Source organism: Ranitomeya imitator, chromosome 3 (assembly GCF_032444005.1).
Source record: "Ranitomeya imitator isolate aRanImi1 chromosome 3, aRanImi1.pri, whole genome shotgun sequence".
In the NCBI taxonomy this organism is placed as follows: Eukaryota; Metazoa; Chordata; class Amphibia; order Anura; family Dendrobatidae; genus Ranitomeya; species Ranitomeya imitator.
The window spans coordinates 346,642,767-346,786,945 of record NC_091284.1 but is presented as its reverse complement, the minus strand read 5'-3'; positions in this window follow the sequence as shown (position 1 = coordinate 346,786,945).

Sequence of the window (144,179 nt, the reverse complement as noted above, 5' to 3'; positions counted from 1 at the left end):
GCAAGATAGTATTCCTATTTCCATCTTTAGGGGTATTTAGTCCTCCGGCTATGACTAGGATTGGTTAGGTACACTCCACGGCTACTTCTAGTCGCGGTGTTAAGATCAGGATTTGCGGTCAGTATAGTGACCACCTACTCCAGTGAAAGTTTTCATGCTGCTCCAAGGTCACCGGTTCATAACAATCACCTCTATGCTGATGACGCACAGATCTACATCTCTGGACCAGATATCACCAGCCTACTAACTACAATCCCTCAATGTTTGTCCGCTTCACCAGGCTACTAACTAGAATCCCTCAATGTCTGTCCGCTATTCCATCCTTCTTCTCCACTAGATTTCTAAAACTTAACATGGACAAAACAGAATTCATCACCTTTCCCACCATCTCACGCGACCATCCCAATGAACCTAGCTATTACAGTAAACGTATGCCCACTCTCCCCAGTCCCACAAACTCGCTGCCTTGGGGTACTCCTTGACACTGATCTCTCCTTCAAACTACATATCCAAGCCCTTTCCACTTTCGTCTGCCTTCAACTCAAAAATGTTTCACAGATCCGTACATTCCTAAACCAAGAATCTGCAAAACCCCTAGTCCATGCCCTCATCATCTCCCGCCTAGACTACTGCAACCTCCTGCTCTGTGGCCTCCCCTCGAACACTCTCGCACCTCTCCAATCTATTCTAAACTCTGCTGCCTTACTAAACCACCTTTTCCCCGGCCTCTCCCCTCTGTCAATCCCTTCACTGGCTCCCCATTACCCAGAGACTCCAGTACAAAACCCTAACCATGACATACAAAGCCATAAACAACCTGTCTCCTCCATACATCTGTGACCTCGTCTCCCGGTACTTACCTGCACGTAACATCCGATCCTCACAAGATCTCCTTCTCCACTCCCCTCTTATCTCCTCTTCCCACAATCGCATTCAAGATTTTTTTAGCGCATCACCCCTACTCTGGAACGCTCTACCACAACATATCAGACTCTCACCTACCATGAAAACCTTCAAAAAGAACCTGAAGATCTACCTCTTTCAACAAACCTACAACTTGCAGTAACCAAAACACTGCACGACCAGCTCTACCCTCACCTACTCTATCCACACCCATCCCTTGCAGATTGTGAGCCCTCGCGGGCAGGGTTCTCTCTCCTACTGTACCAGTCGTGACTTGTATTGTTTAAGATTATTGTACTTGTTTTTATTATGTATGCCCCTCCTCACATGTAAAGCACCATGGAATAAATGGCGCTATAATAATAAAAAACACTGGGGAACAATTTGAAAAAAATTTTCTGTTGAGTTAGGTTTTAGAGCTGATTTATACTAAAATTGGCAAGCTGATTCCAAAAATGTAGTCAGTTTTTTTCTAGCACGTCAAGTTTTTCCTCCACAACTTACCTGCTAGAGAAGCACAATTGCACTGATATCTGTAATAAGACTTGTTATCTGATTACAATTCGACTCATGTAGAGCTACGTGGCAACTTGTAAGAGTAGTCACAACTGAGACCGTGTGGTGAGAGGTGTGTGGAATAAATAGGATTTGTGATAGCTTTTCTCTTTACATTGGGCGCTTAGTTGTAATTTATATATCTTTAATGATTCTTTTTCTTTGTTAGTTTTCAAAGCTTGTAACTTTCCATCTCAGTGTTTTATTTACATATGTACATATTTCCTTTGTTTCAGATCATGTCTGCTTCTTATATATTTCATTTTTTGTTCATATTTGTACTATTTAAAAAAAAAACACTTTTTAGGTACAGTAGTTTACATATTTTTGAGAAGACAAAAATCCTATAGTTCAAAAACTTGACGTGATAGAGAAAAACTGAGATCATTTCTGGATTCAGCATCCAAAAATTAGTTAAGAACAGTTGTCTGACCTAACTGTTAAAAAATTGTGTTCCCCAGTGTAATAATAACTTGCCACTCCTGGTGTCCTGTGGCAAATGCCAAGCGTTCTGCACGGTGTTGGGCTGTGAGCACAACCCCAATCTGTGGACGTTGGGCACTCAGACCATCCTCTTGGAGTTGGTTTCTAACTGTTTGTTCAGAGACATGCACATTTGTGGCCTGCTGGAGGTCATTTTGCAAAGCTCCTCCTGTTCCTCCTTGCGCAAAGGCTAAGGTAGCGGTCCTGCTGCTGGGTTGTTGCCTTCCTATGGCCCCCTCCACGTCTCCTGGTGTACTGGCCTGTCTCCTGTTAGAGCCTCCAGCCTCTGGACACTATGCTGACAGACACAGCAAGTCTTCTTGCCACAGCTCGCATTGATGTGCCATCCTGGATAAGCTGCACTACCTGAGCCACTTGTGTAGGTTGTAGAGTCCGTCTCATGCTACAACGAGTGTGAAAGCACAACCAACATTCAAAAGTGACCAAAACATCAGCCAGAAAGCATTGGTACTGAGATGTGGTCTGTGGTACCCACCTGCAGAACCACTCTTTTATTGAGTGTGTCTTGATAATTGCCAATAATTTCCATCTGTTGTCTATTCTATTTGCACAACAGCATGTGAAATTGATTGTCAAACAGTGTTGCTTCCTGTTAGGGGTCGAGTTGCCGCCTCTGCACAGGGGGAATCTCGGGCCATCTCTGCTGCGGTTTCCCATTCTTCTCCTGCCCCAGTGGAGCCTGCTCAGCGGAGACGTCGGTCCCAGCGTCTTGCTCAGTCCCACTCTGTACAAAGAGTTACTGCTGCTTTTCCTGCTTCTGCCATTGAAGTCAGTGCTGGGCAGCGGCGAGCAGATGCTTCTGGGTCTAAGTCCTGCTTTTCTCGTTCTGAGCATGCCCTGAGTAAGATCTCTCAGTGGAGATCGAGGGTCACATGGTCAGATACTGCAGCTAAGTCCATTGGTCCTTTCAGTAAGGTCCTTTAAGTGCTAGGACCAAGTCCTGCTTTGCACACACTGAGCATGTCCAGGGCAAGATCTCTCAGTGGAGATTTAGGGTCGCATGCTCAGGTATGGCAGTCTCTCATTGGTCCTTCTAGGAAGGTCTTTTACTTGCTGCAGCTATATAAGGCTCGCATGGCCGCACGGCCATGCGCTAGTGTCAATTCATATATGTGCTTTGCGCCACTGTGGTTATGCATGAGTGTGTTCAGGGACCCGGCTGAAATAAGCCTTTAGCATACCGGCACCTCCGGTGGGGAGATTGTATGAGTGTGTTCAGGGACCCGGCTGAAATAAGCCCCTAGAATACCGGCTTCTCCGGTGAGGAGATTGCATGTTGCATAACCACTGACTGCTATCAGCTTGGCAGTAAGCTTGTGCTCCTGTGAGGCTAACAGGGCGCAGTGCTTCCCTTTCACGGCTACTCTGTGGAGTAACAGAGCTAGTCTATACCGCCAAAAAGTGCCGCCATTCGCTAGCAGCAGGTTCCTCCTGCACGGTGGACCCCGGGCTGCAAACGCACCATTTATAATAAACATCTCTATTTTCTCGGTGCGTTCCGCTAGCCCTAACACTTCCTAAGTGGACAGTTTGAGTTCACAGACGTTTGATATACTGGGAGTTATATTCTGTTGTTTAAGTGTTCCCATTATTTTTTTGAGCAGTGTATATACCTCGAGACATGCTGAATCACAAAATAAAAAGACTGAGTGGTAAAGAGCGCACTGCCACCTTTACCACATGTCTACTTTATGATGTCAAACATCCTTAATATTTTAACAGCAATTTTTCATATTTTAAAGAAATGTAAAAAAAAAAGCATTTTAGGGACCTACTCACTTCTGAAGTGACTTTGAATGGCCTCTTTATTGTAACCTCTCAAAAATCACCCCAGTTTAAAGAATGGAGGATTCAAACTATACAAGAAGTTAGCTAACACTTGAGGAGCTTTACATTAATTAATGAAAACATTAAAAAAATCATTTAGTCAAATTCCATTCAGAAAAAAATCATACTTCAGCCCCCAACTTTTGCTTGCATAATTTACTATGCAATTTCTCCTGAACGCAGCATTGCCCCATATATAGCAGAGACTAATGTTTTATAGCACTTGTGAGGCAGTGAAAGGTGTCATATGGGAGGGTCGCTATGTGTCCCGCAGGATGCGCTCAGTAGATACGCTGGAGTGCCTTGTGGTCACAGTAGGATGCCTGTGGGTCACAAGGCAGAATAAAAGTCAGCTGGAACCTGGTCAAGTTATTGGACCAAGGAATTGTTCAAGAAAACCGGTATGGGCTTTTATTTTTGACACGAACTGCAGGAAGGAAGTGGGGCCGGACCGTTTCTTCCAACCCAGACCTTACAAGTCGCCTATGGCCACAGAGTCTGGCAGAGAGTAAAAAAAAAACCTGCAGGAGGGTTTGGGTGTGTCAGTGTGATCTTGCTGGCAGAGCATTCCCTGTGTGAAGCAACACAGGGCCAAGTGAAACCAAAAGGTCTGGCACCCTCCATGGATACGGGCGTGTAGTCGCTCATGGCAACCGGTCTCAGACTATCTTTTGTTTTCCCAGCTGCGATCCGGTGGATACAGCGTGTTGGGCACTGTGTGAGTTTTCAGACATTAAACACGTTTTGTTTTGAACTTGGTTGGGTCACTGCCTCATCACTGCACAGTGTGGACACTGCTGCACTACACTATATACCGTGTATGTCATTAAGGGTGTACAGCTAAAGGGATAATCCCATCTCCAAGATCCTATCTCAAAATGTAGTAGGTGTAATAATATTAGCAAATACCTCCAATTAGAAATGTAGTATATGTCTCATTCCTCATATGCAGGCATTGCAGGATCTTAGGTATCCATAGATACGACCACTAGCAACTAGCTGTCACTTCATCAGTGGGCGTAACCATGGATACCTAAGATCCTGCAATGCCTAAACATGAGGAAAGAGACAAAGTGAATAAAAAACTATACTACATTTCTAATTGGAGGCATCTGCTAATATTATTATTACACCTACTACATATTGGGGTAGGATCTTTGAGATGGGAATATCCTTTAAGGTTTAAAAATTGCACATTTTTCAAAATTTTCAGAAACTGTGTCATAATTTCATAAATAAAGCAAAACTTATCAATCTAAATTTACCAGTAGTAACAGGTACAATGTTTGACAAAAAGAAAGTCACAATCTCAGAATCACTGAAGCAGAAGCAGAAACATTTCAAAGTTGTTACCACATAAAGTGACGTGTCAGACTTTAAAAATTGGGGCTGTCAGGAAGGTTAATACTGATTACCACGAGACAAGGATAAGAAACATGTAATGGTAACGTGCAGTACATACCAACATTCTCCTCAGAGTCGCTGATAATAACTATAAAGTAAATAAAGGAAATACTGATCAGTCCAGGCAATACAATATCATATGTAACACGTAGGTGTGTGGTATACAGTATTTATGTATGCATAAATACAAGTTTTCGGTGCTCAACATAAAGTGACTACAGACCCTTCAAAATGTAAGATCTTAATTAAAACCTCACTGAAAAGTTTCCAAAAAAGCTGTTTCACACAAATGAATACGCCCCACATCAAAACTACTCCATCTAGTATTTGGTATGACCTCTATGACTGCTAAGGACACCACCAAGTCTTCTAGACATGGAATGAATAAGTTGGTGACATATTATAACATCTATATTTTTTCTTTCTTCCCGAACAACCTTTTTAGAGCCTGGAAGTAGAGCGCCTATGGGAGTGGAGATCAGTGAATATTCATTCCCTTGAAAACAGGTGATCACCCGGCCGCTGCAGGAAGCTGTCGGCTGCTACTATTGTGTCCACTATTAACCCCTTTCTAACATCAGACTTACTATTCCGTCCATGTGACTTAGGCCAATCTGACCATGGACATCTCAATGATCGGCCGCGATCACAGGGGGGTGCGCGGCCGATCGCCGCCGGGTGTCAACTGATTCTGACAGCTGACTCCCGGTTATAGGTGCCAGGAGCAGTTACAAACTGCTCCCGACACTTTAACCCTAGAAATGATGTGATCAAACATGATCGCAGCATTCCGGAAGCTGTCACAGGGGCTGACACCCCCTCTGCCTTTTGATCGAAGACCTTGCGGCATGACGAGGGCTCCTATCGTTGCCATGGTGAGCGGAAGCTGTCCTGATGACATCCGGGTCAACAGAGCTAGGAAACTTGGTGATCATAAGCAGGGCATGATCACCAAGTCTACCTGTCAGATGCTGCTTCATCTGCAAACTATAGAAGCGATCAGCCTGCAAAAAATTATTGTCCCATAGTTGGACAAAGTAAGAAAGAAAAAAGTCAAAACAATTTTTTAAATAATTGTAAAACTATTTAAAAAAAAAATCAAAAACCAATAATAAATTCATCAATATTTATTTTATCACTAAATAAATATTTTAATGAAAAAAAATCTAAAAAAATAAAAAAAATAAATAAAAGTAAACATATTTGGCATCGGCGCGTCTGCAACGAACTGACCTATAAAACTGTCCCAATAGCTAACCCGTTTAGATAACCCCATTAAAAAAAAATGAAAAAAACAATAATTTATCATCATACATTCGATCAAAAAGATGGATATAAACATTACACCGCTGAAAACATCATCTTGTCCTGGAAAAAACGAGCCGCCATAGAGCTCCATTACCGGAAAAATAAAAAAGTTATAGCTCTCAGAATAAAGCGATGCAAAAATAATTATTTTTTCTATAAAATACCTTTTATTATATAAAAACGCCAAAACATAAAAAATATATAAATGAGATATTGCTGTAATCGTACTGACCCGAATAAAACTGCTTGATAAATTTTACCACACAGAATGGTATAACCTCCTACCCCCAAAAATAAAGAAATTCATGAATAGCTGGTTTTTGCTCATTCTGTCACCCAAAAATCAGAATAGAAAGCAATCAAAAAATGTCACGTACCCGAAAATTATACCAATAAAAACATCAACTCGTCCTGCAAAAAACAAGACCTCACATGACTCTGTGGACCAAAATATGGAAAAATTATAGCTCTCAAAATGTGACGCGAAAACAATTTTTTGCAATAAAAAGCGTCTTTTAGCGTGTGACAGCAGCCAAACATAAAAACCCGCTATAACGCCTCATCCTGATATTTCGGGTACCGGAGATGTCAGTGTCCGTGTGTGTAATACTTGCAGACCACGTGTGGCATGTGTGTGCCACATCAGTACCACAAAGACGGGGGCCAGGGAAGAAACGTTACAGTAAGCGCTGTTCCCCGGCGCCAGGTGCTGAACATGGCTCTCATTCTCCACTGCTCTGCCAGCGATCGGCACGAGCAAGGGAGAATGATGAGAGTTACATTTAAGTAATAAAAGAGACAACAGGCGGCTGATGGGACTATTACTCCCATTGGCCTATCCCTGCTGCTGCTAATAACAGTGACAGCAGGAGCGGCGGATGGGAGTATTCATCTGCCGCTCCTGCGCTATAAATAAAAGTAATTAAAATAACGACTTGGGTTCCCCCCTATTTTACAGCTGGGGGCTGCAACCCTCAGCTGTCAGCTTCAGCAAGGTTGGTTATCAAGAATAGAAGGGGCCCAAGCTGTTCTTTTAATTATTAAAATAATTTTAAAAAACGGCGAGGGGTCCCCCCATTTTTGACAACCAGCCTTGCTCTAAAGCTCACAGCTGGGGGCTGGTATTCTCAGGCTGGTAAGGGGCCATGGATATTTACCCCTCGTCCCCCAGCCTAAAAATAGCAGCCTGCAGCTGCCCAAAAAAGGGACATCTATTAGATGCGCCAATTCTGGCACTTTGCAAGGCTTTAACCACTTGCCCTGTAGCTGTGGCAAGTGGGGTAATATTTGTGGGGCTAATGTCACCTTTCAGCGCTTTCTGTAATGCTTCTTCCCTGGCACCAATGAATGTCACATGGATAACAGCAATGTGTGAAATGTTTATGCATGTGTGTGGGACGTTATATGGCCCGTGCTGACATTAAAAAACGGACATGTCACAGTGATTTGCCCATGGACACACAGTCCGTGGAAACACTGACATGTGCACAGACCAATTCACTTGAATACGCAAGTAGCGCTCCGTCCCTCCAGAGTCTCTCTGTATGGCTAAGTAGCACTGTACAGCCACATATTGGGTATTGCCATGTTCAGAAATTGTGGGACAAATTTTGATGCCATTTTTACTCACTTATGTGAAAATGTAAAATCTTTGGCAAAAACAAAATGTTGGTGGTAAAAATGGAGTATTTTGTCATCACTGCCCAATGGTATACAATTCTGTGACACACCCATGGTGTCAATATGATCACTGCACCCCAGATGAATTTATTGAGGCGTAGTTTGTAAAATGGAGTCACTTATGGGGGGGTTCTGCTCTTCTGGCACCTCATGAGCTCTCCCAATGGGTTACAGCGCCTGCAAACCATAACAGTAAAATCTGGCGCTCCTTGCCTTCTGAGCTTTGCTCTGTGCCTGAAAAATATTTCCCGATTACTTGTAGGCTATGGGCGCACTCAGTAAAGGATGGACCTTATTTTGGTGTAAAAAAAATTCCTATTAGCCCACAGAAAAAATGAATAACTTGAGGATAAAACAACATTTTAGTGATAAAAATGTAATTTATTCTTTCTTCACGGCTCAGTGGTATAAAATTCAATGAGGCACATAGGAGGACAATATGATCATTACACCCCAAGATGAATTAATTGGGAGTGAAGTTTGTAAAATGAGTTCACATATAGGAGGTTTCTGTTGTTCTGGCACCTCAGGGGCTCTGCCAATGTGTCATGGCCCCCTCAAACAATTTCAGCAAAATCTGAACTCCAATATGTTGCCTCTTCCCTTCTGAGCTTTGCACTGTGCCTCAGAAGTAGTATGACCCTACATATGGGGTATCGGTGTACTCAAGAGAAATTTCACAACAAATAGCATGGTGCAATTTCTCCGGTTACCCTTATGAAAATGCAAAATTTGGGGCTAAATAACATTTTTGTGAGTAAAATATGATTTTAGTATTTTCACGGCTCAACGTTATAAACTTCTGTGAAGCACCTGGGGGTTCAAAGTGCTCACCAAACATCTAGATAAGTTCCTTGTAGGGTCTAGTTTCCAAACTGGATTCAGATATGGGGAGTTTCCACTGTTTAGGCACATCAGGGGTTATCCAAACGAGACATGGCAGTTCCTTGGGGGGTCTAGTTTCCAAACTGGATTCAGATATGGGGGGGTTTCCACTGTTTAGGCACATCAGGGGTTATCCAAACGAGACATGGCGTTCGATCTCAATTCCAGCCAATTTTTCGTTGAAAATGTCAAATGGCGTTCCTTTATTGAGCTCTGCCATGCGCCCAAACAGTGGTTTACCCCCACATATGGGGTATCGGTGTACTCAGGACAAATTGGACAAGAACTTTTGGGGTCTAATTTCTCCTGTTACCCTGGGGAAAATAAAAAAAATTTGATCTAAAATAATTTTTTGTGAAAAAAAGTTAAATGTTCATTGTTTTTCCCACATTCCAAAAATTCTTGTGAAGTACCTGAAGGGTTAACAAATATATTAAATGTGGTTTTGAGCAGCTTAAGGGGTAAACTTGTTAGAATGGTGCCAATTTTTGGTATTTTCTGTCATAAAGACCCCTCAAAGTGACTTCAAATGTGATGTGGTCCATAAAAAAATAATTTTGTAAATTTTGTATGAAAAAGAAAAAAAAATAGCTGGACAACTTTTAACTAGAAATTGTCGGACACCTAGATATTCGGTTCCGGCTGGTTCGGGCCGATCAGTTACAAAAAGTTCGGGTTCTGGTACCAGAACAGTATCCGGACCTGAATCCATTCACTTGAATGGGGGGCCCAAGCATCCAGTGTTTGCCACGCTGTCATGTGCATGACAGAGTTGCAAACAGCGCTTCTATTTGGCGTTGAAATCACCACCGCCGATCAGATAGTCATTGTTTCCACGCTGTGAAAAGACAGCGTGGGTGCGCAGCTGTGAGGTATAAAGTTTACCTCCGGTCACTGGTGTCAGTAGATGGGACTACTGCTCCCATCAGCCGACGCCTGGTGCCGCTAATAAGGCCGGCATCACACTCAGCGTAAGACAATACGGTCCATATATTACAGCCGTAATACGCAGAAAAGTCCCCAAAATAGTGGTCCGTAGCTCCTCCGTAGGCAGGGTGTGTCAGCGTATTTTGCGCATGGCATCCTTCGTATGTAATCCGTATGGCATCCGTACTGCGTGTTTTTCTCGCAGGCTTGCAAAACCAACATGCGGATTTACAATGGATCCATGTGTTTAAAAAAACATAAAAAAAATATATACTGTCTACATATATACATATATATATATATATATATATATATATATATATATATATATATATATATATATATATATATATATATATATAACCAGCAGAGGGCGCATCACCGCGAATGAAGGTAAATATAGGTCATTGACCTACTTTACCTTCATTCCCCGGGGTTTTGCAGCCACGAGCACCGCTGCATTAGCAGAGCTCCTGGCTGTAAAATATTTTAACCCCTTCAAATGGATTTACATCGTGGGATGTTACAGATCTTCGGAAGGTATGTATATTGTTGGTTTATTATTTTTTCTTTGTTACAGAGCGAGGGTCTTCAGGTGGATTGAGAGTACAATAAAATATTACAACAACCTTTGTGTTTATTTCATTAAAATACTTTTTAATAACGTGTTTGTGTTTTTTTTAACCCTTTACTACTATTGGATTAATAATGGATAGGTGTCATAATTGACGCCTCTCCATTTTTAATCTGGCTTAATGTCATCTTACAATAGCAAGGTGACATTAACCCTTCATTACCCCATATCCCACCGCTACACGGGAATGGAAAGAGAGTGGCCAAGTGCCAGAATAGGCGCATCCTCCAGATGTGCCTTTTCTGGGGTGGCTGGGGGCAGATGTTTTTAGCCAGGGGGAAGGGTGCAATAACCATGGACCCTCTCCAGGCTATTAATATCTGCCCTCAGTCACTGGCTTTACTACTCTGGCGGAGAAAATTGCGCGGGAGCCCACGCCAATTTTTTCCGCCATTTAACCCTTTAATTTAATAGCTACAACGGCCAAATTTTGCACATACACACTACTAACATTAGTAGTGTGGAATATGCAAAAAAATGGTGATATGAGATGGTTTACTGTATGTAAACCATGTCTCATATCATGTCGGGTTTAGGAAGGAGATAGCAAAAGCTGACAATTGAATTACCGGCTTTAAAGCTATCTAGCCCTGTATGAAATAATAATATATATGCATATATGTGTCTCACTGACATATATATATATATATATATATATATATATATATATATATATATATATATATATATATATATATATATATACCTATTCTATGTGTACACATTTATTCTACCTATTCTACTGTAAGCTGTCAGTGTGATTTTACTGTACACCGCACTGAATTACAAGCTTTTCTCTCTAACACCGCTGCGTATTTCTCGCAAGTCACACTGCTGGTCCGTGTGTAATCCGTATTTTTCTGGCTTCCATAGACTTTCATTGGAAATTTTTTTGCGCAATACGGTGACAAACGAAGCATGCTGCGATTTTCTACGGGCGTAGAAAGCCGTATAATACAGATCAGTAAAATACGGCAGATAGGAGCTGGGGCATAGAGAATAATTGGGCCGCGTGTAATGCGTGTTTTACGGACGTATTTTCTGCGCTCATACGTCCGTAAAACTAGCTAGTGTGACGCCGGCCTAATAGTGAGAGCAGGAGAGGCTGATCGGAGTATTCATCAGGCGGCTCAGAAGCCAAGATGTGTTTGCCGTGATGTGTTTGTCACTTTTATGACATTATTTCTACTACACATTTTTTTCCGCAGCATGTGCACACCAATTCTCAATTTCACATTGACTAACTTTGCTTGTGCACTACACTGCGGATTTGATGCAATTTTGCACGTCCAAAAACATTGTGTATCTGCATCAAAATCCACAGCGTGTGCACAAAGCCTTACGGGCTATGAAAACCACAATTTATATATATACGCACACACACACACACACACACACACACAGCTCTGGCAAAAATTAAGAGACCACTGCAAAATGTTGTTTGTCTGATTTTTCTCTTTATAGGTAGATTTTTGCATAAAATTTAAATTGTTCATTTATTCAATAAACTTCTGACAACGTCTCTGAAGTTCCAAGCAATACATTTTGTATTTTTTTTATGACAAAGAAAAATGGTCAAAATGAAAAAAAAAAAAAAACTCAGTGCTTTCAGACATCAAAAAATGCAAAGAAAACAAGTTTATAATCATTTAGAAACAACAATACTAATGTTTTAACTCAGGAAGAGTTCAGAAATCAATCTTTGTGGAATAACCATGAATTTTAATCGCAGCTTTCATGCGTCTTGGCATGCTTTCCACCAGTCTTTCACACTGCTCCTGGCGCAAAAAATCTAAGCAGTCCTTCTTTGGGCTTGTTTTCACTTGCGAGGAACACGTCCGTGTCTCGCATGTGGAAACGAAGCTCTAGTGCGGCCGCATAGCAGCACATGCAGCCGCACACTCCGCTCCGGAGTGCCGGCACCAGAGCTTCGTTTCCACATGCGAGACACGGACGTGTTCCTCGCAAGTGAAAACAAGCCCTTTGTTTGATGGCTTGTGACTATCCCTCATCCTCTTGATTACATTCCAGAGGTTTTCAATGGGGTTCAGGTCTGGAGATTGGGCTGCCCATGACAGGGTTTTGATGTGGTGGTCTCTTCATTGTTGCCAGAGCTGTATATAGTTTCTGATGAACTTCTGTCTCAATCCAGACCAAAAACGTTTAGGGTATGTGCACATGTTGCGGATTTCCTGCGGATCCGCAGCATTTTTTTCTGTGCAGATTCGCTGCAGATCTGCAAGTGATTTACAGTACAATGTAAATCAATGGGGGAAAACAGCGCTGTGAGAATCGTGCAGAAAATTCCGCACTGAAAACGCAACAGATTGAAAAAACGACCATGTCAATAATTTTTGTGGATCTGAAGCGTTTCTGCACCCATTCCACAATAGAAATCCGCAAGGGTAAAAACGCATGAAATCCGCACAGAATCTGCAGCAAATCTGTGAAAATATGCACAAAATCCACACAAAAAAGCGCAGATTTTGACCTGTGTTTTCTGCCAAGAAATGCAGTATCTGCACGGAAAATTCCAGTCAAATCCGCAACGTGTGTAATTTATATAGCCTTAAACTTACCACTGTATGCAAAATAAATTGGAACCTTTTTTCTTTCAACACTATTCCTTTTGAGGGCCAAGTTTTTACTTATATTGATACTAGGATGGATACTTGAGCACCTTTTTCCAATGACTTTCTGAGTGCCATATATAATCCATCTTCACATTTTGTGATATTCTATGCCTGAGTAGTGTCGAAAGCTTGCAATGTAACATAGTAACATAGTAACATAGTTAGTAAGGCCGAAAAAAGACATTTGTCCATCCAGTTCAGCCTATATTCCATCATAATAAATCCCCAGATCTACGTCCTTCTACAGAACCTAATAATTGTATGATACAATATTGTTCTGCTCCAGGAAGACATCCAGGCCTCTCTTGAACCCCTCGACTGAGTTCGCCATCACCACCTCCTCAGGCAAGCAATTCCAGATTCTCACTGCCCTAACAGTAAAGAATCCTCTTCTATGTTGGTGGAAAAACCTTCTCTCCTCCAGACGCAAAGAATGCCCCCTTGTGCCCGTCACCTTCCTTGGTATAAACAGATCCTCAGCGAGATATTTGTATTGTCCCATTATATACTTATACATGGTTATTAGATCGCCCCTCAGTCGTCTTTTTTCTAGACTAAATAATCCTAATTTCGCTAATCTATCTGGGTATTGTAGTTCTCCCATCCCCTTTATTAATTTTGTTGCCCTCCTTTGTACTCTCTCTAGTTCCATTATATCCTTCCTGAGCACCGGTGCCCAAAACTGGACACAGTACTCCATGTGCGGTCTAACTAGGGATTTGTACAGAGGCAGTATAATGCTCCCATCATGTGTATCCAGACCTCTTTTAATGCACCCCATGATCCTGTTTGCCTTGGCAGCTGCTGCCTGGCATTGGCTGCTCCAGGTAAGTTTATCATTAACCCCTTAGCGACCGCCGATACGCCTTTTAACGGCGGCCACTAAGGGTACTTAATCCACAGCGCCGTTAATTAACGGCGCTGTGGAAAAAGTGAATAGCGCCCCCCAGAGGCCGATTTTCTCTGGGGTCTCGGCTGCCGGGGGTAGCCGAGACCCCAGAGAACATGATTCGGGGGGTTTTTAACCCACCCCGCATTTGCGATCGCCGGTAATTAACCGTTTACCGGCGATCGCAAAAAATAAAAAATAAAAAATAAAAACTTGATCTCTTTTTAATTTCTCTGTCCTCCGATGTGATCGAACATCGGAGGACAGAGAAAAGGGGTCCCAGGTGGCCCCCCAATACTCACCTAGGTCCCCCGATGCTCCTCGTGCCTCCCGGTGGGCGCCGCCATCTTCAAAATGGCGGGGGCATGCGCAGTGCGCCCGCCGGCCGGCGCCGGGAGAATCTTTGGGGTCTCGGCTGCCGGGGGTAGCCGAGACCCCAAAGAACATGATCGGGGTCGGTTTTACCGACCCCTGTTTTGCGATCGCCGGTAATTAACTGTTACCGGCGATCGCAAAAAAAAAAAAAAAGTAAAGTGTAATTCTCTGTCCTCTGATGTGATCGCACATCAGAGGACAGAGAAATAGGGGGATTCGGGGACCCTACAATACTCACCTGTGTCCCTGGATCCTCTTGCTGCTCCTCCTGGCCGCCGGCAGAAGAAAATGGCGGGCGCATGCACAGTGCGCCCGCCATCTGTCTCCATCTGCCGGCCGGCAGGAGAACAGCAGTTGGGGCTAAAATTAGGGTTAGGGGTAGGGTTAGGGGTAGGGGTAGGGGTAGGGTTAGGGGTAGGGTTAGGGGTAGGGTTAGGGGTAGTTAGGGTTAGGGGTAGTTAGGGTTAGGGGTAGGGTTAGGGGTAGGGTTAGGGTTAGGGGTAGGGTTAGGGCTAGGGTTAGGGCTAGGGTTAGGGCTAGGGTAAGGGCTAGGGTTGGGGCTAAATTTAGGGTTAGGGTTGGGGCTAAATTTACGGTTAGGGTTGGGGCTAAATTTAGGGTTAGGCTTCTTTCACACTTACGTCGCAATGCGTCGGCCCGACATACCGACGCACGTTGTGAAAATTGTGCACAACGTGGGCAGCAGCTGTAGTTTTTCAACGCATCCGCTGCCCAATCTATGTCCTGGGGAGGAGGGGGCGGAGTTACGGCCACGCATGCACGGTAAGAAATGGCGGATGTGACGTACAAAAAAAGTTTCATTGAACGTTTTTTTGTGTCGACGGTCCGCCAAAACACAACTGATCCGGTGCACGACGGACGCGACTGTGGCCATCCGTCACGATCCGTCGGCAATACAAGTCTATGGGCAAAACACGCATCCTGCGGGCACATTTGCAGGATCCGTTTCTTGTCCAAAACGACGGATTGCGACGGAATGCCAAACGACGCAAGTGTGAAAGTAGCCTTAGGGCTAGCGTTAGGGTTGGGGCTAAAGTTAGGGCTAGGGTTTGGGCTAAAGTTAGGGTTAGAGCTGGGATTAGGGTTAGGGTTTGGATTAGGGTTGGTATTAGGGTTAGGGTTGGCATTAGGGTTACGCTTGGGATTAGGGTTAGGTTTGGGATTAGGGTTAAGGTTAGGGTTGTGATTAGGGGTGTATTGGGATTAGGGTTAGGTTTGAGGTTAGGGTTGAGATTAGGATTAGGGGTGTGTTGGATTTAGGGTTTTGATTAGGGTTATGGTTAAGGTTGACATTAGGGTTGTTTTGGGGTAAGGGTTGTGATTATGGTTAGGGTTAGTGATTAGGATTATGGATCAGGTTGGGATTAGGGTTAGGGGTGTGTTGGGGTTAGGGTTGGAGCTAGAATTGGGGGGTTTCCACTGTTTAGGTACATCAGGGGGTCTCCAAACACGACAGCCAATTTTGCGCTCAAAAAGTCAAATGGTGCTCCCTCCCTTCTGAGCTCTGCCGTGCGCCCAAACAGTGGGTTACCCCCACATATGGTGCATCAGCGTACTCGGGATAAATTGGACAACAACTATTGCAGTCCAATTTCTCCTGTTACCCTTGTGAAAATAAAAACTTGGGGGCTACAATATCTTTTTTGTGGAAAAAAAAAATATTTTTTATTTTCACGACTCTGCATTCTAAACTTCTGTGAAGCACTTGGGCATTCAAAGTTCTCACCACACATCTAGATAAGTTCCTTGGGGGGTCTAGTTTCCAAAACGGGGTCACTTGTGGAGGGTTTCTACTGGTTAGGTACATCAGGGGCTCTGCAAACGCAACATAATACCCGCAGACCATTCTATCAAAGTCTGCATTCCAAAACAGCGCTCCTTCCTTCCGAGCTCTGCCGTGCGCCCAAACAGTGGTTTACCCCCACATATGGGGTACCAGCATACTCAGGACAAATTGGACAACAACTTTTGGGGTCCAATATCTCTTGTTACCCTTGTGAAAATAAAAACTTGGGGGCTAAAAAATCTTTTTTGTGGAAAAAAAAAATATTTTTTATTTTCACGGCTCTGCATTATAAACTTCTGTGAAGCACTTGGGCATTCAAGGTTCTCACCACACATCTAGATAAGTTCCATGGGGGGTCTAGTTTCCAAAATGGGGTCACTTGTGGGGGGTTTCTACTGTTTAGGCACATCAGGGGCTCTCCAAACGCGACATGGCGTCCAATCTCAATTCCGGACAATTCTACATTGAAAAAGTAAAACAGCATTCCTTCTCTTCCAAGCTCTGCGGTGCGCCCTAACAGTGGTTTACCCCCACATATTGGGTATCAGCGTACTCAGGAGAAATTGCACAACAACTTTTGTGGTCTAATTTCTCCTGTTACCCTTGTGAAAATAAAAATTTGTGAGCAAAAAGATCATTTTTGTAGAAAAAATGCGATTTTTTTTTTTCACGGCTCTACATTATAAACTTCTGTGAAGCACATGGGGGTTCAAAGTGCTCACCACACATCTAGATATGTTCCTTAAGGGGTCTAGTTTCCAAAATGGGGTCACTTGTGGGGGGTTTCCACTGTTTAGGCACATCAGGGGCTCTCTAAACGTGACATGGCGTCCGATCTCAATTCCAGCCAATTCTGCATTGAAAAAGTCAAACGGCGCTCCTTCACTTCTAAGTTCTGCGGTGCGCCCAAAAAGTGGTTTACCCCCACATATGGGGTATTGGCGTATTCAGGAGAAATTGCATAACAAAATTTATGGTTACATTTCTGTTTTTACACTTGTGAAAATAAAAAAAATGGTTCTGAATTAAGATGTTTGCAAAAAAAAGTTAAATGTTCATTTTTTCCTTCCACATTGTTTCAGTTCCTGTGAAGCACATAAAGGGTTAATAAACTTCTTGAATGTGGTTTTGAGAACCTTGCGGGGTGTAGGTTTTAGAATGGTGTCACACTTCATTATTTTCTATCATATAGACCCCTCAAAATGACTTCAAATGTGATGTGGTCCCTAAAAAAAAATGGTGTTGTAAAAATGAGAAATTGCTGGTCAACTTTTAACCCTTATAACTCCCTAACAAAAAAAAATTTTGTTTCCAAAATTGTGCTGATGTAAAGTAGACATGTGGGAAATGTTATTTATTAACTATTTTTCGTGACATATCTCTCTGATTTAAGGGCATAAAAATACAAAGTTTGAAAATTGCAAAATTTTAAAAATTTTCGCCATATTTCCGTTTTTTTCATAAATAATCGCAAGTAATATCGAAGAAATGTTACCACTAACATGAAGTACAATATGTCACGAAAAAACAATCTCAGAATCAGCGGGATCCGTTGAAGCGTTCCAGAGTTATAACCTCATAAAGTGACAGTGGTCAGAATTGCAAAAATTGGCCTGGTCATTAAGTACCAAATTGGCTCTGTCACTAAGGGGTTAACTAGGATCCCCAAGTCCTTCTCCCTGTCAGATTTACCCAGTGGTTTCCCATTCAGTGTGTAATGGTGATATTGATTCCTTCTTCCCATGTGTATAACCTTACATTTATCATTGTTAAACCTCATCTGCCACCTTTCAGTCCAAGTTTGCAACTTATCCAGATCCATCTGTAGCAGAATACTATCTTCTCTTGTATTAACTGCTTTACATAGTTTTGTATCATCTGCAAATATCGATATTTTACTGTGTAAACCTTCTACCAGATCATTAATGAATATGTTGAAGAGAACAGGTCCCAATACTGACCCCTGCGGTACCCCACTGGTCACAGCGACCCAGTTAGAGACATTTATAACCACCCTCTGCTTTCTATCACTAAGCCAGTTACTAACCCATTTACACACATTTTCCCCCAGACCAAGCATTCTCATTTTGTGTACCAACCTCTTGTGCGGCACGGTATCAAACGCTTTGGAAAAATCGAGATATACCACGTCCAATGACTCACCGTGGTCCAGCCTATAGCTTACCTCTTCATAAAAACTGATTAGATTGGTTTGACAGGAGCGATTTCTCATAAACCCATGCTGATATGGAGTTAAACAGTTATTCTCATCGAGATAATCCAGAATAACATCCCTCAGAAACCCTTCAAATATTTTACCAACAATAGAGGTTAGACTTACTGGCCTATAATTTCCAGTGTGTTACTATATTTTCAGTTAGCCATTACGAGGTATCAACCGCTGAGGGCTCTCAAATTTTAACATTTTTCTATCTACTGGCTAATACGGTATAAAGAGATAGATAGATATATATCTTTCCTGTATCAAAAACTCAGGGAAAATGCTTTGCTTGTTAAACTGGAGAAATGTTGCGGATTTGCTGCGGATCCGCAGCGTTTTTTGCAGTGCAGAAACGCTGCAGATCCGCAATTGATTTACAGTACAATGTAAATCAATGAGAAAAAAAAAAAGCTGTGCACACTTTGCAGAAAATCCGCTGCGGAAACGCTGCGGAGTAAAAGAAGTAGCATGTCACTTCTTTTTTGCGAGTCTGCAGCGTTTTTGTACCCATTCCATTATAGAAATCGGCAGGGGTAAAAAACGCTCAAAATCCGCAGCAAAACAGCACAAAAAATGCTGCAGATCCGCACAAACAACGCGACAAATCCGCAGCTGTGTGTTCTGCCAAAAGAGGCAGAATCCGCACCAGAAATTCCTACGGCTAATCCGCAACGTGTGCACATAGCCTTAAGATGGATTCTGGAAAGCTGCAGGCTATAATTGATTGGGTTCAACCTGTAAGGCCGGCGTAACACTAGGCGTATGAAAATACGGTCTGTTTTTTACGGCCGTAATACGCAGAAATGTTCCCAAAATAGTGATCCGTATGTCATCCGTAGGCAGGGTGTGTCAGCTTATTTTGCGCATGTCATCCTCCGTATGTAATCCGTATGGCATCCGTACTGCGAGATTTTCTCGCCGGCTTGCAAAACCGACATACAGACATACAATGGATCCATGGGCTCAAATATTCGTTGAAACATATATACTGTCTATATATGTATATGTATATATATATATATATATATATATATATCAGTGAGACACACATATATATATATATGTATGTATATTTCATACAGCGCTAGATAGCAGAAAAGCCGGTAATTCAATTGACGGCTTTTCCTATCTCCTTCACAAACCCGACAGGATATGAGACATGGTTTACATACGGTAAACCATCTCATATCCCTTCTTTTATTACATATTCCTCTTTAGTAATGTAAGAAGTGTTTTTGTGTCAAATTTGGGGTCTCTAGCTATTAAATTAAAGGGTTAAATCCTGGAAAAAATTGGCGTGGGCTCCTGCACAATTTTCTCCGCCAGAGTGGGAAAGCCAGTGACTGAGGGCAGATATTAATAGCCTGGAGAGGGTCCATGGTTATAGGCCCCCCTGGCTAAAAACATCTGGCCCCAGAAAAGGCACATCTGGAAGATGCACCTATTCTGGCACTTAGCCTCTCTCTTCCCACTCCTGTGTAGCGGTGGGATATGGGGTAATGAAGGGTTAATGTCACCTTGCTATTGTAAGGTGACATTAAGCCAGGTTAATAATGGACAAGCGTCAATTATGACACCTATCCATTATTAATCCAATAGTACGAAATGGTTAATAAAACACACACACATTATTACAAAGTGTTTTAATATTTTATTATACTCTTAATCCATTTGGAGACCCTTGTCACCTGAAACAAAGTTAAAAAAACAAACAACAATATTCCATACCTTCCATCGTTCAGTCTTGTCCCACGCTGTAAATCCATCTGAAGGGGTTAAATCATTTTAAACTTAGGAGCTCTGCTAATGCAGCTGTGCTCCTGACTGTAAAACTTGGTGAATGAATGGAATGCAGGGGAATGTACTGTAGTTACCTCGAGTCGCGGTGATGCGCCCTCTGCTGGATGAACTCATATGAACTCGAGCGTGGGAACTTTTCAGAATATTTTCTTAATATATTGGGATGGCTCAGCTTGACCAGAGACGAAAGACTATTAGGAAACGTTAGGCAGGTCCATATTCAAAGTATTTGAAAAGGTTTGTCTGTCATCCAAAAATATTAGTGCCATCAACAAAGTTATTTGACCCTTTTGAGATTTTGTATAGTTAAACTGGTGGCCTTTAGAATAAAACTGCATTCCCTAGATCACTGCTATAGGATTTTTTCCCTTCAGCTTTGTCTCTCTCAATCCCACCTCCTACAGTTTCTGTTAATGAAAGTTTACAGTACGATGTACAAAAGATTGTTGATTCTCGAAAAGTCAGAAATTTCCGCCAGTAACTCATCAATTGATATTGATATGGACTGGAGCAGAGATTCTGGGTGACAGCTCGAGCAGTGAAGACTGATCATCATCACAAGTTTCTTGGGAAGCCTGGGGGTCCGGTCCCCCCTGCAATAAAAGAAGTGGAACTGTTATGTTTCCACTGATCACTGTGTCGTATGGACACTGTGGCACTGTGACCAACAGCTCTGTCGCCCTTTGGAATCGAGGGCTTGCCGAGTGACGATTGTGAGTGACAGTTCGACCACCGAAACAGAGACTGAGGTGTGAGTATTGTGAATGACAGCTCAGCTGTCCTATCTGGCGGAGTCTGTGGGATCTCCAGGTGTTATACCTTCTGGGTGAATTTAAGGCTATTTAGCATACTGACAATGGTCCAACCACGTCATCTGCTGGTGTAGGTCCACTGTGTTTTATCAAGACCAAAGTCAGCACAGCCATCTACCAGGAAATTTTAGAGCACTTCATGCTTGCCTCTGCTGACAAGATTTATGGAGATAGAAATTTCATTCTCCAGCAGGACTTGGCACCTGTCCACACTGCCAAAAGTACCAATACCTGGTTTACAAACAACAGTATCACTGTGATTGATTAGCCAGCAAACTCACCTGACCTTAACCCCATAGAGAATATATGGGATATTGTAAAGAGGAAGATGAGAGACACCAGACCCAACAATGCAGACGAGCTGAAGGCTGCTATCAAAGCAACCTGGGCTTCCATAACACCTCAGCAGTGCCACAGGCTGATCGCCTCCATGCCACGCCGCATTGATGCAGTAATTGATGCAAAAGGAGTCGGGACCAAGTATTGAGTGCATTTACTGAACATACATTTCAGTAGGCCAACATACTGGATTTTAAAATCATTTTTTCAAGCTGGTGTTATAAAGTATTCTAATTTACTGAGATAATGACTTTTGGGTTTTCATTGGTTGTAAGCCATAATCATCAACATTAACAGAAATAAACACTTGAAATATGAGTTTCACTGTTTGTAATGAAGAACTGAAATAAATTAACTTTTTGATGATATACTAATTTTGTGAGAAGCACCTGTATATCCTTGGTCAAAAAGTAAACCTATTTCCAAGGAAACTGGTGATCCGAAGGCACAGCGCCAGTGTACCTTACCCACATGGTAAACAAATGTCATATTGCGAACAAAGAAAACAGATGACAACTGTTACAGGTGGTAACGGACTCCTGTTTGTTTCTCACAAGGCAGACCCATAGCAAGTCACGTCACTTTTGCTAAAAGTGACAGTCTTTTTTGGAGTGTCTCAAATTAGTGCAGCTGACTGAAGCACTAGAGACACAGAAAGCAACACGGATCGAGGTCTGACAAGTTATTCCCCACTCAGCTAATCCTCATTCTGTGAATCATCTCTACATTCTAACAGATTTCACATCTATACACAAGTAGGCATACATTTTTTTATGTAGGATTCAATGCATCAATCATAGCGGGTAATTACTTGGATTATATTTTTGAACTGTTACTGGTGGCTGCATAATTGGGTCTTCCCAGGGAAAAGATGTTTTGCATAAAATAATAAGCCAAGCACATCGCCAAATGGTGCCCGGGGAGGGTTCATGAACCATGAAACCACAAAACTGTGTCCCCAAATGAGGTAGACAACATAGAGGTTGATGGAGACTGCAGGCTTCTGAAGTGCTGGAAAACCAGGAAAACGAAATGCAGACATAAAAAGTCTGTGCCAAAGAGAAGCTATGGCTAGAAAACAGGAGGACAGTACAGAAAAAATGTTTACCAATAATAAACATCAATAAAGTACTAATTGGGAAAAAAGACCACTCTCCGTCTTCCATCCAAGGAAGTGGTTCGGAAGATGGACCAGATTGCCCATGGCTGGAACAAAGATTGCAGCCTAGCTGAAAGTTAAGTCGTGGCCTCAATTATTTGGGCCTTCCAGGTGGCACTCCCTGTCACAAATGTCTGCGTCAGAAGACATATGGGTATGTGCACACGTATTCTGGGTCCACTGCGGAATTTTCTGCAGCGGATTCCAGCAGATTTGATAAATCCGCAGTGGAAAACCGCTGCGGATTTATCGCGGATTTACTGCGGTTTTCACTGCGGTTTTACAACTGCGGTTTTCCATAAGGGCAGTTGTAAAACCGCTGCGGAAAACGCAGAAAGAAGTGACATGATGCGGAATGTAAACCGCTGCGTTTCTGCGCGTTTTTTTCCGCAGCATGTGCACAGCGTTTTTGGTTTCCCATAGGTTTACATTGAACTGTAAACCACAAAAATTGCCCTTAAGGCTATATTCACACTTTGCGGATTTTGCCGCGGATCCGCAGCGGATTTGACCGCTGCGGATCCGCAGCAGTTTCCCATGAGTTTACATTTCAATGTAAACCTATGGGGGGAAAAAAACGCTGTGCACATGCTGCAGAAAAATCCGCGCGGAAACGCTGCGGATTACATTCCGCAGCATGTCACTTCTTTTCTGCGGATTTTCACCTGCTCCAATAGAAAACTGCAGATGAAAATCCGCATTAGAAACCGCAGTAAAAACCGCGATAAATCCGCAGTAAAAAACGCGAAGGGTTTTCACTGCGGATTTTGCAATTCTGCTGCGGAAAAATCCGCAGCAAAATCTGCAAAGTGTGAACATAGCCTAAATGTACCCCTATGACAGGGAGATAAATACCACTAAATACATTCATATATCACATTTTTTGGTGATTTGAGTGAATCTAATCCCAAAACAAGTGGTAATTTCAATATAAAATGATTTTTATTAACAACTGATTAAAATTACATGCAATAAGAGAAAAAGGTGCTGGATCCAAAAGAGGGACTCAATTACCATAGGAAACTCCAACCAGTTTGGTCATGCACAATTATATATCTATATCAAGGTATGGCTATGTATCACATGCAACAATTCCAAGTGCACCACATGGGGAAAAAAAAGACCAATACTGCCCATAATCATAACACTTAGTCAAAGATAGCGCAAATGTGCTCCATAGTAATAAATGAAAATGTGGCATAGGTGTAATAAGCCCCTACGATACTGCACCACACATGTGGATATAATGCTGCTAATAATATGGTATGTTGTTACCTAAGATGAGCTGTATAGAGTTCCTCGGCGCCCCTCTGCCTCTACGCGCGTTTCGTGCACATACCTTAGAGTACGTGCACACGATGCAGATTTAGTGCAGATTTAGTGCCGATCTGCACCGGATTTTTCTGCTGCAGAAACGCTGCAGAACTGCACTGTGATTTACAGGACAATGTAAATCAATGTGAAAAAAAAAGCTGTGCACATGGTGCAGAAAAATCCGCGCAGAAAAGCTGCAGATTTCAAAGAAGTGCATGTCACTTCTTTTGTGCAGTTCTGCAGCGTTTCTGCACCCCTCCATTAATAGAAATCCGCAGTGGTAAAAACTGCAGAAAATCCACACAAAATCCGCATCAATTCTGCACAAAAAACTCACTAAAACCGCATAAAAAACGCATCAAAACCGCACCTACGGATTCTGCCAGGAGATGCAAATTTAGTGCAGAAAATTCTGCACATTTCCTACGTGTGCACATAGCCTTAAGGTGGGAATAAAAAGGAGGAACAAACACCTAAAAAACCAATGAGGGCCCTCTAAGTACTAGGCCAGTCTGATGTCTTGAGATGCGAGCAGGGTCACCCGTCTGATGACCTCATGATTGTGGAGTCACCAGCACACCACTGCAGCAACAGCTTCAGGGAACAGGTGAATGGTGGAGATATAGGGTCTGAAGGAAGGTACACTACTGTGGAGTGCAGTGGGTCCTTCCACAGGTCATGTCTACTTCCTAATTACACTAAGCTAAAAACTGAGCTGGTTAGTGTCTTAAAAACGGGAAGAAGCCACCAGGCAGAGCCAACACTTAATTTTTACACCTGTGGTCAAGCCTGCTAGTGGCAGGCGGTACACCCGTCATCCTGTGTTCCCCAAAGCTAACAGAGAGACACATACAATTACCGAATATACTCGAGAATAAGCTGAGATTTTCAGCCCACTTTTTTGGGCTGAAAGTAACCCTCTCGGCTTATACTCGAGTAAAACCCAGGGGTCGGCAGGGGAGGGGGAGCGGCAGCTGTGTAATTATAATCACCTGCTCCTGGCGCGGTCCCTGCACGTCTTTTCCCCGATGCCGGCAGCTTCTTCCTGTAGTGAGCGGTCACATGGTACCGCTCATTACAGCAATGAATATGGACCTGACTCCACTCCCATAGGGGTGGAGCTGCATATTCATTACTGTAATGAGCGGTACCATGTGACCGCTCACTACAGGAAGAAGCTGCCGGCGCCGGGGAACAGACATGCAGCGATGGCGCCTGCAGGTGAGTATGACGGGGGGCGGCGCGCGATATCCACCTGCTCCTCGTTCCTCCGTCGGCGCCGCTACATCTTCCGCTTCCTCTGCACTGACGCTCAGGTCAGAGGGCGCGATGACGCGATTAGTACGCGCCGACCTCTGCCAGAACGTCGGTGCAGAGGACTGGAAGACACAGCAGCGGTCGTCGGTGGAACGCGGAGCAGGTGAATATTGCAAGTGCCGGGGGCCTGAGAGGTGAGTATGTGATTTTTTTTATTTTTTTAATCGCAGCAACAGCATATGGGGCAAATATCTGCATGGAGCATCTTATGGGGCCATGTGCAGCGTTATATGGGGAAAATATCTGTATGGAGCATCTTATGGGGCCACGTGCAGCATTATATGGGGCATACCTTGGTTAATGAAATCCGTCTTGTGGTTGTTTAATCTTAATTTGTAGTTTTGAGTTAATTATATGCTTGTGCTTCGGGGCGGTCTGTGGAGGGGTCTTCATGTGGTGCTCTGCTAACCTATTCATAATGCAAACTGCTGACAGGTCACTGATCCCTCAGTGACCTGCCACCCTAATCCCTCAGTGACCTGCCCCCATGACCCCTCAGTGACCTGCCCACATGACCCCTCAGTGACCTGCCCTCCTGATCCCTCAGTGACCTGCCCCCCTGATCCCTCAGTGACCTGCCCCCTGATCCCTCAGTGACCTGCCCCCCTGATCCCTCAGTGACCTGCCCCCTGATCCCTCAGTGACCTGCCCCCTAGTTTGCATAATGAATATCTGTATATACAGAAGAAAAAAAAACCTTCTGCAGGCGGGTGATAGCCATGGCACCTGCGCTGCATCACAATCGATTGTTTACTGTCCTGATAATAACTGTGCTTGATGTTATTCTGATAGTACAAAAATAAATACATTTTAAAGTGGCACAAGTCACACTTGCGCATTAGCAACTATCGGTGTATATAGAGGTGATCCGATAGCTGCTATTGCGCAGGTGTCATCTTGCTGGAGAAGAAAAAAAAAGTTCTCCAAGATGGAGCCGTCTGCGCCTGCGCAGTAGCAGCTCTCAGCTATCTCCGAGACATTACAGATATTCATTATACAAACTAGCTAGGGGGGATCAGTGACCTGTCAGCAGGCTGCATTGTGAATATCTAATCAGTGCACCACATGAAGCTCCCCAGAGGCCACCAAGGAGCACGAGCATATCATTAACTCCAAACTGAAATTAAAGATTACACAAGAACCACAAGACGGATTGACGGATATGACCAGGTGTCATAGTAATCAGAATAATAGTGCAGGTCTGACACTGTCTGCAGGTTACTATGCACAATCCTTCTGACAGGTTCCCTTTAATAATACAAATCTACTATACTATCCTTCATGCTCCACATCCTGCTATGTCTCTGTTTGCCTTGGAGTTGGTTTTCATTGCAAGAGTGGCTGCACCTATTGTTTTCCATTTAATATGCAACTGGGTTTACAAACATGTAAAACAAACACACACAAATATAAACCTTACCTTCTGGTGGGACAGAAAAGGCCGGACCTACAGGCTCAGACACATGCTGCGGCATGGGATCGCCTTCAGGTCTGGCACTGCCGCTGCCAAACAGGTCACGAAGCAAAGGGCTGAAGGACACAAAACATGTGAAATACAGTTACTAACCTTTGCTACGTGTCTAACTTAGGCTGGTTTCACATTTGCGTTTTTTTGGGTGCGTTTTTGCGGTAAAAAACGCAAAAACGCATGGTGAAAAAACGCATGTAAACGCGTGCAAACGCTGCGTTTTTTTGACGCATGCGTTTTTGAATGTGGTGAAAAAACGCGGCGTTTTGACGCGTTTACATGCGTTTTTTCATGCGTTTGCGTTTTTTAAACGCATGCTGAGAAATGTGTGACAGCTGCCAATCATCAAAATAAAGTAAAAAACCCACTATAAACAGAAATAGTTAGGGTTAGGGTTAGGGGTAGGGTTAGGGATCATAACCCTAACCCTACCTCTAACCCTAAGGGATCCTAACCCCAACCCTACCCCTAACCCTACCCCTAACCGTAAAGGGATTAGGGTTAGGGTTAGAGGTAGGGTTAGCGGTAGGGTTAGGATGCCTTAGGGTTAGGGGTAGGGTTAGGGTTAGGGTTAGGGGTAGGGTTAGGATCCCTTAGGGTTAGGGTTAGGGGTAGGGTTAGGGTTAGGATCCCTTAGGGTTAGGGGTAGGGTTAGGGGTAGGGTTAGGGTTAGGATCCCTTTATCACCTTTATGTTGGGGGGTGGCATATCAGTGTGTTTTCTGTTTTTTTAATATAAAAACGCATGCGTTTTTAACGCAAAAAAACGCATGCACAAAAAACCGCATGCGTCCCCATTGACTCCAATGTATTTTTTGACCCCCAAAAAACGCATGAAAACGCATGCGTTTTTTTTGGTCCAAAAAACGCCTCTCAAAAATACTACAAGTTGCATTTCTGAAAATGAACGCATGCAGTAAAAAAACGCATGCATTGCAAAACGCGACCAAACGCGTACAAACTAAAACGCATGCGTTTTCAATGTTAAATATAGGGAAAAAAACGCATGCGTTTTTTTGAAAAAAAACGCTGCAGACAAAAACGCAAGTGTGAAACCACCCTTACATCAGCAACATTCCTGAAATCCCTTTTTTCGCATATTAAAACGTTTTAACATTCCGCAGAAAATTTTCAATAAAACGTACAAAACCTTTTTACCTTAGAATGGACCACTTCGGTTCTGAAGTGATTAGGGGCCTAAATTTCAGAGAACCCACTAACAAGACCACATTTTAAATATGGCACCATGCAAGGTATTCACAACGACCTTCAAACATTTGTTATCCCTTCAAGTCCTTCACAAAGTGGAGGAAAAATGAAAAATGACATTTTTCTTTTAGTAAAATGTTACCATAGCCTTATATTTTCATTTTCCCAAGGGTAACAGCAGAATGTGTTGTGCACTTTCTCATGCTTATGCCGATATGTAGTCAGGAACTACAGTTTGGGCAAAGCATAGGGAGAAGAAGAGAAGTACGGCTACTTGACTTTTGAAGCAGTTTTGGATAAAATGCTTTGAGGGTGCCACGTAACATTTGAGAAGCTCCGAGGGTGCCAAAACAGCGGACCCCACTGCAAGTGAAGCCATTTTGGAAATTACACACCTCCCAGTTACAACTGTAACAATTATGACCGCACAGGTGTTTCCCAGAAATCAGCATGCAATTGGTGCCGCAGAGTGAGAGTTGCTAATGTGTCATTGTAGTGCCCAATACGTTGTGCCCAGCTTGTGGTTCTGGAGACTCGCACCATGCCAACTGCTATGTGACCTCTACCTGCAACAGTAATGACAAAAACAGATTTGCCAAGAATATTTATTATGTCAGCCTTCCATGCCCACGATCCGGAAGTAGCAGCACTTTGTTCGCTGCCTAAAGTGGAACGCAGATAAATCCACGTGATCACTGAATCGTGCGGATTTACTGCATTCAATACATTCTATTAGGTGACATTTCGGTTGCGGAGAACACGTCTCCTCAAAGATATTGTGGGCTTGAACGTTGCCGATATGTCAGTGTCCGCAGGTGATTCACATGCATGCAGCCATAGTAGACACGGCATTTCTAGAAATCCCATCCACTATGCTGTAACATCTGGCCACTGCGGATTTGATGCTGCATAAATAAGCAATTCCTGATCGTTGGCATCTGCCCTTACAGATGGATATATGTTCACCAACGTTTCGCTTCTCTGGCCTTTTTCAAGGTTATCTGTCTCCTTGTGTGCTATTGTATAAAAGTGAAGTTCACCAGCAGAGACCATCATTGCCATGACGAGTCAACATCATCATCGGGCTCACCAGGACTAGCAAGCTAGTTAGATCCTGCTCAGTTCATGTGTGGCACCCCAGGAGTCCGGATGCCACAATGGAATTGCCTTCCTCACAGGGAAAGTGATGGCATGACTGGAAGCAAGGAGGGATGGAGGGAATCCTTAATCAGGTAATACTGACATACAACACCTTCCTGACTCCAGGCCAGAAGGGGGAGCTCTAAATCTGGGTTCAGGGGAGCTTCCCTATAAATTCTGGTCTGGAGACAGGGTTAGTGAGTGTAGTGTGTAGTGACAGAGAGAGGAGCAGAGGAAAAGGAGACGAGCCCGGGGTCTCGAGCTGAGACTGGGCTCACCCCAGAGGAAAGCGCCAAGAGACCGGACACTGGAGTCTGTGGTGGTGTGGGAATTGCATACCCAGCCGCTGAATCCAGAGGGCAGGAGATTGCAAGTCTCCTGTCCCATCTAACACCTGCAGGTACCACAGCAAGTCAGGAGCCTGGGGCTGCCAGTGAGAAGACAGTGCCCATGAAATGTTCAGGCTGTCAGCCATACAGGTTGGGAGTACAGACACAGAGGACTTGTGCAGAGCTTCAGGCAGCAAGGGTCAGAGAATACAGAGCAGAAGGAAGACCCCCGAATCCACCTAGCTAGGTGGATCCCAAGATGTTTCCAGGCAGCCCGGGCCCCTTCAACACCTGCTACCTGTACCCTGGACTGTACCTACATTCCACCGGTAAAAGGTAAAAGGAACTGCTATCCCTGTGTCCTTCAAATATTTCCTGCACCCTCAGTCCTTCATCCCACCGTCAATCATCCCTCTTACCAACTGTACCGGTAGCCCTGGGGACTACGCTCTGCCTGTGGGGAGCTATACAAACTCTGCAGCAACTCCATCAGCCCCAGTGGACCCCTTTAAGCAGCGTCAACCATTCCTGGCTGAATACCACAGGTGGCGTTACAAATTATCCTTTATAGATTCTATTCTCCACTTTCATTCATCCCCTTTAACTGGACACCCAGGGCCACGGACCGGGTCACTGCCAATCTGACCACCCCTATAAGTACCGCCGGACCCAGCCCGAGTACACCACGGCCCTAGGGGTGCTCCACATGGTCTAACTAGCTTGTATCAGTGCAACACTGACAGTGTAGAAAGCACTGCAATGTTTGTGCTTTAGAACTACAATCAGAGATGTGAAAGTGAAAGTCCCATAGAGGGACTAAGTAAATAAGTAAAAAAAATATGTTGTAGCCCCTTCTCAACATTTGCAGTATATATACTGGTCAGGAAGTATTTCACAGCTACCAGCAGTTTAACCCGCTAAATGCTGTGACTGATATAGATGGGGGGAAAAGCAAAATCTATATACTGACTGCTGGTCACATAGACGGTCCCACTATAAATAATATATATAACAAAGCATAAGTGGAAAAAATAAAACGTAACTTTTATTGAGACTAAAGCCACACAAAAACTAAACCAAACACCCAAGTGAATAAAAAAACTGGGGCAAAGTCTCCACCGTATGGTATGGTGACCACAGAGACTAATTGTCCCCACATAGGACTAAAAGATTTCCTCTACAAGATGTTAGAGAAATCCCAATAACCTAGGTTATGACCTATGGAAAAGCTAGAGTTGGAATAACATCCATAACAACCTAGCTGCATGAACAGACAATAAAAATAAACTATCCCCAAAAGCTCCTGCAAGACAGCATTGAGGGTGGCAGGACTTTATGTCCCTCCTTTTCAGTATTTGGCACTCTAGCTCCATGCACAAGCAAGTCCCCTGAAGAATCAGCTTGGAGGAAACGCGTCGGGACGGATTTATAGGGAGAGTGCAGGGCATGTATATACAGGGGTAGCTGTGTACTGCCCTTGTAAGGGCAGGAGCTTTTGGGGATAGTTTATTGTTAGCCCCATAGGGACTGACACAGGGATTGTCGTCTCCTTCGGTGTTTTCCGGATCATCTTCTGACCAGATATTATCCGGTGCTCCTGTGCCCACGTCTTGGAACCGGTGAGACTGTTCCTTTTACTTTATCTGTATTGCCATCAGTAGCACTTGCCTATATTGCATGCTACTAGTGACCGCATTTTTATTGTCTGTTCATGCAGCTAGGTTTGACGCTGAGTGTTATGGATGTTATTCCAATTCTAGCTTTTCCATAGGTCATAACCTAGGTTATTGGGATTTCTCTAACATCTTGTAGAGGAAATCTTTTAGTCCTATGTGGGGACAATTAGTCTCTGTGGTCACCATACCATACGGTGGAGACTTTGCCCCAGTTTTTTATTCACTTGGGTGTTTGGTTTAGTTTTTGTGTAGCTTTAGTCTCAATAAAAGTTACGTTTTATTTTTTCCACTTATACTGTGACTGATATAGATCACAGCATTTCGGTGGCAGGCAGGAGGAGGGAGCCCCCTCTGCTCTCCGATCAACGCCCCTGCGATGTTATCGCGGTGGCCCAATAGTTGCCATAGTGACTAGTCATGAGCGAATATACTCGTTACTCGGTGGTCTCCGAGTATTTGTGACTGCTCGGAGATTTAGTTTTTGTTGATTCAGCTGCATGATTTACAGCTACTAACCAGCCTGAGTACATGTGGGGGTTGCCTGGTTGCTAGGGAATCCCCACATGTAATCAAGCTGGCTAATAGCTGTAAATCATTCAGCTGCGGCCAAGAAAACTAAGGCTACGTGCCCACGATGTCTAGGTCCACTGCGGATTTTTCCGCAGCGGATTCCCGCAGATTTGATAAATCCACAGTGGAAAACTGCTGCGGATTTATCGCGGATTTATTGCGGTTTCTGCTGCGGATTTACAACTGCGGTTTTCCATAAGAGCGTTGTAAACCCCCAGCGGAATCCGCACAAAGAAGTGACATGATGCGAAATGTAAACCGCTGCGTTTCCACGCGTTTTTTTCCGCAGCATGTGCACTGCGTTTTTTATTTCCCATACGTTTACATTGTACTGTAAACGCATGGGAAACTGCTGCGGACCTGCAGCTGCGGAAACGCTGCGGATCCGCAGCAAAATCCGCATCGTGTGCACATAGCCTTAGTCTCCAAGCACTAACAAATACTCGGAGGCCACCAGAGCAACGAGTATGTATTCTCTCATCACTAATAGTGACCCAATGTCACATGTATCCGGGTCACCAAACTTGTTACACCATTTTCAGAGCATGCGTGTCAGTGAGGCTGATAGTTTGTAAAGCATAGCAAATAGTGATGAGAGAATATACTTGTTGCTCAGGTGGTCAACGAGTATTTGTTAGTGCTCGGTGATTTAGTTTTCATCATGGCAGATGAATGATTTACATCTGTTAGCCAGCTTGGTAACATGTGGGGATTCCCTAGCAACCAGGCAACCCCCACATGTACTCAGGCTGGCTGTAAATCATTCAGCTGCAGCGATGAAAACTAAATCACAGAGCACTAACAAATACTCGGAGACCACCCGAGCAACGAGTATATTCTCTCATCATTAATAGCAATATTAATATCATTAATAGCAATGCCCCTGCATTGCTATACATTAGAAGCAATCAGACTGACATATAAATACAATATTAAAAAAAAATGAAGACAGCAATCTTCATTTAAAAAAAATAAAAATATATATTTACAGCTCTGGCAAAAATTAAGAAACCACCACATCAAAACCCAGTCATGGACAGCCCAATCTCCAGACCTGAACCCCATTGAAAACCTCTGGAATGTAATCAAGAGGATGATGGATAGTCACAAGCCATCAAAGAAAGAAGAACTGCTTAGATTTTTGTACCAGGAGCAGTGTGAAAGACTGGTGGAAAGCATGCCAAGACTCATGAAAGCTGTGCATAAAATTCATGGTTATTCCACAAAATATTGACTTCTGAACTCTTCCTGAGCTAAAACATTAGTATTATTGTTTCTAAATGATTATGAACTTGTTTTTTTTTTTGCATTATTTGAGGTCTGCAAGCAATGCATTTTTTTTTGTCATTTTGACGATTTCTCATTTTTAGAAAAAAAAAATTGTTGCTTGGAAATTCGTAGAAATCTTGCCAGTAGTGTATAGATTAAAAGAATAATTTACATTTTACTAAAAAATCCACTATATAAAGGTGTGTGTGTGTGTGTGTGTGTGTGTGTGTGTGTGTGTGTGTGTGTGTGTGTGTGTGTGTGTGAAAATCCACTATATAAAGGTGTGTGTGTGTGTGTGTGTGTGTGTGTGTGTGTGTGTGTGTGTGTGTGTGTGTGTGTGTGTGTGTGTGTGTGTGTGTGTGTGTGTGTGTGTGTGTGTGTGTGTGTGTGTGTGTCCGGGATTGGCATCTGCACCGTCGCAGCTACAGCCACAAAATTTTGCACAGTCACATGTCTGGACCCTGAGAGCATCATAGGCTATGTTGTGAGGTGAAATTTTAACCCCGCGCTTTCCAATTCACCAAAGAATTTTGCCACTATCTACATAATGGGGAAAAAGTGAAAGGAAAAGTGTTGAAGGCGTCGCAGCTACAGCCACAAAATTTTGCACAGTCACAGGTCTGGACCCTGAGAGCGTCATAGGCTATGTTGTGAGGTGAAATTTTAACCCCGCGCTTTCCAATTCACCAAACTATTTTTCCCCTATCTACATAATGGGGAAAAGTGAAAGGAAAGGTGTTGGAGGCAACACACACGGGGATATGAACACGCACACAAAATGCGCCACACACTACCACGTGCTTCAACACATATACCACCCTCAGCACACATTTCACCACACATACACCAACCTCGCCACATAAAAGTCGAAACACAAAAGTCACCGCTCAAAACTCGCCACGTGCAAAACTCGCCACATGCAAAAACTAGGCTCACGCAAAACTCGCCACAAGTGCAAAACTTACCTCATGGAAAACTCGCCACACGCAAAACTTGCACACGCGGAAAAATTGCCACATGCACAAAATTTGCAACACATGCAAAAGTTGCCTCACACAAAACTTGCAAATACTCAAAAGGCACCACACATAAAACTCGCCACGCGCAAAATTCGCCATGCGCAAAACTTGCAGCACACAACTTGCTACTCTAACCTGTCACATGCAACTCGACACACAAAAAGTTGCTACACGCATGTTGCCACACAAAACTCATCTCACAAAAGTCGCTACATGCATGTCGCAACACACAACTCAACACACACAACTTGACAAACGAAACTCGCCCTAAAACACACACAAGTCTGGTATTATCCTTCAAAAATAAAAATCTGAATAATAAGCAGACAAACTACAAGAGCAACAAATGTACCATATAGGAAATACGGCAGCTGTCAGTCACATGACCTGTCTATTATGTGTATGTGTGAGCTAATATATACTGCCAGGGGGAGGGCTTCCTGTTGGCTAGGGATTTATCAGGCTGTCAATTTATCTTACAAATACTCAGGTAAAAATACTGAGCAAATAACGTGTGAACGAGGTCTAATACAGGAGATGACACAGGTATATACTATATACAGGAGAGATGACACACAGGTATATACTATATAGAGGAGGAGATGACATACAGGTACATACTATATACAGGAGATGACATACAGGTATATACTATATACAGGAGGAGATGACACACAGGTATATACTATACACAGGAGCAGATGACCTACAGGTATATACTATATACAGGAGGAGATGACATACAGGTATATGCTATATATAGAAGATGACATACAGGTATATACTATATACAGGAGGAGATGACACACAGATATATACTATATACAGGGGAGATGACACACAGGTATATACTATATACAAGAGATGACATATATATAAGCGAGATGACAAACATGTATATACTGAGGTGAAAATGAGAGGTGTGAGGTGAAAATGAAAAGGTAGGAGTGCAAAATGAGAGGAGTGAGGGAAAATAGTGGAATGATCGGAAAATGACAGATGTGAGGTCGAAATGACAAGTGTTAGGGGGGAAAGAGTAGTGAGGGAGAAAATGAGAGGTGTGAGGGAGAAATTGAGAGATGTGAGGGGGAAAATGAAAGATGTGATTGGGAAAATGAGAGGCGTGATGGGAAAATAAGAGAAGTGACGTGCTATAACTAACCACAGATATTTACTATGCCCAGGCAACGCCGGGCTCTTCAGCTAGTATACCTATAAAGAGAAAAATCAGACAAACTGAACATTTTGCCGTGGTCTCTTAATTTTTGCCAGAGCTGTATATATATATATATATATATATATATATATATATATATATATATATATATATATATATATATATATATATATATAAATTGTGGTTTTCATAGCCCATAAGGCTTCGTGCCCACGCTGTGGATTTTGATGCAGATACGCAGCGTTTTTGGACGCACAGAATTGCATCAAATCCGCAGTGTAGTGCACACGCAAAGTTAGTCAATGTGAAATTGAGAATTGTTGTGCACATGCTGCGGAAAAAAATGTGCGGATTTGCGTTTTATTTTCCACAGCATGTCAATTCTTTTTGCGGATCTGCAGAGTTTCTGCACCCATTGACTTCCATTGTGTCAGGCCAATCCGTAGCCAAACCGCAGGTTTAAAAAAGACCTGCGGATTTGCAGTGGAATATATAACAACTCTCAGAAAAAAACATGGGTCCCATGTGATACCAATTACTGCCTAATTGACTAATTGTATCAGCCCATATGCATGAAGGACTAATAAGTGTATACTCCTGCAATACTATTAAACACAAGAATGGAGTTCCATACACATAGAAATGTAATAAAATGCATAAACTTTATTGAAAGATACAAAAAACGTAAGATACGTAAGATAATGTACATAAAAAATGAAAAAGACGAACAACCTAGTAAGGACACAAGTAAAACCTCAGCACAACCGATAAATATATGTGTACTCACACCAAGACCTATAATGCATACTGCTCTATAAAGACCATATAACATCCAATTAGTGTCTAACAACAGTGTGCATGCAGATCACTGGATGCCCATATGTATATGTATGCCCCAATACTTGCCACAGTGACCAGCATACACAAAAAGAAATAGAGCAATATTACTGAATGCAATATAGAGTTGTCTTACCCATGGTGGAGGGAAGTAAAGTGCCGAGGTGCCAAATCAACCCCCCTGACGCGCGTTTCGCGTATGCTTGTTCACAAAAGGGAAATGTAACATTGTAACAATGTAACAGGGGGGTTGATTTGGCACCTCGGCACTTTACTTCCCTCCACCATGAGTAAGACAACTCTATATTGCATTCAGTAATATTGCTCTATTTCTATGCCTGCTACAGTGACAGGTAGCCGGATGATGGGACAGTCGTAGTCCCATCATCCGGCTACTGTGTTCAAGTGTAAAAAAAAAAAAACACATACACACATAGACATACAGTACATACAACATACAGTATATACTATGACGCGCGTTTCGGACCTTTTTCGGGGCGGGCGCATTCACCCAGACTGCAGCTTTACCCCCGTATCTCTACAACAGCAGGTAATACTGTTGACCGGTTTATACGGTCCTCGCTGGATAGTGTTAGTTAGATATGCGGATGTGATTTCTTTACCTGCACCAGCTGGTAGCTGCAGGATACTGGCAGACTGGGTAATAGCTATTAAATTATGCAGTTGCCATAACTGGTAGCGGTCCATACAAAGGACTAAAATAAATATGTGCATATATATCACGTAGTTTTGCTGCTTTGCTGGGTGATGACATTGTCACCTTCTGTCCCAATTTGGTGTGATGTAATTTTAACACTTGTTTTTTTGTTTGGCTTTTTTGCAAGGTTAAATAAATGCTAAAACTGACCTGCCAATATGATTATCCAGGTCATTACAAATTCATAGACACCAAACATGTCTAGATTCTTTTTTATCTAAGTGGTGAAAAAAGAAATCTAAACTTTGCTAAAAAAAAAAAAAAAAAAACCGATTGCGCAATTTTCCGAGACCCATAGCGTCTCCTTTTTTTGCGCACCAAGCTGAAGTTTTTAATGATACTTTTGTGCAGATAGATAGATTTTAATCGATTTCGATTTTTAGCTATCGAAAAAAAAAGTAATTCTGGCGTTTCGATTTTTTTTCTCGCTACGCTGTTTAGCGATCAGGTTAATCCTTTTTTTATTAATAGATTGGGTGATTTTGAACGTGGCGTTAACAAATATGTGTTTGATTTTTTTTCATTGTTTTATTTTGAATGGGGAAAAAGGGGGGTGATTTGAACTTTTATATTTTTTTTATATTTTGAAAAAAAAAATTTTTTCCATGAGATTAGAAGCTGATACAACCCAATCGCCTCTGCTACATACAGGCGATGATCAGATCGCCTCTATGTACACTCCCTGACAGAAGTTTTGTCGCTTATCCATGTTATGTAAATAAAAGCTTATAACCGGATGTTAAACTCATCCATTGGTTGTATAAATTATTCTTTTGAAAGCTGAAACCTTCCGAAATGTGGTTTAGGTTAAGAAAATAAATTAGCAACGCAGAAATATTGATCAGTTAATGGACACAGAATGGTCAGATTTTGGCAAGACAAAAGTTTTGTCACCTGGTCATATAATTCACCCAATCCTATAGTATAGTATAGTATAGTTATTAAGGTTGAAGGAAGACTATATGTCCATCTAGTTCAACCCATAGCCTAACCTAACATGCCCTAACATGTTGATCCAGAGGAAGGCAAAAAAAACCCATGTGGCAAAGAGTAAGCTCCACATTGGGGAAAAAAATTCCTTCCCGACTCCACATACGGCAATCAGACTAGTTCCCTGGATCAACGCCCTATCAAGGAATCTAGTGTATATACCCTGTAACATTATACTTTTCCAGAAAGGTATCCAGTCCCCTCTTAAATTTAAGTAATGAATCACTCATTACAACATCACACGGCAGAGAGTTCCATAGTCTCACTGCTCTTACAGTAAAGAATCCGTGTCTGTTATTATGCTTAAACCTTTTTTCCTCCAACCGCAGAGGATGCCCCCTTGTCCCTGTTTCAGGTCTATGATTAAAAAGATCATCAGAAAGGTCTTTGTACTGTCCCCTCATATATTTATACATTAAAATGAGATCACCCCTTAGTCTTCGTTTTTCCAAACTAAATAGCCCCAAGTGTAATAACCTATCTTGGTATTGCAGACCCCCCAGTCCTCTAATAACCTTGGTCGCTCTTCTCTGCACCCGCTCCAGTTCAGCTATGTCTTTCTTATACACCGGAGACCAGAACTGTGCACAGTATTCTAAGTGTGGTCGAACTAGTGACTTGTATAGAGGTAAAATTATATTCTCCTCATGAGCATCTATGCCTCTTTTAATGCATCCCATTATTTTATTTGCCTTTGTAGCAGCTGCCTGACACTGGCTACTGAATTTAAGTTTGTCATCCACCCATACACCCAGGTCTTTTTCATTGACGGTTTTGCCCAGAGTTTTAGAATTAAGCACATAATTATACATCTTATTACTTCTACCCAAGTGCATGACCTTACATTTATCCCCATTAAAGCTCATTTGCCATTTATCAGCCCAAGCTTCTAGTTTACATAAATCATCCTGTAATATAAAATTGTCCTCCTCTGTATTGATTACCCTGCAGAGTTTAGTGTCATCTGCAAATATTGAAATTCTACTCTGAATGCCCCCTACAAGGTCATTAATAAATATGTTAAAAAGAAGAGGGCCCAATACTGACCCCTGTGGTACCCCACTGCTAACCGCTACCCAGTCCGAGTGTGCTCCATTAATAACCACCCTTTGTTTCCTATCCCTGAGCCAGCTCTCAACCCACTTGCACATATTTTCCCCTATCCCCATTATTCTCATTTTATGTATCAACCTTTTGTGTGGCACCGTATCAAAAGCTTTTGAAAAGTCCATATACACTACATTCACTGGGTTCCCTTGGTCCAATCCGGAACTTACCTCTTCATAGAAACTGATCAAATTAGTCTGACATGAACGGTCCCTAGTAAACCCGTGCTGATACTGGGTCATGAGGTTATTCCTCTTCAGATACTCCAGTATAGCGTCCCTTAGAATGCCCTCCAGGATTTTACCCACAGTAGAGGTTAAGCTTACTGGCCTATAGTTTCCGAGTTCAGTTTTTGTTCCCTTTTTGAATATTGGCACCACATTTGCTATACGCCAGTCCTGTGGCACAGACCCTGTTATTATGGAGTCTTTAAAGATTAAAAATAATGGTCTATCAATGACTGTACTTAATTCCTGCAGTACTCGAGGGTGTATCCCATCCGGGCCCGGAGATTTGTCAATTTTAGTGATTTTTAGACGCCGCCGCACTTCCTGCTGGGTTAAGCAGGTGACATTTAATTGGGAATTTTTATCACTAGACATTTTGTCTGCCATGGGATTTTCTTGTGTAAATACTGATGAAAAAAAGTCATTTAGCATATTGGCTTTTTCCTCATCCTCATCCACCATCTCACCCAGACTATTTTTAAGGGGGCCAACACTATCATTTTTTAGTTTCTTACTATTTATGTAGTTAAAGAATATTTTAGGATTATTTTTACTCTCTCTGGCAATGAGTCTCTCTGTCTCAATCTTTGCTGCCTTGATTTGCTTTTTACAGAATTTATTTAATTTTCTGTATTTATTTAATGCCTCCTCACTACCTACTTCCTTTAATTCTCTAAATGCTTTCTTTTTGTCCCTTATTGCGCCCCTTACAGCTCTATTTAGCCATATTGGTTTCCTCCTATTTCTAATATGTTTATTCCCATACGGTATATACTGTGCACAGGTCCTATCCAGGATGCTAATAAACGTCTCCCATTTTCTCTGTGTATTTTTGTGTCTCAGGATATCGTCCCAGTTAATTGCACCAAGATCCTCTCTCATCCGTTGGAAATTTGCCCTCCTGAAGTTTAGTGTCCTTGTAACCCCTCTACTACACATCTTTTTAAAGGATACATGAAAACTTATTATTTTGTGATCGCTATTTCCCAAGTAACCCCCAACCCTTATATTTGATATGCGGTCTGGCCTGTTGGTTAATATTAGGTCTAGCAGTGCCCCCCTTCTTGTTGGGTCCTGAACCAGTTGTGAAAGGTAATTGTCTCTCATAATTGTCAAAAACCGATTACCTTTGCTGGAACTGCAGGTTTCTGTTCCCCAATCTATTTCAGGATAGTTGAAGTCCCCCATAATAATGACTTCTCCTTGAGTCGCAGCTTCATCTATTTGCTTTACGAGGATATTCTCCATTGCTTCCATTATTTTTGGAGATTTATAACAAACCCCTATCAGTAATTTATTATTTTTTCCCCCTCCCCTTATCTCAACCCACAGGGATTCTACATTTTCATTAAATTCACCTATATTATCGCGCAGGATGGGTTTTAAGGATGATTTTACATATAGACACACCCCTCCCCCTCGCTTATCTGTACGGTCATTTCTGAACAGGCTATAGCCCTGCAAGTTAACAGCCCAGTCATGGCTCTCATCCAGCCACGTTTCAGATATCCCCACCATGTCATAATTATGCTCCAACAACATTAGTTCTAATTCGTCCATTTTGTTGGCGAGGCTTCTGGCATTAGTATACATGCACTTTATGTTCCTCTCTGTACTATTTCTTAAATTATTAACTGTTCTGACCCCACCCCCCATGCCACCGCCACCCCCAACTTCCTTATTTGTGCCCAGGACTCTGTCTGCACTATCTTCCCCTCCTATAAAATGAATACCCTCCCCCCCAATTCCTAGTTTAAACACTCCTCCAACCTTCTAGCCATTCTCTCCCCCAGCACAGCTGCACCCTCCCCATTGAGGTGCAGCCCGTCCCTAGCGTAGAGCCTGTAGCCAACTGAGAAGTCGGCCCAGTTCTGCAGGAACCCAAACCCCTCTTTCCTACACCAATTCTTGAGCCACTTATTAACCTCCCTAATCTCCCGTTGCCTCTCTGGCGTGGCACGTGGTACCGGCAGTATTTCGGAAAATACCACGTTGGAGGTCCTTGCTTTCAGCTTGCAGCCTAATTCCCTGAAATCATCTTTAAGGACCTTCCACCTACCTCTAACTTTGTCATTAGTGCCAATGTGCACCATGACCGCTGGGTCCTCACCAGCCCCTCCCAATAATCTGTTCACCCGATCAGCGATGTGTCGGACTCGAGCGCCAGGTAGGCAGCACACCGTTCGACGATCCCTGTCTTTGTGACAGATTGCCCTATCTGTTCCCCTAATAATTGAGTCGCCCACTACCAGCACCTGTCTGGCCTGCCCTGCTCTCCTATTTCCCTCCTTACTGGAGCAGTCACTCCTCCGGCTTTCAGAGGACATGCCTGGCTGCAGCAGTGCTACCCCTGTACTGGCACCCCCCTCATCTGCCAACTTAGCAAACTTATTGGGGTGTTCCAGATCAGGACTAGCCTCCCTGGCACTCTTCCCTCTACCCCGCTTCCTAACTGTCACCCAGCTTGCTACTTCATTGTCCTGCAGCTCCATCCCACCATCCCCCCCCTCATCTGTCCCATTGAGCGTCTGCTCCGTGAGCAGAAGACTCCTCTCCATGTTGTCTATGGATCTCAGTGTTGCCAGCTGCACATTTAGAGTCAGAATCTGGGTTTCCAAATGCACAACGTGCTCACATCTCGCACAGCAGTATGCACCCTCGATCGGCTGCTCAAGGACTGCATACATGTGGCAAGATGTGCACTGGATGGCATTAACAATCGTGGAGCACATTTCCTAATGGGGATTGCACCAGACAGAACAGTTCAATAAAAAAAAAAATAAATACAAAGTATTAATAAAAATCAGACAGCAATTCAGTAATTCCTCCCCTGAAAACTCCCTGACTCCAAAGTCACTGAATCACAAGTCACACTTACCGCCGTCCACACTTACACTCAGGCCACACTCAGCTCGCTCACACTCGCTCTGCTGAAGATTTATAGAGATTTTTTTTTTTTTTTCCTAGTTCCCCTCAACAGCAATCAACCTTGCTGTTCAAATGCACTTCCAAAAAGGACTTGAGCCCCAAACAGCTGCCCCTTATAAACCCTTAACTATGAGCCCCCACCCTAAGTTAACCCTTATGAATATAGCTACCCCCAATTCAGCAACTCACACCAATTCACACAGGTATTTGTTAAAGGCTTTCCAAATACCTCTTCACTGAATCACAAGTCACACTTACCGCCGTCCACACTTACGCTCTGGTCACACTCAGCTCGCTCACACTCGCTCTGCTGAAGATTTATAGAGATTTTTTTTTCTTTTTTCCTAGTTCCCCTCAACAGCAATCAACCTTGCTGTTCAAATGCACTTCCAAAAAGGAGCAATCCTAGTTTACATCCTCACCTGTGATTAGTAAATGATCGGTTAGTGTGTATAAAAAGAAACCCAGCACCCCAGGCCTTCACTTTAACTGCAACTTGAGCTCAGACAACATGCCAAAAATCCACCCTGCGACCAAAGCCTGGATTATCAAGAGGCTGAAGACCAGATCCACTGCAGAGGTGGCTGGCACCTTTAATGTGTCTCAGCGTCAAGTACAAAGAATTAAAAAAAGATTTGAAGAGACTGGAGATGTGTTTGACAAGCCCAGGTCTGGCAGACCCTGCAAGACAACTGCTCAGGGGGAACGTTTGTTGGTTAGAAAATCCAAAGCAAAACCCTCTTCCACTGCAGCAGAGCTCCAACAGGCCTGGTCACCACAAGTCCCTGTGTCAACTAGAACAGTTCGTAGGATTCTGTCTCGAAATGGCCTCCATGGTCGAATCAGTGCCCAGAAGCCAGCACTAAACAAAAGGCAAATAAAAAAACGTGTGTCATTTGCAAAGTCCCACAGCCTGCTAAACAGATGGACGCTGGAAAAGTGGCAGATGGTGCATTTCTCTGATGAATCTTCAGTAGAATTACACCACAGCCGCCGCAAATACTGCAGGAGACCTACTGGAGCCCGTATGGATCCAAAATACACCCAGAAAGCAGTTAAATTTGGTGGTGGAAAGATCATGGTCTGGGGTTACATTCAGTATGGGGGTTTGCGAAACATTTGTAAGGTGGAAGGCAAGATCAATAGCCTAAAATATCAAGAAGTATTAGCTACCTCTTATATTCCATATCATTAAAGGGGTCGAATTCTGCAGTAGGATGGTGCTCCATCTCCTACATCCATCTCTACAACAAAGTTCCTCCAGGCAAAAAAGATCAAGGTGCTCAGGGACTGGCCAGTCCAGTCACCAGACATGAACATCATTGAGCATGTTTGGGGTAGGATGAAAGAGGAAGCTTGGAAGACAAAACCAAAGAATCTAGATGAACTCTGGGAGGCATGTAAGACTGCATTCTTTGCTATTCCTGATGACTTCATTAATAAATTGTATAAATCATTGTTGAACCTCATGGATGCAGTCCTTCAAGCTCATGGAAGTCACACAAAATATTATATATGACTCTAATAGCACCACAACTTCATTCACCAATGTTATGCAACATATATTTGCATTTTAAGTTAATTATTTGTTTGAATATCACATTACTTTCTGTGGGCGACAAAATTTTTGTCTAGCCAAAATCTGACCATTCTGTGTCCATTAACTGATCAATATTTTGCGTTGTTGCCAATTAATTTTCTTAACCTACACTGCATTTCGGAGGGTTTCAGCTTTCAAAGAATAATTTATACAACCAATGGATGAATTTAACGTCAGGTTATAAGCTTTTATTTACATAACATGGATAAGCGACATAACTTCTGTCAGGTAGTGTAGTAGAATTACTCACTTGCTATGAGCGCTGACCACTGATGGTCGCTCACAGCAATCCGGCAGTGACAACCATAGATGTCTCCAGGAGACCTCTGGTTGTCATGCCAATGAACTGGTGACCGGCGATCACATGACGGGGGTCACCTATGGGCGGGTTTCCGGCCCTATGGCCGGAATCGAGAATTAAATGCCGCTGTCAGCGTCTGACACAATGGCAAATAGCCGCGGGTGAATCGCGATACCATCCGCAGCTATTCCAGGCATATGTCAGCTGTTCAAACAGCTGACATGTACCGGGAAAGATTTGGGTTTAACGCCGGAGCTCACATCAAAGGGAGGGAGTCCGACATCAGTGTACTATTAAGCCAGATGTCGGAAAGGGGTTAAAAAGCTCTTATTACTTTGGACTCTTATTAGGTTAGCGTTGTTCTTAGTACCTGATGGAAAAGGAGCATCCAAAAAGTCCATCTAATTTAAGTCCTACCCACGCACAGAAAAAGCATAAAGAGCCATCTTGAATGTGGACTACTGTAGTTAATTGGCAGGTTCTAAAAACCACAGTCTACATTTTTTTATCAAAAAAAGGAGCGCGGTCTGAATTTTTTTTACGTTATATCGTATTTTTTGGATTCTAAGACGCAACCCAAATTTTGAGGAGAAAAATAGGAAAAATGTTTCTCAGCGCTGAAATCTCATCTCCCGAGATGTCGGTCCCGAGATCTCTATCTGCGCATGCGCCACCCCCTGGCAGCCATTTTCCCAGAGTCCACCACATACGAAACCATGGAACTGCGTGGGCTCTAGCCTTTCACAAAATGTCGGCAGAGCTCTCCCGCAGCAGAACGAGACTGGAAACACCCGCAGCAGCACCGGGAAGCACCGCCGGATACCCCCGCAGCACCGTCGGACAGCCCCTCATCCCAGCCTATGGCCTGCAGCAACAGTACCGGTAAGGTATATACAGTGGGGCAAAAAAGTATTTAGTCAGTCAGCAATAGTGTAAGTTCCACCACTTAAAAAGATGAGAGGCGTCTGTAATTTACATCATTGGTAGACCTCAACTATGGGAGACAAACTGAGAACAAAAAAATCCAGAAAATCACATTGTCTGTTTTTTTAACATTTTATTTGCATATTATGGTATAAGTATTTGGTCAGAAACAAACAATCAAGATTTCTAGCTCTCACAGACCTGTAACTTCTTCTTTAAGAGTCTCCTCTTTCCTCCACTCATTACCTGTAGTAATGGCACCTGTTTAAACTTGTTATCAGTATAAAAAGACACCTGTGCACACCCTCAAACAGTCTGACTCCAAACTCCACTATGGTGAAGACCAAAGAGCTGTCAAAGGACACCAGAAACAAAATTGTAGCCCTGCACCAGGCTGGGAAGACTGAATCTGCAATAGCCAACCAGCTTGGAGTGAAGAAATCAACAGTGGGAGCAATAATTAGAAAATGGAAGACATACAAGACCACTGATAATCTCCCTCGATCTGGGGCTCCACGCAAAATCCCACCCCGTGGGGTCAGAATGATCACAAGAACGGTGAGCAAAAATCCCAGAACCACACGGGGGGACCTAGTGAATGAACTGCAGAGAGCTGGGACCAATGTAACAAGGCCTACCATAAGTAACACACTATGCCACCATGGACTCAGATCCTGCAGTGCCAGACGTGTCCCACTGCTTAAGCCAGTACATGTCCGGGCCGGTCTGAAGTTTGCTAGAGAGCATTTAGATGATCCAGAGGAGTTTTGGGAGAATGTCCTATGGTCTGATGAAACCAAACTGGAACTGTTTGGTAGAAACACAACTTGTCGTGTTTGGAGGAAAAAGAATACTGAGTTGCATCCATCAAACACCATACCTACTGTAAAGCATGGTGGTGGAAACATCATGCTTTGGGGCTGTTTCTCTGCAAAGGGGCCAGGACGACTGATCCGGGTACATGAAAGAATGAATGGGGCCATGTATCGTGAGATTTTGAGTGCAAACCTCCTTCCATCAGCAAGGGCATTGAAGATGAAACATGGCTGGGTCTTTCAACATGACAATGATCCAAAGCACACCGCCAGGGCAACGAAGGAGTGGCTTCGTAAGAAGCATTTCAAGGACCTGGAGTGGCCTAGCCAGTCTCCAGATCTCAACCCTATAGAAAGCCTTTGGAGGGAGTTGAAAGTCCGTGTTGCCAAGCGAAAAGCCAAAAACATCACTGCTCTAGAGGAGATCTGCATGGAGGAATGGGCCAACATACCAACAACAGTGTGTGGCAACCTTGTGAAGACTTACAGAAAACGTTTGACCTCTGTCATTGCCAACAAAGGATATATTACAAAGTATTGAGATGAAATTTTGTTTCTGACCAAATACTTATTTTCCACCATAATATGCAAATAAAATGTTAAAAAAACAGACAATGTGATTTTCTGGATTTTTTTTTCTCAGTTTGTCTCCCATAGTTGAGGTCTACCTATGATGTAAATTACAGACGCCTCTCATCTTTTTAAGTGGTGGAACTTGCACTATTGCTGACTGACTAAATACTTTTTTGCCCCACTGTATGCATTACACTGTGTGCAAAATAATTAGGCAAGTTGTATTTTGATCACAGGGTACTTTTGATTCATGTTGTCCTACTCCAAGCTGTTCAGGCTTGAGAGCCAACTACCAATCAAGTAAATCAGGTGATGTGCATCTCTGTAATGATGAGGGGTGTTGTCTAATGACATCAAAACCCTATATAAGGTGTGCTTAGTTATTAGGCAACTTCCTTTCCTTTGGCAACATGGGTCAGAAGAGAAATTTCACGGGCTCTGAAAAGTCCAAAATTGTGAGATGTCTTGCAGAGGGATGCAGCAGTCTTGAAATTGTCAAACTTTTGAAGCGTGATCACTGAACAATCAAGCGTTTCATGGCAAATACCCAACAGGGTTGCAAGAAGCATGTTAGGTAAAAAAGGTGCAAAATAACTGCATATGAATTGAGGAAAATCAAGCGTGAAGCTGCCAAGATGCCATTTGCCACTAGTTTTGCCATATTTCAGAGCTGCAACGTTACTGGAGTATCAAAAAAACACAAGGTAGGAAAGGATGAAAAACAACCACCTTTGAACAAGAAACATAAGATAAAACGTCAAGACTAGGCCAAGAAATATCTTAAGACTGACTTTTCAAAGGTTTTATGGACTGATGAAATGAGAGTGACTCTTGATGGGCCAGATGGATGGGCCATAGGCTGGATCAGTAAAGGGCAGAGAGCTCCACTCCGACTCAGACACCAGCAAGGTGGAGGTGGGGTACTGGTATGGGCTGGTATCAAAGATGAACTTGTGGGACCTTTTCGGGTTGAGGATGGAGTGAAGCTCAACTCCCAGACCTAACGCCAGTTTCTGGAAGACAACTTCTTCAAGCAGTGGTTCAGGAAGAAGTCGGTATCGTTCAAGAAAAACATGATTTTCATGCAGGACAATGCTCCATCACATGCCTTCAACAACTCCACAGCGTGGCTGGCCAGTAAAGGTCTCAAAGAAGAAAAAATAATGACATGGCCCCCTTCTTCACCTGATCTGAACCTCATAGAGAACCTGTGGTCCCTCATAAAATGTGAGATCTACAGGGAGGGAAAACAGTACACCTCTCGGAACAGTGTCTGGGAGCCTGTGGAGGGTGCTGCACGGAATGTTGATCCTAAACAGATCAAGCAACCGACAGAATCTATGGATGCAGGGCTGTTGAGTGTCATCATAAAGAAAGGTGGCTATACTGGTCACTAATTTTTTAGGGGTTTTCTTTTTGAATGTCAGAAATGTTTATTTCTAAATTTTGTGCAGTTATATTGGTTTACCTGGTGGAAATAAACAAGTGAGACAGGAATGTATTTGGTTTTTATTAAGTTGCCTAATAATTCTACACAGTAATGGTTACCTGCACAAACAGATATCCTCCTAAGATAGCCAAATCTAAAAAAAAAACAAAAAACACTCCAACTTCCAAAAATATTAAGCTTTGGTATTTATGTGTCTTTTGGGTTGATTGAGAACATACGGTAGTAGTTGATCAATAATAAAAATAATCCTCTAAAATACAGCTTGCCTAATCATTCTGCACACAGTGTATAAGATGCACCCCCATTTTCTCCCCAAATTTGGGGTAAAAAAAAGTGCGTCTTATATTCCGAATAAGGTATATACACTGCTCAAAAAATAAAGGGAACACTAAAATACTACACCCTAGATATCACTGAATTAAATATTCCAGTTGCAAATCTTTATTCATTACATATTGGAATGCGTTGAGAAAAATAAAACCTAAAAATGATCAATGCAAATCAAAATTAATATCCCATGGAGGTCTGGATTTAGAATGATACTCAAAATCAAAGTGGAAAATCAAATTACAGGCTGATCCAACTTCAGTGGAAATGCCTCAAGACAAGGAAATGATGCTCAGTAGTGTGTGTGGCCTCCACATGCTTGTATGACCTCCTTACAATGCCTGGGCATGCTCCTGAGGAGGTGTCAGATGTTCTCCCAGAACTGGATTAAAGCATCAGTTAACTCCTGGACAGTTTGTGGTGCAACGTGGCGTTGGTGGATGGAAACAGACATTATGCCCCAGATGTGCTCGATTGGATTCAGATCTAGGGAATAGGCAGGCCAGTCCATAGAATCAATGTCCTCATCATGCAGGAACTGCTGACAAGTCTTCAGCCACATGAGGCTTAGCATCAGAAGGAACCCAGGACTCACCACACCTGCAAATGGCCTCACAATAGGTATGAAGATCTCATCCCGGTACCTAATGGCAGTCAGGGTACCTCTGGCTAGCCAATGGAGGGCTATGCAGCCCTCTAAAGACATGCCTCCCAACATTACTGACCCATTGCCAAACCGGTCATTCTGATGATGTTTAAATCAGCAGAACGATCTCCACAGCATCCACTCACGTCTGTCATATGTGCTGAGCGTGAACCTGCTCTTATCTGTGAAGAGAACAGGGCATTAATATTGTATTTGACAATCTTGGTGTTCTCAGGCAATTGCCAGTCACCCTGTATGGTGTTGGGATGTAAGCACAACACCCACTTGTTGATGTCGGGCCCTCATACCTCAAGGAGTCTGTTTCTGACAGTTTGAGCAGACACATGGATGTTAGTGGCCTGCTGGAATTCATTGTGCAGGCTCTGGAACTGCTCCTCTTGTTCCTCTTTGCACATAAGAGGAGGTAGCGGTCCTGCTGCTGGGTTGTTGTCCTCTTACGACCACGTTTCCTGGTATACTGCCCTGTCTCCCTGAATCTGCTCCATGTTCTGGGCACTGTGCTGACAGACACAGCTACCCTTCTTGCCGTAGCTCGCATTGATGTGTCATCCTGGATGAGTGCACTACCTGAGCAACTTCTATGGGTTGTAGACACCGCCTCATGCTACTGTACAATACCTCTAGAAGGGAGAGCAATGACAAAATTCAAAAGTGACCAAAACAACAGCCAAAAAGGATGAGAACAGAGAAATAGTCTGTGGTCACCCCCTGCAGAACCACTCCTTTATAGGGCTTGTCTTGCTAATTGCCTATCATTTCTACCTGTTGTCTAATTCTATTTGCACAACAGCAGGACGGATTGATTCACAATCAGTGTTGCTTCACAACTGGAAAGGTTGATTTCACAGAAGTGTGATTGACTTGGAGTTACATTGTGCTGTTTAAGTGTTCCGTTTATTTTTTGAGCAGTGTGTATATCTCTCTATCTATATATATATATATATATATATATATATATATACCGTATATTGTACCCATAAATATTTTTCTGAGAAAAAAAAAGTACACATATTTAGTACTGTCACAATCGGAACATCCTGATCTATAAAACTGTCCCACTAGTTAACCATTTCCATCATACCTCCAAACAAGGAGTTTAAGAAATATATTGTAGATAATATAATTAACTGACAACCATGAAAGATCGGTCATGTCTAACTAACATGTTGGGTTTCTATGAGGAGGTAAGTGCAAGTCTGGATGTTGGTAATGCTGCTGATGGCAGCTTTAACTGGACTTTGCAAAGCCATTTGGTACTGTATCACATAACAGCCTTAGAGTATGTTTCCTGTTGTGAATTCTGCTCTTGGGCTCCCTCCGGTAGTTATGAGTGGTAGTGCTGCTGTCTTTGGATCGCAGCATTCATCAGGTGCGTTCACTGTTATGTGTGCTTATGAAAGGTGTTATGAAGGCAATCCAGAGGCACAATGTGCCTAGCAATCAGAGCACACACAGTGATCTGACAAATACCCAAAAACAAAGAACGAGCTCTGAGACGTGGAAACTCTGTAGACTGCACACCTGATCCTATCCTAAACACAACTGAAGGCGGCTGTGGATTGCGCCTAACAACTACCTATGCAACTCGGCACAGCCTAAGAAACTAGCTAGCCTGAAGATAGAAAAATAGGCCTGACTTGCCCCAGAGAAATACCCCAAAGGAAAAGGCAGCCCCCCCACATATAATGACTGTGAGTAAGATGAAAAGACAAAACGTAGGGATGAAATAGATTCAGCAAAGTGGGGCCCGATATTCTTAGACAGAGCGAGGACAGTAAAGCGAACTTTGCAGTCTACAAAAAACCCTAAAGCAAAAACCACGCAAAGGGGGCAAAAAGACCCACCGTGCCGAACTAACGGCACGGCGGTACACCCTTTGCGTCTCAGAGCTACCAGCAAAACCAAAAGACAAGCTGGACAGAAAAAAGCAACAAAATAGCAAAAAGCACTTAGCTATACAGAGCAGCAGGTCACAGGAACAATCAGGAGAAGCTCAGATCCAACACTGGAACATTGACAAGGAGCAAGGATAGCAGCATCAGGTGGAGTTAAGTAACGAAGCAGCTAACGAGCTCACCAGAACACCTGAGGGAGGAAGCTCAGAAGCTGCAGTACCACTTGTGACCACAGGAGTGAATTCAGCCACAGAATTCACAACAGTACCCCCCCCCCCCCCTTGAGGAGGGGTCACCGAACCCTCACCAAAGCCCCCAGGCCGACCAGGATGCGCCACATGAACGGCATGAACAAGATCGGGGGCATGGACATCAGAAGCAAAAACCCAGGAATTATCTTCCTGAGCATAACCCTTCCACTTAACCAGATACTGGAGTTTCCGTCTAGAAACACGAGAATCCAAAATCTTCTCCACAATATACTCCAATTCCCCCTCCACCAAAACCGGGGCAGGAGGCTCAACAGAAGGAACCATAGGTGCCACGTATCTCTGCAACAACGACCTATGGAATACATTATGTATGGAAAAGGAGTCTGGGAGGGTCAGACGAAAAGACACAGGATTGAGAACCTCAGAAATCCTATACGGACCAATAAAACGAGGTTTAAATTTAGGAGAGGAAACCTTCATAGGAATATGACGAGAAGATAACCAAACCAGATCCCCAACACGAAGTCGGGGACCCACACGGCGTCTGCGATTAGCAAAAAGTTGAGCCTTCTCCTGGGACAAGGTCAAATTGTCCACTACCTGAGTCCAGATCTGCTGCAACCTGTCCACCACAGAATCCACACCAGGACAGTCCGAAGACTCAACCTGTCCTGAAGAGAAATGAGGATGGAACCCAGAATTGCAAAAAAATGAAGAAACCAAGGTAGCCAAGCTGGCCCGATTATTAAGGGCACACTCAGCCAACGGCAAAAAGGACACCCAATCATCCTGGCCTGCAGAAACAAAACATCTCAGATATGTTTCCAAGGTCTGATTGGTTCGTTCGGTCTGGCCATTAGTCTGAGGATGGAAAGCCGAGGAAAAGGATAGGTCAATGCCCATCCTACCACAAAAGGCTCGCCAAAACCTTGAAACAAACTGGGAACCTCTGTCAGAAACAATATTCTCAGGAATGCCATGCAAACGAACCACATGCTGGAAGAACAAAGGCACCAGATCAGAGGAGGAAGGCAATTTAGCCAAGGGCACCAGATGGACCATTTTAGAAAAGCGATCGCAGACCACCCAAATGACTGACATCTTTTGAGAAACGGGAAGGTCAGAAATGAAATCCATCGAAATATGTGTCCAAGGCCTCTTTGGGACCGGCAAGGGCAAAAGCAACCCACTGGCACGAGAACAGCAGGGCTTAGCCCTAGCACAAATCCCACAGGACTGCACAAAAGTACGTACATCCCGTGACAGAGATGGCCACCAGAAGGATCTAGCCACTAACTCTCTGGTACCAAAGATTCCAGGATGACCAGCCAACACCGAACAATGAAGCTCAGAGATAAGTTTATTAGTCCACCTATCAGGGACGAACAGTTTCTCCGCTGGACAATGATCAGGTTTATTAGCCTGAAATTTTTGCAGCACCCTCCGCAAATCAGGGGAGATGGCAGACACAATGACACCTTCCTTGAGAATACCCGCCGGCTCAGATAACCCTGGGGAGTCGGGCACAAAGCTCCTAGACAGAGCATCCGCCTTCACATTCTTAGAGCCCGGAAGGTACGAAATCACAAAGTCAAAACGGGCAAAAAATAACGATCAACGGGCCTGTCTAGGATTCAAGCGTTTGGCAGACTCGAGATAAGTCAAGTTCTTATGGTCAGTCAATACCACCACGCGATGCTTAGCTCCTTCAAGCCAATGACGCCACTCCTCGAATGCCCACTTCATGGCCAGCAACTCTCGGTTTCCCACATCATAATTACGCTCAGCGGGCGAAAACTTCCTGGAAAAGAAAGCACATGGTCTTAATCACTGAGCAACCAGAACCTCTCTGTGACAAAACCGCCCCTGCTCCAATCTCAGAAGCATCAACCTCGACCTGAAACGGAAGAGAAACATCTGGCTGACACAACACAGGGGCAGAACAAAAACGATGCTTCAACTCCTGAAAAGCTTCTACAGCAGCAGAAGACCAATTAACCAAATCAGCATCCTTCTTGGTCAAATCGGTCAATGGTTTGGCAATGCTAGAAAAATTACAGATGAAGCGACGATAAAAATTAGCAAAGCCCAGGAACTTTTGCAGACTCTTCAGAGATGTCGGCTGAGTCCAATCCTGGATGGCTTGGACCTTAACCGGATCCATCTCGATAGTAGAAGGGGAAAAGATGAACCCCAAAAATGAAACCTTCTGCACACCAAAGAGGCACTTTGATCCCTTCACAAACAAAGAATTAGCACGCAGGACCCGAAAAACCGTTCTGACCTGCTTCACATGAGACTCCCAATCATCCGAGAAGATCAAAATGTCATCCAAGTACACAATCAGGAATATATCCAGATACTCACGGAAGATGTCATGCATAAAAGACTGAAACACTGATGGAGCATTGGCAAGTCCGAACGGCATCACTAGATACTCAAAATGACCCTCGGGCGTATTAAATGCAGTTTTCCATTCATCTCCTTGCCTGATTCTCACCAGATTATACGCACCACGAAGATCTATCTTAGTGAACCAACTAGCCCCCTTAATCCGAGCAAACAAGTCAGATAACAATGGCAAGGGATACTGAAATTTAACAGTGATCTTATTAAGAAGGCGGTAATCAATACACGGTCTCAACGAACCATCCTTCTTGGCTACAAAAAAGAAGCCTGCTCCCAGTGGTGATGACGATGGGCGAATATGCCCCTTCTCCAGGGATTCCTTCACATAACTGCGCATAGCGGCGTGCTCAGGCACGGATAAATTAAACAAACGACCCTTAGGGAATTTACTACCAGGAATCAAATTGATAGCACAATCACAATCCCTATGCGGAGGTAGGGCATTGGCTTTGGGCTCTTCAAATACATCCTGATAATCAGACAAGAACTCTGGGACCTCAGAAGGGGTGGATGACGAAATCGACAAAAATGGAACATCACCATGTACCCCCTGACAACCCCAGCTGGATACCGACATGGAATTCCAATCCAATACTGGATTATGGGTTTGCAGCCATGGCAACCCCAACACGAACACAAAGCCAGCAAATTTTTCTCAGCCTGATCCACTGAATTAGGCTCATCGTACAGTAATCCGAGCGCCAGGAAAAACGCATTGACACTACTCAATGCAGGGTCTCCTGGCGCAAGAGAAAATGCCCAGTCTTGAGGGTCGCCGCGCAAAAAAGAAATAATAATCAAAACCTGTTGAACAGGATTACCAGAAGAACGAGGTTTCAAGGCCAGAAATAGCTTACAATTATTTTTGAAACTTAGAAACTTAGTTCTATCTCCAAAAAACAAATCAGGAATAGGAATTCTTGGTTCTAACATAGATTTCTGATCAATAGTATCTTGAATCTTTTGTACATTTACAACGAGATTATCCATTGATGAGCACAGACCCTGAATATCCATGTCCACACCTGTGTCCAGAATCACCCAAATGTCTAGGGGAAAAAAAAAAGTGAACACAGAGCAGAAAAAAAAAATGATGTCAGAACTTTTTCTTTTCCTCTATTGAGAATCATTAGTTTGGCTCCTTGTACTGTTATGTGTGCTTATGAAAGGTGTTATGAAGGCAATCCAGAGACACAATGTGCCTAGCAATCAGAGCACACACAGTGATCTGACAAATACCCAAAAACAAAGAACGAGCTCTGAGACGTGGAAACTCTGTAGACTGCACACCTGATCCTATCCTAAACACAACTGAAGGCGGCTGTGGATTGCGCCTAACAACTACCTATGCAACTCGGCACAGCCTAAGAAACTAGCTAGCCTGAAGATAGAAAAATAGGCCTGACTTGCCCCAGAGAAATACCCCAAAGGAAAAGGCAGCCCCCCCACATATAATGACTGTGAGTAAGATGAAAAGACAAAACGTAGGGATGAAATAGATTCAGCAAAGTGGGGCCCGATATTCTTAGACAGAGCGAGGACAGTAAAGCGAACTTTGCAGTCTACAAAAAACCCTAAAGCAAAAACCACGCAAAGGGGGCAAAAAGACCCACCGTGCCGAACTAACGGCACGGCGGTACACCCTTTGCGTCTCAGAGCTACCAGCAAAACCAAAAGACAAGCTGGACAGAAAAAAGCAACAAAATAGCAAAAAGCACTTAGCTATACAGAGCAGCAGGTCACAGGAACAATCAGGAGAAGCTCAGATCCAACACTGGAACATTGACAAGGAGCAAGGATAGCAGCATCAGGTGGAGTTAAGTAACGAAGCAGCTAACGAGCTCACCAGAACACCTGAGGGAGGAAGCTCAGAAGCTGCAGTACCACTTGTGACCACAGGAGTGAATTCAGCCACAGAATTCACAACAGTTCACTTATTGCAATTTGGACTGGGCTACTTAGCCTGGCTTGATTCTTTAGTCTGTGCCAGTTGTCCATTGTTTTTGGAGGATTCACATCCCTGACTGGTCTCTCCTGTTTTGCAGTCCATGTCTACAAAGATAAGTTCTGGCTTTGTTTTTGCAGTTCACATGCTGTGGGCTTAGTAGTTCAGTGCATTTTCTTGTTTTGTCTTGTCCAGATTTGTCTGTGTAGGGATTCCTTCAGCCATGCTGGAATCCCTGGATATGCAGATATACCCTTCATGTCTTTAGTCAGATGTGGAGTTTTTGTATTTTCTGTGGTGGATATTTTCTAGTGTTTACTGAATGCATAGTACTCTGTCCTATTCTTTCTATTTAGCTAGAATGGCCTCCTTTGCTAAATTCTGATTTCAGTCTGCGTATGTCACTTCCCTCTCCTCTTACCGTCAATATTTGTGGGGGGCTGTCTTTCCTTTGGGGATTTTCTCTGAGGCAAGATAGTTTTCCGTTTCTATCTTTAGGGGTATTTAGTCCTCAGGCTGTGTCGAGGTGTCTAGGGAGCGTTAGGTACATCCCACGGCTATATCTAGTTGTGTTGTTAAGTTCAGGGTCTGCGTTCAGTACAGGTACCACCTTCTCCAGAGTACGTCTCATGCTGCTCCTAGGCCACCAGATCATAACAGTTTCCACATGGCGTATTTGCTGCGGATTCAACGCTGTGTACAGCCGCAGCATCCAGATGTTACAGTATAGTGGATGGGATTTTATAAAATCCCATATCCACTATGCGTACGAATACTCAGGTGGCAAACCTGCGTTTACGCACATGCGGCACGTCTTTATAGATTGCAGCATGTCTATTAATCTTGTGGAGACGTTTTTTCCACGTGTTTTTAATGCGTTTTTTCATTGCATGCATTTTTTTGGTCACTTGAAATAAATCTTATTGAAAGTTGGCTTCTGGGAAGGAAAAAAAGTGATTTCCTGTTTGCAGATAGTGTATGTGCACAGTCAGTAAACGCTGCAAGTTGGACGCTGCATACATCTGCAGTGTCCAACCTGCAGCAGCCAGATGTTACAGCATAGTGGATGGGATTCCAAGAAATCCCATCTTCACTATGTGTTCAAAGATGCAGGCGGAAGACCCGCATTAACAGACATGTGGCTCGTCTTTATAGACCGCAGCATGTCTGTTTACGATGTGGAGACGCTCAGTCCCCGAGGCATAAATTTCCTATACAATATCATTAGGTAAAACCACATCTAATTATTAGTCAAATGCATAATAACTGCGGAAATGCAGCTTACTACGCATGTGTACTAATTTACATATGTTGAATCTTGTGTCACATCCGGAAGTACATGACAGGCCGTTGTTACACTTGTGAGTGTGATGTGACAAACTTGCGAAAGTCTCTCGCATCAACACCTGGCACTGCCGTTGGCACTCGGACCGGCATGTGCAGCTGCATAGAAATACATGCAGCCGCACACTATGGTCCCGAGTGCCGAGTGTTGATGCGAGAGACTAGTGTGAGTTTCTCACATCACACTCACAAGTGTGACAACGGCCACACAGGAAGTTTCCGAAAGCAGAGAGAGTTATATGTAATGTCGTTTCCTTTTTTTTATATATATATATATATATATATATATATATATATATATATATATAATTTTTTTTTTTTTAAAACAATTTTCCAAACCAGCAGAGGGAAAGCCAGCGACTGGAGATAGATGTTTATAGCCCGGGAAGGGGGCAATACCCACGGAGCTTCCCAGGCTATTAATATAGACTCACAGCTGTATATTTAGCCTTTACTGGCTATTAAATGTTGGGAACCCCCCAAAAAAATGACGTGGGGTCCCCCCATAATTGTTAACCAGCAAAGGCTATGCAGACAGCTGCGAGCTGATATTAATAGCCTAGGAAGGGGCCATAGATATTGCCCCCTCCCGGCTACAAACATCAGCTCACAGCCGCCCCAGAAAAGGTGCATCTCTAATATGCGCCAATTCAGGCACTTAGCCTCGCTCTTCCCACTTGCCCTGTAGCGGTGGCAAGTGGGGTAATAGTTGGGGGTTAATGTCACCTTTGTATTATAAGATGATATCAAGCCCAGCTTAGTAATCAATAAGACACCTATCCATTACTAATCATATAGTTATATGGTAAATAAAGATGCAGCCAGAATAAAGTCTTTTAATTAAATAAATCACAACAGTTTCTTATCTTTATTGTACTCCTAATCCATGCGACTCCCTCAATTTGCCACAAAAAATAAAATAACAAACCAACACAAATACTCCCTGTTCCAACGTAGTCCTTAATCACGAGTGTCCCACGACGAGTCCAGCTCTGCTACATCTGGATGCCTGACATCCAGATGTAGCAGAGCTTGTAGATGCCCGCCGGAGATAAATCTCCGGCAATCACCTGCACTGCAGTTCTCACGATCAGCTGACTGTGAGAACCAGCCTAGTGACCGATAATTGCAGTGGACGTGGACTTTCGGCGGTCACAAGGTAAGAGAATATTTAAATTAATTTGCATGCGCAGTAAGCTGCGTTTCCGCAGTTATTATGCATGTGACTAATAATTAGATGCAATTTTACTGCATCTAATGATAGTCATTGGGAAAATTACGCTGCGGGGACAGAGCGTCTCCGCATCATAAATAGACATGCTGCGGTCTACAAAGACGTGCCGCATGTCCGGTTACGCAGGTCTGCCGCCTGCATCTTTTAATGCATTGTGGAGATGGGATTTCATAAAATCCCCTCCGCTATGCTGTAACATCTGGACGCAGCATCAAACTCGGAGCGTTTCCTGACCGTGGAAACATACCCCTTCACTGAAGCTACAGAGGCAAAAACTGCAGGAAACTATATGCAGATGAGTAAGGACTTCGCTAAATGACAGAAAACAAAGAGTCACAATAAATGGTATGTTCTCAAAATGGGATATAGTCAGCAGTGGGGACCGCAGGGATCTGTGCTAGGAAAGATTCTTTTAAACCTATTAATGACCTTTTGAATGGGATTGAAAGTAAAATGTCTTTGCTGAAGACACCAAACTATGTAGGATACTAAAATCTGACCTTGACATAAAATGTCTGAATGGGCAAACACTTTGCAAATGAGATTTAATGTAGATAAATGTAGAGCAATGCACATGGATGGAGCAATCAAAGAGGGACCATAATTGGGACTACAGAACAGGAGAAGGACTTGGGTATTCTGGTTATTAGTAAGCTGAGCAGTAGTTCTCAATGTCAAGCAGAAGGCGCAAAAGCAAAAAGGATTTTAGGGTGCATAAAAAGGATAAAATCCCGTGATCCAAACGTATTGTTGCCACCTTTATAAATCGCTTGTGAGGCCACATCTAGAATATGGGATCTATTTTTGGCCTCACATTTAAAAAAGGACATTCAGAAATGAGTCAGTTCAAAGGTAGTCAACTAGATTATTATAAGGGATGTAGGCCTCTCATATGATGAGCGGTTGAAAAAGTTGGGCTTGTTTAGCTTAGAAAAAAGATACCTCACAGGCGATCTCATTTACATGTATTAATATATTTGTGGCCAGTACAAAGGACTGGCATATGACTTATTCCTTCCAAGGACCATACTAAGGACCAGGAGGCACTCATTAAGGGTGGAAAAAGGCAATTCCGACAGCTAATTAGAGAAAGGTTCTTTACAGTTAGAGCAATCAGACTGTGGAATGACGACCACAAGAGCTTTTAAAAAGGGCTGGAAATCGTAATCACTACACATACCGTATATACTCGAGTATAAGCCGACCCGAGTATAAGCCGACCCCCCCTAATTTTGCCATAAAAAACTGGGAAAACTTAATGACTCGAGTATAACCTAGGGTGGAAAATGCAGCAGCTGCTAGTAAATTTCAAAAATAAAAATAGATACCAATAAAAGTAAAAGAAATTAAGACATCAGTAGGGTAAGTGTTTTTGAATGTCCATATTGAATCAGGAGCCCCATATAATGCTCCATACAGTTCATAATGTCCCCATAAGATGCTCCATACCAAATACTACCCATATAATGCTCCATACAGTTTATGATAGGCCCCTTAAGATGCTCCATATTAAAATATGCCCCATATAATGCTGCACAAATGTTGATTATGACCCCATAAGATGCTCCATACAGACATTTGCCCCATACAATGCTGCACAAATGCGGATTATGGCCCCATAAGATGCTCCATAGAGATATTTGCCCCATATAATGCTGCACATGGAGTCATAAGATGCTCCATACAGGTATTTGCCCCATATAATGCTGCCCATGGCCCCATAAGATGCTCCATAGATATTTGCCCTGTATAAGGCTGCACATGGCCCCATAAGATGCTCCATACAGATATTTGTCCCATATAACGCTGCACATGGCCCCATAAGATGCTCCATACAAATATTTGCCCCATATGCTGTTGCTGCACTTACAATATTCACCTGCTCCATGTTCCAGCGCCGACCGCCGCTGTGTCTTCCCCGTCCTCCGCATTGACTGTTCAGGCAGAGGGCGGCGCGCACTAATCGCATCATCGCGCCCTCTGACCTGAGGTTCAGTGAAGAGAACGGGGAAGTTGCAGCGGCGCCAACAGTGGAACGGGGAGCAGGTGAATATCGCGCACTGCCCCCGTCATACTCACCTGCTCCTGGCGCTGTCCCTTCACGTCTGTTCCCCGACGTCGGCAGCTTCTTCCTGTAGTGAGCAGTCACATGATTCCGTTCATTACAGTAATGAATATGCGGCTCCACCCCTATGGGAGTAGAGTCGGGTCCGTATTCATTGCTGTAATGAGCGGTACCATGTGACCGCTCACTACAGGAAGAAGCTGCTGGCGCCGGGGAACCAGAGACACCGCGCCAGGAGCAAGTGAGTATTATTACAGCTGCCGCTCCCCCTCCCCTGCCGACCCCTGGGTATGACTCGAATATAAGCCGAGAGGGGCAATTTCAGCCTTAAAAAATGGGCTGAAATTCTCGGCTTATACTCGAATATATACGGTAACATTTCGGGATATAGCTAATTTAATGACAAAATAAACAATTAGTGGAGAAAGGTTGAACTTGATGGACCTAGGTCTTATTGCAACCTATGTAACTATGAATAAACGCGATCAAAAGGATAAACGTAAATATGGTATCTCTGAAAATGTCATCTTGTCCAGCAAAAAACAAGCCGCCATATAGTTTCATCAGTGGAAAAATAAAAAAGTTATAAATCTCAGAACAAAGCAATGCAAAAATAATTAATTTTGCTATAAAATAGTTTTTATTGTGAAAAAATTCCAAAACATAAAAAAATATTAATGACGTTTTGCTGTAATTGTACTAACACGAAGAATAAATTCACAAAAATATCACTTATAACGCACAAGGAACAGCGTTAGAAAAATAAATAAAACCAATTCTTCACCTGCTTTTGATTTTTTAATTTTGCCTCCCAAAGTAAGTAAGATCACAGGGTGGGCTCACATTTATCACATTTATCCTGCGCTCTACCCTGTGTGCTTACACCAGGGTTTATGTGTAAATCTATGAAATACTTGATTCAGATAGAACCCCCAGCAGAAAAGTCCCTATAATGATGTAGATGGAAGCACTGTGAACTCTGTCTATGCCTATGATGCAGCGGTTTACATCTTTTTATAGGGGACCTGTCAGCAGGATTGTGCACAGTAACCTGCAAATACTGTCAGGTTGGCGCTGTTATACTGATTACAATGATACCTTGGTTGATGAAATCCGTGTTATAGTTGTTTTTTAATCTTTATTTTCAGTTTTGTGTTAACGAGATTCCCATGCCCTAACGCGGGGTTGGTGCATGTGGTGCTCTGATTAGCTATTCATAATGTAGACTGCTGACAGGTCACTGATCCCTCACTGACCTGCCTTCTAGTTTGCATAATGAAAATTTGTATATATTTAGAAAACAATAAACATTTTTTTTCAGGTTAATCAGTGTTAGGGCTGGCGGAACGCACCGAATAAATATAGAGATGGTAATAAGGTGCGTTGGCAGCCCGGGGTCCACCATGCAGAGATGGTATCTGCTGCTAGGTAATAGTGGCACTATATGGCAGTACAATGCCAGAATAAACACAGGTAAAGTCACGCGGTATGAACTGATGCAAGCTCTGTTGCTTCACAGAGGCTACAGCATTTTTAAGCGCAAACTCCGCCCTTGGTAGCAAGGATTCCCAGTCATCCTGCCTGGCTGAAACAAAATGTCGCAGGTATGTGACCAGGGTCTGGTTGGCCCTCTCCACCAACCCATTTGTTTCGGGATGGTATGCTGAAGAGAGATTCAGCTCGATGCTGAGTAGACGACAAAGCTCTCTCCCAAACCGAGATGCAAACTGCGGACCCCAGCCACTGACAATTCTGTCTGGCACACCGTGTAGGCGGAAAATGTGTTTAATAAACGCTGTCAAGGCCCGTAAAGAAGGTAACCGTGGAAGAGGCACCAAGTGCACTATTTTGAAAAAATGTTCGGTGATTACCCAAATAATGGTGCAGCTACAGGACTTGGGTAAGTCCACCACGAAGTCCATCCAGACCATTTCCCAGGGCCTGTACGCCACCGGCAGGGGGTAAAGTAGCCCAGCAGGCCGTTGTCGAGGAGACTTATTCTTGGCGCAGGAGACACACGCCCGAATATAGTTTCCGACGTCACGGGCCATATGCGGCCACCCGTACGTCCTCGCTAGAAGCTCAGCTGTCCTCTTGGTCCCAAAATGTCCATCCACCCTGGACGAGTGAGCCCAAAAGAGAACCTCTGGTCGAAAATTAGATGGCACAGAAGTCTTGCCAGGGGGCACAGACTCTAGCGAAACCGGGGTCATGGTCCTCAGACTCTCCGAAGGGACAATTAGCCGAGGCTCCTCCTCCTCCTCTACTGATGACACTACGGAGCGGGAGAGAGTGTCGGCATGGATGTTCAAGTGGAAACGGGAGAAGAACAATCATCTAGCCTGCCGAGAGTTTAGCCACTGGGCAGTCTGCAAATAAACCAAATTTTTGTGGTCGGCATACACTTGGAAGGGAAAACGAGCCCCCTCCAGAAGGTGTCTCCACTCCGAGAAGGACAACTTCATAGCTAGCAACTCCCTGTCCCCGATGGAGTAATTGCTCTCCACGGATGAGGCATCCACCTCCATTATGAATGGTTTATCTACATCGGGGCGATGTAGAATGGGAGCGCTAGCAAAATGAGACTTAATAGAGCGGAAGGCCTTGGAGACCTCCCTCGACCACAATTTGGGATTTGCTCCCTTCTTGGTGAGGGCAACCAAGGGAGCTACCAGAGTTGAGAAGTGAGGAATGAACTGGCGATAATAGTTAATGAACCCCATAAAGCACTGCACCGCTTTGATAGAATGGGGTTCCTGCCAGTCCATCACAGCCTGTAGCTTGGCAGAATCCATAGCCAGTCCCTGGGTGGAGATGATATAGCCAAGGAAAGGCAAGGACTCCTGCTCAAACACACACTTCTCCATCGTGGCATAGAGGGAGTATGCCCATAGGAGATCGAAGAATTTGCAAACATCTCTCTGGTGGGAATCTAAATCTGGAGAGTAGATGAGAATATCATCCAGATAGACTACCATTGAGGTGGAGAGCATATACCAGAAGATATCGTTCACAAAGTCTTGGAAAACGTCTGGGTATTACAGAGACCGAAGGGCACCACCAGGTATTCATAGTGCCCATCCCTGGTGTTAAAAGCCGTCTTCCATTCGTCCCCCTCACGGATGCAAATCAGGTTGTAAGCACCCCGCAGATCTAGTTTAGTAAATACCCTTGCTCCCTGTAGCCTATCGAAGAGCTCAGATATCAGGGGCAAAGGGTACTTATTCTTAATGCTGATGGTGTTAAGACACCTGTAGTCTATGCATGGACGTAGTTCTCCATTCTACTTCTGCACGAAGAAGAACCCCGCCCCTGCAGGTGATACTGACTTCCTAATGAACCCTCTTGCCATATTCTCTTAGATGTATTGAGTCATTGCCTCCGTCTCCGGAAGGGACAGGGGATAGACCCGACCCCGGGGAGGCTCTGACCCAGGGAAGAGATCAATAGGACAGTCATAGGGACGGTGAGGTGGAAGGGTCTCTGCAGCCCTCTTGGAGAACACGTCCACATAGGAACAATAGCGCTTGGGGAGAGAGGAAAGATCTGCGGGTACCTCTGTAGCAGCAACCTGAACGCACTCCCTCAGACATCTGCCCTCACATGATTCACTCCATCCCAAAATTCTCCCTGGGGACCACTCTATATGATGGGAGTGGTAACGTAGCCAAGGTATCCCTAGCAGGATCTCGTCTATTCCCTTGGGAATGACAAGGGAAATAATCTCCTGATGGGATGGAGACATAGATAACGAAAATGAAATGGTCTGTTGTGTTATTTGTGAGGGCAGTGTCGACCCATTCACCACTCGTACAGTCACCGGCTTGGCGAGCATCACCAGGGGTATTGTGTGGCGTTGAGCGACGGCAGAGGACATGAAATTCCCCTCCGCCCCGGAATCCCCACAAAGCTCGGCTGTAAGAGTGGATGAGCCTTTATCCGGCCACTCCAGCTCAGATGCTAAAGTCCGGAAGTGGACGGCGAAATGACTGACCATGGACGAGCCCTGTGTCAATGCCAGCAGTTTGAGCGCCGTATCATGGGTGACACGAGGTCCCATAAAGACCTGTTTCGGAGAGTCCAGGAAGCGAGGAGCACTCTACGCCACATGATCGTGACGCTCCCACAGCGGCGTTGCCCACTCCAATGCCCTGCCCGACAGAAGGGATATAATAAATCTCATTTTAGCCCGTTCCGTGAGAAAACGTGCAGCGAGAAGCTCAAGATGTATGGCACACTGGCTCACGAAACCCCGACACAGCTTAATGTCACCAGCAAACTTGTCAGGTATCGGGAGACGGGAAAATGTCGGAGCAGGGGTGGCAGTGGATAAACTGGCTGCAGCTACGCTAGCAGCCTGAACAGCGACTGTGGTAACATCCACAGCCGAGGTTGTGCGCTCAAGAGCCGCCATCCTACCCTCCAGTTGCTGGATGTACTGTTGTAGACGGTGATAGTCCGCCATTACTAGCCAGACCCGAGCACTAGTATACTGTTAGGGCTGGCGGAACGCACCAAATAAATATAGAGATGGAAATAAGGTGCGTTCGCAGCCCGGGGTGCACCATGCAGAAATGGTATCTGCTGCTAGGTAATGGCGGCACTATATGGTGGTACAATGCCAGAACAAACACGGGCACAGTCTCACGGTATGAACTGATGCAAGCTCTGTTGCTTCACATAGGCGTCGGGAAACAAAGGAAACACAGTGCCCTGATAGCAGTCACAGGGTGCAGCAGATGGATGCTAGTGGGATCCCTGAAATTCACCCCCCAGCTAGATAGCTCCAACATTCGCAGGCATTCAACATCACTAGGAATGGAAATGATTAAAGGTACCGTCACATTTAGCAACGCTGCAGCGATCTAGACGATGCCGATCGCTGCAGCGTCGCTGTGTGGTCGCTGGAGAGCTGTCACACAGACAGCTCTACAGCGGCCAACTATGCGAAATCCCCTGGTAACCAAGGTAAACATCGGGTTACATTCCGGTGTCTGTCCCCCGGCGCTGTGCTTTCCTGCACTGACTGTGAGCGCTGGCTGGCTGTAAAGCACAGCGGTGACGTCACCGCTGTGCTCTGCTTTACGGCCGGCCAGCGCTGACAGTGCAGGGAAGCAGAACGCCGGGGGACGCGACAGACACCGGAATGTAAGTATGTAGTGTTTGGGTTTTTTTTACATTTACACTGGTAACCAGGGTAAACATCGGGTTACTAAGCGCGGCCCTTACCAGTGAAGACTGGTTACCAGTGAAGACATCGCTGAATCGGCGTCACACACGCCGATTCAGCGATGTCTGCGGGAGATCCAGCGACGAAATAAAGTTCTGGACTTTCTGCTCCGACCAGCGATGTCACAACAGGATCCAGATCGCTGCTGCGTGTGAAACACAACGATATCGCTATCCAGGACGCTGCAACGTCACGGATCGCTAGCGATGTTGTGAAGTTGGTCAGTGTGAAGGTACCTTAAGGAGCATTCAACAGAACAGGCATTCATACACACACGATAACAGTTTTATACTAGCGCATGGCCGTGCGGCCATGCGGACCTTTTATAGCTGTAGCTCTCCAGGACTTTCCTAGTAGTCCAATACGAGCTACCACAGGACCTGAGCATGTGACCCCCGACCTCCAATGAGAGGTCTTCCTTTGGGCATGCTCAGAAGAAGAAAAGCAGGACTTAGTCCCTGGAGCGCCTGAGACCAGAGCGTTCAGCTACAGAGAAATACATGCAGCTGCACGCTCCGGTCCTGAGTGTCGGCAAATAACGCTTCATTCCTCCCAAGTCTCTCTATATGGCTAAGTAGTTGTCATGATCCAGGGAGAGGTTTGTTACATGTCATTCTCTCCCCGGTCTGGTCATGTGGGGGTTAACCTTCTCTGCCTCGTTTTGGATTCTGTGTGGTACTTCAGTCTGCTGTGGCCTGCAAACCAATGTCAGTGAAAATTCATGCTCCCAGGCTGGAGCAGCTGACCCCTTGATAACGTGTTTTGTCCTCTGCCCGTTAGCTCTGTTCCCGTGACTTGCCTTTCCTGCCACCCCGCTTGTCTTAGTGTTTGCTCCTTGTGCTTGGACCTCTTCGTACGTGATCCGGCTTGTCCTCTGACCTGTTTGACCGTCTATCGTCTTTGTTATCTCTGCTCCCGTCTGGCTCTGGCTTGTATTTGACCACGTGTATTGCTGTGACCTCTGGTACTTCTTGTCCTGACTGTTTCTGACTCGGCCCGTCGGACCACTCTTTCACCACCAGGTGGCGCTTGTGTTGCTGCTCAGTGGTGTTGTGCTGTGCGTGCAACCTCTCTTCCCTCACCAGCATCCCCTGGTGAAGGTTGCGCATTACTGCACTGCAGCAGCATTACTACAGTACTGTACAGCCACATATGGGGTATTTCTAAGGCTAGTTTCACATTTGCGTTAGAATTCGCGGCGTTTAATCCGCAACCGCAAATGAAGGAAAAACCGGTTTGAAACGCGTATAAACGCAGCGCTTAGACGCATACGTTAACACATGCGTTTAAAAAACGTGGCTTTTCAAGCTTTTCCACGCGTTTTGCATGCGTTTGCGTTTTTTGTACGCATGGTGAAAAATGTAACAGGAGAAAAATCTAGATAACCAGACACCGCTAATGGGACTACAGTCGGCGTGTATTATGGGATATCTATATATAGACCCCTGGACTGCTGAAATCTTCACAGTTTGCTGTATCCTGTGTTATGATGGATCTTCGCATGGAGAGCTTTTATTTCAACCTGGATTTAAGCTTCAGTTTCTTGCCTGTGCGTTTGCTTGGGAGCAACAAAAAAACAGAGAACGACATAAGAACACGGCGTAGGCGTTTTTGGAGACACCCCATTATTGAACTCCGGGAGAGCCGTGGAGCCTACCACACGCTATATGGCGAGATTAATGCCATCCCGGACAAATTTCCCGAATATACCAGGATGTCTCAAGAATCTTTCCGGGAATAGCTTGGTCATGTCAAAGCAGCCATCTGGAGACAGGACACCCAGCTCCATAGAGCGATTCCAACAGAGGAACGTCTCCTGGTTACATTAAGGTACGTAATAATTCTAATCAAATGCCGGTCATAATTATAGTTGGTCTGCCATGTATTTGCATTTTCCTTTAGGTCTTTAGCTAAACACCACCATAAATGGGATTGATTGTAAATTTATTTTTTTATTCTTATTTCAGATTTCTGGCAACCAGAGAGAGCTCATCATCCCTCCACTTTCAGTACTGGCTTGGAATTTCCACCCTGTCTGGAATAGTTGCGGACACCTGCCAGGCTTTGTGGAATGTTCTCCGGGATGAGATTATACCCCTACCCACGGAGGACATGTGGATTGAAATTGCTGAAAAATTCTGGAGCGTGTGTGATTTCCCCAACTGTTTTGGAGCGGTGGATGGAATGCACATACGCATTATCAAACTCGCCAGAACTGGATCGGAGTACTTCAACTACAAAAAATATTTTTCAGTTGTGCTCATGGCAATAGCAGATGCGGACTGTCGCTTCATCGCCGTGGACATTGCAGCTTTTGGCCGTGGGAATGACTCACAGACTTTCAAGAACTCGGATATGGGCCGACACTCAAGGCCCACCGATGCCATTTGTTATGGTTGGGGATGAGGCCTTTCAGATGTGTGAAAACCTACAGAAGCCATATTCCAGTCGGGACTTGAACCACACTAGAAGGATCTTTAACTACAGACTGAGCAGGGCCCGAAGAACAGTACAGTGTACCTTTGGCATTCTGGTCACTAAATGGCACATTCTTGCAACAGCCATTAATCTAAAAATGGAGACAGTAAATGAGGTGGTCAAAGCCTGTGTGGTTCTCCACAATTACATAATGGTTAAGGAGCGACCCAACATTGAACTGGATGAACCTGTTGCAAACCCATTGCCAGATTACCAGCATCACCCGCTGCGGTCAACAGTTGAAGTTGGCCACATGTGGAACTAATTTTCTGCCTATTTTGACAGAGTCTCCTATGTATTTCCTCTAAAAATCACTTATGTTGATAGTGGAAAGGTAGTTGATGTCATTATGTCCAGATTCTGTTCTGCAGTAACTATTGGACGCAGACTGAAGAGAAGATGGAGGTATAATAAAAAGCAGATCTACACTCAAGTCAGGTGTCAGAAATAATGAATTCATGAGGCAAAAATAACAGCCTCATGAATTCACTATTTCTGACACCTGTCCAGGTGAGTATAGATATGCCTTGTATGACCTATCTCGTCTCTTTGGTTTGTGTGAAATAGATGACGTACACAAGGCAGTTCTCTACTCACCAGGTCAGGTGTCATATATAATGAATTCATGACGCAGAGGTTTGTGCACCATGAACTCACTATTTATGACACATGATCAGTTGAGTATAGTTCTGCTTTGTATTACTGCTATTTTCTCTTCAGTCTGCGACACAGATTAATCAGACTGAAGAGATTATGGAGAAAATACAAGTTATATTTTTTTTTTGCCCCCTCATAGCTCTATACCCAAACACACAAAGGTGCAGTGTTGTACTTAATAACTACTGGACCTATGAGTTGGCAAAAAAATATAGTGTGCGGCAGTGTTTTATTAGGCGCACGGTGTGTGTTGCCGGCGGCAAAATACACAAATTAAACATTATTGGGGGCAAAAAACATTATATATTTTTTAGCAAAAAAAAAAAAAAATTAACTGTGCCTGCTTGGGGTAGAGTGACGGAACTAGGGGGTGTGTAGCTGTGAGACCTGGCTAAGTGTGGATGACGCAGGGGTGGCAGGAGAAGGGGCAATTAATGTAGTGGGGTCTGGGAGTTCGGGGATGGGGCTTGACACGAGAGGCCTGAGACAAACTGGAAGGGTGAGACAAACCTAACATTACAGACACATTGGGAGGTGATGGGGGGGAATACAGATAGTACGCTGTTTGTTTTTTTCCCTTTTTTGGATCTACATGGTCTGGGGAGCCTCGGTGGGCTCATTTGTTGCGGCCTGGTCGTGGTGGGCAACCTGTATGGGTCCGGCTGCTGCATTGTGTTCGTAGAGCGTACAGCCATGCCAGAGTCCATTGTGCTTGACGAAGGTCCTTGTTGAAGCGATCCTTCATTGAACGCCAACGTGTTTTGACTTTGAGCACTGTTGAAAAAACAAATAAGAATGGTTAGACAATGGACTTTTTGGACTTTTGGCCGTGATCACATAACTGTGTGTGATGAGAGAAACTCTTATGAGTTTCTCTCATCACATACAGTTGTGTGATCCCGGCCAAGGTCACTGCTGCAGCACACCGCATTGCAATACTTACAAAACGCATTTCGGACCAGAGTCGGGGCATTGTCCCAGCCATCCCACATCGATTTGGCCACCTCATTCCATAGCCGCCAGATCGTCACGTTGTCCGAGTGCTGCGAAACCCGGGTGTCCCACAACGGGACTCGCTCATGGACCAGGGAGATTAGGAGGTAATTTTCAATGAGGTCCTCATACCGTTCTGGAACCTAAAAAATAAATTAATGTTGGAGAGATTAACATAAGAAAAAGAAAGAAAACAGAGACAGAAAACTGGCATGAATAGTGAAAGTCAAGAAAAAAAAAGGAGTAAAGAAGAAAAAGGTAAAGAAAGAGGAAAGTAAATAAATGAACATTCAAGAATAGTACAGGGATGATACAATAAACAGTCAGCCAGGTATACTTGCACGCTGCCGCTTTGCCACCCGACCGTGAACCCGCAGCTCCTGCTCAGCCTCTGCCGCAGTGGAAGAAGTGCTCTAAAGAAAGGGGAAAAAAATTGTCATATGTGTAGATGTGACAGTGAATACTTACCAATCTGAGGAGGTGAGTACTCACTTCACTGACATGTTCGGTTTGTGCAGGCCCAGGCCTTTGCTCCTCCTCCGAAGATGACATTCTGATGCATACAGAAAGAAAAAAATGGCAGAAATTAGGACATATAGAGACAGAAAATAGAAAATAAAGGCATTGGCTTTGATATACTCACATTGTTCAGAGTCTTGTTTCCTCCAAGGTGCTTTCCTCTGTCTGGTTTGCTTCCCAGTCTGCTGAGTAGTGACCTGCAAATGCCCACTCCTTCCTTTTATCAGTTTGTACAGTATGTGGGGGGTGGCTAGTCAGTGTCTAGACATGTTTTCCTGTGATGGGACGCATGCGTTTACAAACGCAAGCAAACGCATGTGCTTGCGAACGCATGCGTTCACATAAACCGTAATGCGTTTTTTTGCCGCATTCTTTCCGCTAACAACTGGATACGTTTCTAGGCGGCAAATTGACGCCTCTAAAACTTCTACATGTTGCGTTTACCACAGACGACGAAACGACGCATGCGTCGTCAAACGCGGCAAAACGCAACCGATCGCAGACATTTGAGTCCCTAATGTTAAATATAGGAATACACGACGCATGCGGATAATTGCGGAAAAAACGCTGCGGACACAACCGCAAATGTGAAACCAGCCTAAGCTCAGCAGAAAATGTGGGACAAATTTTGTTTCAATTTTAAACCCATTTCCCAGTGTGAACATGTAAATTCTGTGCCGAAAACCAAATTTTGGTGGTAAAAATAGGCATTAGTCCTACAAGTTATTATGTTTTCAGGAGTCCATCCTGACAGCACCATGGAGGACGTCCTCCTCCCCCTTGATGGGACAGGAAACACACGAGAGTTTAAAGGTAATGTCCCACCCCCAAATCCTCAGTGTTGTAACAAGAACCGCTTCATGGAAATGCAAATAACACTTTAATGACAAAAAACATATTACATCCTATGTCAGAAACACATTACATGTTATGTCATCACATCAAACCAGGGAGGGAACTACCAGTGCTGTCAGGATGGACTCCTGGAAACATAATTACCGATAGGACTAATGCCTATTTTCCAGGACGTCCCTCCTGACAGCACCATGGAGAGTACCAAAGCACCTCCTTAGGGTGGGATTACCGCTTGGAGAACCTTTCTCCCAAATGCAGTATGCTGACCAGACAAGACATCAAGTTTATAATGTTTACAAAAGGTATTGGTGCTTGCCCATGTTGCTGCCCTACAAATCTGCTCAAGAGAGGCACCTGCCCTCTCAGCCCAGGAGGTAGATATCCCTCGAGTAGAATGGGCATGAAGATCCCCTGGAGGAGGAACCCCTTCAGACAGGTAGGCCTCGGAAATCACAGATGTGATCCAATGAGCAATGGAGGCCTTAGAGGCCCTCTTACCCCTATTCTTTCCCCCAAAAAGAATGAACAGGTTTGGATCTACCCGCCAGAAACTAGTGGCTGCTAGGTAATCTAAGACTGCTTGCCTGACATCAAGGGAATGAAGGGCTTTTTCTTTTGCGTTGGCAGGGTTATTACAAAATGAAGGCAATACAATCTCCTGATTTCTGTTTTTGGCTGAGCATACCTTTGGGGTAAAAGAGGGATCAAATTTAAGGATTAGACTATCCTCTCTAATCTGTAGGTACGGATCCCTAGTGCATAGGACCTGGATTTCCCCCACCCTCTTGGCCGTGGTGAATGCCACTAGAAATGCTGTCTTTCGTGTGAGTGCTGAGATGGGCATATTATCAGACGAGGCGTATGCGCCTTTACACAGGAATCTGAGGACCAGGTTAAGGTCCCAGGGAGGAGTCAATTGCCTGATGGTGGGGCGCAACCTCTGAGTAGCTCTAATAAATCTAACCACCCATGGGTGAGAAGCTATGGGGTAGTCAAGGAAGGAGCTAAGTGCCGAGATCTGCACCTTCAGAGTGCTTGGCCTAAAGCCCTTGTTGAACCCAGCCTGCAGAAAATTTAGGATTCTAGGAATGTCCGGAGTGTCTGCCGCAACTTCAGACTGCCACCCTCCAGACAGAAGCGCTTCCAGATCTTTAAGTATATAGCTGATGTGACCGGCTTCCTACTGGCCTTGATAGTGGCTATCACCTGATCTAATAAGCCTCTAGCCTTTAAGATGTCCCTTTCAGGATCCATGCTGAGAGATGGAGTTTCCCTGGATTCGGGTGGTAAATCAGACCCTGGTGGATTATATCTTCCCAGAGAGGAAGCTCTATTGGGCTTTTGATCTCCAGGTTCCCTAGCTGAGGGAACCAGCTTCTTCTTGGCCAGTATGGGACAATAAGAATAACCTGGGCTCGCTCCTCCTTGACCTTTCTGAGAATGGCTGGGATCAGCGCCAGAGGTGGGAATGCATATGAGAGGGGTTCCTCCCAGTCCTGGCTCAGAGCGTCTACCCCTTCCGGTAGATCCAATGGGTTCAGAGAGAAGAATCTTGAGACCTTCGAGTTTCTTCTGGTTGCAAACAAGTCTATACTGGGAGTTCCCCAACGAAGGCATAACTCCTGGAAGACATCCTGGCTGAGTTCCCACTCTGTTGGGCACACCCGCCTTCTGCTCAGATAATCTGCTATCACATTCTGCGAGCCCTCCAGGTGAATTGCAGATATGGATTGGACGAATTTTCTGCCCAGCGGAATATTCTTCCCGCCAGATCCTGGAGCGGATGGTGTCTTGGGCCTCCCTGATGTTTCAGGAATGAAACCGTTGTCACATTGTCGGATAGTATCCTGTCATGACGATTTGCCAAAGTGTGTCGGTTTCTTCTCAAAGCTTCCCAGACGGCATACAGCTCCTTGAAGTTGGATGAGTTGTGAATGACATGTGCTAGCCACCTGCCCTGTAGAATTCTGCCCTTTAGATGGGCTCCCCTGCCCCATGCGCTGGCATTGGTAGTGATCACTACGTAGGGGGACGTAGACCATAGGACTCCGACTCTTAGGTTCTCTGGCTGTGTCCACCAGTGGAGAGACCTTCGCACTAGATCTGTTATCATCAAGGCACTGTCCAGTGAAGACTGTCGGTGATCCCATTTGGAGAGGATCAATCTCTGCAGAGGTCTCGAATGTGACTGTGCCCATCTGACGCATGGTATGCATGCAGTCATTAGTCCTAACACCCTCATGGCCATCCTTATGGAAACTCTGTGTTCCAATAGGTGTCTGATCTGGATCTGGATTGCCTGCAGCCTGTCTTCGGGCAGTAAGGATATTCTGCTTCTGGAGTCTAGGCACACTCCCAAGAAGGTCTTCCTGTGTTCCGGGATCAGGTCGGATTTCTGCCAGTTTATGACCCAGCCTAATCGTTTAATTACTGATATAGTCCGGCTTCTGTGGGCTGATAGTGCCTCTGGCGATCTTGCTACAAGGAGAAAGTCGTCGAGGTATGTAACTATTATGGTCCCCTGGCTTCTCATGAAGGCAACAATCTCCGAGATGAGCTTTGTGAATATACGAGGTGCTGAGGCAAACCCGAAAGAAAGGCATTGAAACTGGTAGTGACAGGTCCGGGTCGGCAGAGGTACAGCAAACCTCAGAAGCCTCTGAGATGAGGGATGAACTGAAACCTGGTAATAGGCACTCTTCAGATCGAGAGTGCACATCACGGCGTCCCGATCTATGAGGTGAATTGCTGATCGTATGGATTCCATACGGAACCTTTTGTACCCGACCCAGGCATTTAAAGGTTTTAAATTTATTATCGTGCGGGAGTTGGCGGATGGTTTTGTGATGGAGAATAGGGAAGAGTAGTGTCCCTGGCCTACCTCTAGTGGAGGGACCGCAATTATGACTGCTGAGAGCATATCCTGCAAATCTACGGTAGGAGCGATGTATCTTTCTGGAGGAGGGGAGTAGAGCTCGATGCTGTATCCCTCTGCCACGGTTCGGAGGACCCACTGATTCTGAGTGATCTGGGCCCAGTTTCCCGCAAAGTGGCAAAGCCTCCCCCCAATATATGTGGCGTCATTGTGTTTTAGATCTAGAGGATGGGCTAAAGAAGAAGTTCCTGTTCTTATTGCTCTGGCTACGGGAACCCCTGTATGATCCTCTATTGGATCTACCCCCTCTGAAATCATACTGTCTCCTGAAGGGGAATCCTTTCCGAAAGGACTGAGGCTTTTTTGGCTTGTCCTCTGGGAACCCCTTCTTTTTATCAGAGGAAGACTTTAGAATAGTATCTAGAGAAGGTCCAAATACTCTTGGCCCTGAAAAGGCGATTGAGCAGAGCTTGGTTTTAGAGGCATTATCTCCTGACCAGGATCTTAACCAAACTGAAATAGATTGGGGAACAGAAACCTGCAGTTCCAGCAAAGGTAATCGGTTTTTGACAACTATGAGAGACAATTACCTTTCACATCTGGTTCAGGACCCAACAAGAAAGGGGGCACTGCTAGACCTAATATTAACCAACAGGCCAGACCGTATATCAAATATAAGGGTTGGGGGTCACTTGGGAAATAGCGATCACAAAATAATAAGTTTTCATGTATCCTTTAAAAAGATGTGTAGTAGAGGGGTTACAAGGACACTAAACTTCAGGAGGGCAAATTTCCAACGGATGAGAGAGGATCTTGGTGCAATTAACTGGGACGATATCCTGAGACACAAAAATACACAAAGAAAATGGGAGACGTTTATTAGCATCCTGGATAGGACCTGTGCACAGTATATACCGTATGGGAATAAACATATTAGAAATAGGAGGAAACCAATATGGCTAAATAGAGCTGTAAGGGGCGCAATAAGTGACAAAAAGAAAGCATTTAGAGAATTAAAGGAAGTAGGTAGTGAGGAGGCATTAAATAAATACAGAAAATTAAATAAATTCTGTAAAAAGCAAATCAAGGCAGCAAAGATTGAGACAGAGAGACTCATTGCCAGAGAGAGTAAAAAAAAAATCCTAAAATATTCTTTAACTACATAAATAGTAAGAAACTAAAAAATGATAGTGTTGGCCCCCTTAAAAATAGTCTGGGTGAGATGGTGGATGAGGATGAGGAAAAAGCCAATATGCTAAATGACTTTTTTTCATCAGTATTTACACAAGAAAATCCCATGGCAGACAAAATGTCTAGTGATAAAAATTCCCAATTAAATGTCACCTGCTTAACCCAGCAGGAAGTGCGGCGGCGTCTAAAAATCACTAAAATTGACAAATCTCCAGGCCCGGATAGGATACACCCTCGAGTCCTGCAGGAATTAAGTACAGTCATTGATAGACCATTATTTTTAATCTTTAAAGACTCCATAATAACAGGGTCTGTGCCACAGGACTGGCGTATAGCAAATGTGGTGCCAATATTCAAAAAGGGAACAAAAACTGAACTCGGAAATTATAGGCCAATAAGCTTAACCTCTACTGTGGGTAAAATCCTGGAGGGCATTCTAAGGGACGCTATACTGGAGTATCTGAAGAGGAATAACCTCATGGCCCAGTATCAGCACGGGTTTACTAGGGACCGTTCATGTCAGACTAATTTGATCAGTTTCTATGAAGAGGTAAGTTCCGGATTGGACCAAGGGAACCCAGTGGATGTAGTGTATATGGACTTTTCAAAAGCTTTTGATATGGTGCCACACAAAAGGTTGATACATAAAATGAGAATAATGGGGATAGGGGAAAATATGTGCAAGTGGGTTGAGAGCTGGATCAGGGATAGGAAACAAAGGGTGGTTATTAATGGAGCACACTCGGACTGGGTAGCGGTTAGCAGTGGGGTACCACAGGGGTCAGTATTGGGCCCTCTTCTTTTTAACATATTTATTAATGACCTTGTAGGGGGCATTCAGAGTAGAATTTCAATATTTGCAGATGACACTAAACTCTGCAGGGTAATCAATACAGAGGAGGACAATTTTATATTACAGGATGATTTATGTAAACTAGAAGCATGGGCTGATAAATGGCAAATGAGCTTTAATGGGGAAAAATTTAAGGTCATGCACTTGGGTAGAAGTAATAAGATGTATAATTATGTGCTTAATTCTAAAACTCTGGGCAAAACCGTCAATGAAAAAGACCTGGGTGTATGGGTGGATGACAAACTCATATTCAGGGGCCAGTGTCAGGCAGCTGCTACAAAGGCAAATAAAATAATGGGATGCATTAAAAGAGGCATAGATGCTCATGAGGAGAATATAATTTTACCTCTATACAAGTCACTAGTTCGACCACACTTAGAATACTGTGCACAGTTCTGGTCTCCCCTGTTTAAGAAAGACATAGCTGAACTGGAGCGGGTGCAGAGAAGAGCGACCAAGGTTATTAGAGGACTGGGGGGGTCTGCAATACCAAGATAGGTTATTACACTTGGGGCTATTTAGTTTGGAAAAACGAAGACTAAGGGGTGATCTTATTTTAATGTATAAATATATGAGGGGACAGTACAAAGACCTTTCTGATGATCTTTTTAATCATAGACCTGAAACAGGGACAAGGGGGCATCCTCTGCGTTTGGAGGAAAAAAGGTTTAAGCATAATAACAGACGCGGATTCTTTACTGTAAGAGCAGTGAGACTATGGAACTCTCTGCCGTATGATGTTGTAATGAGTGATTCATTACTTAAATTTAAGAGGAGACTGGATACCTTTCTGGAAAAGTATAATGTTACAGGGTATATACACTAGATTCCTTGATAGGGCGTTGATCCAGGGAACTAGTCTGATTGCCGTATGTGGAGTCGGGAAGGAATTTTTTTCCCCAATGTGGAGCTTACTCTTTGCCACATGGGGTTTTTTTGCCTTCCTCTGGATCAACATGTTAGGGCATGTTAGGTTAGGCTATGGGTTGAACTAGATGGACATATAGTCTTCCTTCAACCTTAATAACTATGTAACTATGTAACTATGTAACTGCCCTTCTAGCTGCGTTAGATAAAGAGCCGCTCCTGGCTGAAAATCTAACTGACTCTGCCGTCATATCGGATAGAAATGCCATGGCAGATTTCATAATGGGAAGGGAGCTTATAATGTCGGACCTCGGGGCTTTATTGGACAGATACTCATCCAACTGACCCAACCATAGATACATAGATCTGGCCACCGAAGTGGCTGCTATGTTAGTCTTAATTAAGGCCGCGGAAGATTCCCAGGCCCTTTTAAGAAGTATATCAGCCTTTCTGTCCATAGGATCACGCAAATTAGATGAGTCCTCAAATGGTATGGCAGTTTTTTTGGCGACCTTTGCCACCGGGACATCTATCTTGGGAATTTCTTCCCATAGTTTGACTTCTTCAGGGTTGAATGGTAAGTGACCCTTAAAGTCACGAGACAGTACCAGCCGACGTTCAGCCTCCTTCCACTCTTCCAGTATCATAGCTTTAATATGCTCACTAACGGGAAAGACTGTTTGTCGACGTGACATAAGTCTCCCGAACATCAGGTCCTATCTGGACTGCAGCTTGGATGTCTCTTCTATTTGCATTGTGCTTCTCACAGCCTGGACGAGGTCGTTCGTCTCCTCCGCCTGGAAGAGATATTTCCTATGGTGGTCTTGGCTCCCTGAGGGGAGCTCCCCCTCCTCTTTTGAGACGGAGTCCTCTGGGTCGGACCTGTCTTCAGAACTAAACTCCGGCTCTCTCAGGTCTCGTTCCCGTCTGGCTCTCTTGCGGCCCGGGATGGGGCTGGACTGCCCTGAAAGGCTGGACATAGAAGCATGGACCTCTTCCCGGATTAGGGATCTCATTTCTGAGAAGTGAAGATTGTTCGTCCTTCACAACCTCAGATGTGCAAGCTGCACACAAGGTCTTGCCATGGGAGTCCGGGAGTTTCACGTGGTATATGGGGCATCTGTTGGATTTTGTAGAGACCTTGCCGGGTTTCTTAGGTGGAGCAGGGGGGGAGGGGGGCAGCGGGGGTTCCCTTATCCTTAAATGACATAAAATAGGGAATGAATATGATGGGTCCAGATGAGCCGTGGGGGTGGTCTGCGCTATGCGCATTTACCCCTTCATCGCCGGGCATGTCTCCTTCCATGGCGCCTCTGCAGCAGCAGTCCGAAGGTCCACAAGTTCCAAACGCTGTGGAGGAGCGCCCGTGCTGCTATGCGTTCCACCGCTGGAGCGTACGCACTTCCCCGCTTTTACCGCGTCACCGGAAGTGACGTTTACCGGATGCGGCGATACCGGAAGCGACGCGGTTCCCTCGGAGATCCGGAAGACGCTTGTCAGAGCGAGACGCTGCTCAGGATGCCGTGACCCGCTGTTTCATGGAGCCGCATCCGCAGCCGAGAGCCTCCCCCCGGGAGGAGCGGCTGCCACCAGGAGCCTCGTCCCGCTCCTGGTCTTTGGAGCAGAGGGACTCCCCACCAGACAGTTTCTGCCCTGAGCCTCTTGACAGGGGGAATTGTATTGGCAAGCTGCAAGATCCCCCTGAGCTCCAGTAAGCTTGCGCAGCTTCTCTCGTGCGTCCCTCCTTGCAGGGACAGGAAAAACACTGAGGATTTGGGGGTGGGACATGACCTTTAAACTCTCGTGTGTTTCCTGTCCCAGCAAGGGGAGGAAGACGTCTTCCCTGGTGCTGTCAGGAGGGACGTCCTGGAAAATGTAATACATTTTTCTTCACTGCCCAATAGTAAAAAATTATTTCACCCACCTGTGGTGTGAATATGATCACTGCACCCCTAGATGAATTCATTGAGAGGTGCAGTTTGTAAAATGGGGTCACTTATAGGGAGGGGGGCTCTGCCACTGTGGCATAACACCCTCAAATTATTCCAGCAAATTCCGAACTCCATTATTGTGCTTCTTCCCTTCTTAGCTTTGCACTGTGCCTCAAAAGTAGTTTTATAACACATATGAGGTATCAGTGTTCTCAGAAGAAATTGTTCAACAAATTTTGGTGTCCATTTTCTCCTGTTATCCTTGTGAAAAAGGAAAAAAATTGGGGCTGAAACAAAATTTGTATGAAAAAAGTTTTGTCTTCATTTTCAGTTTAAATTTGTAAAACTCTGTGAAGCACCTGTGGGTTCAAGGTGATAGCACACATCTAGATGAATTCCTTGAGGGATCAAATTTCCAAAATGGGGTCACTTTTGTGAGAGTTTCCACTGTTTAGGCACATCAGAGGCTCTCCAAATGTGACATGACACCCATCATCACTCCTTCCTTTCTGAGCTCTGCGCCATAACAGTAGTTTTCCCCCACATATTGGCTATCAGCGTACTTAGAACTTGCCCAACAAATTTTGTGGGCCATTTTCCTCTGTTACCTTTGTGAAAATGCACAAATGTAAGGCTAAAGTAAAAACTTTTAGAAAAAAAATAAAATGTTCATTTTTTTCCTTCTACATTGCATTAATTCCTGTGATGCATCTGAAGGGTTAATAAACTTGAATATAGATTGAGAACTTTGAGGTGTGCAGTTTTTAGAATGGTGTCACTTTTGGGCATTTTCTGTCAAATAGGCCCTCCAAATTCACTTCAAATCTGATGTTGTCCCTACAAAAATGGTTTTGTAAATTTTGTGGGAAACATTAGAAATCGTTGATCAACTTTTAACTCTTCTAGCTTTCTAACAAAAAAAAAATGTTAAAAAAATGTGCTGATGTCAACTAGATATGTGGAAAGTGTTATTTATTAAAGGGATCTGTCACCCCAAAATCGGCCTATAAACTAAGGCCACCTGCCAGGGCCGGCGTCAGCACCCGGCGTACCCGGGCAAGTGCCGGGGCCCTGGCGAGACAGGGGGGCCCATTCAAGCCCGGCGTTAGGGGCAGGCAGCTGCCAGTGCCTAGGACCACCGCTCCCCCAGGGGCCCTCAGCTAGCGGCACATAATGGAGCTGACTCGGCAGGGGAGGGGGATCGGCCGGGGCTGTCTAATTATACTCACCTACTCCTGGCGGCTGGCGCAGTCCCTGCAGGTCCCCGGCTCCCCAGCTTCTTCCTGTACTGAGCGGTCACATGGTACCTCTCATTACAGTAATGAATATGCGGCTCCACCTCCCATAAGGGTGGAGTCGCATATTCATTACTGTAATGAGCGGTAAAGGTGACCACTCAATACAGGAAGAAGCTGCCGGCGCCGGGATGCAGGGATTGCACAGCGCCAGGAGCAGGTGAGTATAACGGGGAGGGGATCGCTGCGCTGCACGATATTCACCTGTTCCAGCCGCCACTCCGTCTTCAGCATCTTCTGCAGTGACACTCAGGTCAGAGGGCGCGGTGACGTGGTTAGTGCGCACCCTCTGCCTTAGCGTCAGTGCAGAAGACGCTGAAGAAGATGGAGCGGCGGCTGGAACGAGGACATGTGAATAATGAAAGTGCCGGGGGCCTGAGCGACGGAGAGGTGAGTATGTTTTTTTTTTTATCGCAGCAGCAAATGGGGCAAGTGTCTGTATGGAGCATCTTATGGGGCCATAATTAACGTTTGTGCAGCACTCTATGGGGCAAGTGTCTGTATGGAGCATCTTATAGGGCAATAACGTTTGTGCAGCACTATATGGGGCAAGTGTCTCTATATACTACAGGGCTGTTCTATATACTACGTGGGCCGTGTTATATGCTACGTGGGCTGTGCTATATACTAGATGGCTGTTCTATAAACTACGTGGGCCGTGTTATATACTATGTGGCTGTGCTATATACTATATGGGATGTGCTATATACTACATGGCTGTCTTATATGCTACGTGGCTGTGCTATATACTACGTGGGCTGTGTTATATACTACATGGCTGTGTTTATATGCGATCATGAATCGTGGTATGTGTTAAAGGGGGGGCCCACTGAGACTCTTTCGCCCGGGGCCCTCAAAAACCTGGAGCCGGCCCTTCCACCTGCATCGGGGCTTATGTACAGCATTCTGTAATGCTATAGATAAGCCCCCGATGTATTCTGAAAGAGAAGAAAAAGAAGTTCGATTATACTCACCCAGGGGGGTCCCACTGTGGTCCAGTCCAATGGGCGTCGCGGTCCGGATCCAGCGCCTCCCATCTTCATACGATGTCATCCTCTTCTTGTCTTCCTGCCGCGGCTCCTGCGCAGGCGTACTTTATCTGCCCTGAGGGCAGCGTAAAGTACTGCAGTGCGCAGGCGTGATGAAGGTGGAAACAGGCTTGGGGGTGATGAAGGGGCTAAAGGACCTTTGGTGACATCATGGTCACATGACCAGATGTCATCAAATGTCATTAGGAAGTCTTAACCTCGGAATAGAAACGCTGGGGACCTCTATGAGATTGGGGGTCCTGGTCAATTACCCAGTTTGATCCCCTGATGCCAGTCCAGTCTGGAACTAGGACTTAGTTTTGGGCTGGGCCTTACATTTCAAGCATACTCCAAAAAAAGCTTATTTTAGGGGTAGGTTTTATATCCAGGAAAACACGGTATTTATAAAGGGCTTGTCCTAGTAGAGAACAACATCTTTAAGAGAATAAAATCAGACTTACTTGTTTCGATGACCTCTCAACTTTACCTGCTGAAGAAAGAAAGAATGCAAAGTATTTAGGATTTATACAGAGAGTGTTGCCACGCATCAAACACAAGTCACTCCAGCCTGGCCCAAACAGGTACTGGGTAGTAAAATGGTCATCAAAGCTATTAGCTAATTTTCAGAGATTTGAATTACCGTAAGTAACTGGTGTCTTTAAAACACTAAATGACCTTTGGCCATTGATCTCACACCAACATCACACAAATAGTGATGCCCTAATATATATAACTAGCTATTGAACCAGTTCTACGCCCGGGTGGCGAGCATTTATATTGGTATATGGTCTCCATCCTGGTATGTGCTGCTCCATCCTGCGTCCCCATCCTGTCATGTGCTGCACCCATCCTGCGTCCCCATCCTGCGTCCCCATCCTGTCATGTGCTGCACCCATCCTGTCATGTGCTGCACCCATCCTGCGTCCCCATCCTGTCATGTGCTACACCCATCCTGCGACCCCATCCTGTCATGTGCTGCACCCATCCTGCGACCCCATCCTGCGTCCCCATCCTGTCATGTGCTGCACCCATCCTGCGTCCCCATCCTGTCATGTGCTGCACCCATCCTGCGTCCCCATCCTGTCATGTGCTGCACCCATCCTGTCATGTGCTGCACCCATCCTGCGACCCCATCCTGCGTCCCCATCCTGTCATGTGCTACACCCATCCTGCGACCCCATCCTGTCATGTGCTGCACCCATCCTGCGTCCCCATCCTGTCATGTGCTGCACCCATCCTGCATTCCCATCCTGCGTCCCCATCCTGTCATGTGCTGCACCCATCCTGTCATGTGCTGCACCCATCCTGCGACCCCATCCTGCGTCCCCATCCTGTCATGTGCTACACCCATCCTGCGACCCCATCCTGTCATGTGCTGCACCCATCCTGCGTCCCCATCCTGTCATGTGCTGCACCCATCCTGCATTCCCATCCTGTCATGTGCTGCACCCATCCTGCGTCCCCATCCTGTCATGTGCTGCACCCATCCTGCGACCCCATCCTGTCATGTGCTACACCCATCCTGCGACCCCATCCTGTCATGTGCTGCACCCATCCTGCGTCCCCATCCTGTCATGTGCTGCACCCATCCTGCGTCCCCATCCTGTCATGTGCTGCACCATCCTGCGACCCCATCCTGTCATGTGCTGCACCCATCCTGCGTCCCCATCCTGTCATGTGCTGCACCCATCCTGCATTCCCATCCTGTCATGTGCTGCACCCATCCTGCGTCCCCATCCTGTCATGTGCTGCACCCATCCTGCGACCCCATCCTGTCATGTGCTACACCCATCCTGCGACCCCATCCTGTCATGTGCTGCACCCATCCTGCGTCCCCATCCTGTCATGTGCTGCACCCATCCTGCGTCCCCATCCTGTCATGTGCTGCACTCATCCTGCGTCCCCATCCTGCGTCCCCATCCTGTCATGTGCTGCACCCATCCTGCGTCCCCATCCTGTCATATGCTGCACCCATCCTGCGTCCCCATCCTGTCATGTGCTGCACCCATCCTGCGTCCCCATCCTGTCATGTGCTGCACTCATCCTGCGTCCCCATCCTGCGTCCCCATCCTGTCATGTGCTGCACCCATCCTGCGTCCCCATCCTGTCATATGCTGCACCCATCCTGCGTCCCCATCCTGCGTCCCCATCCTGTCATGTGCTGCAGCCATCCTGCGTCCCCATCCTGTCATGTGCTGCACCCATCCTGCGTCCCCATCCTGTCATGTGCTACACCCATCCTGCGACCCCATCCAGTCATGTGCTGCACCCATCCTGCGACCCCATCCTGTCATGTGCTGCACCCATCCTGCATCCCCATCCTGTCATGTGCTGCACCCATCCTGCGTCACCATCCTGTCATGTGCTGCACCCATCCTGCGTCACCATCCTGTCATGTGCTGCACCCATCCTGCGTCCCCATCCTGTCATGTGCTGCACCCATCCTGCGCCCCCCATCCTGTCATGTGCTGCACCCATCCTGCGTCCCCATCCTACGTCCCCATCCTGTCATGTGCTGCACCCATCCTGCGTCCCCATCCTGTCATGTGCTGCACCCATCCTGCGTCCCCATCCTGTCATGTGCTACACCCATCCTGCGACCCCATCCTGTCATGTGCTACACCCATCCTGCGACCCCATCCTGTCATGTGCTACACCCATCCTGCGACCCCATCCTGTCATGTGCTGCACCCATCCTGCGACCCCATCCTGTCATGTGCTGCACCCATCCTGCGTCCCCATCCTGTCATGTGCTGCACCCATCCTGCGTCCCCATCCTGTCATGTGCTGCACCCATCCTGCGTCCCCATCCTGTCATGTGCTGCACCCATCCTGCGTCCCCATCCTGTCATGTGCTGCACCCATCCTGCGTCCCCATCCTGTCATGTGCTGCACCCATCCTGCGTCCCCATCCTGTCATGTGCTGCACCCATCCTGCGTCCCCATCCTGTCATGTGCTGCACCCATCCTGCGCCCCCATCCTGTCATGTGCTGCACCCATCCTGCGTCCCCATCCTACGTCCCCATCCTGTCATGTGCTGCACCCATCCTGCGTCCCCATCCTGTCATGTGCTGCACCCATCCTGCGTCCCCATCCTGTCATGTGCTACACCCATCCTGCGACCCCATCCTGTCATGTGCTACACCCATCCTGCGACCCCATCCTGTCATGTGCTACACCCATCCTGCGACCCCATCCTGTCATGTGCTGCACCCATCCTGCGACCCCATCCTGTCATGTGCTGCACCCATCCTGCGTCCCCATCCTGTCATGTGCTGCACCCATCCTGCGTCCCCATCCTGTCATGTGCTGCACCCATCCTGCGTCCCCATCCTGTCATATGCTGCACCCATCCTGCGTCCCCATCCTGCGTCCCCATCCTGTCATGTGCTGCAGCCATCCTGCGTCCCCATCCTGTCATGTGCTGCACCCATCCTGCGTCCCCATCCTGTCATGTGCTACACCCATCCTGCGACCCCATCCAGTCATGTGCTGCACCCATCCTGCGACCCCATCCTGTCATGTGCTGCACCCATCCTGCATCCCCATCCTGTCATGTGCTGCACCCATCCTGCGTCACCATCCTGTCATGTGCTGCACCCATCCTGCGTCACCATCCTGTCATGTGCTGCACCCATCCTGCGTCCCCATCCTGTCATGTGCTGCACCCATCCTGCGCCCCCCATCCTGTCATGTGCTGCACCCATCCTGCGTCCCCATCCTACGTCCCCATCCTGTCATGTGCTGCACCCATCCTGCGTCCCCATCCTGTCATGTGCTGCACCCATCCTGCGTCCCCATCCTGTCATGTGCTACACCCATCCTGCGACCCCATCCTGTCATGTGCTACACCCATCCTGCGACCCCATCCTGTCATGTGCTACACCCATCCTGCGACCCCATCCTGTCATGTGCTGCACCCATCCTGCGACCCCATCCTGTCATGTGCTGCACCCATCCTGCGTCCCCATCCTGTCATGTGCTGCACCCATCCTGCGTCCCCATCCTGTCATGTGCTGCACCCATCCTGCGTCCCCATCCTGTCATGTGCTGCACCCATCCTGCGTCCCCATCCTGTCATGTGCTGCACCCATCCTGCGTCCCCATCCTGTCATGTGCTGCACCCATCCTGCGTCCCCATCCTGTCATGTGCTGCACCCATCCTGCGTCCCCATCCTGTCATGTGCTGCACCCATCCTGCGTCCCCATCCTGTCATGTGCTGCACCCATCCTGCGTCCCCATCCTGTCATGTGCTACACCCATCCTGTGACCCCATCCTGTCATGTGCTACACCCATCCTGCGACTCCATCCTGTCATGTGCTGCACCCATCCTGCGACCCCATCCTGTCATGTGCTGCACCCATCCTGCGTCCCCATCCTGCGTCCCCATCCTGTCATGTGCTGCAGCCATCCTGCGTCCCCATCCTGTCATGTGCTACACCCATCCTGCGACCCCATCCTGTCATGTGCTGCACCCATCCTGCGACCCCATCCTGTCATGTGCTGCACCCATCCTGCATCCCCATCCTGTCATGCGCTGCACCCATCCTGCGTCACCATCCTGTCATGTGCTGCACCCATCCTGCGTCCCCATCCTGTCATGTGCTGCACCCATCCTGCGTCCCCATCCTGTCATGTGCTGCACCCATCCTGCGCCCCCATCCTGTCATGTGCTGCACCCATCCTGCGTCCCCATCCTACGTCCCCATCCTGTCATGTGCTGCACCCATCCTGCGTCCCCATCCTGTCATGTGCTGCACCCATCCTGCGTCCCCATCCTGTCATGTGCTACACCCATCCTGCGACCCCATCCTGTCATGTGCTACACCCATCCTGCGACCCCATCCTGTCATGTGCTGCACCCATCCTGCGACCCCATCCTGTCATGTGCTGCACCCATCCTGCGTCCCCATCCTGTCATGTGCTGCACCCATCCTGCGTCCCCATCCTGTCATGTGCTGCACCCATCCTGCGTCCCCATCCTGTCATGTGCTGCACCCATCCTGCGTCCCCATCCTGTCATGTGCTGCACCCATCCTGCGTCCCCATCCTGTCATGTGCTGCACCCATCCTGCGTCCCCATCCTGTCATGTGCTGCACCCATCCTGCGTCCCCATCCTGTCATGTGCTACACCCATCCTGCGACCCCATCCTGTCATGTGCTGCACCCATCCTGCGACCCCATCCTGTCATATGCTGCACCCATCCTGCGTCCCCATCCTGCGTCCCCATCCTGTCATGTGCTGCACCCATCCTGCGTCCCCATCCTGTCATGTGCTGCACCCATCCTGCGTCCCCATCCTGTCATGTGCTGCACCCATCCTGCGTCCCCATCCTGTCATGTGCTGCACCCATCCTGTCATGTGCTGCACCCATCCTGCGTCCCCATCCTGTCATGTGCTACACCCATCCTGTGACCCCATCCTGTCATGTGCTACACCCATCCTGCGACCCCATCCTGTCATGTGCTGCACCCATCCTGCGACCCCATCCTGTCATGTGCTGCACCCATCCTGCGTCCCCATCCTGCGTCCCCATCCTGTCATGTGCTACAGCCATCCTGCGTCCCCATCCTGTCATGTGCTGCACCCATCCTGCGTCCCCATCCTGTCATGTGCTACACCCATCCTGCGACCCCATCCTGTCATGTGCTGCACCCATCCTGCGACCCCATCCTGTCATGTGCTGCACCCATCCTGCGACCCCATCCTGTCATGTGCTGCACCCATCCTGCGTCCCCATCCTGTCATGTGCTGCACCCATCCTGCGTCACCATCCTGTCATGTGCTGCACCCATCCTGCGTCCCCATCCTGTCATGTGCTGCACCCATCCTGCGTCCCCATCCTGTCATGTGCTGCACCCATCCTGCGTCGCCATCCTGTCATGTGCTGCACCCATCCTGCGTCGCCATCCTGTCATGTGCTGCACCCATCCTGCGTCGCCATCCTGTCATGTGCTGCACCCATCCTGCGTCGCCATCCTGTCATGTGCTGCACCCAGCCTGCGTCCCCATCCTGTCATGTGCTGCACCCATCCTGCGTCCCCATCCTGGTATGTGCTGTCCCCATCCTGCGTCCCCATCCTGTCATGTGCTGCACCCATCCTGCGTCCCCATCCTGGTATGTGCTACACCCATCCTGCGTCCCCATCCTGTCATGTGCTGCACCCATCCTGCGTCCCCATCCTGTCATGTGCTGCACCCATCCTGCGTCCCCATCCTGGTATGTGCTGTCCCCATCCTGTCATGTGCTGCACCCATCCTGCGTCCCCATCCTGTCATGTGCTGCATCCATCCTGCGTACCCATCCTGGTATGTGCTGCACCCATCCTGCGTCCCCATCCTGGTATGTGCTGCACCCATCCTGCTTCCCCATCCTGTCATGTGCTGCACCCATCCTGCGTCCCCATCCTGTCATGTACTGCACCCATCCGGGGGCCTGAGCAAGCGGGGACACCGGCGCGCTGTGGGGGTCAGGTGTCGGTATCGCCGCCAGCTCAGGCCCCCCAGCACTTACTATATTCACCTGTCCTCCGTTCCACCGCTGGGCGCCGCCATCTTCCCGGTCTCTTGGCTGTGACTGGTCAGTCAGAGGGTGGCGCCGGCACGCATTAAGAACGTCATCGCGCCCTCTGAACTGAAGGTCACAGGCCGAAGACCGGGAAGATGGCGGCGCTCAGCGGTGGAACGGGACAGGTGAATATGGCCGATATTCACCCTCCTGGCGGTCCCTGCTTCTCTGTTGGAGATTGCGGTGTGCGTTCAGTGTGAACGCATACCGCGATCTCCCGGGAGCGTCACTCTGTGAGGCCCAGAAGGCTTCGGACAGAGTGACGCTCCCAGCGTTATATTATAGATAATGAATGAGACAATGAAGTCCCACATTAAATTTAGGTCACTCCAGCCTGGACCAAATAAGATCTGGGTATTAGAACTGGCATAAAAGTGGGCAAATAGCCATTGTTCACTGATTTAATAAGTATCGTGGTTTTTAGGGTTAGTTCACACTGGGCGTTTTTTGTGCTCATTTTTGTGAAGATTTTCAGCTGTGTTTTTCAGTACCAGAAATGGGATTTCAGAAATCTCATGCACAAACCTTGTTTTCTTTGTCATCAGTATTCAGTACTTTCCATGGTTTTTTGGACAACAGAACATGTCACTTCTTTCCGTGTTTTTCACCAAATGAAATGGTGATTAAAAAACGCTGAAAATCCGCAGCAAAACCGCAGGTATAAGGCTTAGCTGCATTTTTTTTTGCCAAAACCTGATTCTATGGGACTTTTTTTCAGCACTAAACTTTATTAGCATGCACAAGAGACAAACTTAGCATGCCAAAACAGCAGCAAAAGCCACGCAAAAAATGCAGGCAAAACCAAGGAAAACATGCTTTTTTCTGCGGCTTCTTTCCTGCCATCAGGTTTTGCTGCAGAAAAAAAAATTTTTTTTCGAAAAGACTACTAGTGTGAACTCACCCAAAAGGGTTAAATGACTTTGGGCCACTGATCTCTAATCAGTTAGATAGAAAAAGAAAACAAAAAGCAGCACCAAAAGAAGACAGAGGGTGCAAAAAATCCTTCCAGGTATATACCAAACCTCATGCTATTGTCCAGAAAGATGAAGGCAGCACTCCAGTAGAAAGAATAAGAGTATTTTATTGGCCCATGTGCGACGTTTCAGTCCAAAGTGTGGACCTTTCTCAATCAGTTAGATAGTGATGCCCTGCATCAAATTCAGGTCCCTCTTATCTGGCACAAATGTGTTCTGGGCCTCAAACTGAGCTCAAAGTGGGCAAATTAGCCAATTTTAAGAAATTTTATTAAGTAACCGATATTTTAAAAAGGTCAAATGATTTTGGGCCACTGATCTCACATGACCGTTACACAGATCAGGATTCCCTGCATCAAACACGAGTCACTCCTGCATGGCCCAATCGGGATCTGGGCATAATAACTGACATCAAATTGGGCAATTAGCTAATTTTCACAGATTTTAATGAGCAGCTGATGTTTTTAAAGGGTTATATGACCTTGGCCCACTGATCTCACACTACGATTACAGGAAAAGCGATGCCCCACATCAAATTCAGGTAATTTCAGACTGGTCCAAAATGGTTCTGGGCATCAGAGCTAGATTCAAAGTGGGAAATTAGCCAATTATTACAAACATGAATAAGTAATGTGTTTTTAAAGGGTAAAATGACTTTTGGCCAGTGATCTCACATTCAGGTCACTGTAGCCTGGCAGTAATGAGTTCTGGGTATCAAAAATGGCATCAAAGTGGGCAATTAGCCAATTTTCACAGAATTGAATAAGTATTTGGTGTTGTTAAAGGGTTAAATGACTTTGGACTACTGGTCTTACAGCAATAGCACACAGAAGAGGAAGACCCATATCACAATCAGTTTCCTTCAGGAAGGCCAAGGTGGTTACTGATCAGAAAAGCTGGCATCAAAGTGGGCAAATTGCAACTTTGTACTTTTTTGAATACATTACTGATTTGCTTTTAGAGTTAAAGGGGTTGTCAGGCCTTAGGCCACAAGTCTGAAGTCACTGTATGTGACGGCATACTTATGAGATCTCACATTGGACATACTGCTCACTGTGAGGATCTTCCAGTGCAGGCCCCACATGTTCAGAAACTATATATCAGTGATGGCAGCCCTTCTAGAGACCAAACTGCAACCCAAAGCAAACTTATCTATCACAAAGTTACTGAGGTTTTAGTTTACAAATAACCACTCATACAGAAAGCAGGCAAAAGCAGCAGAGCAGAAGGGGCAGAAGAATGCAGACGGGGCAGCAGAGCAAGCAGAGGCAACAGGGAGCAGTCCCAGACAGGATCATGGGTAGCAGACTGCTAATCTATGTCTATGACTCCAATCCATATATATGTTCACCCAATTTATGTATATCCTCCATGCAAATATATGTTCCCCCAATCCATGTAAATGACCCCAATCCATGTATATGTTCCAACAATTCATGTGTATGCCACCCACCCACCACCCATGTGTATGTTCCCACATCCTAGTATATGTTCACCCTTGTATATGCTCTTCATACTGGTATATATGCTCCCCCCATGGCTGCCGTCACACTAGCAGTATTTGGTCAGTATTTTACCTCAGTATTTGTAAGCCAAAACCAGGAGTGGAACAATCAGAGGAAAAGTATAATAGAAACATATGCACCACTTCTGTATTTATCACCCACTCCTGGTTTTGGCTACAAATACTGATGTAACATACTGACCAAATACTGCTAGTGTGACGGCCACCTATCCCTGTAAATGACCCCTCCCTGGGATATGTCACTCACTCCTTGCATATCTGCCCCCACCCTTGTATATGCCCCCGTCTCGCCGTTGCCTTTATTCAACGCATAGAAAAAAAACACACAAACACGGCTACTCATCTTCCTTCCTCTACATGCTATCTTTTAAGCTGGCACCGACGGGGACGCATGACGTCACTGCCATGCGCCCACTTGTGTGTACACTGACATCAGCTGCTGGCCTCTGATTGGCCACTAGGGTGTATTGTGGCGCACGGACCTGAAAAGTTTGTGCGCTGCAATACACTTCAGCTGGATGCGTGTCCTTCCATCGAGGACCAGAGGACAAACATGCGTTATACATACTCCGGGCCAGAGCCTGACTAGGGAGTATTTATAACGCATACATATACGCCAGTCCCACCTCAGAAACCAGCAAATCCTCCCAGCACAAATTGCCTGTGTTGGGGGGATTCATAAGCCTGCAGTCTCACATAATGACTGCAAACTTATCAATTTAAAGCGGACATCCCCTTTAAACCCTTCACACCAGGGCCATTTTTCTTTTTGCTCATCTTCTTCCCAGAGCCATAACTTTTTTACTTTTCCATCAACATGGTGTTGTGATTGCTTGTTTTTTGTGGGACGAGTTGTACTTTTGGACAACACCATGGACTTTACCATATAATGTACTGAAAAACAGGAAAATAATTCAAAGTGTGGAGAAATTGCAAAAAAGTGCAATTACACAATTGTTTGTTTTTTTCACCATGTTCACTAAATGCTAAAACTGGCCTGCCATTAGGATTCCCCCGGCCATGACAAGTTTGTCGGTACCAAACATGTATAGGTTTAGTTACGTGGTGAAAAAAAAATCCAAAGTATGTTTAACCCCTTTCCGACATCGGGTGTAAAAGTCCGCCGATGTCGGAATCCCACCCTTTGATGTGGGCTCCGGAGCCGAGTCTACATCTTTCCCGCCACATGTCCCCTGTTTTGAACACCTGACATGTGCCTCTAAGGCCAGTCTCACACGTCCAAATAATTCCGGTACTGGAAAAATCAGTACCGGAATTATCTGTGTCCGTGTGCCGGTGCGTTTCTGTGGCACATCAGTGTGCCGCCCGTGTGCCCACTGGGTACCACACGCACCGTGCTGGGTACCACACTCACCAGCATCTGTTGCTGAAGCCCAATTCATATCTTCCCTGCAGCAGTGTTTGCTGTAGAGAAGATATGAATAATCGTGTTTAAAATAAAGATCTATGTGCCCCCTTCCCCCCCCCCCCCCCCGCTGTTATTAAAATACTCACCCGGCTCCCTCGGTGGCTGGCGCTGCTTCCTGTCCTGGCCGCATCTTCTACTATATGAGCGGAATATGCGGCTCCACCCCTATGGTAATAGATCTTTATTTTAAACACAATTATTCATATCTTCTCTACAGCAAACACTGCTGCAGGGAAGATATGAATGGCGGCATCAGCACCAGTGGGGGGGACAGCGCTTACTGTAGCGCTGTCTCCTGCACGGCACACGGACAACATCCGTGTGCGGTACGTGTTTTGCGCTCCCACGAATACTGACATGTCTCCGTGTTTGGCACACGGAGACACAGTCCGCAAAAAAATCAATGACATCTGCACAGATGCATTGATTTTAATGTGTCTACGTGTGTCAGTGGCTTCGGTACGTGAGGAAACTGTCACCTCACGTACCGGAGCCACTGACATGTGAAACCGGCCTAACAGCCGCGGGTGTTACATGTTAAGTGCCGCTGTGAATCTCTGACAGCGGTATTTAACTCGCGCTTCCGGCAAGCGCACCAGAAATCCCACCTATCGGTGACCCTGTCACGAGATCGCGGGTCACCAATGGGTTGGCATGATAACAAGAGGTCTCCAGCAGACGTCTATGGTTGTCATAGCACGATTACTATGAGCGTTGCCCGCTGGTCAGTGCTCATAGCGAGTGAGCATTTCTGCTACACACAGGCAATCTGATCATTGCCTGTATGTAGCAGAGCCGATCAGACAAGTGCAGCTTCTAGTCTCCCAAGGAGACTAGTGAAGCATGCGAAAACAAAAAAAAGTGTTTTTAAAAATATATTTTTTTTAAATGTATAAAAAGTACAAATCACCCCTTTATTCCCCCATTCAAAGTAAAAAAAAAATACACATTTGGTATCCCCACGTTTAGAATCACCCAATCAACATAAAAAAAGAAGTAACCTGATCAGTAAATGGCGTAATGAGAAAATAATTCAACACATTGCAATAAAATGCAATAACGGGTGATCAAAAGAAAGAATCTGCACCAAAGTGGTATCAATAAAAAAAGTCAGCTTGGAGAGGAAAAAAATAAGCCCTCACCAGCCCCAGATCACGAAAAATGGAAATGCTACGGGTCTTGGAAAATAGCGGCTTTTGTTTTCACCACTTAAAAAATAACCTAGACATGTTTGGGGTCTATGAACTCGGAATGACCTGGAGAATAACAAAGGGAATTGCACTTTTTTTGCAATTTCACCGCACTTGGAATTTTTGTTTTTCCGAATATGTTAAAACCAATCGTGTCTTTAAAAGTACAACTTGTCCAGCAAAAAACGAGCCCCAATATGGCCATTTTTGACTGAATAATAAAAAAAGTTATGGTGCTGGGAAAAGGGGGAGCAAAAAAACAAAAACGGAAAATGGCCAGGGGTTAAACAAATGGTGTCATTTTGCGTGACCTGGTGCTGAGTGAGGGTTTAGTTATTGCACGCCGAGTTGAGATTTTTATTTATACCATTTTGGTGCAGGTACGATGTTTTAATCTTTTATATAGTGAGAGACTGGGCGATTTTGAACCCAGAGATACCAAAGATGCGTATTTCTTTTCATTGTTTTTGAATGGGGCGAATGGGGGGCTGAATTAAACTCTTATATTTTTGGAAACATTTTTTTTTTTTTTTACTTTTTACTAACTTCATTAGTTTCAAATGACTAATGGCTCCGGCGGTGACAACCACACGTGACACGGGCGCCGATGGTCGTGGTTTGTGACGCGCTTCTGCCACGATCATATTAAATGCCGCATCCGCCACTGATTCACAGCATCATTTCTTATGTTATTAGCCACTGGTGGGTCATGAAAACACACAGGCTCATCGCCAAAGCCCACATCAAAGGGGAGACCCAAGTTATGAAGTGGTTAACAAGGTCCATCCTACATAGTATATACATTATACAGAGACTGCTGTGTATCTCCCATAGGAGAGCTGTGCAGTGAGGCTGACTGCAGAGCCACTGTGCTGGGCATACTCTGGGGAACCATCTACCTTGGCATCCTGAACTTACCATGCTGCTCTTTGCCGCCATTTTACTAGCGCTGCTCAGATTAGCAAAAGTCAATGTCCACGCTCCACTGCACTCCAGGATAAAGACAACCTCTGGGGCAGAGCACCAGCTTTCTATAGGCCTGGAGGGGTGACGTCATCGGGGCGGGGCCTCTCACCAGCCTCTCCGGGAACCAGAGGAGCTTGTGTGCGCGCGGGAGAAAATGGCTTCCCACAGCTTCGTGCAGTCACTGGGAGGCCGCATGTCGCCGGTGCCCCCCAATGTCTGCCGGGATGGAGGGGGCTGCTCCTCATGGGTCCAGTCTCCTGCCTGCTGGAGAGGGACACCTGTATATAGCTGTGCTGATGCCACACCACATTGCCACACATGTATATATACAGTACACTGGTCCGTAGTCACCACTAAACACGCAGAATTTGGGGTAAAAATGGTTAATATATTTGGTATTGTCCTCTCTGGAACTATCTATAAAATTGTCTCTTTATTCCATATGGCGAACACAATAAAATAGAAATAACGCCAAAAATGGCGCTTTCTCATCATACTGACGCAAAAAAAGGAATAAAACGCAGAAAACAATCCCTAATATGACGCACTAGGGAGAAAGATGACCCCTTCCAGAATCTGGCGATGCAAAAACATCATTTTTTGTAAAATATTATTTTCAGTGTGTAAAAGAAGCAAAGCATAGAAACTCTATAGATTAGTAAAATAATTTGTGCTGGTCAGGTGTGCAGAGTAACAAGTATTGGCAGCGAGAGATACGGAAAGATTAAATACTTATTGCCTACAATAAGGCTATGTGCACACAATGCGTTTTTGATGCGTTTTTCTCCTTGCGGAAATGGTCCAAAAACGCAGTGGAATCCTTATGCAAGGTAATCCAATGACAATCCTGAAGTGTTGTGCGCATGATCAGTAAATTGCCGTGCGTATTTGCAGTGCGTTTTTTTCTGCAGCATGGCAGTTCTTTCTGCTTTTCTGCCGCGTTTTTTCACCCATTGACTTCAATTGAGTCAGTCAAATCCACAGCAAAAAGGCAGGTATAAAAATGTTTGCGGATTTGCTGAGTTTTTGTGTTGCGTTTTACCATCTTCCTATCCCCCAGGGTATAAATTGGACTAGTCCAGTTTATACCCCTCTGGGCCAGATTATACTCCGGGTATATTCTGGCCTAGCCCAAACTATACCCCGGGGTACAAATTGGACTAGTCCAGTTTATACCCCTGCAGGTCAGAATATACCCCAGCTACTGTAGATCAGAATTTTCAGGCTTTTGAGAACCATTGAGTGACATTCTTAATAACGGGGTCCCACGCAGCACCCAGAGCCCCAGGCAGCACACAGGGGCCCCAGGCAACACACAGGGGCCCCCGGGAAGCGCACGGGGCCCCATGCAGCGCACATGGGCCACAGGCAGCGCACGGGCGCCCCAGGCAGCTCACGGGGCCCCAGGCAGCACATGGGGCCCCAGGCAGATCACAGGGGCCCCAGGCAGCACATGGACTCCAGAAAGTGCACAGGGGCCCCAGGCAGCACATGGGGCTCCAGGCAGCACATGGGGACCCAGACAGAGCACAGCGGCCCAGACAGCGCAAAGGGGCCCCAGGCAGCACATGGGCTCCAGGGAGCGCACAGGGGCCCCAGGCAGCACCTGGCGTCCCAGGCAGCACACGGGGCCCCAGGCACCACATGGGGCCCCAGGCAGAGCACAGGGGTCCCAGGCAGCGCACAGGCAGCACATGAACTCCAGGAAGCGCACAGGGGCCCCAGGCAGCACACAAGGGCCCCAGGCAGCACACAGGACCCCAGGCAGCACATGGGGCCCCAGGCAGAGCACAGCGGCCCAGACAGCGCACAGGGGCCCCAGGCAGCGCACAGGGCCCCAGGCAGCACATGGGCTCCAGGGAGCGGACAGGGGCCCCAGGCAGCGCACAGGGGCCCCAGGCAGCACACGGGGCAGAGACAGTGAATGGGGCCCCAGGCAGCACACAGGGCACCAGGCAGCACACAGGGGTCCCTGGCAGCACATGAGGCCCCAGGCAGCACACGGAGTGGCAGACACAGTGCACAAGGGAGGGGAAAGAGACAGCGTGGAAGGGGGGAAGAGACAGTGAACGGGGACCTAGGCAGCACACAGGGCCCCAGGCAGTGCACAGGGGAGCAGAGACAGTGCACAAGGGAGGGCGAAGTAACTGTGTGCAAGGGGGGAAGAGACAGCATGCAGGGCCCCTGTGCGCTGTCCCTGCCTCCTGTGTGCTGTCTGGGATCCCGTGTTCTGCCTGGGGCCCTGTGTTCTGCCTGGGGCTCTGTGTGCTACCTGGGCCCCCTGTGTGCTGCCTGGGGCCCCGTGTACTGCCCGGTGCCCTGTACGCTGCCTGGGGCCCTGTGTTCTGCCTGGGTCCCTGTGTTCTGCCTGGGGCCCTGTGTGCTACCTGGGGCCCCTGTGTGCTGCCTGGGGCCCCTGTGTGCTCCCTGGAGCCCATGTGCTGCCTGTGGCCCTGTGCGCTGCCTGGGGCCCCTGTGCACTGTCTGGGCCGCTGTGCTCTGCCTGGGGCCCCATGTGCTGCCTGGGGCCTGGTGTGTTGCCTGAGGCCCCTGTGCGCTGCCTGGGGCCCCTGTGCGCTCCCTGGAGTCCATGTGCTGCCTGTGGCCCTGTGCGCTGCCTGTGGCCCATGTGCTGCCTGGGACCCCAGTGCGCTGCCTGGGGCCCCTGTGCGCTCCCTGGAGCCCATGTGCTGCCTGGGGCCCCTGTGCGCTCCCTGGAGTCCATGTGCTGCCTGAGGCCCCTGTGCTCTGCCTGGGGCCCCATGTGCTGCCTGGGGCCCCGAGTGCTGCCTGGGGCCCTGTGTGTTGCCTGGGGCCCCTGTGCTCTGCCTGGGGCCCCATGTGCTGCCTGGGACCCCGTGTGCTGCCTGGGGCCCCATGCGCTGCCTGTGGCCCCTGTGCGCTGCCTGGGGCCTTGTGCGCTTCCTGGGGCCCCTGTGTGTTGCCTGGGGCCCCTGTGTGCTGCCTGGGGCTCTGGGTGCTGCCTGGGGCCCCGTTATTAAGAATGTCACTCACTGGTTCTCAAAAGCCGGAAAAATCTGATCTACAGGAGCTGGGGTATATTCTGGATATAAACTGGACTAGTCCAATTTGTACCCCGGGGTATAGTTTGGGCTAGGCCAGAATATACCCGGGGTATAATCTGGCCCAGAGGCAGTGGCGTAACTACCGCGGTCGCAGCGGTCGCCAGTGCGACCGGGCCCGGCAGGTCAGGGGCCCGGGCCCGGCAGGCAGGCTCGGACTGGCAGTGCCTCCCCCCGCTCCAGGGCCCCCCCGCCGCCGCCGCTGCCGCTGCCTTGAATACTCACCCTGCTCCAGCGATGGTCTCGGCGTCTGCACTGCAGCTCGTTCCTGCTTGAGCGGTCACGTGACACCGCTCATTAAGATCATGAATATGCGCATATTCATGATCTTAATGAACGGTGTCACATGACCGCTCAAGCAGGAAGAAGGTGCTGCGCCGGCGCCGCCGCCTGGAGTCGGGACAGAGCGCGAGGGATGTCGGCATGGCCGTGCAGTGGGAAGACAGGTGAGTATGAGGGCCGGGGGGAAGGGGGATGAAGGAGGACATAAGCCGGCGCGCCGAGCAGGAGCGGAGAGATAAGCCTGCATACAGGGGGGAATATAAGCCATGCAGGGGGGAATATAAGCCATGCAGGGGGGGATATGAGCCATGCAGGGGGGAATATGAGCCATGCAGGGGGGGATATGAGCCATGCAGGGGGGGATATGAGCCATGCAGGGGGGAATATGAGCCATGCAGGGGGGAATATGAGCCATGCAGGGGGGAATATGAGCCATGCAGGGGGGAATATGAGCCATGCAGGGGGGAATATAAGCCATGCAGGGGGGAATATGAGCCATGCAGGGGGGAATATAAGCCATGCAGGGGGGAATATAAGCCATGCAGGGGGGAATATGAGCCATGCAGGGGGGAATATAAGCCATGCATACAGGGGGGGGGGGAATATGAGCCATGCATACAGGGGGGAATATAAGCCATGCATACAGGGGGGAATATAAGCCATGCATACAGGGGCGGAATATGAGCCATGCATACAGGGGGGAATATGAGCCATGCATACAGGGGGGAATATGAGCCATGCATACAGGGGCGGAATATGAGCCATGCATACATGGGGAGATATGAGTCATGCATGCAGGAGGGGTAATATGAGCTATGTATATGGGATAGGAGGGAGATGAGCCATGCATACAGGAGGGGGGTCATTATACAGTATTGAGCATCATGTGTGGCCGTTATACAGTATGGAGCATCATTTGTGGTCATTATACAGTATTGAGCATTATGTGGGATCATTATACAGTATGGAGAACTGTGTGGTCGTTATACACTATGGAGCACTATGTGTGGGTGGTCATTATACAGTATGGAGCACTGTCTGGCCATTATACAGTATGGAGCAATGTGTGGCCATTATACACTATGGAGCAATGTGTGGCCATTATACACTATGGAGCATCATGTGTGGCCATTATACACTATGGAGCATCATGTGTGGCCATTATACACTATGGAGCATCATGTGTGGCCATTATACAGTATGCAGCATCATGTGTGGCCATTATACAGTATGCAGCATCATGTGTGGTGGCCGTTATACAGTATTGAGCATCATGTGTGGCCATTATTCTATGGGGGTTACATTGAGTTGTATGGCAGGGCTGCAGGGGGGGGGCCCCATTTGGAAGTTCGCACCGGGGCCCCTAACTTTGTAGTTACGCCACTGCCCAGAGGGGTATAAACTGGACTAGTCCAATTTATACCCTGGGGTATAGTTTGGGCTAGGCCAGAATATACCCGAGGTATAGGCCACTTTAACCCCGGGTATATTCTGGGCGGGGGGTTAATCTGGCCTTTTACACCGGCTTACCAGTCCCGCCGCTGGAAGTCTCGCGGTCACTGCAGTTCTCGCGGTAAGATAAGTTCTCGCAATAACTTAGCTTACCGCAAGAACTGCCATGCACGTGACCGGGGGTTATCTTCGGTCACACTAGGCTGGTTCTCACAGTCAGCTGACCGTGAGTGCTAGAATGTAGGTGATTGCCGGAGAGTTATCGCCACCCATCATCTACAAGCTCTGCTATGTCTGGATGTCAGGCATCCAGATGTAGCAGAGCTGGACTTGTCGTGGGACACTCGTTATTAAGGACTAAGTCGGACTCAGGGAGTATACTGTTGGTTTATTAATTTTCTAGGAGACGAGGGCTTCGCATGAATTGAGTGTACAATAAAAAATATGGTCAAAACTGTGTGGTGTTTTATTTCATTAAAATACTTAATTCTGCATGTGTGTGTGTTTTATTAACCCTTTAACATTTATAGGATTAGTAATGGTAGGTATCCTATTGACGCCTCTCCATTACTAAGCCGGCTTAATGTCACCTTACAAAGGTGATATTAATACTTTATTACCCCATATCCCACCACTACTCGGGAGTGGGAAGATATAGGCTAAGCGCCAGAATTGGCGCATCTTACAGATGCACCATTTCTGGGGCGGCTGGGGGCTGGTATTTGTAGCCGGGGAAGGGCAATATCCATGGCCCCTCTCTAGGCTATGAATAACAGCCCGCAGCTGTCTGCGTAGCCTTTCTGGCTATAAATTATAGGGGGACCCCACGTCATTTTTTGCGAAGGTCCCCCTATTTTTATAGCCAGTAAAGGATAAATATACAGCTGCGGGCGGATATTCATAGCCTGGGATGATCCATTGGTATTAAACCCTTCCCAGGCTACAAAGCTGTCGGCTTTCCCTCTCTGGTGCAGAAAATTGTGCAGGAGCCCACGCCATTTTTTTTTCTATTTTTTTTTTAATTAAACATATTGTTTTTAAGGCCAGGGTCACACTTGTGAGAAACTCACATGAGTCTCTCGCCTCAATACCCGTCACTGCCGCTGGCACTCGGGACAGGAGCGTTCAGCTACATAGAAATACATGCAGCCGCACACTACGATCCCCTCGCGAGGTGCGAGACTCGTGCGAGTTTCTTGCAAGTGTGACCCTGGCCTAACGCAGATTTTGTGTGTCTTTATTTAAGGGCTCATACTCACTTCCGCGAGACTCGGATGAGTCTCGCATGGCAATACCCGGTGGTGCTGCCGGCACTCAGATCCTCTGTGTCAGGTGCAGTGCCAAGTCTCGCGCAAGTGAGCATGAGCCCTAAGGCCGGGATCACACATGCGAGAAACTCTGACAAGCGTCGCATCTTAATAACCGGCACCGCCGCCGGCACTCAGGAGCGGAGCGTGCGGCTACATAGAAATACATGCAACAGCACGCTCTGCTCCCGAGTGCCATCGGCAGAGCTGGGTATTGAGGCGAGACTCGTCCGAGTTTCTCGCATGTGAGATCCCGGCTTAACTCTTTATGTACCATTTTATTATATCTTTAACTATCTATCTATCTATCTATCTATCTATCTATCTATCTATCTATCTATCTATCTATCTATCGATATATCTATTTATCTTTAGATCTATCAATATATCTATCAATCGTATCTATTATCTATCTTTCTATCCCATATCTATCTATCATCTATCTATCATCTACCATCTATCTATCAATCATCTATCAATCATCTATCTATCTATCTATCTATCTATCTATCTATCTATCTATCTATCTATCATCTATCTATCATCTATCTATCTATCATCTATCAATCATCTATCTATCATCTATCATCTATTTATCTCTGTGTATAAACATTATTCTTCAATGGAGTATGTAAATGAAGAGGATGGACAAGACCATGTACCGATGATCTGTTCTCCCTAATGCTCTCAATGTTCAGTGAAAAGCTGAGAGAAGCAGGAAGAGAAGCTCGCTGTCACAGGACCAGAAGTATGAAAATCGCATATTTCTCCAAATGATGCCTTTAAAGATAGAAGTGTCATTATAATGCTCCTGAATAAAAAATTGCCCCTCACTATATTGTCTGCACAAAATATGACCCCCACACTGTCCCACTTATGGTACACGCTTTTCACACTGACCTCTCCTTTCCATACCGGCCCCTTCTACACACTGTCCTCTCATACTGTGTCCCCCTTATAGGGTCCAGTATTTATACTGTACTCTCTCATCACACTTCCCCCTCCTTAGCATACTGTCCCCTCCTGGCTGTACTCTTATGCAGCGCCCCAGAGATCTGGTCGTTGCAGTAATGTCGCTCTGCCACTAAGGGGAGTGATGGTACGTCTGATAGCACTGAAGGAGTTCTCTGACCAGGTATCACCAGCACACATTACACTTCACACTCCAGCCACTAGGGGGAGAAAAAGGCTTTATTTATTGGGCCACTCCTCACACTGGTAAAACTAGGGGTTGGATAGGAAGTTAGTTCAGAAGCTGACTGGGTTGGATTCAGGCAGCATCCCTCTGCCGGGGTGCTGCAGGGAGAAGATTCAGGGGGGTCCCTGTCAGGCGTGGGAACCTGGCAGGTACCTAGCGAACAGAACAGAACGTTACGGAACCGCCCCTGCACTTCCTTGCGGCGGTATCCTAAGAAAGAGACACGAGGCGAAGGATATTGTGGAACAGTGAGAAACGAGATTAGCACAAAGGAGATCCAGTAGGAGTCGTGCCCCGAGAACGGCAACATCCTACTGAGGCGCGTAGCCGGTGGCCGGAACACCGAGGAAGTAACTGACTCTATGCCTTACTTCAAACTCCGCAGGACAGTTAATTATAGGTTGGCTGTCTACCTTAAATTTCCTTCAAAAAGGATTACCGCACACTCAAGACTGGTAAGATGCAAAAAGGTGTACGCCAATTTTATTCAAGAAAACAAAAAGAAGTGGTTGCCACATTCATATTCATTTGAAATAGACAAAAAAAACGACGTTTCGACCCTCCCGGGTCTTACTCATGGGGTTACTCAAGTTCTTTGATATAGATGCATAAAAGTGGCAGTGGTAGGGGGTGTACGAACAATCCCTTGTTAAGGCATAACCTTATAATGAAGCCAATCCGGGCAAAAGTGTCCCGGGAGCACAGAACCTGTGTGGTGAGGGCCGTTGGACACCCAGTAGGCCTGAAAAGGGTCCGTGGGAGGATCAGCGGCGCATCCCGCGCCTTGCTGCGGTGTCCCTGTACTGTTGAACTCATATATGCCCCCCATTTCCCCTTTTGCTCTTCATTTTGTGTCCTCAAATCTCTCCCATACATTAAATCCCCATCCCCACACCAAATCTCCCCACACACAATAAATAACGCCATCCCAACTCCAATTCTCCCCACTCACATTAAATACCCCCATCCCCATTCAAATTGTCCCCCCCCCCCCATGCACTTAATCTTCGGTGTCTTCAGCTCCACTGGAGCACTTACCACCAGTGTTCGCCTCTGCAGCGCGAGTGAGTGAAATCATCATGATCGTATGATCTGATCACGCTGATCGCGTTACTCTGACCGCAAGTAATGTGTCTGGGCCCCCCTTCTTTATGGCGAAAAAGATATAGAATATATATATATATATATATATATATATATATATATATATATAGTGTGCACACTGCTCAAAAAAATAGAGGAGCACTAACACTAAAATCTCACATCCTAGATATCACTGAATGAAATATTTCAGTTGTAAATCTTTATTACATAACTAGCTGTTATGTAAATATCTGTGGTTAGTTATAGCACCTCATGTCTCTTATTTTCCCATCATGCCTCTCATGTTCTCCCTTACACCTCTCATTTTCTCCTTTACACCTCTCATTTTCCCCCTCACTCCTCTTATTTTCCCCCTCACTCCTCTCATTCCCCCCTAACACTTGTCATTTCGACCTCACATCTGTCATTTTCCGATCACTCCACTATTTTCCCTCACTCCTCTCATTTTGCACTCACACCTTTTCATTTTCACCTCCCACTCCTCATTTTCACCTCAGTATATACATGTTTGTCATCTCCCTAATATATAGTGTACACCTGTATGTCTTCTCTTGTATATAGTATATACCTGTATGTCATCTCCCCTGTAAATAGTATATACCTGCTGTATGTCATCTCCTGTATATACCCATGTGTCATCTCCTCCTGAATATAGTATATACCTGTATGTCATCTCCTCCTATATATAGTATATACCTGTGTGTCATCTCCACCTGTATTAGACCGCGTTCAAACGTTATTTGGTCAGTATTTTTACCTCAGTATTTGTAAGCTAAATTGGCAGCCTGATACATCCCCAGCCAACAAGAAGCCCTCCCCCCTGGCAGTATGTATTAGCTCACACATACACATAATAGACAGGTCATGTGACTGACAGCTGCCGTATTTCCTATATGGTACATTTGTTGCTCTTGTAGTTTGTCTGCTTATTAATCAGATTTTATTTTTCAAGGATAATACCAGACTTGTGTGTGTTTTAGGGCGAGTTTCATGTGTCAAGTTGTGTGTGTTGAGTTACATGTGGCGACATGCATGTAGCGACTTTTGTGAAATGAGTTTTGTGTGGCGACATGCGTGTAGCAACTTTTTGTGTCGAGTTGCATATGACAGGTTAGTGTAGCAAGTTGTGTGCAGCAAGTTTTGCGCATGGTGAGTTTTGCGCGTGGCGAGTTTTATGTGTGGTGCGTTTTGAGTATGTGCACGTTTTGTGTGAGGCAACTTTTGCATGTGTTGCACTTTTGTGCATGTGGCAATTTTTCCATGTGTGCAAGTTTTGCGTGTGGCGAGTTTTCCATGAGGTGAGTTTTGCACATGTGGCGAGTTTTGCGTGAGCCTAGTTTTGCATGTGGCGAGTTTTGCGTGTGGCGAGTTTTGCGCATGACGAGTTTTGAGCGGCGACTTTTGTGTTTCGACTTTTATGTGTCGAGGTTGGTGTATGTGTGGTGAAATGTGTGCTGAGGGTGGTATATGTGTTCAAGCACGTGGTAGTTTGTGGCGCATTTTGTGTGTGTGTTCATATCCCTGTGTGTGGTGAGTATCCCATGTCGGGGCCCCACCTTAGCAACTGTACGGTATATACTCTTTGGTGCCATCGCTCTTACTCTTTAAGTCCCCCTTGTTCACATCTGGCAGCTGTCAATTTGACACCAAGACTTTTCCTTTCACTTTTCCCCATTATGTAGATAGGGGCAAAATTGTTTAGTGAATTGGAAAGCGCGGGGTTAAAATTTCACCTCACAACATAGCCTATGACGCTCTCAGGGTCCAGACGTGTGACTGTGCAAAATTTTGTGGCTGTAGCTGCGACGCCTCCAACACTTTTCCTTTCACTTTTTCCCCATTATGTAGATAGGGGCAAAATTGTTTGGTGAATTGGAACGCGCGGGGTTAAAATTTTGCCTCACAACATAGCCTATGACAGGGGTGTCAAACTGCATTCCTCGAGGGCTGCAAACAGGTCATGTTTTCAGGATTTCCTTGTACTGCACAGGTGATAATTTAATCACCTACACACATGATTGCAGCACCTTGTGCAATGTTAAGGAAATCTTGAAAACACGCATGGTTTGCGGCCCTCGAGGAATGCAGTTTGACACCCCTGGCCTATGACGCTCTCGGGGTCCAGACGTGTGACTGTGCAAAATTTTGTGGCTGTAGCTGCGACGGTGCAGATGCCAATCCCGGACATACACATATACATACATACATACACACATACACACACATTCAGCTTTATATATTAGATGGAATGTGTTGAGAACGATGAAACCTTAAAATGATCAACGTAAATCACAACTAATATCCCACAGAGGTCTGGAGTTGGAATGATGCTCAAAATCAAAGTGGAAAATGAAGTTACAGGCTGATCCAACTTCAGTGGAAATGCCTCAAGACAAGGAAATGATGCTCAGTAGTGTGTGGCCTCCACGTGTCTGTGTGGCTTCCCTACAACACCTGGGTATGCTCCTGATGAGGCAGCGGCTGGTCTCCTGACAGATCTCCTCCCAGACCAGGACTAAAACATCCTACCAACTCCTGGACAGTCTGTGGTGCAACGTGACGTTGGTGGATGGTGCGAGACATGATGTCCCAGATGTGTTCAATCGGATTCAGATCGGGGGAACGGTCGGGCCAGTCTATAGCTTCAATGCCTTCATCTTGCAGGAACTGCTGATACACTCCATCCATATGAGGTCTGGTACTGTCCTGCATTAGGATTAACCCAGGGCCAACCACACCAGCATACTGTATGGTCTCACAAGGGGTCTGAGGATCTCATCTCGGTACCTATTGGCAGTCAGCCTACCTCTGGCGAGCACATGGAGGGCTGTGCGGCCCCCTAAAGTAATGCCATCCCACACCATTACAGACCCACTGCCAAACCGGTCATGCTAAAGGATGTTGCAGGCAGATCTCTCTCCACGGCATCTCCAGACTTTGTCACGTCTGTCACATGTGCTCAGAAGAGCACAGGGCACCAGTGGCGAGTTTGCCAATCCTGGTGTTCTGTGGCAAATGCCAAGCGTCCTGCACGGTGTTGGGCTGTGAGCACAACCCCATTTGTGGACGTCGGGCACTCAGACCATCCTCATGGAGTCTGTATCTAACCGTTTGTGTGGTCACATGCACATTTGTGGCCTGCTGGAGGTCATTTTGCAGGGCTCTGGCAGCGCTCCAGTTCCTACTTGCACAAAGGCTGAGGTAGCAGTCCTGATGCTGAGTCGTTTCCCTCCTACGGCCCCCTCCACGTCTCCTGGTGTACTGGCATGTCTCCTGTTAGGGCCTCCAGCCTCTGGACACTACGCTGACAGACACAGCAAACCTTCGTGCCACAACTCACATTGATGTGCGATCCTGGATGAGCTGCACTACCTGAGCCACTTGTGTGGGTTGTAGCGTCTGTCTCATACTACCACGAGTGTGAAAGCACAACCAACATTCAAAAGTGACCAAAACATCAGGCAGAAAGCATTGGTGCTGATATGTGGACTGTGGTCCCCACCTGCTGAACCACTCCTTTATTGAGGGTGTCTTGATAATTGCCAATAACTTCCATCTGTTGTCTATTCCATTTGCACAACAGCATGTGAAATTGAATGTCAATCAGTGTTGCTTCCTAAGTGAACAGTTTGATTTCACAGAAGTTTGATTTCCTTGGAGTTATATTCTGTTGTTTAAGTGTTCCCTTTATTTTTTGTGCAATATATATATATACACACACACACACATACACACACCAATCGGCTCTGTCGGCACCGTTATTCCGTCAGGAGATCAGCGGCTCATCTCCCGCAGCAGGAAGGTCAGCGGCCGACCGCCACGTTGGAACACCCAAGTAATGGGTATTCCGATATGGCAGCCGGGATTCATATCCCCCGCCGGCTGAGCAAATGAGCGGCACGGGATTCAAATCTCCTGCCAAAGCCACGTGGCTTCGCTCATTGGCTGATCCGCCCTCTGGCTGAGGTTTGGCGGGGGATTCAAAGTGTGTGTGCGTGCGTGATCAGCAACAAGGGCTGAAGAGCACCGCTGCTATGGATCTCCCATTACATGCTAGAAATAATGCACAAACCAACAGAGATAAAGGTAGCATGCAACCAACAGGGATCACCCCCCAAAAAATTTTGACTACAAAAATATATAAACTTTATTGTATGACAATACAACAACACTGCAAAAGTTAAAATCATTTAAAATTGCATAATGCAAACAAAACTGTACATTATCCCACAATAGGGTCATGCCCTTGCCCCCCCCCCCCAAAAAAAAAATATCAACAAATTCCCTACGTCAAAGAACATTTAAATATTTCATCTTTGCTTGTCTTCTGGATTAATACTGGTACTATATAAGATCCTGCTGTCTAAATAATGCAGCTAAGCATTTGTAAAGGGCACTGCACCATAATACAAAAAGATATTAAAGCATGTGGTATGGACATGTTTCCATTTAGGGACCAAGATAGGCTTTTGTCATAATAATAGGATGATCCCCTAAATAGGGAGGCAAAAAGAGCCTATACAACCTGCGCCTGTGGATGCAAACTGCACAGAGCAATGCCCGAATGAAACACCATTATGGCAAGAGAAGAGAGGAGTGGAGGAGGCAAGGGCAGGATCTTATTTCATCTTTGCATGTCTTCTGGATTAATACTGGTACTATATGTTTGCATTTGTTGTTACTTGGGGGGGGGGCAAGGGCATGACCCTATTGTGGGTCAATGTACAGTTTTGTTTGCATTATACAATTTTAAATTATTTTAACTTTTGCAGTGTTGTTGTATTGTCACTAAATAAAGTTTACATATTTTTGTAATAAAAACATTTTTGGGGGGGTGAGCCCTGTTGGTTGAATGCTACCTTTTTCTCTGTTAATTCAGGCATCGTTCGATGGGACTACAAGTCCAATCTGGCTATGTCTGCTACAGTGATTAACACATTAGGCAATGATGGGATAGTAGTAGTCCCATCATCCGGCATATATATAAGCATAAAGCATACAACATACAACATACAGTACATACAACATTCAACATAGAGTACATATCACATGCAATACATACAACATACAGTACATACAACACATAAAATATGCAACATACAGCACATATACACAACACATACAGTACATACAACATAGAGCACATACTCACTAATCACCTTGATGCCAAAGCCATTGATCACCTGTAAAAAATTTTAAAATAATAAACCAACAATATACTCCCTAATCCGCAGTAATCCAATTAATATGAGTGTCCCACAACCATCTCTCATGGAGCGCTGCCGCATCAGCTGATGCGACCACTCTCCAGGGGCTCCAGTGATACAATGACGGAAGGTATCCTTCTGCACTGTATCCCTCCGCTGCTGTGAGAAATAGTTCCTACTCACTTGCGGCGCTGCTGTGTAGGAAAATTCCAACGCAGCTTTGCCATGAAGTGAGAACCTGAACTCAGGTAACCTTTTCAGTGATGCACTGCAGGAGCCATTGTCTCCTGTCAGTGTGTCACTAGAGGACCTACAGAGCAGTGACATCAGGAGATGTCACTGTTCTATAGGGCAGATTGTCGTGGGACATTTGTTACTAATTGGAATATGTCAGACAGGGAGTATACGGTTGATTGGTCTGCGTAGCCTTTCTGGCTATAAAAAAATAGGGGGACTCCATGTCATTTTTTTTTTTTTTTGGGGGGGGGGGTCAGCTGCGGGCTAATATTCATAGCCTGGGAAGGAGCCATGGGTATAACCCCCTTCCCAAGCCACAAATATTGGCCCCCAGCCATCGGCTTTCGCCCTCTGGCACAGAAAATTTTGCGGGAGTCCACGCCATTTTTTTCCCATTTTTTTTTTAATTAAACATGTTCATTAATAAACATTGGCCTTGCTATTATATATCTATGGATAGATGTAGATAGATAGAAGGAATGAGATACATAGATATATCTATTCATATATCAATCTATAGATATATCTATGGATAGATGTAGATAGATATGTGGATAGATATATCTATGTATCTATAGATATATCTATCTATCCATGTATCTATCTACATCTATCCATAGATATATCTATAGATGGATATATGAATAGATATATCTATGTATCTCATTCCTTCTATCTATCTATCTATCTATCTATCTATCTATCTATCCCATATCTATCTCTATCTATGCCAGTGTCGTACTGGGGAGCCAAGGGCCCACCAGTAACATTGACATCGGGGCCCACTTTTCACCTGCATGCAAATATTACACTACCCTCATTTTCATATTTACCTATATCTCTATATAATAATAAACTGGGTAGTGTGGTTAATGAATGATGAAATGCTGCATTATTTCTGTACAGAGTGAATCCTGTGAATTATGCCAAGTACTGCCCATGCAGTGGGGTTCGAGGCCCAGATGTGCACAGGGGCCCACCGGGTGATTCCCCTGTAACCCTGTGGGCCAGTCCGAGCCTGTATCTATCTATCTAACTATCCCACATCTATCTATCTATCTATCTATCTATCTATCTATCTATCTATCTATCTATCTATCTATCTATAGATAGAAATGATAGATAGGATAGATAGAAGGAATGAGATGGATAGATAGATAGATAGATAGATAGATAGATAATAGATAGATCTATACGTAGATCGATAGATCTTATCTATCTATCTATAGATCTCTCTATCCATCTCATTCCTTTTATCTATATTTATTTCTATCTATTATCTATCTATATTTATTTCTATCTATTATCTGTCTATATTTATTTCTATCTACTGTCTGTCTGTCTAAAGGAGTGTGGGTTGGACAAATGTAAAAGAGGAGGTTGGACAAGAAATGACATCACAAATCTTTTTTTTTGTTAAATAATACATCTTTATTTAGCTTTCAAAAACGCATACAAAAGCACATTAAAAAAACGCATCAAACCGCGCAAAAAACGCATAAAAAATGCACCTGTGTTTTCTGCCAAGAGATGCGGATTCAGTGCGGAAAATTCCGCAGGCAAATCTACAAAGTGTGCACATACCCTGAATCCCGCTCTGCTCAAAGCTGCGCTGCACCACTCATTGGCTGAGCTGCCACCGGCTGAGCCAATGAGCGGCGAAGGATTCAAATCCCCCGCCAAAGCCGTGCGGCAAAGCTCATTGGCTGAGCCACCCGCCGGCTGAGCCAATGAGCAGCGGGGGATTCAAATCCCCCGCTATGCCGGCTGAGCCAATGAGCGGTGCCGTGCGGGAATTGAATCCCCCACCGAAGCTGGGCGGCCGCGTGGCTTTGGCGGGGGATTCAAATCCCGCGCGGCACTGCTCATTGGCTCAGCCGGCGGGGCGGGAGATTTGAAACCCGTGCCACTCATTGGCTGAGCCACCCTTGGCCGCCCAGCTTTGGTGGGGGATTCAATTCCCGCACGGCGCCCGCCGGCTAACCCAATGAGCGGTGCCGTGCAGGATTCAAATCCCCCACCAAGGCGCCCAGCACCGCTCATTGGCTAAGCGGTGCCGTGCAGCTTTGGCAGGGGATTTGAATCCCACGCCGCTTATTGGATTGGCTCAGCCGCCGGCGTGCCGCATGGGATTTGAATACCCCGCCAAGGCTGGCGACCAATCAGCTGCTAGCGGTATTGGTGCCAGATTTTAATACCGCTAGCAGCTGAAGTGATTGGTAACCCGCCGCCGGGTTGCCGACGCGGGAGATTTAAACATGGCTGTGTTTAAAATCTCCTGCGGTCACATCGTCGAGAGATCAGCGGCACCACATTGTGAACATGGCTCAAGAAACACAACACCAGATACCAAAATACAGCACACAACAAGGAAGAGACAGTGCACAGGTGTAAAAGAAGTCAAATGATGCAACAAATACAATACACAAATGCGGAAGAATGACATTGAACAGGTATGTTGGAAAGCGCAAATGTAGTGACACATGTCCACTGCTCCTTTTAGCATCACTAAGGATATACAGATGTTCATTTCACCGCACTCCCGATGCAATAGCATTGGGCCCATTTCTAGTATAATATATATATATACTAGCTGAAGAGCCCGGCGTTGCCTGGGCATAGTAAATATCTGTGTTTAGTTATAGCACCTCACTTCTCTTATTTTCCCATCACGCCTCTCATTTTCCCCATCACATCTTTCATTTTCCCCCTCACATCTCTCATTTTCTCCCTCACACCTCTCATTCCCCCTAACAATTGTCATTTCGACCTCACATCTGTCATTTTCCGATCACTCCACTATTTTCCCTCAGTCCTCTCATTTTGCACTCACACCTTTTCATTTTCACCTCACACCTCTCATTTTCACCTAGGTATATACATCCCTTATATATAGTATACACCTGTATGTCATCTCCTGTATATAGTATATACCTGTATGTCATCTCCCCCGTATATAGTATATACCTGCTGTGTGTCATCTCCACTGTACATAGTATATACAGGTATGTCATCTCCTCCTATATCTAGTACATACCTGTATGTCATCTCCTCCTGTATATAGTATAAACCTGTGTCATCTCCCCTGTATATAGTATATATCTGTGTGTCATCTCCTCCTGTATATAGTATATACCTGTATGTCATCTCCTCCTATATATAGCATATACCTGTATGTCATCTCCTCCTGTATATAGTATATACCTGTAGGTCATCTGCTCCTGTAAATAGTATATACCTGTATGTCATCTCCTCTTGTATATAGTATATACCTGTATGTCATCTCCTCCTGTATATAGTATGTACCTGTATGTCATCTCCTCCTCTTTATAGTATATACCTGTGTGTCATCTCTCCTGTATATAGTATATACCTGTGTGTTATCTCCCCTGTACATAGTATATATCTGTATGTCATCTCCTCCTGTATTAGACCTCGTTCACACGTTATTTGGTTAGTATTTTTACCTCAGTATTTGTAAGCTAAATTGGCAGCCTGATAAATCCCCAGCCAACAGGAAGCCCTTCCCCTGGCAGTATATATTAGCTCACACATACACATAATAGACAGGTCATGTGACTGACAACTGGCGTATTTCCTATATGGTACATTTGTTGCTCTTGTAGTTTGTCTGCTTATTAATCAGATTTTTATTTTTAAAGGATAATACCAGACTTGTGTGTGTTTTAGTGCGAGTTTTATGTGTGGTGCCTTTTGAGTATATGCAAGTTTTGTTTGAGGCAACTTTTGCATGTGTTGCAACTTTTGTGCATGTGGCAATTTTTCCGCGGGTGCAAGTTTTGCGTGAGCCTAGTTTTGCATGTGGCGAGTTTTGCGCGTGGCGAGTTTTGAGCAGCGACTTTTGTGTTTCGACTTTTATGTGGCGAGGTTGGTGTATGTGTGGTGAAATGTGTGCTGAGGGTGGTATATGTGTTCAAGCACGTGGTAGTGTGTGGCGCATTTTGTGTGTGTGTTCATATCCCCGTATGTGGTGAGTATCCCATGTCGGGGCCCCACCTTAGCAACTGTACGGTATATACTCTTTGGCACCATCGCTCTCACTCTTTAAGTCCCCCTTGTTCACATCTGGCAGCTGTCAATTTGCCTCCAACACTTTTCATTTCACTTTTTCCCCATTATGTAGATAGGGGCAAAATTATTTGGTGAATTGGAAAGCGCGGGGTTAAAATTTCACCTCACAACATAGCCTATGACGCTCTCAGGGTCCGGACGTGTGACTGTGCAAAATTTTGTGGCTGTAGCTGCGACGTCTCCAACACTTTTCCTTTCACTTTTTCCCCATTATGTAAATAGGGGCAAAATTGTTTAGTGAATTGGAAAGCGCGGGGTTAAAATTTCACCTCACAACATAGCCTATGACGCTCTCGGGGTCCAGACGTGTGGACATACACACACACATACACACATACACACATTCAGCTTTATATATTAGATATATACAGTATATATCTATATATATATAATTTTCTAAGGGTTTTTCCGTCTGTCTGTCTGTCTGTCTTTCTGTCTGTCTGTCTGTCTGTCTAGGAAATCCCACGTCTCTGATTGGTCGAGGCTGCCAGGCCTCGACCAATCAGCGACGGGCACAGTATCGACGTAGAAATCCCGTGCATCTGATTGGTTGAGGCCGCCAGGCCTCGACCAATCAGCGACGGGCACAGCAACGAAGATGTCATAATGGTTGCCATGGCGACGGTGATGTCATAAAGGTTGCCTCGACCAATCGGCGACGGGCACAGTCTGCCGCGAATTCTGGAATCATCATTGTCCATATACTACGGGGACATGCATATTCTAGAATACCCGATGCGCTAGAATCGGGCCACAATCTAGTATATATATATATATATATATATATATACACACACACATACATGTGTATATATTTATTATGTATATTGCCATCCCTTATTATACAGTGCCTCTCCTGTTATGTACAGCACCGTCCCTTACATATTGGATTATATAGAGCCCTGTTTTTTCATTACATACTGTCCTCTCTTGTTAGCTGTATAATGCAATGATGGCTGATGGAGCATGGGAAAGCTTCTTTTATAATGGAGGACCTGATGGACTGGTCGTCTGGTCACCAGCTCCTCCATCAGCAGTCATTTTATATCTAAAAAGAGAGGGGACTATGTAATAAAAGAGGGCACTGTGAATAACAAAATTAACAAGAATACACTATGTAAGAGACAGCACTGTACATAACAGCAGAGGAAGCTATATAATAAGGGACGGCACCATATGTAACTAGAGAGAATGGTCCGTAATAAGGGACGATGCTATACATAATAAAACAGGAAACCATGTAACTAAGGATGGTGTTATACAGAATTAGTGAGTACACTATATACTAATGGACTGTGCTATATATAATAAATGAGTACACTATACACTAAGGGACTGTGTTATACATAATAAGCACGTACACTCTATAGTAGGGGACTGTGTTAAACATAATAAGAGATAATGTCTTCTTCCACCTCCCCCTGTTCCTAAGTCCCTTATAAGTCTCCCTTCCTCCCATCCCAATCCCCAACACCCCTCATTGTCCTCCCCCCGCATCCCATTATTGTCGTTTACCCCACCCCTTCATTGCCCTCTTCACCACCTCCATCATTGCATTCTCCACCACCACTATCATTGTTTTCTCCTCCACCACCCCTGCACTGCAAGTTCTGTACATACATAAAACAAAGTTTCCATATTTGGACTCGCCCAGGTTCCTGAGATGGGGGGGGAAGGATGAACAGTTGAGGTGCATCCATCGTCAGGCGTGCAGAGGAGCAGGTCCCTGGCTCAGATGGTGAGTAGAGCAGAAAGGGGGATATACAGCACTGGGGGGGGGGGCAGGCGGCATCGCTGGGAAGGCACATAGATCAACGGTTGATGCACTTAGATCACTGGGGGGACAGATCACTGGGGGGTGGCGCGAAGATCACAGGGGGGCACAGAAATCACAGGAGTGCACATAGCTGGAGGGCACAGAGATCACGGAGGGGCACTTATCTGGAGGGGACAGAGATTACAGGGGGCACAGAGATTACAGGAAGATATATAGCAGGGGCCACAGGGATCACATAAATCATAAGGAGGGCAGAAAGCTGGGAGCAACAGAGATCACAGTGGTGCATATAGCTGGTGGGCACAGAAATCATAGAAGGCATATAGATGGGGGGCACAAAGATCACAGTGTTGCATATAGCTGGTGGGCACAGAGATCAGAGGGGGCATATAGTTGGTGGGCACCAAGAGATCACAGGAGGATACATAGCAGGGGGGCACAGAGATCACAGGGGGCAAAGGGATCACGGGGCAGAAAGCTGGGAGCCACAGAGATCACAGGGGTGCATATAGCTGCGGCAGAGAGATCACAGGGGGACATATAGCTGGTGGACACAGAAATCATAGGGGGCATATAGCTGCGGCAGAGAGATCACAGAAGGAACAGATCACAGGGGGACATAGCTGGGGGCACAGAAATCACAGGGGACACATAGCTGGGGAGGCACAGGGGGACATATAGCTATGGGGCACAGAGATCATGGGGGCAAAAAGCTGGGGCCATAGAGATCACAGGGGGCACAGATCACATGGGGGCACATTGCTGGGAGGCACAGAGATCAGAGGGGGCATATAGTTGGGGGGCACAGAGATTATATTGGAGCACATAGCTGGGGGCACAGAGATCATAGGGGGGGCACATAGCTGAGGGCACAGATTACCAGGCACAGAAATCACCAGCAGACGGGCACTGAGCTGCCGGCACAGAGATCTCTCTGGACTGTCTCTCTGGCAACTGTTCCTATTCTGTGACAGGAGGAAGTGAGAGCATTGCGGAATCCGGGGGCCACATGAAAAGTCACTGCGGGCAGCAAGTAGCCCACGGCCAAGAGGTTCACTACCCCTGTTTTAAAGGTCCGACAGCCCATTTTGTATTACAGAGCCGCCAGCTTACCGGGCATCTGCCTGGCTGGGCAGATTATCAATCTGGGCTTGTCAGAGGCTCTCCAAATGCGACATAACGTCCGAACTCAATTCCAGCCAATTTTGCATTGAAAAGTCAAACGGCACACCTTCCCTTCCGAGCTCTGCCATGCGCCCAAACAGTGGTTTACCTGCATATATGGGGAATAAGCACACAGGACAAATTGCACAACAACTTTTGGGGTCCAATTTTTCCTGTTACCCTTGGTAAAATGTAAAAAATTGGATCTGAAGTAAATTTTTTGTGAAACAAGTTAAATGTTCATTTTTTTAAACATTCCAAAAATAACTGTAAAGTACCTGAAGGGTTAATAAACATCTTGACTGTGGTTTTGAGCACCTTGAGTGGTGCAGTTTTTAGAATGGTGTAACTTTGGGGTATTTTCTAGCACTAAATGGTGGCCCGATTCTAAGCATCCGGTATTCTAGAATATGTATGCATGTATGTATGTATGTATATAGCAGCCACATAGTATATAGCACAGGCCAAGTAGTACATAGGAGCAATGTAGTATATAGCAGAAATACTATGTGGCCTGTGCTATATACTGTGTGGCTGCTATATACATACATACATACATATTGTAGAATATCTGATGCGTTAATACAGGCCACGCAATATATAACCGTGGCCACGCAGTCTATAACACAGACCAAACAGTATATAACACAGCCCACATACTATATAACACAGCCCACGCAGCATATAGCAGCCACGCAGTATATAACACAGGCGACGTAGTATATAACACTGGCCACGTAATATATAACTCAGCCCACGCAGTACATGACACAGCCCACATAGTATCTAACACTGGCCACGTAGTATATAGCAGCCACGCGGTATATAACACAGCCCACGTAGTATACAGCAATGTGGGCATCATATCCCTGTTAAAAAAATAAAATAAAAAAATAGTTATATACTCACCCGCTGGTATCCAGCGAAGCTCTGGCAATGCGCGCGCGGCTGCCGCCATCTTCCGTTCCCAGGATGCATTGCGAAATTACCCAGATGACTTAGCGGTCTCGCAAGACCGCTAAGTTTTCTGGGTAATTTCGCAATGCATCTCTGGGAATGGAAGCTGGCGACAGCCGCACGCGCCTGGGCGGACTACGGAAGGTGAGAATAGCAGTTTTTTTTTTTTATTATTATTATTTTTAACATTACATCTTTTTACTATTGATGCTGCATAGGCAGCATCAATAGTAAAAAGTTGGTGACACACAATAGCAGCGTTAACGGAGTGCGTTACCCGCGGCATAACGCGGTCCGTTACTGCTGGCATTAACCCTGTGTGAGCAGTGACTGGAGGGGAGTATGTGGGCGCCGGGCACTGACTGCAGGGGAGTAGGGAGGGACTAATAAGTGACGCAGGATTTCCATTACGGAAGTTGCAGACAGAAAGACGGAAGTACCCCTGGCTTAGACAATTATATATATAGATATAGACACCTCAATGTGACTTCAAATGTGATGTTGTCCCTAAAAAAAAAGGTGTTGTAAAAATGAGAAATCCCTGTTTAACTTTTAACCCTGATAACTTCCTAAAAAAAAATGTTGGTTCCAAAATGGTACTGACGTAAAGTAGACATGTGGTAAATGTTACTTATTAAGTATTTTGTGTGCCATATCTCTGTGATTTAAGGGCATGAAAATTCAAAATTGGAAAATTGCGAAATTTTCACCAAATTTCTTTTTTTTTTTTTCTTCACAAATAAGTCATATCAAATAAATGTTACCACTAAAATGAAGTACAATATGTCACAAGAAAATATTCTCAGAATCAGCGGGATCCATTGCTGCGTTCAGAGTTATTGCCTCATAAAAGGACAGTGGTCAGAATTGTAAAAATTGGCCCGGTCAATAACGTGCAAACCACTCTTGGGGGTAAAGAGGTTAAAATTAACAGTTGCTGTTTGGCTACAACCTATGTACGTTCGTTCTGTTAATGCACCTACATAGGCTGGTGACAATGTGTGGGTAAGTTTGTGTGTGTTTGTGTTTTCTTACCGCCTTAGTAATGAAGGTATCGGGCTGACACCTTTTCATTACTAAGCCTAGAGCTACTTGACAATGACAGCGGTTGCCCTAATCCCATTACCCTGATACCACACTGCATCAGCATGAAAAAGGTGGTGTTGAGCCAAGAAATCACATTACAAAACTTTTTCCTTTTTTTTAAATATCTTTAACTCAGAAAGCCTTCATGGCAGTACATAAACGAATACAAAAACGTACCAAATCGCAGCAAAAACGCAGCGTTTTTCCTGCCGAGACATGCAGAAACTTTGCAGAAATGTCTGCAAGCATCATTCAACGTGCGCACATAGCCTAATACTGGCGTTAAAATGGGTGATAGAAACTTATGGATCACTCTAGGGTATCATACCGCTGCTGCCGCCTCCCCTGCCCTGTCATACTTACCTGTCTTCGGCGTCCCGGCGCGCCTCTCCTTCTGCAGCGTCCTTCCCTCCGCGCTCGCTCCCGGCCTCTGCTTCCCATGCGCGCGCATACCAGGTTCAGTGCTGCGCGCGCGCTTCTGTCGGAACTCCTCTTCGTCTCCTCTTTGGTCCTAGAGGACTAGGACCCGGAAGTTGGCGCTCCTTATTGTCCTCTCTATGGTTCTGGAGGACTGGTACCCGGAAGTGCTCCGCTGCCTAGGTATTTAAAATGCTTCCTGCCATCCCTCTGTGCCTGGTTATCATTTGTTCCTTCATGTGCTCCTGGCCTCCCCTGGTCTCTATGAGTTCGTCTCCCTCTGACTTAGGGTTAAACCTGTCTTTCCAGTACCTTGCCAGCCTCTGCGTTCCCTCAGTGCCTCCGTCAGTCCCTGCACTACTGCAGTTCACCCGTCAGTCCCTGTGTCCCTGCAATTGCTCCGTCAGTCCCTGTTCTGCTGCAGTACACCCGTCAGTCCCTGTGTCTCTGCTATACCTCCGTTGGTCCCTGTATCACTGCTTTACCTCCGTCAGTCCCTGTGTCACTGTTTTACCTCTGTCTGCCCCTGTCTCTCTGCATTGCTTCGGCACGGTCTGTGTTTCTGCAGTGTTCCCGTTATACCCACCAGTTTTGTCTCTCTGCAGTACTCTCCTGTGGTCCAAAAAACCTCCGCCTCTTCTTGGTCTTCTCCCGTCCTGGTCCTCCAGCTGCCGTGGCAATAGTCCCTCACGGGCCTGCCCCTAACTCTCCTTGTATAGGGGAAGGTCTATCTGGTCAGCTTGTCCGTGGGGGGTTCGTCGTCGCGGTCTAGAGGGTCCACTTCCCATTTTCCCTCTTAGAATCGTCACAGTATAACCAGGCCATGGACCCCGCTGGTGTCTCCGCCACTCAAAAGGAGTTACGTTTTTTGCGGGAGAACCATACTAGAATCATGTCTTTTCTCAAGAACATGGAGTCTCGTCTCGCGGCGTTACAGTCTACCGACCCAGGTAACACTACTCAGTTGGTGGCTCTTCATCAAGAGTTAAGTCAACAACTGGACACTCAGTCCCATATTTTGAATTTTATAGCCTATGTCGATAATCGGCTTCTCTCCCTTCAGACTGCCGCTTCTGCTCCTGCTCAGGCGTCCGCTCCACAGCCCTCGCCCCGTCTTGCCAGGCCACCTCGGTATGCTGGAGATCCTAAATTATGTCGTCGGTTTCTCAACCAGTGTCAATTACTCTTTGAATTATCCCCGCTTCTGTACCCAACTGACCGAGCTAAGGTGGCTTTTGTGGTGTTCCACTTGGAGGGCGAAGCTTTGGCTTGGGTAAACCCTCTTTGGGAGCGAAATGATCCTGTCATTTCTCTACTTGCTCTCTTTTTAGACACCTTTTCGCAAGGTGTTTGATGAACCTGGTCGTCTGGTGTCGACTACTGAGTCCCTTTTCAACCTTAGTCAGGGGACCCTTTCTGTAGCTCAATATGCCATCCGTCTCCATTTTGGCAAGGTTTGTCTTCTCCTATTAAGGATGAGCTGGTAGGACGGGATACTCCTTCTGCTTTAGATGACCTTATCTCTTTGGCGACTCGCATTGATTTGTGGTTCCAAGAGCGTTCTCGAGAGGTTGTCAGAGAGAGGAGACCTCCTCGTTTATCCTCCGTCACACATGGTACTTCTTTTTCCCAAACCACTGCAGCTTCTTCCTCTTCTTCCTCTGAGCCTATGCAGGTTGATCGCCTCAAGCCCGCCGAACAATGCCGAAAGGAGAAACTTTCACAGGGCTTATGCTTTTATTGTGGCAGTGCTTCTCATCTTCTGCGTTCCTGTCCCCGGAAGTCGGGAAACGCCTCCGCCTAGGTCAGGTAAGAGAGGCCTCCCTAGGTAGCTATGATTCCTCTCCACATTTGATTTTGTCTGTCATTTTACACATGGGTTCCAGTCGCTTCTCTCTTGAGGCTTATGTAGATTCTGGTGCTGCTGGGAATTTTGCGTACTGGGGACGTCCTATCCTGGGGACAGTTTTGTCAAAACAGATGCCTGCTTCCCGTCAAGCCTGCTAGTCTTTCTCCCTCAGCTCCAGAACTAGCGAATCCACCTGCGGCTTATCACTCTTTTTCAGACGTTTTCAACAAAAAGGAAGCAGAAGTCTTACCTCGCATCGCTCATACGACTGTCCGATAGATCTTGTATCCGGCTCTACTCCTCCTAGAGGTTGTATTTTTCCTCTGTCACCCTCCGAGACTCAAGCCATGTCTGAATACGTTCAAGAAAATCTGGCCAGAGGCTTTATACGGAAGTCCTCCTCTCCTGCAGGCGCTGTTTTTGTCTTCGTCAAGAAGAAGGACGGTTCCCTTCGTCCCTGCATTGATTACGGGTGAAGTGCATCCCTAGAGGTTTATGGGTTCCTCTGCACCCCACACTATTCAAAGAGTCACCTGATTTTTGTGCCAAATTTGAGCACATCCTTAACAAGTGTTCTCTGGATTTAATCGAACATCTCCAACGGGCTATCACCATTAACTCTGAAAAAATCAAAACTATTGAAGCCTAGCTATCCACAACGGGCACACCAGATGAACTAAACTCCCTCAAGGTTGAAATCCAGGAACGCATCAACCGTCACAAAAGAGACATTGAGATAAGGAAACGCAACAAGTTTGCAAGGGACGCAGAAGATTATAAAAACAACAGGGTGTATAGATGACAGGACAGCTCTCAGCGTTCAAATGCACGTATAAACCATCTTTCTTCCTCAGATCTCTCTACCTCAGGGTGGGATCACGAACAAGGACCATCTTCCTCGGTTCCACTCCCTCCTTTTTTAGGACAATGCCAATACCCCAGAAGAAAACAAGACGGGGACAGAAATGTAAGAAGAAACCAGGACTCAACACGATCCACCAGATCGATGGTATGGGAAACCTGGTGATTAATATATCATCTAGAACTCTTAACGTTGCTGAACATTCCCTATTACAGAAGGGTCTCTCCTTTTGTCCGTCATATTGTTGTCGCACATTCGACCTGGACATGGACCTGCAACGCTTTTTCCGCCTGATTCGGTTGAAGGCACACTTCTCTACCACACCTCTTGCTAGTGACACCAATACTGCATCAATTATTCCCAGACTACTGTCTTCCACTAGTTTGGGACTACGCACAATGAGTCACTTCAGACCCCACACTCCTCCCATCCAGTGGAAACTTTTATTAATTTTGTACAAGATTAATTTTTGTCTCTCAAAAATGACATTGAAAAGGGTACCCTCTTCTATCCTCCTAATCTTACCACAGAGGAAAGACACTCCCTTAGAAATCTACAGGAGGATGACACAATTATAATAAAACCGGCTGATAAGGGTGGGGCATTGGTGATTATGGACAAAACAATGTATTTAGCAGAAATTGCATGACAATTGAGTGATGTTTCCATCTATCAGGTGCTTGATAGAGACCCTTCTTACACTGTGCGTCATGAGATTGAGGTTATACTCAATAAATACATGCTTCTGGGGATACTGGATCAAAAAACTTGTAACTATCTCACAAATCCCAACCCAATTACTCCAGTTTTTTATACATTACCCAAGATTCACAAGAACCTTGAGAATCCACCGGGGAGGCCCATTGTAGCCTCCACTGACTCACTACTATCTCCGATTTCCAAGTATCTGGAGAAAATCAACACTCCATTGATACAACAATCTAAATCATTTCTGTTGGACACCAGTTCTTTTCTCCAACTTATCCATGATACCAATCACATACCTGTTGATGCTCTCTTAGTGACCCTGGACGTCAGGGATTTGTACACCTCTATTCCCCATGTCGAGGGTATCAATTCTGTACGCCACTTCCCTCGCTCAACTTACAGGCTCCCGCAGCCTCTACATGCTTGATGGTCACTTGTGGTCACCGCCCCACACCAACAGCATTGGCTATAAGCCAGAGTGGATACTTCCATACACTGCGGTACAGTGTGGCGGCCTCCCTCTTCCCTTATCCTTTTTCTACACGATTCGTGTAATACTTCACCTATTAAACTCCACTACATTTGCTAGGAATAGCACGTGACTGATGAAAGTCCACATGGACTGAAACGTTTCAAGTGCTACAAATAAATGCACTATTGGATACTTAAGTTGAGTGCTAGACTTTATTTGATATAGATTCGATGGTTTGGGAACCTCGTCATTAGTACCACTTTGTAGCTGTGCACACGGTGTTTATCCTCGTAGTTGTGGACCGTTTTTCTAAAATGGCACATTTCATTGCTCTTCCTGGTCTGCCTTCGGCTCCTGAATTGGCGAAGAATTTTGTTCAACATATTTTTCGCATTCATGGTCTTCCACAGCACATTGTTTCTGACAGGGGAGTTCAGTTCACCGCTTGATTCTGGAGATCTCTCTGCAAGTCATTGAACATTTCGCTTGATTTCTCTTCGGCCTTTCATCCACAGTCCAACGGCCAAGTAGAGCATACCAATCAGATCCTGGTTTCTTATCTCCGGCATTTCTCCAACGCTCATCAGAATGATTGGTCTTACTTACTACCATGGGCCGAGTTTTCTTATAATAACCACACCAGCGAAGCCTCTACCAAATCTCCATTTTTTGTCGTCTACAGAAAACATCCTGGTCTTCCTCTACCGGTTCCTCCTGTCTCTTCTGTGCCGGCAGCAGATCTTCTTTCTAGAGAATTCTCCAGGGTCTGGCAGGAGACCAAGTCTGCTCTCGAACTAGCTCAGCAAAGGATGAAGAGGCATGCAGACAAAAGGCGTCTCGATTCCCCTGTATTCCATCCAGGGGATAAGGTCTGGCTTTCTTCTAGATTTATTCGCCTTAAAATCCCTTCACATAAACTGGGTCCCAGTTATATTGGTCCTTTCGAGGTTTTGGCACGTATTAACAACGTTTCTTACAAACTTAAGTTACCTGCCTCTCTTCGTATCCCTAATTCCTTTCATGTATCTCTCCTTAAGCCTGTAGTTTTTAATCGGTTTCATTCCTCGACTCTTTCTCCACCTTCACCAGTTTCCGCAGACAATGTTTTTGAGGTTAAGGACATCTTGGCCATGAAAAAAATTAGAGGTAGAACTTTGTTTTTAGTCGACTGGAAGAGTTTCGGTCCTGAGGAGAGATCCTGGGAGCTTCGAGAGAATATTCAGGCTCCTCGAATTTTAGCTAAGTTTCTTTCTGGCCTAAAGAGGAAGGAGGGGTGTAAAGACGGGGGTACTATCATACCGCTGCTGCCGCCTCCCCTGCCCTGTCATACTTACCCGTCTTCGGCATCCCGGCGCGCCTCTCCTTCTGCAGCGTCCTTCCCTCCGCGCTCGCTCCTGGCCTCTGCTTCCCATGCGCGCGCGCATACCAGGTTCAGTGCTGCGCGCGCGCTTCTGTCGGCGCTCCTCTTCGTCTCCTCTTTTGTCCTGGAGGACTAGGACCCGGAAGTCGGCGCTCCTTATTGTCCTCTCTATGGTTCTGGAGGACTGGTACCCGGAAGTGCTCCGATGCCTAGGTATTTAAAATGCTTCCTGCCGTCCCTCTGTGCCTGGTTATCATTTGTTCCTTCATGTGCTCCTGGCCTCCCCTGGTCTCTGTGAGTTCGTCTCCCTCTGACTAAGGGTTTATCCTGTCTTTCCAGTACCTTGCCAGCCTCTGCGTTCCCTCAGTGCCTCCGTCAGTCCATGCACTGCTGCAGTTCACCCGTCAGTCCCTGTGTCCCTGCAATTCCTCCGTCAGTCCCTGTTCTGCTGCAGTACACCCGTCAGTCCCTGCTATACCTCCGTCAGTCCCTGTGTCACTGCTTTACCTCCGTCAGTCCCTGTGTCACTGCTTTACCTCTGTCTGTCCCTGTCTCTCTGCATTGCTTTGGCATGGTCTGTGTTTCTGCAGTGTTCCCGTTATACTCACCAGTTCTGTCTCTCTGCAGTACTCTCCTGTGGTCCTACTATCTCTGCCTCTTCTTGGTCTTCTCCCATCCTGGTCCTCCAGCTGCCGTGGCGATAGTCCCTCACGGGCCTGCCCCTAACTCTCCCTGTATAGGGGGAGGTCTATCTGGTCAGCTCATCCGTGGGGGGTTCGTTGTTGCGGTCTAGAGGGTCCACTTCCCGTTTTCCCTCTTAGAATCGTCACATAGAGTAGAACGTGGGAAAGCAGGGATTACCTGAGGATGCTGTGTGGCCGCACGGACCTCCATACAGCATCCTCACATAATCCCTGCTTCTTCACATTCTACCCTAGAGTGATCCATAAGTTTCTATCAGCCATTTTATCGCCAGTATTAGTGTTGGCAGTAAGTATTTTAATCCTTCCCTATCTCTCCATGTCAAAACTCATTACTCTGAACACCTAACCAGCACAAATTATGTTACTAATTTGTCCCTTTCTATCTATATGGTTTATATCCTAATTTGCAACAGGTTTCCCTATGTGAATATACAAGTGCCGCTATATATAAATTTCTACCTCTAGAAATGATATAAATCGTCCGGTAATTGTACCGGCCTGCAGAATAAATCAGTATTATCGCTTTTACCGCATAGTAAACAGCACACAAAAAAATAATAACAATAATTGAATTGCTGTTTTTCTTCTTTCTGTGTCTAAGGAATCTGAATATAAAGCGATCAAAAAACATCATGTGTCCTAAAATGGTACAAAAAAAATCTGTAACTCGTCACAAGAAAAATAAGCCCTCATTTATTCTACCTCCTAAAGATCAGAATAAGGCCGGGGTCCCATTAGTCTATAGCATCCGATAATTCTCTCTGTGCTCCGATCCTCTCGCATAAGAGAATGGGCAACACTGGTGATGAGGAAAAGGAGAAAGTAATTTAGTCATTTTCTCTGCTGGAGGCGTCGGCAGGAATCACACTGCACTCAGGTGATATCCGAATTCAGTGCGATGTTTCACATGCACCCAGGCTCGGACTGGCCCACCGGAGAACCGGAGGATTCTCCGGTGGGCCCAGGCACTGACACCTGCTGGCATACTGGCCAGCAGCTGCCTAGGGCCCCCACTGCTCCAGGCGCCACCAGCCAGTGGCTATGGGGCCCCTGAGTCAAGGGGGCCCGCCCTGTGCCAGTAGCAGCAGCTGGAGACAGGATCCTGTCCACGCTGCTAAAGCAAAATGAATATTCACGCTTCCCCACGCCCCTATGGGCGTGGAGAGGCATGAATACCATTTCTCTTTAATAGCGGGCAATGTTGGCTGCAGGCTGCAGCTAACAGTGCCCACATGTAAAGCCCCACCATCGCACCACACAAACACAAAGCACTGCACCACATACACACACATGCAGGCACACAGACTCACACAGAGCAGCTCACCTCTTGGTGTCCTGCTTCCTGTCTGAGACAGCCCAGCTGGATGGCTTCATCATCCAGCGTGCTGTCTCAGTCAGAAAACTTCCAGCAAGGAAGAGGCTGCTGGGATGAGCTGCAGCGGGGAAGTGAGCTATGCTGTGTGCCTGCGTGTGTGTGTGTGTGCCTGATTGCGTGTGTGTGTGCCTGTGTGTGTGTGCCTGTGTGTGAGAGTGTGTGTGCCTGCGTGTGTGTGTGATGAGCTGCTGCTGCGGTGAGGTGGGTGTGGTGGTGAAGGACAATGATATTGGTGGGGGGAGACAATGATGGAGGTGATGGGCAATGATGGTGGTGGAGGAGACAATGATGGAGGTGATGGGCAATGATGGTGGCGGGGGAGACAATGATTAAGGTGATGGGCAATGATGGTGGTGGTGGGGAGACATTAATGGAGGTGATGGGCAATGATGGAGGTGATAGGCAATGGAGGTGATAGGCAATGATGGTCGGAAGGCAATGATGGAGGTGATGGGAAATGATGGAGGTGATAGGCAATGATGGTGGGGGAGGTGTTGTGAATTCTGCTTCTGGGCTCCCTCAGGTGGTTGTAGGTGGTAATGCAGTTGTGCCTGGGCTGCAGTCCTGGACAGGTGTATCTGCTAATTGCAATTCTGACTGGGGTATTTAGGTTTGCTGGACTCATTAGTTCTTGCCAGTTGTCAATGTTTCTTGTGAAGTGTTGGATCCCTGTCTGGTTTCTCCTGCTTAGCTGCCAATTCAGCAAAGATAAGTGTCTGTTTCTTTTTCCATGGCACACAAGCTGTGTGCTTGTTTTTTTATTGCATTCCTGCTCTGAGTGTATTTTTCTCTGGAGTTGCAGATATACGTTCCACGGCTTTAGTTGGATGGAGGGATTTTTTGTATAATCTGCTGTGGATATTTTTGGAAGGGTTTTAATACTGACCGCACAGAACTCTGTCCTATCCTTTCCTATTTTAGCTAGAGTGGCCTCTTGTGCTAAATCCTGTTTTTCTGCCTGTGTGCATCTTTCCTCTCCTACTCACAGCCAATATTTGTGGGGGGCTGCCTATCCTTTGGGGTTCTGCTCTGAGGCAAGATAGTATTCCTATTTCCATCTTTAGGGGTATTTAGTCCTCCGGCTTTGACGAGGTGTCTAGGTTTTGTTAGGTACATCCCACGGCTACTTCTAGTTGCGGTGTTAAGATCAGGATTTGCGGTCAGTATAGTTACCACTTACTCCAGTGTAAGTTTTCATGCTGCTCCAAGGTCACCGGATCATAACAGGGAGGCAATGATGGAGGTGATAGGCAATGATGGTGGGGAGGCAATGATGGAGGTGATGGGCAATGATGGTGGTGGGGAAGGCAATGATGGAGGTGATGGGCAATGATGGTGGTGGGGGAGGCAATGATGGAGGTGATGATGGAGGTGATGAAGGAGGTGCTGAAATGGACAATGATGGTGGGGAAGGAGGCAATGAGGGGGCTACCCCAACCCTTGCTACATAATTAACTATACATGAACTACCTTATATTATACCCTGATATTAGCGCTTTTTACCCCGCAATTGGTGGTCTTGTATCTATTTCTATGTAGCTATATAGTGGGCCCCAAGAACGATTTTCTCTGGTGGGCCCAAGGCGCTCTAGTCCGACGCTGCATGCACCTATAGACTTGTATAGGTGCATGTGGAGCGCCCCCAAGGGCTGTGGGGTACTCTGTACCGGGTCCTTCGGTTCTCAAGGGGGATGTCACGGTGGTTGAACCGGTCTGTAGCCCTCGGGAGGACCGTTAATAAAAGGGAAAGGTCTTTAAAGGGGAAATGTTTGTAACGCCACCTGTGGTATTCGGTCAGGGTGACCGACGCTGCTTAGGGGTCTGCTGGGGCGATGTTATGGCAGCTAGATGGTATATCTTCCCACAGGTGAAGTATGTCCCCAGGGCTTCCCAGTGTGTAGGTGGTGAATGGTGTAGAGGCGCAGCGAAGAACGAGGACACAAGGTTGCAGTCTCTTTACCTTTACTGAAGGCTTCAGCATCCACAGTCCAGAGCTCCAGACCACAGGGCAGACAGAGTCTGGCCGGTCTGAAGGCAAATCCAGAGTCCCCTTATCCAGGTGGAAATCAGTAGCCTTCCTCTAGCGCCTGGGTGTTGTAGTGCCTTCCTGCTAAGCTTCTCAGTAAGGTCCTCACAACTGTTGTAGATGTTATATCTCTCTCTGTCCCCCAGATGGATAGGAACAAACCCATATGACTGGTGGCCTGGGGCTTTATACAGGGACTCTAGCACGCCCCGGCCCCAACAAGTTGCCACCGTGCCTCCTGGGTATAGGTCGGGCAGGTAATATGGAATTAGTTGTCCTGCCGGTCTCTGGAGCAAGGCATGGAGACGATTGCTCCCTCGGTGTTCCGGCTACCGGATCCTGCGCCCCAGAAGGAGGCAGCCTGCGTAGGGCAGAACTCCTTCTGGTTTCCTCTCCTTTTGCTATGACTTAATTTCTCACCCTCTACAATACAATTTGCTGTTTGTGTCTCTTTGCATGGATGCTGCCGCATTGGTAGACAGTCGCAGCTCCGTGGCCTTCTGTCTAGGCCTCTGACAGGATCCCACCCCTGTCAGGGACCAACTACCTGAGCTAAGCTCAGATAGCAGCTCACTGGGTGAAGTCCAGCAAGCTTCTGACTAACTTCCTATCCAGACCACCAGTTTTACTTAATTGTGAAGAGTGCCCTAATAAATAGGAGGATGGCTCCCCCTGGTGGACTGGAATGTGAAGTGTGTTGCATGGTTTGTGATACCTGGTAAAGTGATCTCCTTTATTGCCTTCAGACGTAACATCAGTCCCCCCTAGAGGGAAATGATATTACTGCAACGACCAGGACCCTGGGGCGCTGCACATGCGATGCAATTGCCGGGTGCAGTCAGCTGACATGTGCCCCTAACAGCCACAGGTGGAATCGCGATACCACCGGCTACTGTTAACATGTTAAGCCCTTTGAGATATGTTCCATATATATACGGTGCATGTCGTTTCTCTCCCTTTGATGTGGGCTCTGGTTATGAGTTAGCATTCTTTCCAGCACATGACAGTGTAAGGGTATGTTTCCCTGGTCAGGATTGGCTCAGTATTTGCTCAGGATTTGACGCAGGTGAAATCTGCATCAGAGGTGGCAGGCTGGTCACCTGCATTTTTGATGCGTTTTTTACATGCGTATTTGATGCGTTTTTCCACATGCGTTTTTCATGTGTTTTTTCATTACATGCGTTTTTTGTCACTTGAAATAAAGCTAATTGAAAGTTGGCTTCTGGGAAGTAAAAAATAAGTGATTTCCTATTTGCAGATAGTGTATGTGCACAGTCTGTAAATGCTGTGGGTTGGACGCTGCATACATCTGAAGAGTCTAACCTGCAGCATCCAACCTGCAACATCCAGATGTTACAGCATAGTGGATGGGATTTGAAGAAATCCCATGTCCACTATGTGTTCAAAGTCTTTATAGACTACAGCATGTCTGTTTACGATGTGGAGACGCTCAGTCCCCGCAGCATAAATTTCCCATACACTATCATTACATGCGGTAAAACCACATCTAGTTATTAGTCACATGTGTAATAACTGCGGAAATGCAGCTTACTACGCATGTGTAGTAATTTAAATATGTTGAATCTTGTGTCACATCTGGAAGTACGTGACAGGCCGGGGTCACACTTGCGAGTGTGATGCAAGAAACTCGTGCAAATCTCTCGCATCAACACCTGGCGCTGCCGCCGGCACTCGGACCGGCATGTGCGGCTGCATAGAAATACATGCAGCCAGGGTCGTACTGGCCCATCGGAGAACCAGAGGATTCTCCAGTGGGCCCAGTCAATGACACTTGATGTATGTGTGATAGTGGTGTTGTGTGTGTGTGTGTGTGTGTATTGGAGATATTGGGGATTGGCATTGATGTGGGTGATGGGGGTGGTGAGGGAGAAGGCAATGATGATGGTGGTGGGGGGAAGGCAATGATGGTGGTGGGGGAAGGCAATGTTAATGGTTGTGGAGGCAATGATGATGGTGGTGGGGAGGCAATGATGGAGGTGGTGGAATTGTCAATAATGGGGTGGTGGGGGAGACGGCAATGATGGTTGTGGTGGAAAAGGCAATGATCATGGTGGTGGGGGGAGGCAATGATGGAGGTGTTGGAATGGGTAATGATGGGGGTGGTGGGGGACAAAGCAATGATGGTTGTGGTTTAAAGGAAAAAGATGGTAGTGGTGGAAAGGACAATGGTGGTGGAGGAGGATGCAATGATGGAGGTGGTGTGTGAGAAGGCAATGATGGAGGTGGTGATGAGTACAATGATGGGATGGAGGGGGACAACAATGATGGTGGTGAAGGGGGCTACATTATACCCTATGAGGGGGCTACATTATAATTCTGTGGGGAGCTGTATTATTCTCTCAGGGGGCTACATCATACTATACGAGGAGAGCTGAATTATGCCCAATGAGGGGGCTACAGTATATTTTATGGGGGGGCTGTCTTATGAGGGGGGGGTTGCATTATACTCTGAGAGGGCTGCATTATATTCTTTGGAGGGGCTGCATTATACTATATGAGGGGGCTACATTATGCCATATTATGTCTCCCAAAATGTATCCTCTGCGATCCCCTGCTGTAATGTCAGTATTGTCTTTGAGGGGAGAATACGGCACAGGCAGGAGAGAGACGGGGGGGGGATAGCAAATGGGGTATACAGGTCAAAGAAGAGAGCACAGATGGGAGAAGTCAGCACATGGGGTAAGAGAGAGTGGATAGGTGGATGAGCACATGGGGGAGAGATTCTCAGCACTGCAAAGCCTGCCCCAATCGTGACATTACCGCCTACCCGATGCGATAGCATCGGGCCTCCATCTGGTTTACTATAAAGTTCCAGGCTCCTGACCAGATGTCATATTTTCTTGAATTCTTTTTTGGGACCTGGACCACCTCCCTGAAGCAGCTGATCCAGATCATAATGTTCATACCAGAAAGTGACTCATTACTGGTAAAAACGGTCACATTTTTATGGCATTCTAGCGGGGGATTGCTTCAATGACAAAATCCCGCCATTCAGGATGACTTCCTGCCAGCTCATAGTGAGACCAAAAGCGTTTCAAACCTTCTGGCCTCACAAACCTGACTTCGAAATAGGAGGTACCATAGGAATGGATCAAGGCATAGATGTCATGCGCATTGTAGCCATATTCAAAAGGAGCTCAACTACCTTCTCTATAGAAGGACATGCCTCATCGCCTACGCACCGAAGGCAGGCCACATTCCTATGAGTACCCCCCTGCCCCACTGTCGACAGAGACCAAACAGTCTCAGCCCCTTTCTTTCGGAAGGCTGATAGATAGTGATGGGCAAGCACTAAAATTCTTGGGTGCTCATTGCTCGACCCGAGCAATGAGCCCAAAGTAAGTCTATGGGAAAACAGAGCATTTTTGGTGCGACCCTCCCGGGGGTCTTTTTTTGGATCTAAAAACGTATGAAATTGATGGGAACAGTGCTCAAATGACATGGGAACATCATGAGGAATACCCCTGAAAGCATTTCTGACTCCCAGGTGAGCAATGTTGTCAGAATCTTACGCCACTTTTACAGGTGCACAATAAAACATACAAAAACAAACCAAAGTGGATTTTCCTGGGAAATATGTTAAGGAAAATCCTTTCCAGGGTAATGATTTGCACGTAAGATTAGGTTCAAATTTGCAGTTGAGTCCGCAATGTCCCGTCCGCAACCGCATTGCAAAACGCATGCAAGCATGATAACGCTGTATTTTTTATCCGCATCAACTTACGCATGACGGATAAAAAACGCAACGTTTGCACGCGTTTGCATGCGTTTTTGCATGCCTTCGTGTTTTTTATGCGTATTCGTTTGATAGGAAAAAAAATTTTCAAGTAGAATTTCCTTGAAACAAGCCAAGCCAAGTGGGTGTGGCTCATAGGGTTTCTCTATATAAACCCTTGTACAGATGAAATCCTCACATTTTGCTCCTGTATTCTGTGTCAAGATGGATCTTCGCATGAGAGTTTCTATCGGAATCTGGATTTGGATGTCAACTTGTTTCTTTCCTTTGCATTTGCTTGTGAGCAAGAACGGAAAAGAGAAAAACAGAGAAGATGGCATCGGCGCTTTTGGCAGCACCAGATTCTTGAACTCCGACAGAGCCGTGGAGCATACCACTCCTTAGGCCAGTCTCACACGTCCAGATAATTTTGGTACCGGAATTATCCGTGTCCGTGTGCCCGTGCGTTTATGTAGCACATCAGTGTGGCACACGTGCGGCACACATGTGCCGCCCGTGTGCCGACTGGGTACCACACGGAGCGTGCAGGAGACAGCGCTAGAGATAAGCGCTGTCCCCTGCATCTGGTGCTGAAGCTGCTATTCATATCTTCTCTCCAGCAGCGTTCGCTGGAGAGAAGATATGATCAATCCTATTTTTTTTTTTTGTTTCTCGTATTTAAAATAAAGATCCCTGTCCCCTACCCCCTCCCACCCCCTGTGCGCCTGCCCGCTGTTATTAAAATACTCACCCGGCTCCCTCGCAGAGTCATCTACGCGCTGCACCTTCTCCTGTATGAGCGGTCACGTGGTGCCGCCGATTACAGTCATGAATATGCGGCTCCACCTCCCATAGGGGAGGAAACAAAAAAAAAAAAAAGGATTTATCATATCTTCTCTCCAGCGAACGCTGCTGGAGAGAAGATATGAATGGCAGCTTCAGCACCACGTGGGGGGGAAAGCGCTTACTGTAGCGCTGTCTCCTGCATGGCACACGGACTGCACACGGACAGTCTCCGGTACGTGAGGAAACTGTCACCTCACGTACCGGAGCCACTAACGTGTGAAACCGGCCTTATACAGTGAGCTCTGTGAAAACCCAGAGAAATATTTTGAGTACACGAGGATGTGTAAAGACAGCTTTATGGAATTACTGGACCGTGTACAAGGAGCCATCAGCAGGCAGGACACCCAGCTCCGTAGAGTGATTCCTGCTGAGGAATGTCTGCTGGTGACAATAATTTACGTAATATTTAAACATTAACGCCTGTCATAATTATTATTGTTCTGCAATGTACCTAATATTTTTACCTTTTTTTTCTTTGCTAAGATACTGTCCTAAATATTATTGTTATAAAAGCCATGTTCTTTCTCTTTTTTTTTTCTTTCTTTCTCTGTTTTGCAAAACCCCTGTCATAAAAATTATTGTTCTGATTTATTTTTTTCGTTCTCTTTTTGGCAGATTCCTGGCTAGCGGAGAGAGCTTATCATCGCTCCATTTCCAGTTCCGGATAGGAATTTCCACACTCTCTGGGATTATCGCAGACACCTGCTGGGCTTTGTGGGATGTTCTCCATGTGGAATGTATCTCCCTACCCACCACGGAAATCTGGCAGCAAAGACCAATTTTTTGAAGTTTGTAATTTCCCCAGTTGTTTGGGAGCAGTGGATGGAAACCATATCAGGATTACCAAACCAGCTGGAACTGGATCCGAGTACTTTAATTATTAAAAATATTTTTCCACAATGCTCATGGCGATTGCAGCTGTGGACTGTAGGTTTGTCACCATGGACATTGGATCTTTTGGCCATGGAAAAAAACAACAAAAAAATGAATATAGAACCCTATTGTAAACTCACAGACCAGAAAAACCAGGATTCATAAAATATAACTTTTAATGATAATATTAAAGTAGAACTCTATTCATTTAAACATATAAAACAGGGATGTGCCTGTAAGGTCCTAGGAAGTAACTATACTTTGTCCTGCCTGTCAGCGGGGGTTGGCACCCTAAATGACGCTTGGCGCCCCCGCTCCTCAACGGCTCGCCCTCAGAATCCCTAGGGATCCCTACAATGCAGGAATACTGATGCGACCTAACTGTGGAGGTTGGCACCCTACTTTGAAACGGTTGGCGCCCCCACTCAACGTCGACTTACCCTAGGATCCCTAAAAAATCCCTACAATGGAGATTAAAGGATAGAATAATGTCCCAATACACCCTGACACCCACAAAAAAAAATCAGGAAAATATTAAACAAAAACCCAAAAAATAAACAAAACAAAATAATATGTAGACGCTGTCACAAAAGTATCAGTGTATCACATATTGGGCCTCTAAAGACAGAATCAGATATGCCCAACTAATAAAGGGTACATCAGGATACAATAAGTGTCACATCATCCAAATAGGACCAACAAGGTATCCATAAAGAGGAAAAATTGGGCACATTACAACCTCGAGATCCAAAACAAAAGAACATATAGTATCCTATATTCTTTAGTAGATATTTATGATACCAAGACACAATTGTCTCTTATTTTTTAGGTTTTTGTTTAATATTTTCCCAAATGAATAGAGTTCTAGTTTAATATTATCATTAAAAGTTATATTTTATTAATCCTGTTTTTTCTGGTCTGTGATCTTTTGGCCATGGTAATGACTCCAAGACATTTAAAAACTCAGACATGGGCCAACAGTTGTATGGGAATCATTTTAATTTCCCCGTGCCACAACCTCTTCCCAACACTCAAGGCCCGCCATTTGTTGTGGTTGGGGATGAGGCCTTTCAGATGTGTGGAAACGTCCTGAAACCATACTCCAGTCGGGACTTGAACCACAAAAAGGATTTTTAATTACAGACTGACCAGGGCACGAAGAACTGTTGAGTGTGCCTTTGGTATCCTTGTCTCAAAATGGGGCATTTTAGGGACAGCCATTAATCTGAAAATTGAGACAGTCGATGAGGTGGTCAAGGCGTGTGTGGTTCTGAACAGCTATATAATGGCTAAACAGGGACCCAAAATTGAACTTGATGAACCTGTTTGTTACCTATTGCTAGATAACCATCATAACCCTCTCAGGACAACAGTTGAGGTTGCCAAAATGAGGGATACATTTGCATCCTACTTTGTTTCTGAGAGTGGACGTCTGTCCTGGCAAGATGACATGGTTTAGTGTTCTTGTAATCTTGTGTATTATGTACCTTTAATTTATTAAAATGTACTTTAATGTTTGCTGACAATAAAACATCTCTAGCTAAACACCTGTGCCCGCTATATTAGAATAATTTTTTTTTTAAGTTTAATAAGGTGATCACTGGTTCACAACAACAGTTTTTATAAAATCCACTCGCTGTATCATGGAGATTTCATGAGACAGGGATTGTATTACAACCAAATTGGGTTATGTAACCCATGCTTTACACTACACCTCTTCTCTCTGAGGTCAGTGCTTCGGTAGGTGACATTGGATTAGCTCCATTGTCTCTTCAGTCTGCATTTCTATATTTCTATATATTAATGCAAACTGAAGAGATGATGGAGCTAATCCACCTCATATCTTTACTTACCTGCCTGTGTGTCAGAACTAGTGCACTCAGGATGCATACACACTGCATCCTGAGTGCACTAGCGCTGACACCTGGGCAGGTGAGCATTGTTGACCCCTGACCTTTTTTGCTGTATTAATATATATTTTTGGAGGATTTTCAGTCCTCTTTGTCTTTTTGCCACCTCATTGCTCCACTACACACACAAAGAAACAAAGCTGCTGTGTAAAGCAAATAAAAAAGAGAAGCAGTAGATTGTGTGTCATGGAGCTATGAGGTGGCAAAACCAAAGTGTGTGTATATGGCGACATGTGTGTTGATGGCGCACGATGTGTGTGGCCGGTGACGAAAGAGACAAAGATCAAGTAGTGATTGGGGAAAACAACACAAATTTATTTATTAAAAAAAAAATTAACTTTTACGAACCAATGAGGGGGAAATGTTATGGACCTGGGGGAGTGTGGAGCTGGGAGGATTGGCTACGGGTGGACGATGAAGGGGTTCCAGAGGAAGGGGTAACTAAACTTGTGGGGTCTGGGAGGTCAAGGATGGAAGTAGGTGTGGAAGCATGGGATGGGAGAGACACATTGCAAGGGAGAGAAAAACTGGACAACACAGACACATTGGGAGGTGAGGGTGGAGATAGTACAATGCTTCTGCTGCCTTTAGTCCTTTTTGCTTTCTGTCCAGTTTTATGCGACATCCTCCTTTTTTTGTGTCTCCTTAGGTGGGTGGGACTGGTGGTGTCAACAGGGCGTGTATGAACTGGGCCCGGCCTGGTGGTGGCGGTGGACAGCCGTGCAGATTCTCCTGGTGTATGCCCGGAGGAAAAACTGAGCATCGATGAACAATAAATCAACTTTATTCAAAAGCTACACATAACATATAATAACATTTCAAATATATTCAGGTAATATGAACAAAGATGACTGTGAATGATAAGCTGAAAACATAACCCCATACCCTTATTCCCTCTCCCTATGATATAAACCCAGATGGGTGTATATCCTACCCCTGCCCACCCTCCCCCAATAGACTAAGGGAGGGAAAAGAGAGGAAAGTAACACACTGGACACGAATAAGACTCACAATGAAGCCACACGTGTGTCCACCCGAATAAACATGGACCCCCATGTGCCATGTAAAACAGTATCTAGGGAACCCATAGAGCACCAAAAATCATAAGGCTGACATGGGGATAATACCAAAATTATACCGGTCTAGGGGCAAATGGAGAAGGTTTCAGTCTCACTAACCTCACCGGTAAGCACCGATGTGCACACAGGTGCCATAGCTGCTGGCAGTACAACACACAAGTAAAAAGATCATAAATCGCCAGCGAAATAACAGGGGCTTACCATATACTAGGGCAGGGTGGAGGGGCAGTCGGGAGGTGGTCCCCGACGCGCGTTTCGCGGCTGCAGATCGCCGCTTTTGGTATTATCCCCATGTCAGCCTTATGATTTTTGGTGCTCTATGGGTTCCCTAGATACTGTTTTACATGGCACATGGGGGTCCATGTTTATTCGGGTGGACACACGTGTGGCTTCATTGTGAGTCTTATTCGTGTCCAGTGTGTTACTTTCCTCTCTTTTCCCTCCCTTAGTCTATTGGGGGAGGGTGGGCAGGGGTAGGATATACACCCATCTGGGTTTATATCATAGGGAGAGGGAATAAGGGTATGGGGTTATGTTTTCAGCTTATCATTCACAGTCATCTTTGTTCATATTACCTGAATATATTTGAAATGTTATTATATGTTATGTGTAGCTTTTGAATAAAGTTGATTTATTGTTCATCGATGCTCAGTTTTTCCTCCGGGCATACATAATTTGTTTTGAGCAGATAGAGTGAGTTCGGATTTTCTTGGTGTTATTTTCACCAGGAATCCGTTTTCTCACATTATATACATGGGATTCTTGTTCTCAGATTCTCCTGGTGGCCTAGTGGTGGCAGCGGTGGACAGCAGTGCAGGTTCTTCAGGCGGCCTACTGGTCATAGCCATGGGCAGCCGTGCAGGATCTTCTGGCGGCCTACTGATGGTGGCGGTGGCCAGTCGTGCAGGAGCAGGACTTGGCATGGTGGTGGTGAAGTGGATTACAGCAGCACCCGGCATGGTGGTGGCGATGTAGTGGTGTGCGGCAGTACTGGGCATGCTGGTGGCCGTACAGTAGTATGCAGCAGAACTCAGTATTGATGTTAAGTGTGTAATTGGTGGCACAGGTGGAAATACCACCTGTGCCTGGTGGAAGTACCGAGTCTGCTGCATAGCCTGAATGCAAGCAGCGTTGAAGGCCTGCATCACATTGATCTGGAGTTCAGGCGTAAGGTGTTCCGACATGCCCTGCACTATCTTGTTAAAGAAATGGTGTGCTGGTCTCTGGAGGTCGGCTTCCAGACGGTTACGGTGTTGGTTGACATCCTGCAAGAGTGTGTTAATATGGGTCAGACCACTTTCCAGTCTGTCTCCCAGCGCCTTTAAGCCATTCTGGAAGACTGAGCTCAAGTGAATAAACTCGGGCATGAGTGACCTGTCCAAGGCCTTCTGAAGCTGGTGGGAAGAGCCCCAAAAAAAGAGACAAAGGACTGGGACAGGGGAACACCTGAAGGACCAGCTGCCTGTTCTCAAGCCTGAGGCGCCAGCCCACTTTCTGCTTCGCTGGTGGATGGCTGGGAGTGGGCCATGGCAGTTTGATGAGGGATCACTCCAGAGGACGATCCAGGTTCGGGGGTGCTGCTACAGGTTCTGTGAAAATTAAAGTAAAACACTACTACCAAAAAATAACAATTCTAAAAGCGCCAACTCCTTTGGAATAGAAAAATTATGATTAATGAATACAACATAGTGGAATACAACACAAAAATACTTACGCTCTCTGATCAAGGACAGGCCTCAGGAAAGCCAGCAGTCGGCACTTGTATTTCCCTATACTTGCTGCAGCACCACTGCGAACTTGGATCTCCTGTCTCAGGTCCTTGTTGAAGCGATCCTTCATCGAACGCCAATGGGTTTTGTGTTTGACCACTGTGAATAGGGAAAAAAAATTGTTAAACAATGCACTTTAGGCCAGGATCATACAACCGTGTGTGATGCGAGAAACTCGCAGGACCTTCAGGTTCACTGCCACATCAGACCACACTGCAATACTTACGAAAAACCTTTCTGACTTCTGATGTGGCATTGTCCCAGTCATCCATCAGCGCTTGGGCCACCTCATTCCACAGCCACCGAATCACCACAGCGTCCGAGTGCGGCTGCTCCCAGGTCTCCCACAACGGAACTCGCTCCTGCACCAAGGTGATGAGGACCTACAAATGAAAAAAGGCATTAATGGAAAGATAAAACACTTAAAACAAAAACTGTCAAAAAGGAAAAAAAAGTTGAGTCCTATAAACAGTCAAGAATAAATAAAAACAGTCAAGAGTACCAACAACAGTCAAGAATAAATAAAAATAGTCAAGAATGCTTACACGTCGTCTTGCCACTGGAGCTTGGGCCTGAGTCTGCTGCTCCTGCTCATCTGCGTTGGAAAGGTTCTGTAAAAAAATATATATATATATTTTGCCACATGTATAATAGTGACAGTGAATACTTACCAATCATCAGCAAATGTACTCACTTCAGTTTCCTGTCCACTCTGTGAGCTCTGATCATCAATAGAGGACATGATGAGGAATGCTGAAAGAGAGATAGAAATTATTAAAGACTGCAGGGAGAAAAACAGACAGGCAGACATATAGGTTGTATACTTACATTTTGATAGAGTCTTCCAAACTTGATGCTGCAATGCTTGTATCTCTTCCAGAGTCTTGAGAGTACTGGACTTCCACTGCCCACACCTTCTTTTACAAGGATTATTTGGGGGTGGCTTAAAACAAGTTCCTAGACATGTTTACTCATAAGAATGCATGCGTACGCAAACGAACGCAAGTCCTTGCATACACATGCGTTCCCATAGACTGTAATGCGTTTCTTTGACGCACTCCTTCCGCAAGCGTCCACATGCATATGGCGGTGGAAATTTTAACATGGTGCGTCAGCCGCACCCAGCCTCACACCGCAAAAATATGCATGCGTAAGCAAACGCGGGCTAACGCATGCAAACGCATGCACCTGCGTCTACAATGTAAAAGATAGGAAATCAAGACTCATGCATATGTATGCGTTCAAAACTCTGCGGACACAACCGCAAATGTGAATCCTGCCTTAGGCAAAATAAAATGTTCCTCAATCACTTGGGCTATGTTCACACGTATCCTTTTTGATGCGTTTTTCAGCTTTAGCATTGCTTTCAACCAAGACAAATGCATTCACTGGGAAATGTCATTGTAACATTTAACAACATTATTTGGCCATGTGGTGTGTGACACATCATCAGACACATCCTGTTTCATTTACTATATGAAGGAGGGACTCTGAAAGTCTAATTTTATAGGGCCAGCAGTCGGCCCTCACTATTCTTAGAGAGCCATCAGCCGGCTATGCTTTGTTGTTCCCATTATTAAACAGTGGGTCCCTTATACTGTTACTGCATATGCAGTCAGTGGTAGGGCTGACCAAACTTTGGAGGAACCCCAACAACCGATTGAACAGAAGTAATGGATGAGCACATGCAACCAATCTTCCCAGTATTCATTTGGTACTCACATACTGTTTGCTTATGCATTGAATGCAAGGCCTGCCCTGCCCCAAAGTTACACGCACCACAATATGCCTTTGAACCAACGTACTGGGTGGCCACAGGAAAACCAAGTTCCTACTATTCACTTGGTACTCCCATACTGTTTGCCTATGCATTGAATGCATGGCCTGCCCTGCACCAAAGTTACAGGCACCACAATAAGCCTTTGAACCCACGCACTGGATGACCACATGAAACCAAAGTTCTCATTATTCACTTGATCCTCCCACTTGATTTGCCTATGCATTGAATGCAAGGCCTGCCCTGCACCAAAGTTGCACGCACCACATTAAGCCTTTGAACCCATGTACTGGATGGCCACATGAAACCAAAGTTCCCATTATTAATTTGGTACTCCCATACTGTTTGCTTAGGCATTGAATGCAAGGCCTGCTCTGCTCCAAAGTTGCACGCACCACATTAAGCCTTTGAACCCATGTACTGGATGGCCACATGAAACCAAAGTTCCCATTATTAATTTGGTACTCCCATACTGTTTGCTTATGCATTGAATGCAAGGCCTGCCCTGCTCCAAAGTTACATGCACCCCAATAAGCCTTTGAACCCACTTACTGGATGGCCACAGGAAATCCAAGTTTCTATAATTCATTTGGTACTCCCATACTGTTTGCTTATGCATTGAATGTAAGGCCTGCCCTGCGCCAAAGTTACACGCACCACAATAAGCCTTTGAATCCACGTACTGGATGGCCACAGGAAAACTAATTTCCCATTATTAGTCATTTGGTACTCCCATAAAGTTTGCCCATGAAGTGAATGCAAGTCCTACCCCAAATTTGCACAGACCCCAATCCCCCTTGGAATAAATGTGGACTATGGCCTCCGAAAAATGTTTTCTCAGTTTAAAGAGGTGTGTCTCCTATACTTGTAATGTCCATGGAGCAAGTGTATGGGCTGACAAACATATCCCCCTGGGGGGTACACCACAACATACTGTGTAAACATTTTTTTTACGGACATCATAAACACCCTTTAACACAATAATGTGGCTGTTGCAGTCACCATGGTGCTCCAGTGGTGGTGTCTGAAGAGGCGTGAAGAATAGCCTCCTAAAAATTATTTTCCCAATTTTAAGGAGCGGGTCTCCTATACTTTTAATGCCCATACACTAAGTGTATGGGTTGACAAACATTTCCCCCTGGGGGGTACACATCAACATATTGTGTAAACATTTTTTTTACGGCATTAAAAACACCCTGTAACACAATAACGTGGCTGTTGCATCATGGACCACGGTCACCATGGTGATCTAGTGGTGGTGTCTGAAGAGACATGGAGGATAGCCTCCTAAAAATTATTTTCCCAATTTTAAGGAGCGGGTCTCCTATACTTGTAATGCCATACACTAAGTGTATGGGCTGAGAAACATTTCCCCCTTGGGGGTACACATCAACATAATGAGGCTGATGAGGAGAATGAGGAGTATAACAGCAAATAGGCAAAATCAGGAGGCGTATACGCATGTGTGGATGTGAAGAGGTGCATGGGAATAGAGTTCACACAAAAGACACTGGATTTGAGTTTATGCTTTGCTGCTGTCATTCTGTGGTGCAGAAAAGTCTGGTCCAATCCAGCCCTTGTTCATTTTTATAAGAGTCAGCCTGCCAGCATTTTCAGTTGACAGGTGGACGTGCTTATCAGTTACAATTCCATCAGTGGCACTAAAAACCCGCTCTGACAAAACGCTAGTGGCAGGGCAGGCCAGGCCAGGACCTCGAAGGCGTAGAGAGCCAGTTCATGCCATGTGTACAGCTTGGATACCCAATAACTAAAAGGCACAGAGAAATCACGGAGAATGTTAGTATGGTCAACAAGGTACTCCCTCAGCATCTTCTAAAACTTTACACTCCTTGTGCTAGTACCCCCCTGCCTCAGGGTCAGTGCGATGGGAGGGTCTGAGAAAACTGTCCCAGAACTTTGCCAGTGTTTCCTTGTCTCTGCTGGATTGGAGTTGTGTCTTTCTCGCCTGTAATTCTTGGTTGTCCAACGAACTGTGACCTCTGCCGCCAGCGTTTTCAGATGTGAATTTTTTAAATAATTCTGCAACATTGGCTTTCTGGTACTGCACCATTTTAGTAGACCTGTCTGCCTCTGGAAGAAGAGATTGAAAGTTCTCCTTGTAGCATGGGTCTAGGCGTGTCACCAACCAGTAATGACTGTCACCAAAAATTTGGAGAATACGAGGGTCGCGGAAAAGGCAGTGTAACATAAAGTCAGCCATGCGTGCCAGACTGCTAACAGGCAAGACTTCCGTGTCCTCACCAAGAGGACAACTGACTATGCTCTTTTCTTCCTCCTCCTTCCTGTCCTCAGGCCATTCACTCTGAACAGATGGTATGACAGTTGTGCTTGTAATACCATCTATAGTGCATGAAAGCAGCTCCTGTTCTACTCCTCCTCTTCCTCATTATCAACCAATCCACGTTGAGATGACATGAGGCTGGACTGTGTGTAATCGCCCTGTATGGTTCCTTGTTCCATCTCATCGTGCTCTGCCTGCAATGTATCCTCTTTCATTGTGAGCAGAGAGCTTTTCAGAATGCAGAGAAGCGGGATGGTGATGCTAATTATGGCGTCATCGCCGCTCACTATCTTGGTGGAGTCCTCAAAGTTTTGGAAGATGGTACATATGTCTGACATCCATGTCCACTCCTGAGGTCTTATGTGTGGAGTCTGAACTGAATAATGACGGCCTTGTTGATTCTGGTAGTCAACAACTGTCCTCTTCTGCTCACAAATCCTTTCCAACATATGCAGTGTAGAGTTCCATCACGTGGGGACATCACACACCAGTCGGTGAGTCGGAAGCTGCAAACGCTGCTGAAGCACGGCAACAGCGGCGGAAGCTGTAACTGATTTTCTAAAATGGGCACACAGGCGTCGTACTTTCACAAGCAGACCTAGCAGCTTTGGGTAGCTTTTGAGAGAGCGTTGAACAATGAGGTTAAGCACATGGGCCAGGCATGGTATGTGTGTGATTTCGCCTTGCCTCAGAGTCGCCACCAGGTTTGGGCTATTGTCACACACGACCATGCCTGGCTGTAGGTTCATCAGTGTCAGCCACACATCTGCCTGCTCTTTCAGAGCTATCCACAACTCTTCAGCATTGTGCGGTTTGTCACCTAAGCATATTAGCTTCAGCACAGCCTGTTGCCACTTGGCTCAGGCATTGCTGCAGTGTTTCCAGCTAGTGACTGATGCAGTCATTTCAGAGATGAAGGCAGAAGAGGAAGAGGAAAAGGAGGTGCAGGAGCTGTAGACTGTGGGGACAACACTGATTGACTTAGGGCCCACAATCCTTGGCATCGGATGTGTTGCATCCCAATGTCCGACTGAGTTCCGACTTCCACTATGTTAACCGAGTGTGCTGTCAGCGAGATGTACCGACCCTGCCCACAAGCACTTATCGACGTGTCCGTGGTTAGGTGGACTTTTCCAGTAACAGCATTGTTGAGGGCACGGCTAATGTTGTGTTACACGAGCTTGTCGCACAGCGGGAGAAATAGTGGTGGCAGGGGACCAGGTACCTTGGGATGGCCGCCGCCATCAGGTTGCAGAAAGCTTCCGTCTCTATGAGCCGAAAAGCAACATTTCGAGCGCAAGCAGGTGAGAAATGTGTGAATTTAGTATTGCTGCCTGTGGGGCGTTGGTTGCATTCCAAGGACTGGTGTATGTTCATCTCAGCGCTGCGTTGGGACAAAGATGTGGACGTGTTTGATGATGGTGCTAGATGAGTGTGTGCAATGACAGGTGCAGGGCAGAAGGCATCTTTGCAGGCACCATGGAAAGAGGATTGGCTTCCACGCACAACAGCGGAAGAAGTAGTGCTGTCACCCGCAGACAGTGTTCCCGGACCTTGGGGTTCAGCCCACAAAGTCGGGTGTTTTGCTGCCATGTGCCTGATCATGCTGGTGGTGGTCAGGCTGGTAATTTTGCTACCCCTGCTGATGCGGGCATGGCAGGTGGTGCAAATGGCCTGTTTGGGGTTATCGGCAGAGTCTTTAAAAAACAAGAATTAGAAATCATAAATATACCCCATAAAAATTGATTCTATTAATTCTCATTTAAAACAACCATCCAGTGGTTTCACATAAAAAAAACCAAAACACAGTGAAAAAAAAACAAACAAAAAAAACCCAAACAAACCTAATGGGGGTTTCTAGGAATCCCTAGTCTGGTGCCTATGCTTGCACCTTCCTAACCGCGGAGGTTGGCACCGTATGGAAAACGTATTGGCGCCCCTGTTCAGCGATGACTGCCCCTGTAGGCCCTAGATATCCTTTAGTCATCCAGCTGTTCCCTTCCATGATATATTTAAAGGGCACCTCTATACCAAGACAATTGTCACTCCTATCGTTAGGGAAACCCTAGCCCCCAATCAGAGTGTAATATAAAAACAAATGGAGAACACAAATGGCGTTTGGTGGTAATCCTGGATGCTTATGTTGTAAATTTTGATCATAGAATGGGGAATAGAAAATTAGAGGAAGAAATACCCTTTTATTTAGATATATGTGTAATTATCCACTTACATTTAAGAGTACCAAGTAACCACAATGATAAACAATATCAGATCGTGCCCAGATATGTCTTAAAGCAGGAATGATGCCTGCCCTTACTAATTATGGCATAAAGGAATCATGGTACTCACCTGTACGCCACCCGCCAGCTCCGCCTCAACGTGCTTTGCCACTCTGGCTCATCAGGAGGCCCGATAGAAGAAATGTGTCTCGATACGGATGTGATACCTTACCGATACTCCACTCACCTCCTTTTAAATATCCCCGCATCTCGTCCTCCTTTCCAGCATCACGGGCCGGAAATCCACATTTTGTGATGCCTTGTTAGTAAGACCACACTGCGCATGTCCCATATGGAGCGCACAGCCATCTTTTGCGCTCCAAACAGAGCTGTACTACATTGGCAGTAACAATTCAGCAATGCATTGTGGATAGAACCACACTGCGCATGTACCTCATGGAACGCACGGCCATCTTTTGCGCTCCAGAGCAGACCGCACATAGATCAGTGGTAACCATGGCTACAATGAGCACATATCCTATGGAACACATCCTTTGCGCTCCAAGCCATATGTAGATAAAGGGACACTATAAAGGTGCATATTCCAAACCATCTCTGATCAGACATCATTTATCCATATAATAAGTAATGATCCTAATTTAAATCCATCAAGGCCGCACAGCTTCTATGTGCTGCGTATTATCTCCAGGGAGAATACATGAATAAATCTCACTTTTAAGCAAACATAGTTTATTTTGAAGCCGGGGTAGACAAAAAAAAACAGATCTTTCAAAAGGAGGGTTCTAGTCACAAAATTATTACAGTAACCCAGGGCACCAGATCACAGTAATCTTTAAATCCCCAACTTAGGGGGAGTACCAAAATCAAGCAAATTTCCTAATTTCATCAATATGGTCATATACATAAAAAAGGAGGGGGGGAGGGATTAAAGGAGAGCACAAAACAGACCTACAGGAAGCAGGCAAAGGGCATTTGTTCATTTATACCTTTGGGCACGAGTGCATCCATCCTAAATGTCCATTCACACTCCCTTTTTAGGATGGCCTAATCAGCATTTCCACCTCTAGAGTTCATTTTCACTACCTCAATTATCATGAATTTAATATTATCCAACTCACCCCGGTGATGTGCCCTCATATGTTTGGCCAGGGTGGTATCCCTATTGTTCCCTATGTCACCCATATGTTCGCCAACCCTTCTACGGAACTCTATTTTTGTTTTTCCTATATAGTCCTTTGGACATGGGCAAGTGGCCATGTACACAACCCCAGTGGTTTTACAGTTAGAGAAGTCTCTCTCATAGAACACCTTTCCCATAGAGGAGCTCCTGAATGATTTATTGGGTTTCATCCACCTACACATGTGGCAGTTTCCACATTTGTAGAAACCGAATGGTTTCCTGTCTAGCCAAGTCCCTTCTCCCACTGTTTTTTGTAGTGGCTATGTACTAGCATATCTTTAATTGATTTCAAATCAAGGACAACATCTGCAAAGAGTTTGTATGTTCTCCCCTTGTTTGCGTGGGTTTCCTCCGGGTTCTCCGGTTTCCTCCCACATTCCAAAGACATACTGATAGGGATTCTAGATTGTGAGCCCCATCAGGGACAGCGATGATAATGTGTGCAAACTGTAAAGCGCTGCAGAATATGTTAGCGCTATATAAAAATAAATATTATTATTATTATTAGTTCCCTTTTCTGAAGGTACAGTAATATTGGGGAGCTCTCCTATGATTTCTTTTAGGTCCGGGTCCATTTTGAGAATGTCCCAGTGTCTACTGAT